Source organism: Mustela erminea, chromosome 1 (assembly GCF_009829155.1).
Source record: "Mustela erminea isolate mMusErm1 chromosome 1, mMusErm1.Pri, whole genome shotgun sequence".
Lineage (NCBI taxonomy): Eukaryota > Metazoa > Chordata > Mammalia > Carnivora > Mustelidae > Mustela > Mustela erminea.
Window position 1 is genome coordinate 68,820,516 of NC_045614.1, and position 144,179 is coordinate 68,964,694.

Below are 144,179 nucleotides of genomic sequence, written 5' to 3' on the forward strand. Positions count from 1 at the left end.
TATATGGAAAAGCACAAGACATAAAAGGGCTAAAATGATCTTTTAAAAAGAAGAATAAGGTGAAAGGAATCACTCTACTTGATATTAGAGCTTACTATAGTTTGTTATAGCTACAGTAATTAAGACAGTTTGGTATTGGTAAAGGGATGGACATATAAATCAATGGGACTAAATAGAAAACACAGGAAAAGGCATGCAAAATATGCCAACTGACTTTTCATAAATGTGCAAAAGCAACTCAATGGAGGAAAGATAGCTTTTTCAACAAATGATGCTACAACAACTTGGTATCCGTAGGCCAAAAAAAATTCACCTCTCATCTATACACATCACACCTTATAGAATAATTAACTCAAAATGGATACAAACTTAAATAAAAAATGTAAAACTATAAAATTCACTTTAAAAATTGGAGAAAAATCTTAAGCATTTAGGCCTAGGGAAAAATCCTTAGGCTTGATACCAAGAACAAGATCCATAAAATGAAAGACTGATTAGTCAAATCTTATTTAATTGGAAATTTTTGCTCCACAAAAGTTCAGGTGAAGAGATTGAAAACACAAGGTGGAGACTGGGACAAAATATTTTCAAGCCATATATCTGGAGAAGGACTTTTTCTGAAACATATAAAGAACTCTTAGAAGAATGAAGATAGCAAGTGGCATAATATTAGATCCCAGAACTTATCCTCTCATTCAAATACAAATTTAACAACCACACATGCACAAAAAAAGCTTATGAGAGCTCCAAAATTCAGGTCAGTGTTTACAGCACATCAGTGGAGCACAGAAATGAGAAAAGAGTCATTGGAAAAGTTAAGAAAATAGTTTGACTTTACTTGCACAACCTTTCCCCCAAGCCAACACAGTGCAGTGTCAAGAGCAATCCCTTTAGCCAATGAGTTCTCTTGTAGGGGAAAAAAAGAGAAAGCCCACTCATAGACTCCAGCACTGGGTCCGCTCACGGTCCCCACCAATTGGCCTGCCCACAATCTATGCTCGGCTCATTGATAAAGGGCTTTTCTTGACAAAGGAAGGTTATAAAGACTTAAGAGGTGATTGCTTCTTCAAATACTCAGAAACCAATGCAAGGTTATAAGAATCATAATGAATTGGGGAAACATGACACCACTAAAGCTCCAGCAACAAACTCTAAATAAATGAAGATCTAAGAATGTCTGAAAAAGAATTCAAAATAATCACCTTAAAGAGCTACAAGATAACACCAATAAACAACTAAATGAAATAAGGGAACAATATATGGACAAAATAAATACTCCAACAAAAACATAGAAACCATAAAATAAAGGAACCAAACAAATTCTGAAACTGAAGAATACAATGACTAAATTGAAATAACTTTTTTTTTAAAGATTTTATTTATTTATTTGACAGAGAGAGATCACAGTAGGAGAGAGGAAGGGAAGAGATCACAGAGAGAGAGGAAGGGAAGCAGGCCCCCTGCTGAGCAGAGAGCCCGATGTGGGACTCGATCCCAGGACCCTGAGATCATGACCTGAGCCGAAGGCAGCGGCTTAACCCACTGAGCCACCCAGGCGCCCCTGAAATAACTTTTAAAACATTTTGACAAAAGACTTCACCAAGCAGAAGGAAGAATCAGTGAATGTAAAGACAAGTCATTTGAGATTATCCAGTCCAAAGAAAAAATAAGGAAAAAGAGCATGAAAAGAGTGGAGAAAGCCTGTGATACTTGTGAAAACATAAGTAAACCAAAATACATTATGTGAACACCAGGAGAAGAGAAAAAAAGTGAGGACAGAATGTTTATTTAAAGTAATAATGACTAAAAACTTCCCAAACCTGTGGAGGGAAATAACCAGATTCATGAAGTCTGAATAACTTCAAAAATATTGACTCTAAAGGTGTCTACACCAAGACACATTATACTTAAATTGTTAGAAGTCAAATTTAAAGGTAGAATATTTAGAGCAACAAAAGAAAAGCGATTTGTCATGTACAAAGGAACCCCCATAATACTATTATGAATGAATTCCCCAGAACAAGTCTGTAAACTGGGGAAAAAGTGGGATAATAAATGCAAAGTCCTGAAGGTGTGTATGGGAGGGGGGCAGCCAACCAGGAATGTTATACCCAGCACAACTGTACTCTAAAAAGTGAAGGAGAAGGAGGATTTAAGATGATGAAGTTATAGGTAGGGGAACCCTATGCTTGTGTTGTCCCTTAAACACAGCTAGATAAATATCAAATCATTCTTAATACCCAAGAAATCAGTCTGAGGACTGGAGAATATACTGTACAACTAGAGGGGAAAAAAGAGGCCACATCAAAGATAGGAGGTGTGGATGCATGATTTGGAGGAGAAAAGAATCATGGGAGGGGAGAGATCCCTGATCACAGAAAAGAGAGAGAGATAGAGAGAACAGTGCACAGGGGATTGCACAAGAAAACTTCCCCAAAACCAATGGCTGGGAAAATGAAAGAGGTTGATTATTGTCAGTTTTTACAACCAGGGGAGTTTCAAGACTGAAGTTTTAGAGCCTGCACTGTGCCTGAGTGGAGGCTGGCATAAACAGTGATGCTCCTATGGAGGAGGGCAGAGGCCCAGAAGTGGACAGGATGCTCCGAATATCCCCTCAGTCAAACATGGAAGGACAGTTCCCCTTCTGGGAGCGCATTTGGAAGAGGTAACACTATCTCTTAGGGGACAAAAGAACTGGTATGTGCTATTATGCTGCCTTGTTCATTAGCATAGGAAAAGAGACACCTGCTGAGGGCAGCCAACCTGGATGCCAGCTTTTTTTTTTTTTTAACCAAAGAGGTTAAAGATCTGTATTCTGTAAACTGTAGAACACTTATGAAAGAAATTGAGGAACACAAAGAAATGGAAAAACACGCCATGCTCATGGATTGGAAGAACAAATATTGTTAACATGTCTGTGCTACCCAAAGCAATCTATACATTCAAAGAATTCTTTTCAAAATACCATTAACATTTTTCACAGAGCTGGAACAATGAACCCCAAAATTTGTATAGAATCAGATAAGACCCCAAAGAGCCAAAGGAATGCTTAATAAGAAAACCAAAGCTGGTGGCATCACAATTGCAGATTTCAAGCTGTATTACAAAGCTGTAATCATCAAGACAATATGGTACTGGTACAAGAAAAGACACATAGATGAACGGAACAGAACAGAGAACCCAGAGATAGACCCACAACTCTATGGTCAACTAATCTTTGATAAAGCAGGAAAGACTATCCACTGGAAAAAAGTCAGTCTCTCCAACAAATCTTGGTGGGAAAACTGGACAACCACATGCAGAAAAATGAAACCGGACCACTTTCTTATACCTTACACAAAAATAAACTCAAAATGGACGAAAGACCTAAATGTGAGAAAGAAAACTATTAAAATCCTAAAGGATAACACAGGCAGCAACCTCTTTGACCTCAGTTGCAGCAACTGCTTGCTAGACACATCTCCAAAGGAAAGAGAAACAAAAGCAAAAATTAACTATTGGGACTTCATCAAAATGCAAAGCTTTTGCACAGCACAGGAAACAGTCAACATAACTAAAAGGCAACCCAGAGAATGGGAGAAGAGATTTGGAAATGAATATCTTATAAGGGGTTAGTCTAAAATCTTATGAACTTATTAAAATCAACACCCCAAATACAAATACTCCAGCTAAAAAATGGGCTGAAGATGTGAATGGACAATTTTCCAAAGTTATTCAGATGCTACCAGACACATGAAAAGATTCTCAACACCACCCATCATCAGGGAAATACAAATTAAAACTATGATGAGACAGTGCATCACACCTTGCAGAATAACACAGTAAACAACAGATGTTGGTGAGGATATAGAGAGGGAAACCATTGTATACTGTTGGTGGGAATGCAAACTTGGGCAGCTACTCTGGAAAACACTATGTAGGTTCTTAAAGAAGTTTAAAATAGAACTATTTTATGATCTAACAATTGCAATACTAGGTATTACCCAAAGGATAAAACATACAGATTCACAGGGCACATGCACTCCGACATTTATAGCAGCATTATCAAAAATAGCCGAATTATGGAAAGAATACAAATGGTCATTGACTGATGAATGGATAAAGAAGATGTGACCATATATATATATATATATATATATATATATATATATATATATATATAATGGAATATTATTCAGCCACCAAAAAATGTAATCTTGCCATCTGCAAGGATGTGGATGGAACTAGAGTGTATTATGCTAATCAAGTCAGTCAGAGAAAGAAAAATACCACATGCTTTTACTCTTGTGAGATTTGAGAAAGAAAACAGATGAATATAGAGGAAGAAAAAAAAGAGGGAGGCAAACTGTAAGGGACTCTTAATGATTGTGTAGAAACAGGGTTGATGGAGGAAAGGTAAGCAGGGGATGGTTTAAATGGGTGGTGGATATTAAGGAGGGCACTTGCTGTGATGAGCACTAGGTATTATATGTAAGTGATGAATCACTAAATTCTACTTCTGAGACTGATATTCCACTATAAGTTAATTAGCTACAAATTAAATGAAAACTTGAAACAAATAAATAAATAATAAAAAATTAAAATGGAGGAGAGATAAAGTCTTTCTTTCCCAGATCAATAAAACTGATAGAATTCATCACTAGGTAAGCTGAAATAAAAGAATGCTAAAAACATGAAAGCATAAATTTCACAGGTAAAGATAAATATATACAAAAATATAAAGTAATATGATAATAATGGTGCATAAGTAACTTTTAATCTTCGTATGAAAGTTAAAAGACAAAAGCGTTAAGAATACCTAGAATCACAAAAATTTATAAATGGATATACAATGAAAAATAAGTAAATTCTGATATAAATAAAATAAAGAAGGGGTTAGTAAAAGTGTAGTTTTTAATACAGTTGAATATGCATTGTTATTAGCTTAAATAGACTGGTAAAATAAGAAATCTTATTCAATCTTCATGGCAATTAAAACAGAAAAACCTAGGGAAATTAAAAAAATAAAGAGAAAAGAATCAAAGTATGTTACTACAAAACACATATACACACAAAACAAAAACACACAAAAATCTAAAAAAATGACAAATCACAAAGACAGCAAGAAAAAAATAAAGGAACAACGACTATAAAACAGACCCCCCCCCCCCCGCCAAGTGAATAAAATGACAGTAGTCTTTACCTATAAATAATTATGTTAAGTGTAAATGGATTAAACTCACCAATCAAAAGATATAGAGTGACTGAATGGATAAAAAAAAAAACCCAACTATATGCTGTTTATAAGAGATTTGTCTTAAATTTGAGGACATACATAGGTTGAAAGTGAAGTGATAGAAAATGATATTCTGTGCAAATGATAGCCAAAAGAGAGCAAGAGTGTCTATACTTATATGAGATAGAAAAAGACTTAATGGGGGTACCTGGGTGGCTCAGTGGGTTCAGCCTCTGCCTTCACCTTGGGTCATGATCCCAGTGTCTTGGGATCGAGCCCCACATCGGGCTCTCTGCTCAGTGGGGAGTCTGCTTCTCCTCTCTCTCTGCCTGCCTCTCTGCTTACTTGTGATCTCTGTCACATAAATAAATAAAATCTTTAAAAAAAAAAAGGCTTTATGTAAAAAACTGTCATAAGAGACAAGGATGTTCCTTACATAATGATACAAGGATAAATTCTACAGGATTTTATAACAATTATAAGTATAAATGCAGCCAAAATCAGAGTACTTTAAATATATAAATCAAATATTGGCAGATCTGAAGGAATAATTAGACAACAATATAACAATGTTAGGAAATTTTAGTCTCCCACTTTCAATAATGGATAGGTCATCCAGAGAGAAAATTAATAAGAAAACAGCCAACTTGGACAAACTATAGACTAAATGAACCTAACATCCATATACAAAATATTCTTCCCAAGCACACACAGGACATTCTCCAGGGTAGGTCACCTGGGCCATAAAAATGTCTTAACAAATTTAAGAAAATTGTGATCACTCTAAGTACAGTTTCTAAACACAATGGAATAAAAGTAGAAATCAATAACAAAAACAGAAAAAAGGAAAAGTCATCTTTACATGGAAATTAAATAGCACATTATTGAGCAATCATTGGGTCAAAGAGGAACTCAAAAGGGAATTTTAAAAATATGTCAGAGAAGGAGTCAAGATGGCCGAAGAGGAAAGGACCTCATTTCATCTCGTCCCTTGAATTTAGCTAGATATGTATCAAATCATTCTCAACACCTATGAATTCAAACTGAGATGTAAGAAAAGAATTACTAGAATTCCACAAAGAAAATTGACCACTAGGGGCTTCAGAGAAATGAATCTGATGGGATATATCAGAAGGTAAATGGTGGGGTAAAGGAGCCTCCATAAGCTAGTTGGTTACCAGAAAGTGATACAGCCCCAGAATGCAAAATCAGAACTTTTAGAAGTCTACTCCAGTAAGGACGGTCCCTGCCTGAAAGGCACTCAGGTGGCAAAGTGGGGAAGAATCCTTGGTGTGACAGTGTGATCTCAGGATCCCTGGGGTCACAGAAGGAATGGGGGTGCCTGAGCCAGCAGGGTTCTCAAGTGTTGGAGCAGGAAACTGGCTATGATCAGCAAGCCTGGGAGTGCGCTCTGAGCTCAGTTTGCCATAAACTGCAAACTGTGGCAGAATGGGTGTGGTGGGGGGGACCTGCAAGGGGGAGAAATGAGACAACTGTCCACCTTCCCCCAAGAAGGGCAAGGTGGGTGCATGCAGGATCAGGTGGCCACTCTCCCTGCAGGGGCCTTGCTAGTGACTGACCCCTAGTGACCCTCCTCCCTCCCCTGGGAGGATTGGTGTAGGTGCACACCACAGGAGTCTGCAGAGTTTGGTGCATGCGAAAGTGAAGACTCATTTTCCCTGAGGATTTACTGAAGAGAAGGGACTGCAATCTTTTAGCTCCTGGCCATTTTATTTTCATCCTTTAAAGTGGAGCAGAACCCTTCAGGGAACAAAAGCCACATAGAACAACCAGAAGCGCTTACAATGAGCCCAGTCCCCTGGCAGGCGACATTGCAACTGGCCCAGGCAAACACACTTGAGAATTAGTGCAACAGACTCCTTCCCCAGAAGACCAGCTAGAATATCAGGTAAATACCAAATTTATGGATCACACAAAACTGCAAAACCCCAAGGCTAGGCTAGGGGGAAATAGTATATAGAATTTGAGGGTTTTTCTCATGATTCTGTCATTTTTCAGGTCATATTTTCCTTTTTTTTTCTTTTTTTCCTTTTCAAACTGTTTCTTATTTTATCAAATCTGTTTTTAAGTCTTTTTTTAACTTTTATTTTTACATTTATATTTTATAGATATATTCTTCATTTTTTGCTTCCTTTCACATGTTTTTTGTTTGTTTGTTTATATGTAAGTTATGCTTTCTTTACAATTTTGGGATTTCGTGTCTTCAAAAAGACCAAAATACACCCAGGATCAAGTGGATCACTCTGTTTTGTCCACCCAGAGGATTATATTCTCTCCCTTTTCCTTTTTTTTTTTTTTCTTTTTTCTTATTTGGTTTCTGACGTTTTTGGATTCATCTAGTGTGTATTTTGCTTGGGTTGTAGTGGATATTTTTTATTTTGTTCTCTCATTCATCCATTCTTCTCTGGACAAAATAACTAGAAGGAGGAATTCACAACAAAAGAAAGAACCTGAGGTAATACTCTGCCACAGATCTAACTGATATAGATGTAAGTAAAATGTCAGAGCTGAAATTCAGGATAATGATTATGAAGTTACTAGCTCAGGTTGAGAAAAGCATAACAGACATTAGAGAATCTCTTTGTAGAAGTAAAATCTAATAAGGTTGAAATTTAAAATGCTTTACTGAGATGCAGTCTAAAATGGATGCTCTAGGGGCACCTGGGTGGTTCAGAGGTTTAAGCCTCTGCCTTCAGCTCAGGTCATGATCTCAGAGTCCTGGGATCGAGCCCCACATCAGGTTCTCTGCCTGGCAGGGAGCCTGCTTCCCCTTCTCTCTCTGCCTGCCTCTCTGCCTACTTGTGATCTCTCTCCCTGTGTCAAATAAATACATATAATCTTTAAAAGATAAAAAAAATAAAATAAAATGGATGCTCTAAAAGCTAGGGTAAATGAAGCAGAAGAGAGTCAATGACATAGAAGACAAGATTCTGGAAAGGAAGGAAGCTGAGGAAAAGAAAGAAATACAACTAATAGACCATGAAAGAGGGCTTCAAGAAATCAGCAACACCATTAAATGACACAATATTAGAACTATTGGGGTCCCAGAGGAAGAAGAAAGAGAGAGAGGGACAGAAGATATATTTGAGCAAATCATAGTTGAGAACTTCCCTAATCTTGGGAAAGAAACAGGCATTCAAGTCCAAGAAATAGAGAGAACCCCCCTCAAAATCAATAAAAATAAACCAACACCCTAACATATGATAGTGAAGCTTACAAAACCCAGAGATAAAGAGAAAATCCTGAAAGCAGCTCAAGACAAGGACTCGTTAACCTATAGTGATAGGAACATTAGACTGGCAACAGACCCATCCACTAGAGACCTGGCAGGCCAGAAAGAAGTGGCATGATATATTCAGGGTAATAAATCAGAAAACATGTAGCTAAGAATATTTTATCCCACAAGGCTCTCATTCAGAATGGAAGTAGATATAAAGAGCTTCCAGGACAAACAGAAACTAAAAGAATTTGTGATCACTAATTCAGTCCTGCAAGAAATATTAAAAGGGATCCTAAAAGCAAAGAGAACCCAAAAGTAACATAGATCATAAAGAAACAGAGACAATCTACAGAAACAGGGACTTTACAGGTAATACAAAAATACCTCAGACAAATGAAAATGAGAACATAACAAACTCAAACTTATACAACAAAAGCAGCACAAAGATGGAAATTTATTGCAATGAATGCTTACATTAAAAAAGAAGAAAGATCTCAAACAACCCAACTTTATACCTCAATGAACTAGGAAAAGAACAAATTAAGCCCAAAGTTAGCAGAAGGAAGAAAATAACAAAGGTTAAAACAAAAATAAATGTAATAGAAAAAAATCAACAAAGCTAAGAATTGGTTTTTGAAAAGACAAACAACATTGATAAACCCTTAGCTAGACTAAGAAAAAAGACTCACAAAAGTAAAGTCAGAGGTGAGACAGGAGATGTTTCAGTGGAGCCACAAAAATAGAAAAGATCATAAAGGACCATTATGAGCAACTATATGGCAATGAAGTGGACAACATAGTAGAAATGAATTAATTCCTAGAAATATACATCCCATCGAGAAGGAATCATGAAGAAACAGAAAGCCTGAACAGACCAATAATAAATAAAGAGATTGAATCACTAATCAGAAATTTCCCAAAAAAGAAAATGTCAGGACCAAATAACTTCACAGGTCAACTCTACCAAACATTTAAGGAAGAATCACCAGTCCTTTTAAAATTCTTCCAAAAATAGAGAAGAGAACACTTCCAAATTCGTTTTATGAGGACAGTGTCACCTTGATATCAAGGTCAGGCAAAGACATCACAAGAAAAGAAAACTACAGGCCAGTGTCTCTGATAAAAATGATGCAAAAATCCTTAAGAAAATATTAGCAAACTAAATTAAATATCGTATTGAAAAGATCATATATGATCAAGTGGATTTGTCCCTGGAATGCAAGAGTGATGCAACATATAGGAATCAACCAATCTGATATACCACATGAGCAGCATGAAGAATAAAAATCACATGATTATCTGTGGAAAAGCATTTGACAAAATTCAACACCCTCTCATGATGAAAACTCTCAACAAATTAGATACAGAAGGACATACCTCAACATGATAAAGACCATATATGAAAAGCTCACAGTTAACACCATATCTAACGGTGAAAAACTGAAAGGTTTCCCTCTAAGATCTGTAACAAGGTAAAGATGCCCACTCTTAATACTTCCACTTGTCATAGTGCTGGAAGTCTTAGCCAGAGCTATTAGGTGAGAAAAAGAAATAAAAGGCATTCATATCAGAAAGGAAGAAGTAAAATTGTGTCTGTTTGTAGATGACATGATCTTATATGTAGAAAACCCTAAAGATCCCCCCTTCCCCTAAAATACTGTTAGAACTAATAAACGCATTTAGTAATGTTTCACAGTACAAAATCAATACACAAAAATGAGTTATACTTCTAGATACTAATAACCATTCAAAAAGAAAATTAAGAAAATTATCCCATTTATAATAGCAGGAAATACTTAGAAATAAACTTAGCAAAGTAGGTTAAAGATTTTTAAATAGAAAAGTATAAAATACTGATGTAAGAAATTGAAGTAGACACAAATAAATGTGTTCACATATTCAAAATTGGAAGAATTTATATTGTTAAAATGTCTATACTACCCAAAGAAACTACAGATTCAATGCAGCCTTTATCAAAATTCCAATAGCACTCTTTATAGAAAAGAAAAAAACAGTCCTAAAATCCATAAGAAACCACAAAGAATCCTGACTAGCCAAAGAAATTTGGGTAAGAAGAACAAAGCTGGGGAACCTGGGTGGCTCAGTTGGATAAGCGACTGCCTTCAGCTTGGGTCATGATCCCGGGGTCCTGGGATTGAGTCTCACATCAGGCTCCCTGCTCTGTGGGGAGTCTGCTTCTCCCTCTACCTGCTACTCCCCCTGCTTGTGTGCTCTCTCTCTCTCTCTGTCAAATAAATAAAATCTTAGAGGCACCTGGGTGACTCAGTGAGTTAAAGCCTCTGTCTTCAGCTCAGGTCATGATCCCAGGGTCCTGGGATCGAGCCCTGCATCTGCTCAGCGGGGAGCCTTCTTCCCCCTCTCTCTCTGCCTACTTGTGATCTCTGTCTGTCAAATAAATAAATAAAATCTTTAAAATAAACAAATAAATAAATAAAATCTTAAAAAACAAAGAAGAAGAATAAAGCCAGAGACATCATATTCTTGACTTCAAAATATATTACAAAGCTACAGTAATCAAAATAATATGGTATTGACATAAAAACGGATATATAGGCCAACAGAACAGAATAGAGAGACAAGAAATAGCCCCATATATATGGTCAACCAATCTTTGACAAAGGTGCCAAGAATACACAATAGGGGAAGAAAAGTTTCTCAAATAAATGGTGTTGGGAAAACTGGATATTCAAAAATCAAAGAATGAAGCTAGATTCTTTTCTTTCTTTTTTTTTTTTAAGATTTTATTTATTTATTTGCGAGAGAATGAGTGAGAGAGAGCATGAGAGAGGAGAAGGTCAGAAAGAGAAGCAGACTCCCCAAGGAGCTGGGACCCTGATGTGGCGCTCGATCCTGGAAGTCCGGGATCATGACCTGAGCCGAAGGCAGTCACTCAACCAACTGAACCACCCAGGCACCCATGGACCCTTTTCTTATACCATACACAAAATTTAACTCAAAAGGATTAAAAATTGGGGGTACTTTGGTGACTAAGTTGGTTAAGCTTCCAACTCTTGATTTTGGCTCAGGTCCTGGGGTTAAGCTCAGTGCTCATCTCAACACTCAGCAGAGTGTGTGTGTGTGTGTGTGTGTGTGTGTGTGTGTGTATGCTTGTCCCTTTCCCTCTGACCTGCCCCCTCTTGTGCTCATTCTGTCTCTCAAATAAATAAGGAAAATCTTTTTTTTTAAAAGAGATAAAAAATTTAAACATAAGGCCCAAACCCATCAAACTCCTAAAAGAAAACATAGGGGATAAGTTTCTTGACGGTGGTCTTGGCAATGATTTCTTAGATGCAGTAACAAAAGCAAAAACAGACAATAAGACTGTATCAAACTAAAGATCTGCACAATAAAGGAAATAATCAACAAAATGAAAGGACAACCTACAGAATGGGGGACATATTTGCAAAATATATTTCTGTAAAGGGTAAATATCCAAAATATAAAGAACTCCTACAACTCAATAGCAAAACAGCAGCAACAACAAACAGGCCTATTAAATATGGTCATAGGAATTGAACAGACATTCTCAAAAGAAGGCATATAAGGTGTTTAACCTCATTAATCATCAAGGAAATACAAATCAAGGTTGCAAAAAGATATCATCTCACACCTGTTAGGATAATTATTATTAAAAAGAAAAAAAATAGAAAACATTGGCCAGGATGTGGAGAAAATGGAATACTTGTGCACTGTTGGTGGGAATATAAACTGGAGCAGCCACTATGGAAAACAGTGTGGTGGGTCTTAAAAAAACCCTAAAAATAAGATTGCCACATTGAACCAACCATCTCACTTCTGGGTATATACCCAGGGGAACTGAAATCAGGATCTTGAAGAAAGAGTTGTTTGCACTCCCACATACATTGCAGCATTTTTCTCAATAGCCAGCACACTGAAGCAACCTAAATATCTACAGATGGAATGGATAAACATGTGAGATATAGTACACACACACACACACACACACACACACACACATATACGTGTATATACGTATATGTATATAAATACAATGGCTTTTATATACATACATTTATAGGTATGTAGGTTATATATGTATATAGAGACAGATGTATATATGTGGGGTGTGTGTGTGTGTGTGTGTGTGTGTGTGTGTACACACATAATCGAATATTATTCAGTCTTAAAGAAGGAAACCCTGGCATTTATGACAACATGGATGAACCTGAAAACCATTATGCTGAATGAAATAAGCCAGACACAGAATAAAAAATACACCTGCTATCACTCACTGAGTCAAACTCATAGAAGTGGAGACTGTAATGGTAGTTGTTAGGGTCTGATGGAAGAGGGAAATAGGGAGGGAGGTCAAAGGGTATAAAGTCTCACTTCTGCAAGATGAGTAACTCCTAGAGATGTACTGTATAGCATATCACATATAGTTAACAATACTGCATTTTATACTTAAAATTTTGCTGAGAGGATAGATTTGATGTTAAGTGTTTATATTGCACATGATAAAAGTAATAAAGAACACATCAAAAAATGGGCAGAACACATGAACAGACACTTCTCCAATGAAGACATACAAATGGCTAACAGACACATGAAAAAGTGTTAATCATCACTGGCCATCAGGGAGATTCAAATCAAAACCACATTGAGATACCACCTTACACCAGTTAGAATGGCCAAAATTGACAAGACAGTAAACAATAAGTGTTGCAGAGGATGTGGAGAAAGGGGAACCCTCTTACACTGTTGGTGGGAATGCAAGTTTGTGCAGCCAATTTGGAAAACAGTGTGGAGAGTCCTTAAGAAATGAAAAATAGAGCTACCCTATGACTCTGCAATTGCACTACTGGGTATTTACCCCAAAGATACAGATGTAGTGAAAAGAAGGGCCATCTGTACCCCAGTGGTCATAACAGCAATGGTCACTGTCGCCAAACTGTGGAAAGAGCCAAGATGTTCTTCAACAGATGAATGGATAAAAAAGATATGGTCCATATATACAATGGAATATTATGCCACCATCAGAAAGGATGAATACCCAACTTTTGTATGAGCATGGTTGGGACTGGAGGAGATTATGTTGAGGGAAATTAAGAGAAAGTCAATTATCATATGGTTTCACTTACTTGTGGAGCATAAGGAATAATATGGAGGACATTAGGAGAAGGAAAGGAAAAGTAAATTGGGGGAAATCAGAGGGGGAGTTGAAGCATGAGAGACTATGGACTCTGAGCAACAAACAGGGTTTTGGAAGGGAGTGGGGAGGATGGTGGCGGGTATTAAGGAAGGCACATTGTGCGTGGAGCACTGGGTGTGGTGCATAAACAAATCTTGCAACACTGAAAAAATAAAATTAAAAAAATAATAAAGAAGGTGGGAGGAGACTTTTGAAGGTGATGGAAATATTTATTGCAAAGGTGGTGATAAGTTTCACAAATATCTACTCATCTCCAAATTTATTAATTGTATACCTTAAATATGTACCATTTTTGTATGTCAATCAAATTTCAATAAAGTGGTTTAAAAAAAAAAGAACTCTCAAAGCTTTAAAGTAAAAGTCAAAACAACAACCTCTATTTAGAAAATGGGCAAAATACGTGAAGAAACATTTTACAAAAAGGGTATAAAGATGGTAAATCAGCATACGGAACGATATTCAGTATCATTAGCCATCAAGGAAATGTGCATTAAAACCACAAGGAGATGTTGCTGCACCTATCAAAATCACTAAAAATAAACAAAAAATAGTGAAAATACCAAATGCTGTGGAGAGGAGAAACTGGATGTAAAATTGTCCAGGCATTCTGGGAAAGAGAATGGCAGAAAACTGAAAGTGTGCTTCCTGTATCATCCAGCAATTGCCCTTTTAGGCATTTATTCCAGAGAAATGGAAAGTTACATTTACACAAAAACTTGTACACAAATGTTCATAGTAGCATCATTTGTAACAGCCAAAATCTGGAAACAACCCAGACAGGCATCCTTAAACCAGTGAATGGTGAAACTATTTACATTTGTAGTACCATCATAGCATGGCATACTATCCAGCCAACAAAAGGAATGAACTATTGATACCGGTAAGGACTTGGACAAATTTCAAAGGAATTTTGCTGAGTGAACAAAGCCAATCCAGGGGCTCCTGGTTGGCACAGTCACTTAAGTGACTGACTTCAGCTCAGGTTCCCGGGATTGAGCCCCAGGTAGGGCTCCTAGCACAGCAAGGAGTCTGCTTGTCCCCCTCCTCCTCTGCCCCGCCCCTGCTCGTGCTCTCTGTCTCTCTCTCAAATAAACTCTTAAAAAAAAATAAAAAATACAAAACCAGTCTAAAGAGACTACACCGCTTTGTAATTCCATTCATATAACATTCTTTAAATGACAAAATTATAGAAAAACAGGTTAATGGTTTTCAGCCCCCACCCCCACCAAGGATGTGAGGTTACACAAGGCAACAAGAGGAATTATGTGGTGATGAACAGTTCTGTATCTTGAAGATGGTGATGCATACCTACACATTTGATAAAATTCTGTAGAACTAAGTAAACACACACAGATGAGTACAAGAGAAACTGGGGAAATCTAAATAATATTGTTGGATCAATGTCAATACCTGGGCTGCGATATTGTGCTATAGTTTTGGGAACTGTTACCATTAATGGAAAACTGGGTAAAGGGTGGACAAGATCTCTCTGCATCGTTTCCAAACAGCTGCATGTGAACCTACGATCATCTCAACATACTTTAATATTATTTTAAAAGTGTGTCTTTGCTGCAGCATCCACTATTAGGGTTATTATTATTATTTTTAAAGTACAATCCTCTTAAAATGCATTGTCCAAGGCCAGAAAGCTATTTCACAAATTTTAAGAAACCTGGCTCCTAAGTTGACACTCCCTCACCTTGCTGTCAGCAGGTGATGTGCACTGCAGAGTGTTGGAATTAGGAGTTCCAGAGGCAGATTACTGGCCCTGGGCTCGCAGTGTTCAGGTGTGTGTGTGCATGTGCGTATGTGTGTGTGTAGGTGGGCACTGGTATGAACGTGAGAAATAAAGGAGACGGAAAGCTATGCCTCTGTCACTGTCAAGGAAGGTGGCCGGCTGATGAAGGTAATGCTGAAAGCCAGGGAAGGGTTTAAGAAGGGGGCTGGCGCCTCAGGAACGCTCTCCTGCTGCATCCTCCGGGAGGCGGTGGGCGGCGGCTGAACTGTCCGGGGGCAGTGACTGAACCCCACCGCCTGCAGGAAAAGGTGAACGCGGGACGGGGGCGGGGAAGGGGCGGGAGGTGCGGCCTCTGAGCTGCGGCCCGCAGGCTTGCTGAGCAGCCTGGCTCTCGGTGGCGGCGCCTGGTCTTGGATGCTGTTGCAAAGACGCCAAGGAGACTCCGAATGCCAGGAGAGCAGCGCTGAGGCCGGGGAGGGTGGGGCCGCCCGGAAATCTCGGTGGCGCCAGCTGGGTAGCGTCTGCAGGACGGGGGCGCGCACACGAGGGGCACGTGGGTGTGGATGAACCGGTGCCGCGGGGCCTCCATCCTGCAGCGCCACCGCGGCCGGGTGTCCGCGCCAGAGGAACGGCGGGTGGGGTGCCTGTACCACACAGTCGGCCCCCATGGTCCCCGCCCGGCACCCTGCGGGCAGGCCAGGGGCGGGGACAGCACCCAGGCTCCGCGCCTGGAGGCGCTCTCCGCTCTGGTCTGCTCCGCGGTGTCTGGGCCCCCTCTCGGCTCCGGTGCGGAAAGCCCGCCTGCTTTGTCCGGGAACGGCCGAGGGTGCGGGCGGAGGACCAAGGGGCTTCCAAACCCAGACATGGGGGAAAGACTGGGATGGACAGTGATCAATGGGAGTGCCGTGGGGCTTCGAGGGAACTGCCACCCATAGCCGAGCTCAGGAGAGTGGCGCCGGGGACTGGCGGGGCCGGCGGGTTCCACGTGGGTGGACCCCGAGCTGGGGGCATTGGAGCGGTCGCAGGTCGCCGTCGTCTGCGCTCCCTTATGCGGGCACACGGGCGCAGGCACATGGTCCGGGCTTCCTGCCCCTAGCGGGGTTGGCGCCGGGAGCGCGCGGTATTGGGAAGGCTGACCGGGTGGTACGCGACTGAGGTGTGGTTACTGGGGAGGAGGCGGGAGGCACTGGCAGGCTGTGGCCCCGCTGCCGCAGCAGCTCCGCAGTGGGCGCCCCGCGCAGAGGAAGCAGCGGGAGGCGGCGAAGTGCCCGCCGGTCGCACTGCGGTCCTTGCCCGCGTTAACGTGTCCTCAAGATGAAAGAGAAAGGAAAAAAGGTCCATTTAAAGGGGCAGGGGCGGGCAGAGACTTTGCTGGTTCCAACCCGCGCATAGGGCTTTAGCCGCGGGGACGTGGGAGTCGCAGGGCAGCGCCAGGTGTCATAATGCGGGAAAGTGATTGCGAACGCAGCGGCGCCTCCATTTGGGTTGAGCTCCCAAGAGCGCAGCCGGAGAGCGGGCAATCTTTTAAATTGGGCATTTCCCGTAGTGGTCCTAAACCTAGTATTAACCCCATTCCCAGCTCCTACCCCCAAACACCTCCAAATTTCTAGCAGGCTTTTAAAAGGTCAGGTCAGTTCTACCAAGTTCATGTCATTTAAAAAAAATTTTTTTTTTTTTAACTCCGTTCCCCTCTCCGACCCCAAGTCCCCACGAGGCAGCTTTTCACAGTCCTAAGATGTGGTTACTCCAAACCCATAGCAAGTTGCTCGTGTGCTCGGCTTTTCAAACCCCAGACGGTGCCACCGGAGGACGCTGAAGGCAAAGCCTCCGCGGCCGCCAGGGTTTAAAAAGCGGCGGCTGCCGGGCGCCCTCGAGACTGCCGCGAGCGGAATATAGACAAGCCACGCGTCCTCCTCCCAAGGCTGGCGGGTCGGCGCTGCACCGACACTTGGCGGGTGCCCCTGTATCCTTCTCGGGTAGCGCGCATTTTCTCAACAGAGCGTGACCCGGTAGACGATGCACTCGAAATCCTGAGGACCCTCCTGCCCGCGCGCAGTATCTTCCTGCCGACACTTCTGCATTTCATTGCAGCCAGCGCTGTCTGTGCACCTGGACCACCCCGGGCCTCCGTCCTCAGCCTCTCCACGCCTCACTTCCAGGCAGCCGAAGGAGGGCTTCTCCGAGTTACCTGTCTTAGGGCAGCAGCTACATGGAGGCCATCCACCTTGCTCTGCTTCTCAAGGGCAGAGCCCACGAAAGTCCGAGGCACCTGGGCCCCACATCTTCCCCAGCGTGGGGCGACGTGTGTGTGTGTGTGTGTGTGTGTGTGTGTGTGTGTGTAATGCCTCTAAAACACAGTAATTCCCAGAAGACAAAGCACTGGTCTGTCTGAAGATGGTCCAGAGTTCAAGCGGGGAAAAAAAAAATCTCGAGGCACTGAGTCAGTGCTTGCCGCCTGCCTAGGCGTCTGGAGCATCTGCATCGCGGAGAAGGGATTTTTTAACTCTGAACCTTCTCCAGATCCTCTTGGCAATTATCTCATCTGGCAGTGCCGCAACAAGTGGCCCCGCCGCCTACCCCGGATTACAGCCTCCTGGTCCCCAGCCCCTGCTGGAGTAGCTGTTTGGGGTGTTTGGGGGGGGGCTATTTTTAATTGTGAAAATTCTGAATCCCGTGTGCTGGCATTCTCTTGTCATAGTCAACCCCCCTATTTTTAATGCGGCGGCACCATCAAGATTAACACCTGGAAATGGAAAACTTACCCACTTTCTTATTAAAGAGGCGCTTTTTAATTTTTGTTTTTTAACCGAGCATTTTTCCTCCTGATGGATTTAACACTTTACTGAAAAGACTTCCTCAGCCTTTGCGGTCTGGAGAAGTTGGAGGCGGGGACTTAGGGGTACACGTCGTTTCTTTTCATGTGTGATGCTTTTCCGCCTCCCCCCACCCAGTTTACATTGGTCAAATTCTCGGCTTCCTCGAAGGTTCTCTGTACAACATTTGCACCAGAAGCTTTACCTCTAAACCCCCTTTTCGGGTAAACCTGCCTGATAATTGTCCCGCGCCCAGCGAAACCCAGGTACCAGTGGGTCAAGGTCCCCTGACTTCCATACTGAGAGTCACATTCTGGTTGAAAGGCCCTCAGGGGCGACAGACGTGTCGCCAGGCTGACAGAAATAGGGGACGGGGCTGGAGCATCCAGGGACCTAGGGCCTCCGTTTTCCTCCCCGAGGTCCCCTTGATTCAGCTGAGTTCCGCGGCGACCTCGCCCGCGTCCCCGCCCAAACCGAGTACGAAACTACCTTGGACAAAAGTTTGAAAAGAATCCAGTGTAGAAATAGACTTTTCATTTAAATCTGGTTATAATAAATAATCATATAAGTATACCCACATAACCACCCAAGTGGAGAGCAGATGCCCAGATTCGCGGTCCCCACGTGTTGCTAGAGCTGGCGCAGACGCGTCCGCGGGCACAGTGGTGAACGTGACACCGCATTTTCTCCGAATTCCTGCCTTCTAGGGTGGTGCAGGGCTATGGGGAGGTGGGGAAAGAGGCTGCGGAATCCATCCGTTCTTTCGGACCACAACTCCGGGGGCGGGGGGTCTCGTACGGCCCCCTTCTCCCACCTGAGAAAAGCAACTCTGGTTTTGGATGATTAATAGCCGGGCTTTCCAAGACCAGGAGGCGCGTCCCTGCCGGCACCGCTAGCTTAATAGTTTTAATTTAACCTTTATCATCAGCAACATGCTCCCGAAGGTTGGGAGCAGGATTTGCACCCCGGTGGCTGCCCTTTCCCTCCTCCACCCAACAGCGTGCTTCCAGGGGAGGGTCGGAAACTTGCAGCTCCTGCGGCTCCCCCACCTTCCGCGGAGGAAGCAGGCTCCCAGCGACCTAATCCCGGAGCTATCAGACAACCCCGGGCGTGGTCGGGGCTCTCCCAGGCCTTGGAGTTGGGCGGGGTCTGCAGTGCATCTTCTTGGGTTCTCTTTGGCACAATGTGCCGGTGTGCAGAGAAAAACCAAAACCAAAACCACGCTCCTAAAGAGCCCCTGGCATCTACGAAGTGGCGGTGGTCTACACGGAGTGACTGTGCCTGGAGATGTGGGGGGAGGGTACTAATGCCAAGGGCAAGGCAGGAGGACAGTGAAAGCCCGCAGTCCGCCAGGGAACACTTCCTATCCGGGTTCAGCGGCCGGGAGCACCCCGAGCTGTGGCTAAAGGGGCTGGTAGGCTCTCCCGCACCCTGCGAGCTTCCCCGCCTTCCTGTGTCCCCCCGGCTTTTCCAGGAGGAAGATGGGGTGCCCAGCGGGGGTGGGGCACGCCGGGCAGCGGGGCCGGGTTGTCACGTGCCCCCCACCCCCGCCACTGCGGCGGGAGTTCCAATCAGAGCGCGCCAGGGGGCTCCTCCTGGGCAGGAACCACCCGGCTCGGCGGCGGAGGGTGGGCCGCCGTCACCTGACCGCCCGCCCCCGCCCCCCGCGAGTAAGGGGCGGTGGTAGCGTCTGCTCGGTTACAAATGGCCCCTCCCGCCCCGCTCGCCCGCTCGCCCGCTCGCTCGGGCTCGGCGCAGACCCGCCCGGGCGCGCTCCTCCCGCCGGCTCCGGGCGTCCCGCCGCCCAGCCGGGAACTGGCCGGCGATCCCCGCCACCCTTAAGGGTGCTGCCGACACCCAGCGCGGAGGCTAGCCGGTGGAGGTCTCTACGGGAGGCTAGACCGCGGTGGCGCGCGGCTCTCCTACTCGCAGGTGAGTGTGCAGTACGGGCGTGGGATGCTGCGGGGACAGTGCGTGGGGACTTGCGGGTCCTCGGATGCAGACGCGGATCCGAGCGATGCACAGGTTAAGTTTGCGAGAGATTCTGAGGATTCTCTCCATCTCGGCCTCCTTTTGCTGCTGCAGCGGGTTGGGGTCTCCCGCTAAAGCCTGGATTTGGGGGAAGGGCTTTGGGAAATTCTTGTCTTGAGATACTTGACAAAGGTTGAAAAGACACATCAGGTGGAGCGTGTAGCTGCAGCTGATGGGGGTTAGACAGGTGCACTGGAGTGTGCCTGCCTGGGTGTGTATGCGTGTGTGTGTGTGTGTGTGTGTGTGTGTGGTTCCTGGCTAGGAGGATGAGCCCGAGATAGGACGAAGTCACTGCGGTGGGTCATTCCATCCCCGGAAGCCACTTAGATCCTAGAGAGGGAAATTGCGCTGCTCTGAGGTGGTCACTGGGTAGATGACAGGGCAGCAAACCATTGACTCCCCCCACCCCACATCGGATTTTGGATATACCCCTATAATAGCAGGAGTGCAAGTGCTTATAAAGAGTGTGTGAGATTTTAAGGCATCCAGAAAATATTCCTTTTACATTTTAACTTGTTGGCAGAAATTAGTATTAAAAGTGCTGAATCATGCAAAAAGATGTGAAAAATGTACTTTTTTGGGGGGGTAAAGTTTTTCAAAGCTACTAACATCTGCATTTCTGAATGAATGCTTTAAATTTAAGGTGTAGGCACTGAGTATTTAAAAATCACATTTTGAGACTGTGCCCTTGGCTTTATGAATATCAGCTGCTTTTCTTTCTTTAGTGTGAGTTGTATCCATTCATTATCTCTTAACCACCCCCCCCAAAAAAAGACTTTTTTTTTTTTTTTTTTTTTTTTTGGTGTGTCCATGATTGTGAAAGGAGTGGAGGAATCAGTCCTCCGAAATAGAAAACATCCTCCTTTGAATAGTGCAATGATGGCCAATTTGATTTGTCATATGCCACTGAAGGGAATGTCAAGCTGATAACATGCAGACTAGAGAAAAAAAAGAAACAGGAGTTGCCCATGGAGGGAGAAATAAGCCCTAATCCAATTGTGCTCATCAGTAAAAGAGCTGAAGGAGAGTGTTTCCACATTGGAGCCTGAGTCTTTGGTGGAGGTGGAAGGGTACAGTTTTTGATGCAAGTTCTGAGGTCAGACACCAAGTAGCATAAAGATGATTTAAAAAAAAAAAATTCAGTTTTAGTAAAATGGGTGTGTCCAAAGACAGCTCTTACTCTGGGCTGTACTGTCTGAACTGCTCAGTGGCCTGCTGACTCATAAGGGAACCAGAATGGCTTAGCAGGGTTGGATTTTACTTGTAGACTCTAAAAGAACTCTACCTGCAATCCTCCTTCCCCAAAACAATAATAAGAATAAAAGAAAGAATGCTCTAGCAGAGACATCCATAAACAGAGAAGCTCATCTCCTCTTCCATTCTCTTCTTCAGGGAGGTTTTTCCCTTTTCCTTGACTTGTCACCTTCATTTCAATACCTGTCATCCATGCTTGCGCACAGAACATTTGGTTTGACACAAAGATTTTATTCTAAATCTGAACATGAGAAATAGTGGCCCTCCTGAAGAGGATTATTTTGAAGGTATTTGTGGAGGATACTGAAAAATGGGAATATGAGAGATTAATTGAGTTTTCTTTGCAGCACAGACTCCCTTAACATTGCATGCAAGACTAGGGAGCCCCACCCTGTTTCTGAGCATCTGCATGAAAGGCCAGGAAAGGAATTCGAGAATTGCAGTGGTGCAGAGAGAGGCAGTTTTTAGGCTTGGGTATTCCGTTTACTTAAATGATTTCTAAAATTGTGGAGTGTGGGTAGCCTTTAATCCATAGGTAGGTCTTGAAAAGCACAGTGTTATTTCTGTTTCACTTGGCAGCTTCTTAAATATCCATTTAACTTTCAGAGGTTGATTTTGATAGAAAAGCGATATGAAGTCGGAGCTGCTTCCAAATTTTAAGATCCCAGGGCTAAAAGACTTGATTGGAAGGACAAATAACGAAGCATCTAGTAAAGCCAAAAAGAGTTATTTTTGCTCTGGTATTTTTACTACAATTTATTTATGAAAGTAAGTTTTTTAGAAAGAGGGGGCTCATTTTCAGGCAGTAAACCTGCTTGCAGAATAGACAAACACCTGGCATCTCAGAACAGAGATGCATAATTGGAGTGAGAAACAGGTGAATGAGCTTACCTTCTACTGCTTGGTCCCTCAGTCAGAACCCAATCATGTCACTTCAGATTAGAAGGCAAAGCATTTCTGCAACAAGGCAAGGAGATTTCAAATCCTATTTCAAATCTATGGGAAAGAAAACGTTTTGAGTTTCTCTGAAGAAAGAGGCGATCTTTGTAAATTCACAAATCATTATGATCATAGTCAGGCTTACCCGCATTGTCTACTGCAGACAGCGGGTCTGACCATGATGAAGAGAGATACCAAGACTTTTTTCTTTCCTTTTTTTTCTTTTTTTCTTTTTTTAATAAAACAAATCCAAAGGATGCCTACTTGATGTTGCCATTCATTTTTTAAGACAAATAAATTATTTAAAGAAGAAAAAATTATTCTTTTCCTCTGATGACTAGAGAGAATTAATGCGCTACTCTAAAAAACAGTGACCAGTTAGCTGTATCTTAACAGTTATTCCTGACTGAAGTGAGACTCCAGGTGAGTATTCTATATTCTGTTGAGAATCAATCTAGGTTCAAAGCTACTAAAACCACCTTCTGCTTCTTTTCCTTCTTTCTTATGCTATCTTTCCTCTCTTTAAAATCCACAAACCACAGGTACAAATCCTAGCACCTAGAAGGCTTTGAGATTTCCCTTGGAACAGACGATCAGATAAACTGCCTATGATTGTGGGTCATTCTGAAATCAAAACAGATCTCAGCTTCAGCCTCAAGAATCAAATTGGTAGGATGTCTCCAGAGCCTTGCTCAGACACCAGTAACCTGGCAGCCTGGTTTCACAGAGGGTCTTTTCCTAAGATTTGCAGTGGTTCTTTTGTGGAAGTTAGCTCTGCCCACTTGCATAGTTAATTGCATTGTGAGAAGGTTCCAGAACAGTACTTCCTTGAGTTCTGACAGTAAATACGTACACAGCGTTGTATGAGGACCATTCCAGAACACGCACCTTCTTTAAAGTGAATGTGCTGGCTGAATAAACACTTGGGCTATGTTAGCCTGCCGACAAGTCTCATTTTTAACCATAGGACATGGTGTTTCATCTGAGCTTTTTCAGGACCCTAGAGAGCCTTGCAGGATGGAGAGGAGCATCTGATGTCTGACTTCTCTTTGAGCTGGCCTCCAGGAATTTACCTTTGTCCATTTGAGGATGTCAGGTTACATGTACTTTGCAAGGAGATTGAAGAAAAGTCATGTTGCTAATCTACTTATTCTAGTGAGCTGTAAGATTAGTAATATCGGTGCATTTATGTATTTAAAAATTAATTATATATTTTGGGGTGTGTGAGTATTAGGTTGGGTTGAGTGTTGGTAAGAAGATGCCTTTAAAAAACCATTTGCGGGATGGAGGTGGGGGGTGCGGCGCCTAGGTGACTTAGTTGGTTAAGCATCTGACTTCCGCTCAGAATATAATCTTGGGGTCCCAGGATGGAGCCTGTGTCAGGCTCACTGCTCAGTGGGGTGTCTGCTTCTTCTGCTTCTTCCTCTCCCTCTGAGATCCCTTTCACTCTCTGTCTCTCTCAAATAAATAAAAATCTTTTTTAAAAAATAAAATTAAAATAAAAAACCATTTGGAAATTGTTGCTGCTTAAAAATCATGTGATATTACGTACTTGCACATATATCTCTGCAAAATCAAGAATACACTTTGGTGTGCATGCTTTGCCACCTGTGCCTGCAATCTACACTAAGTAGAATTGCTCTTTAGGATTATTTGGTTAATTATTTTGAGTAGACTTGGGGTAATGGAGAGGGGTTTTATTTCTTTTCTGGCGGATGTTGGGTTCTGATCCTTCTGTGCTTGGGTATCTTTGTGCTTACAGCCCTCAAGAAGAGGCAGAGAACAAACACGATATTTCATATTATAAGTAAAGTATGTTTTTTTGCAATGTGTTTTCTTTTAGGTTGCCGACTTAAAAGTACTCATGTTCTAGGTTTTAGAACTAAAAATAACATGAGGAATAGCTTTTGTCCCAATGTAGCTCAGGATGCATCTCTTTTGGTCAACACCTGTAAATCATCTTTACTACTTATGGAATTTGGAAACAATTCAGTCTGCTATTGATCTAAATATTTTCATCTTACAGGTCTTCCTTTGATAACAGTGGATGGTGACTCTGCTCTTCTGCCCAAGAGTGGTTCAAAATGTAAGTTCAACTAACCAAATAATGAAATATCGATAATTTTGGAGCTCCATGCAGAACAGTTTGTCTTATTTTTGTTCCTGCTACCTAAGACTGCAGCCTCATAAGTAAGCAACCACCTCCTTGGGTTGAGGGAGGGAGTGCCTAACTTAGACCAACGTTTGTTCACCACACAGCAAGGTAAACTTATACAATTGCCATCACAGTCATGGGGCGGCATTCTTCCTACCCTCCCTGCCTCATTGTTTTTCTGATAATAGAATATGAATTTTTGCTGTCTGAGTGATGCTTGAATGGACCCTTCCCCAGATGTTACATCTTCCTGGGTGGCCCTGCCTCTTCTAATCCTCTTCCAGCTCAAGTGGACAGATTACAATATGGAGACACATCTAGCCTCAGGACCAGAGTTCTTTTGTGCCAGGTGAAACCCTGTGGCTTTTATCAAGCTCCGTTTCCTACCATGTACCTTAACCCAAATGTGACCTTAGCTCAGCTGCTATGCTCATACTAGAGCGACCTGGTACACTTTGTTTATAAAACAGCAAGAGTCAAAATCTCTAGGAAGCCATTGCTGTTTCCCACAAAGATGTGGATGGTGCAGAATTTTGCAGATTTCCCAGGGTTAGTCCACCTTCTCCCCTTTGCAGTTAGCAAGTACTTACAAGTACTGCTCTTTACGAAGGAAGCTGTATGCTCTCGGAAAGGGACTCAGTGCTGGTTTAGATCTGAATTTAAGATATTTTTGCAAAATTCTTAGGCATTTCCTCAGTGATCAAGCTCTACAAAGTGGATTTTTATTAGGAAAATCGTCTGCCCTACCTTCTCTTCCCCTTGCTTTTCTGCCTCCAGTCTCTGTCCCCTTGCCCAGAACATGGATTTCCATGTAAGTCCTTTCACTAAATATCTCTCCATTTTGTTTCACTGCAGAGTTGATTGCTAGAGCTGCTAATAGACTTTCAGCACAAATAGTATATTGATCACTTGAAATCTTGTTTGAGCTTGACTGAATATACATAATGGGGTGTCAATCGGGGAAAAAAATCTCATAATAAATGGCAGGCGACTTATATTCATGAGAAAAAATGTCTTGGGCAGCACACAAAATATCATGTTTACTGTAGCATGACAGACTGATTGCGCCGCTCTCCATCACATTCATCGGGTAGATTTTTAATAGCAGAGGCAAGGTTAGAATACCAAGATCTTGGAAGATTTCTTTCTTTGTTTATATGGGGAAGCATTTTTTGCACACTCTAAGAGTATAAACATCTTCTAGATCCACAGCCATCTTCTAGATCCACAGCCAAAAGAAAGATCTTTTCTACCTGAGGAATTCAGACATTGCAAACAAATCTGTTTAAGTTGGTGTATATTTAAAATCAGCAACTGATTTATGCAGTCCATATTTTTTAAGTTTTTACCATGTGTGTATCAGTGCATATACTCACTGTATGCAAATATCTTTTTCAATGTGTATATGGGAGAGCACAGTATATTTAGAGAAAGCCTGCTTTACATAAATTATTTTTAAGAACAACCAAGCAGAAAAGTACCCATGCGTTAGAAAGCTAAATCTTTTTCTTTTAAAATTTCCCAGTGAATGATAAGTAAAGGAATCTCAGTTTTAATAAGTTTTATGTGCTATTTGTTAAAATCCATTTTCCTGATAGAGCGGTGATGATGGTATGTATTTCTGGGAAAGTGATATTTTTTGGTTACTTTCTGTAGTTGGCATAGAGCTGACTCCCTGATGGCCAGTTGCCTGCTTAGAATCTGGCCACAGAGGGAACATGCAGTATTGTAGCTATAATCCTGTTTTATCCCAGGACAGTGGGATACATTATACTCTTCCAGCCCACTGGGTGGGGTGCAACCTAGCTTCCTTCAGGAATTCTTTGTCTCCTATAAATGAATGAAGCCAGTGGGCTCTTTGCTAATCAAGTTTTAATTGTTGATTTTTTTTTAATGGCAAAAATCAAATCACACTCTAGACAAATGACTCTCCTAGTTCCTGGGCAGTATTCAAGAATTTTAAAAGTGTGCTGCAGCAGAGTTTTCACTTGTTAAATCTCAGGTCATATCTGATAACCAGAAGAACCTATGACTTACACAGAGAACGGGTGAAAACAGGACAGTGAAGCTATCAAGTATAAAGAACTTGACATCAGGCGGATCATTTCTACTCTTCTTCTGTAGGGTTCCAAGAACTTTTGCTTTATCTCATCTACTTCATTAAAGTGCTTTTGATTGATTTTTTTCAGATTTCCAATTAGCAGTAAGAGAATGCAAATGTTCCTGAGAAAATGGGATTGTATGAGCCCTAGACAGCTACAGAGGCTTAACAGTATATGATTAGAGGAAAGCTACGAATTTTAGTAATATCTTTTATAAGTAAAATCTTTTATATATATATTCCCTTATGTATGTATACAGCTTTGTAACAATTAGAAACTATTTGCCATACGTGGTTTTTTTTGTTGTTGTTGCACAAAGAGAGGCAGTCAAATTTGATAGTGTAAGGTTGGGGAATTATGCGTTGAGATTTTAGCAAAAGTGAGGTTATATGAGAACTTTAAACTTGGGAATTAACTATTTGCATAAATTTCATTACTTTTAACCTACAGAGAAATGTATGTCTGCAAATGTCAAAACTGGGACTTACTGGATGTCACCAAATTAAATCCTGGGGAAAAGAAAATTGGAAAGAAGACATTTCCTGGAGAAATTTGAATCTGAGAACTACATTTACAGGCTTTGCTGTTGTCTTAAGTTTTGGACAGTTTTTACTAATTTCTTTTAATTAAATGGAGGGAGAAAAATGACTAGGACCTAAGGTAGAAGTTAAATGAACTATATTCTGATTGAAAAATATTAAAGGTTATGTGTTGCTAATATAATATCCAGTTTAGTTAAAAATAAACCCATCTTTAATAGATTGCATTCTAACCAGGCCTTAATATCCTATGGTGAGAATATTTAAAGGCAGAACAAATGTAAGCACTTATAGATATCTTCAGTCGATTTAAAAATAACTTCAATACATTCACCTGGTCCTTGGTAAAGCTTTTGAATTGTTTTAAAAGAATCTTTATTCACGATAAATTTCAAAAACAGGGTCACAGTTGCAGCTGTTTTGCAGAAATGGACATTATCATTTCTGAGTTTTGATTTTTATATGTTAAATGGAGATCTGGAAGTAGCTAAAATGCCTGTATTTTTTCCCTATAACTGCTGTATTTTCAGAAACCAGACTCCGAGCTCTTTTCGCTTAGATGCAGCATAAGGTTACATTTGTTCAATAGAAGAGCAGCAGTGGGACTACTTTTTCTTCCAGCAATTATTTCAATAATAGCCAAGTTGATGGGAGGGATTGAGGGTAATGTGCTTTTTAAAAATTGGTGTTTTTTTCCCACTTTAATAAAAACACATTTAGGCAAAATAAGGAAAAATTACAATGTACTAATTCAATTATCAGTGAAGTAGTGGCATATACTATACTAAATAGATCTAGCTTCACATTTAATAAAAAGTTTACTTTCAGGCACAATTGCTCATGCCAAAAGAATATCAACAGGCAGTTTGCTTAGGGCATGTACTCTCCAAGCTTTATATAAGTTAGTTTCACTAAGAGAAACCCTGTGACACAGAGGAAACCTTTATTAAACCCCCATTAGCCTCTTAAGAATCCATATTCCCCATGTAAGAGGGGATTAGCTGGGGACCACAGTCAGCTGATGACTACTTAGACTTATTGCTTTATTTATAATATATGTACATTTTATAAATATATAACATACCCGTAAGCATACTGTTATACTTATTAATAGTTAAATGCTTATGCCCCACTTCCAGGGAGCCTAAACCATTCCAGTTGAATTCAAAACCCGAATACTAAGAAATAGGCATAACCAAATGTCCTATAACATTAAAAAAAAAAATAGGCGCGACTGTTTCCCCAGCTTAGTTTTTATTTGAGATACGTGCTGTGACAAAAGTTATTTTCTTTTTATAAGCAGACCCCACCATGGTTATGTAGAAATTTGGTGAAAAAGTAATATGTGGTAGAATTTTTGGTTTGTTTTGGCTTTGGGGTGTGTGTGTGTGTGTGTGTGGATGTGGATGTGCTGGGGATCGGGGCTTTAAGTTTCATTTTAAAAAAATTAAAAAATCAAGTGAAACCAGTTAGTCCTACTTTCAAGTTAAATTTCTTCATCTTGCTGTGGCCTTGGCCCCCTGATGACCGTGTGCTTCGGTGAACATGCAAACCCATTATCTGATGGGCTTGATTTTTTTTCCTTGGCCAAGCAGAGGGGTACCCCATCTATGAATTCTGTGCCTAAATCAAGAATTTGGAAACCCAGTGTCCTACCCAATGTTATTCTGCAACAAGGTGGCCATACCCTCTTCAGAATCCTCATTTTGTGGCTGTGTTTTTCACAGACCTCTGCAAACATCTCTGTCTTCCTGAGAGTCCTTCAAGATAATTTTTCTCCCTTAAACATTCAAATAAAAGCTCAGCATTCAAGACAAGACTTTAAGATACAAAACCTATTGTAAACCCACATTGTTGGCTTCTTCTATCCCTGAAAGTAATTTGGGGGAGCATGAATTTTCCTCCCAAAGTTTTAACTCAGGCCTTCCTGAACACCTTTTGGGGATGTGGTCTTAGCTAGGTTATTTGTGGAACTGAGAGTCCACTCACAGCAGGCAGACAGACAGACACTTTTAAACTGACAGATAAAAACTAAAACAGCACAAGGTGAACATGTATAGAGATGATAGCTTCTGCCATTTCTTTGGAGATGCTAGTAAATGTAGGAAAACTGGCCAAATTCCAGGTTTTCTTCCTCTTCTTCTTTTTTTTCCCCCCCTTGTGTGTTAGTCTAGGGATGCTGCTGGTGGTGGCCACGATGACTAAAATGATCTGACTTTTTCTAGATCTAAACATGGGACTGACCAGCTTCCTTAGAAAGCATATTTCTTGAGCAGCGTCTCTGATGATGGAAATGCTCAGTATCGGCTCCACCCAGTCAAGAACCACTAGCCACATGTGGCAGCCAAGCACTCGAAATGTGGCCAGTGTGAATGAAAAGCATAATTTCTGAAATATTACTTCCTTTATATACAAATGAAAGTTTAAAAAGCCACATGGAGAGCTAGTGACTACGTGCCTGGTGGCATTTCCTCAGAGAATTTGGGAAACGGGTGAGGCTTGCCCTTTGTGGACGACATGAGCTAAAGGCAGCACGTGCTGCAGAAACTAGAGGCCAGCCGGCACCGACGATGGTGCTCTCTACACAGGGGGCCCTGCACAGCCACCTTGCAAATCATAGTGGCTCCCTTTGCCCTCTTCTTTGTATATTTTTAAATAGAACCGAATGCTTTCAATCAGGACACAGTGCGTGATATTGTCACTGCTTTTTTTTTTTTTTTTAATTTTATTGTGGTAAAAACACTTAGAATGAGGTCTACCCTCTTAAACAGATTTTGAAGTATATAATACAGTGTTGTTATCTATAGGCATAATGTTGTACAGCAGATCTCTAGAATGTATTCATCTTGCATAACTGAAATTTTATACCCGTTGATTAACAACTCTCCGTTCCCCCTCCTCCAGCTCCTGGCAACCACCATTCTATTCTTTGCTTCCATGAGTTTGACTATTGTTGCTCTGAGACTCAGTTCCCAACTAGGCAGTTGGTCTCTGTTACCCCTGAACCTACCCAGGTTCTGGCTCATTTGTTTGGCTTTGAGTATCCATGTGAGGTGCTCTCAGAGACTTTGGAAGAAGAGCGTTGGGGACAAAAGTGTGGATTTGCCCTTCCAGAAGGTCCTTATTTGCCCTTCCAGAAGGTCCTCTTTGTGGTCACTCTACCCTGTTACATGTGGGTAGGGCTTCACCATCTAATTTCCATGTGGGCTCCTGCATCTGAAAGAATTTTCCTCAAGTGTGCTTAAAAAGGAAGCAAAGACCCCTTCAGTCAAGGCAGGACCTATTGAGAAGTTAAGACACAGGCATAGGCCTCTTGCTAAAACCAGCTGAAGTTTCCCCTGTAAATGTAGAGGGTCTTTTGACTGCACTGACCTTGACATTCTCAGAATCTGTTCCGGGATGTAAGAGTCACTGGGCCAGTGGACTTACTCCTAGTGGAGCTTGAGGTCTTTGGCTCCCACCATCCTAAGATGTTATAAATAGACATGTGGGGAAGATAGAAAGGTAAAGGATGCTTTGCAGTTGTGACCATCCCCTTTGTGTCTGCCCATGGTGACACCATTCCCCCAGTACCCAGAGGAAGCTTGTATGAGGAGGGACAGACAGCATGGTGGGCGCAGGTGAGTAGGGTGGCACCGTCCTCAGGAACCTCATAGCCTGGACCTCTCCATCTCCCCCTTGGCCCAAGATCCTTCACACTGGCCCTGCCTCACAATCACCTAGGAGATTCTTTACAAAAAACATAGAATTAGAACATTCCTTTCAGTTTTCTCAATTTTGTCTTCATGGTTAGGGGGTTTTCAAAACCTGTTGATGCCAGGCTGCGGCCCAGATTGTATCAGAATCTCTGGGGTGGGGGCTTGGACATGGATAATTTTTCAGGTCTCCCAGGGGCTTCTGCCACAGTCAGCATCTGGCACATCTGTAGGAGTTTCTTCTGGGATGCCGCTCCCCCTAGCCCCCAGCTTGTTGGGTACCTGCTGTGAGTCAGGCTCGTCTATGCTAGTGTCCTTGGCCTCATCCTCCTGGCAGTTTCCTTGCTTCTGCCCTACCCACTGAGTAGATGAGCCCTAGGCCTGTGTCCAGCAGTGACCACTGCAGACACAGTTTTCGAGCTCCCCCTGGGCATGTCCTCAGGCACAGGTGAAGGTGTGTGCCCTTCCCACACCACTCCCCAGGAATTTGGAATCATGTTCAGACCTCAGCAACCCCTCCTGCCATGGTCCAGTGTGGTCTCCATGCCCTGTCACTTCTGCTGCTGCCATGGTCCCCTGCAATGCCCAGTCTCTCTAGCCACTGATGCCCACCTCATTCAGGCCTGTGCCATCTCATGCCCAGCAGACTGTAAATGCTCCATGCTGGTCTCTGGCTTCTTGGATTGCTCCTCTCTCCAGTCGTCCTTCTAGGCTTGTGGAGGGGCTTCCTCAGAGGACAGGACCAGTCACCTCTCCATCATCTGCCCAACCCTGCCTTCACTGCCCCCTGCCCCCCCTGGGGCTGTAGGCGGGGCTCCCTCACCCTGCAGGCCCTGCATGATCTCTGCTCTTCTGTCTCCCACTCCGTGTTTGCTGATCTAATTTCCTCAAGGCATGCTTCACAGGGTGCCTGCATGCTTCTTCTCTTGATACCTGTTGGCAAACCCCTCATTCCTAAGGCCCCCCATCTAGTCCTTGGCTCTCTTTCCTCATTTGTCCTGGCTCATACTTTGAGCACCCACAGGGCCTGCTTCCACCCCCTACCTCCATCCTGCAAGTAGGAGCCACAGTCCGTTCCTCCCCACCCTTCAGCCCCCATGACTTTGCAAGGGCTTTAATCTGTATCACACACCCCTAGAGGTGCCTAGGACTTAATTTTTTAGTGCTTTTGACTGGATTCTCTTGGCAGTGACCCGGGCTCTTTTCCCCTGAGTGTGGATGTGCTGGGTGTTCATCTTGGGCCTCCCAGCCTTCAGCTTCTGCTCTTACTGCTTCTCCCCAACATGCATGCATACATCTGTGCACATGTATGCACACATGCATGTGAGTGCACATACATACACACATGCACACGTGTACTGTTTTCTCCCTGGTGAACTCTGTTCCTTCCTGCTGCTACCTTGTCCTTCCCGCCCTCCCCAGTCAAGCCGCTCACCCATACGTGCCTTCTCAGAGCAGCCTCCCAGCACTTGGGTGGTACTTTGGGAAATTCCTCCACCTCCTTCTTTGAAGGTATGAGAATTTTCAAGGCATAGCTGGCGAGTATTTGTAGTGTGTGCGTAGGGTGGGGGAAGGATGCCACTAACCCTTCTGCTGTTGCCCTCTTGCTGTGTCCCCCAGTCTCCAGTTTAGCTGACCTGCCAGGACAAGTTGTGAAGGGCAGTTCTGCAAGCACAGCTTCTCCATTTTGTGTGGGTCCTGGCTGTACCAAATAAGCCCCCTGCTGGGACTGCTGCTTTGTGGGTAGCCTCAAAGGGCTGAACCTTCCTCTCCAGGAGATCCCTCAGGATGTGGGGACAGCCAGGCCCTGTTGTTGAAGGATGCAGGCTCTGCTCCCCATTCACATAGGGTGGAGGACTGGGAGCACACAAGGTGAGGGAGAACCGAGAGAGGGAGCTAATCCAGGATGCAGAGGGCCTCACCCATGGGGGGGGGGCATTGGGAGGGGGGTTGGAGAAGCTTCCAGAACTCAGTCTTAGTGGAGGAGGAAGAAGGCGTGAGTCTGAGGGACCCTCTGTGGACATGTGCAGAGGTGGGGGTGCTGAGGGAGCAGGCTTACTGGAGGAACTGCAAGCGTTGAGGGCATTCTGATGTGGTGTAGGAGAGGAGGTAGGAGAGGCAGAGGCAAGGTCCTACCTTGCTTGCACAGTCTCCGGGTTCTGTTCTCAGGGCAGCAGGAGTGGCTCATTGCTGGGGCACTGCTGATCCCCAAGAGGGCCATCACTGTCTGCTTTTCTCATTCCACCCCTCTCTGGGAGTTCTCCCATCTCAGTGCTGCCACAGTGATGCTGGGCTGGTTGAGCGGGGCATGGTCCCCCTTGGCTGTGTCATCACCCCATGCCCAAGCCATGCTGCCCAGCACGTGGAGAGCTTTTGCTATAGTGCCCATAGTCAGGTGGAGGGCTGATGTGGGCACTTTCTACCCCTGCTGTAGATAGTGGCTGACATACCAATAGCCTCATGTAGGAAAGAACTAATCCCCAAAGAGAAATGGCTGCAAAGTCCAGAGTACTGTGGCCCTGAAGATGGCTGTAACATTCCAAACTTGTCCCTCAGCTAAGAGGCCCTCTGGCAACTTCTGGGGAAAAGCTTGGTCAGCCTCATTTGCCCTACTCAGGTGTCCCTGCCATGGCCCCATCCGGTGCCAGGAGCATGCCAGGCTGTGGACTGGGGCACACCGCCCCTGATGCCCCATCCCTCCACCACCCCCATGGGCTCTGGGGCCTGAAATGCAGATAGCTCTGGGAAATCTCCCTGTGAGCTCCGCCCACCAGCATGGCTGGCACCTTCTCCACTCTGCTGTCAACCTCTGGCTGACAATTAAGCCACTGAGAAAGGACAATTCACAACAAGCCTACACAGAAAAATCCTTTTATGCACAAGAATGGCCCAATCCTCCAGATTAGCATCATTTATATCTCTATTTATAGGAGTTACCATACTTGAGAATGGTCAAATGGCATTGCTTTAAGAAGGTGGCTGGGTCATTCATTTGAAAGCACACTGAGAGGGTTCATTGTCCCCAGTCAGGACTGTGGGCCCGGGCCAACAGCTGAGGTTTGATCAGAGTTTGCTGAGTGGGAGGCAGAACGCATGCCGCATGCCGACACAGAGGCAGGGTCATGCTGGCTAAGCCTTTGTCATGGAGTCTGTGGGCTGGGGGAGGTGGGGATGCTGCCTCAGGGATGCAGGCCTATGACAGGTGTGGCCCAGTAGAGAGCCCCCTGCAGAGTGACACAACAGCTCATGTGGGCAGCTCATGTTCTTTTGGTCTCCCACCCACTGAGAGAAGCTTGGGTTCATCCGTGATTTCAAGTTGCAGTATTGGGAACTAATCTCATGTGGGAAGGACGATGGTTATTTCTAACGTTTTCTGGTTGTTGGCACAAATGCTCCATTAAGTAGCAAGGACATCCCGCAGACACCTTCTGACCTTCTTTCACAGATAGGTTGGCCCAAAGGAGTTGTCTTGACAGAGGCTGAGAGCAGGTGTGGAGATAGTCTAATGTCAAGATCCAGAGGGCTTGCAAAAGGCTTCCCTGGTCCCATCACCATCTGTCCCATTCCTCCAGTCAGTCTGGCTCTTCTTAGTCTCCTAGCACCTGCTCTGCCCCAAGGGCCAGGGGTGGTCAGGATCACACACCACAGTAGGCTCAAGCTCTGAGGGCATTATTTGAATTGGGAATATCCAGGTATGTGTTCTCCCTCCCTCAGGGACAGAAATTAGCCACCTAGGCCCTGAGCAGCATGACCTAGGGCCCAGAGAAAATCATCTCCTCACCTCCATGACTTATAACTATCACTTTGTAGTGTCTCCTCAGCACTTGATGTGGGTATTTTCATAAGCACCTGTGTAGTAGGTACCATGATCACCGATTTGCAAATGAAGACAGTGGCTTGGAGAGGGCAAGCCAAGGTCACACAGCCAGAAGAGGTGGAGGCTAGCCATGTTGTTGTCCTTCCTCTCCAAGGCCCAGAAACTGAGTCGCCTCAGGCCAGGTTTCTAGACCAGCTCACCACCTACCCCAGGTGTTTGAATCATGAGCTGCGCAAGATGAAAAGGAAGGAACAAATCAGAAGCTCAGATGTGTTCCAGGCACCTCGTTTCCCAGCCTCTTCCCAGCTGGGCCTCAAGGCCTCTGTAATCCATCCATGTGGCTCCCCAGGGCCCACTTTCCCTCACCTCCATGCATATCAGTGAGTCATTTCCTCCAGTTTCTTCCCTTAGACTTTTATTCCTATTAGAAGAAAAGGTGTTCTTCACAGTGATTTATGTCTGCCTCTGCAGATCATTGGTTGAAGTATTCCAAAGAGTTTCAGAACTTTTTTTTGTTTGAATATTAGATTTCTGTCTCTGCAAAGTGTACAGCCATATGCTATCAATTCTGGACATCGGCTTCAGTGGAGCACCACTCTGAATCTTTTTTTTTTTTTTTAATCCCAGATACTAGTTAAATGTTCTGTCTCATGGCAACCTAAACCTTAGTTGGAGAGATGTTGAGAGAGGGAGGAGTGGGTTCATGCTCAGTGGTACCTGTCATCCCCAATTCCCGTGTATCAATGTTAGCAGGAGGAGAAACAAGGCAGGTGCAACTGGCTTCAGGGCAGAGGGAGAAGGCAGCAGGATGAGAAACCATCAACACAGGGCTGGGTGCCCAAGTTTATGAGAGTGACAGAACACAGGCACACCCTGGGTTTACATCCTGGGTGTACCACTTGCTTGCTGCTGTGTGCCTTTGAGCAAGTTCCTTAACCTCTCTGTGCATCAGCTTCTAAATATGTATAATAATGGTACTCCCTCAAAGGGTGGTTATCTAGACTGAGGACTGTGTGCATGTGAGCACCCGGGAAAAGTTTCTTGCACTCAGTCGTGCTCTTTGTGAGCAATGGGAAGAGACACTGTGCAGAATTATGGCTGTGGATATTGCCACCCAATGAAACCCAGTACTAACTCTGATTTTATATGGGCAGAATGGTTGGCAGCTCTAGGGAGGCACCCACTTAAAATCAGAAGAGGCCCTGTCAGCCACATTACAGAATTCAGGGAGATTGTGTGATTTACTGTTTGTTTAATTTATTTAGGCTGGGCTGAGTTCCACACAGGGTCTGAACTGTCTTCCATTTGCTTTCTCTCCATGTGCTGTTGCTTCTTGGTGATTGGGATTAGGCCTAGAATTGGCCCAAATCCTGCCCCAGACCCAGTTGTGTTGCCATCTGGGCACCTCCAGGAACCATCTACCCTGTCTCCAGAGTCCCCACCCAAGCAAAGGCCCCCACCTCCCTCTTTGAGCCCACACCCGGGCCTCTAGCAGAACCAGCTGCATCTGCTCTGTCTCCAGCCTCTGCTCCCTGTCCCTGGCCATACAGCATCCAGGGTGGTCCTTAGAAACACAAATACAATCACATTATTCTTCGCATTCCCCTCTCCCGGCCATGGGCTGTTGCTCCTTCTGTGTTTCGTAACACGGCCGTTTCACGTTGTATTTGGGGGTGGAGGGCCTGCTTTGTTCCCTTGGCCCCCATTAGCTGGAAAGGGCCCCAAGGGCAGGATTGTGTCTGTCTTTCTCCCCTCTGTACTCTTGCTCCCCTCTACCCCAGCACCGAGCCTGGCCTCACCGTCATTGCTTGGGGGCAGACAGAAAGCGAGAAGTCTGAGAGCATCTAAAGACTGGGAGCCCGCCTGCTGAGAAGCCAGGAGGACCCATTGGAGGTGGCTGGGCTGGTGCAGGTGCAGGGAAAAGGAAACCCCTGTACCCTACCCTCCTGCCATCTCTGCCTCTCAGAGCCGGGTGGGGCTTCCTGGGCTAGGTAGTGCTCATGGGGAGGAGGGGTGGTGAGAGGATGGGTTGTCTCACCTGGTGGCAACCAGGGACTAGCTCCTGATGGATGCAATACTGGGTGGGTGAGAGAGGACTGGGAAAGATTTATTGAGTACTTTGGGTGCCATCTTTCTCACACACCATCTCCATTCACCTCTACCAAAACTTTGTGGGGTTACTGATAAGGAAATGGAGGCTCAGAGAAGCTACATACCATCCTCTCCTCCTCACTCCTGGTCCATGAACCAAGCCTGAGCTAAACAAAGCTACTACAAGTCAGCAAGGGCTCAAACCCCACCTGCCATCATATGATCAAATCACTTGATCCCCAGGTCACAGCCAACATGAGATCTCACAGTGAGGAATGTTCAGATATGATGATTGTCTGTAAAGGGAGGCAGATGGTGTTTACCTAAAGAATCTGGGACCTGTCTGGATCTGTCCAGGAAAGGGTTGCTTAGTTCTGGCAGCATGTAAGTGGCATAGCTCCTCATCTGGAGCTCCGCAGGTCTGACAAGAAGGTCCGGTGTTGTCAGTCTCCCGATGGAGCACTGACGCATCAGGAAGACAAATAGCAGTGGAGGTGGGTGGAAAAGCAAGGTCAAGTCTCCCCCTCCCAGTATGGCCCTGCCTGTGTGTGTATCAGCAGCTGAGCGGGTAGTGATGAGAGCTTAACAGATACCAATGAATGGGTAAAGTAGGTTTTGGTAACCAAGCCATGACAGAAAGGTTGGGTGATGGTGGTAGAAGCACCAGGCAAAGGAGAAAGACTGAAGAACTCCAAGAATGACAGTTAGTGGTGGTTCTTGACCTTTTCCTTGGTAGAGGACACCTCCCATCTCAGTGCTTGCTCATGAGCACGCCCCCCTTCTAGGTGCTGGCATTGGCCAGACAGACTCAAGCTCCATGCTCTCCACACAGATGGGATCCTGGGGGTAGATGGCATTGCACAGGGTCCCCTTCATCTGCTCTTAGGTAAAAGAGTCTTGGACTGCAGCACCCCTCATGTTGATGATGCTGGCCCAAGCAAGGAATGGTGGTGGCTTTTCAGGTGAGGACAGGTAGGGATTAGATTTCAAAGATGCTGGGGAATCACAAGAGGCCCTACAAAGGACCCAAACTTGCCTTCCAAAAGGAACCACAAGACAATCCCATCCCCATATTAGCTGAACATTCAGAGGTCCAGATTCCTGAAGGAGAACACCCTGAAATCAGTAGACCCAATCCTGGACTGGGACATTAACTTGCCATGTCACCTCATTCCTTTCTCTCTGTCTCTTCCACAAAAGGGGAGCACTTGTTGCATCTGTAGGATGGCAGATATCAGGTTCAGATAAAGGCAAACTGCATTTGGGTCTACCATACTGTCCTTTCAAACCCTGATCCTTTAATGGCTTTAGCCACCCTGACCCTGCAACTTTACAAGGTGGTGTTGGTTTTTATAATTACTAGCTTGTGATTCCTCATGAGTAATTCACAAAGCCTTTGTGGTCCAATTGGACCACCTCCATGAAAAGAGGAGGATTGCACACAGCCAATAATAGTTATTGCCAAGGCCAGGAAAGGACACAAGGGAACCTAAATCAGGAGGAAAGCACGGGGCATTGGCAGTAAGAGGAGCTGTCCTCAGCGCTCCACACTTCTTCAGGGATGCCCCTGGTGATGTGTAGTCTCAAGCTTGCCCCCATGCAGTCAACTGCCCTGGCTTTTGATCCTGATATAACTTAGCCATAAAGCAAGTCAACTGGCTCTTCTCTGGGTTGGGCTGATCCTACCTTAGCCCATTTGTTTTAGGGTTAGTGCTCTAAGAACTTGATATCTGGCACTGTTAGGTAAAAAACGAAGAGGGGAACTCAGGCTCAGGGACCATTAACAGGCCCCAAGAAGGAAAATGGAACTTGTCTTGCAATCAGGTGAACAAAGCAGTGATCTGGGTCTGAGTAGAGCGTAATGCAGTTGAGACAAAAAGCTCAAAATGTTTAAACAGCTGTAAATCCTATGAACAATGGAAATGTCCTCAATATCCTAAGAGGTTTTTCTTTGTTTTTTAAGAATGCTATTCACGGGACACCTGGGTGGCTCAGTTGGTTGGACAACTGCCTTCAGCTCAGGTCATGATCTCGGAGTCCCGGGATCGAGTCCCGCATCGGGCTCCCAGCTCCACGGGGAGTCTGCTTCTCTCTCTGCCCTTCTCCTCACTCATGCTCTCTCTCCCTGTCTCTCTCTCAAATAAATAAATAAAATCTTAAAAAAAAAAAACCCGCTATTCACTACATTAAACATTTTTCTATAGAAGATAAAAAATTCCAAATTGAACATTGTGGTCTATAGTCTGTGATGGCTATGAGAATAGTGAGTTTATTTCCCCCTTAGAATTGGGGGGAAATTGCTTGACATTCCAGTTGAATTTTTTTTCAATACCAGAGAAGAAATTGTTTATAATCAATATGTGTTCTCCAAATGAAAAATAATCTAATGTAAATTACTCTTTTTTTCTTATAAAATAATTCGTTAACATGAGGCGTGGTGAGGTGTCTTTCTTTCCTCCTGTTTTAAATGGCCTCAAAGGACAGTTGGGCAGTGTGGTTTCATACTGGAAAGGGGTGACCCCATTGTCTCTGCTTGTTAAATTTATACCCTGTTCAAAACTCTATTAATACTTCTATTAACAGTTTGTTCTATGGAATACTTGAGGTGCTTCTGTGATGTTTAAGAAGAAGCTCAAGATAGATTTTTAACAAACCCAAACTAGTTATTTTCTAAATAATGAATTTATTGTTTCCTTCTCTTAAATGATATATGTTTGCAGCCATGCTGCAATACAGATGCAAATGTTTCATTACAGAAATTTGATGACTGTATTACAAATCCTAAGCAAAACGAAGTACAGTTGACCCTTGAACATGGGCTTGAAGGGTGCGGGTCCACTTAGGCACAGATTCTTTTCAATATATGGGAAATTTTTTTGGAGATGTACAACAATTTGAGAAAAACAGATGAACTGCAATGCTTAGAAGTACTGAAAATTAGGAAAATGTGTTATTGTAAGAATACAGTATATAATACACATAAAATACAGAATATGTGTTAATCGACTGTTTATGCTATTGGTAAGACTTCCAGTCAACAGGGAACTGTTAGTAGTTAAGTTTGGGGGGAGTAAAGAGTTATACAAGATTTTGGACTGCACGGGAGTCAGTGCTCTTAACTCCCACGTTCAAGGGTCAACTGTAGTTTGCTTCAGTGTTGAATACAGGAATAAAATTCCACTGCTTCTCAAGCTCAAGTTAGAATGTCAGTTGCCCCCCAAGAGTGATTTTTGAAAAGGGAAATCTCTTTTTAAAAATCAGCAAGCTAATCACCCACAGTAGATTTTGAATTCTAGTCCTGACCGGGAAGCAGGAAAAAGAATCCTCACATGTACTCCTAAGTGATGGCTGTATATGTAGAGAATACAAATGGATTTTAATGTTAGAATAAACACAGCATAAATTTGAAATGCCAATCAAAACACATACATTGTTTCCCCCAAGCTATCCTGTATCTGAACGCTGTCATTGCGCCTTCCGAAGGGTGTAGGTAAATGAGCAGTGGTGATGCGTGTGCCAGGCCCACATGTTCACGTTCACGACAGATCCTCGCTGGCAGCCATGTTCGTCTGTGAGTGGTGAAAAATAAAGGAATCTGAAGGTGATTCGTCCCATCGTGGACCTGATAAATTAAAAATTTGTGTGTGTGACGATAGTTTTATCGTCCTAGGAAAGCAAAGAAGAAAGTGGAAAGCATTAAAATTAAATGTTGCTTCAAACAAAGCTTTTATAAATAGACAAATATAAATGATATTGACTGATTTAAATCGATTTTTTTTTCCTTTTATTCTGGGGAGTCAAGAGAGAGCGACCCAGAGCTTTGGAGAAGTGTGTGAGCTGACAGAGTGCTAGTGGCTTTCTGTTTTTATAAGAGTCTGAGCAAATTAGAACATAAATGTTGCCTGAACATTATCTGTTTTCAGACCTGCAAGAGAAAACAGCACCCGTAAGTGGGAACAATGCAGCAATCTGCTTTGTCTGCATATAGGGACTTTGAATGGACGCTCCAGCTATAAAATACTAAACAATCTCAGCATGCCCCCTTTCCTCATTTCACAAAATTAATTTTAAGTACAGTGTCTTCAAGGGGCTCAATCTTTGTGTGTTTGGGTACCACCGATATGCTCTTCTTACCTAATTTTCTTAAATTGACCAGTACTTTCCTGGGAATGAATGAAGAAAATGGTGTAGTGCTGGGTATTTATTTTGTGACACTGCCCACAAGGGCGCACTGGCCTGTAGGCTGGATGCCAGCCACCAGCCCATCATTTCTCAGTGAAAAGAACCTTTCAGCTCGGTTACCTCCTGGAGAGAGCTGATTTTCCAGCAGTCAGGCTTGATCTGGGTAAATAATTAGAGAGCTGGAGAGCGAAGACATCACCCTAGTGCTGTCTGTGATTCTGCTAATATAGCCAGACCCTGTGATTCCATCACTGCAACAATCTTACAGGCTCCTTTCTCTAAAGCTGCACAGACAGAGGAGGGAGGGAGAGAGGGAGGGAGGGAGGGAGGGAAAGAGAAAAGGCAACAAAGCCAGTTGCTTGCATTTGTCTTGAAAGAATTAATGGCATTTTTCATTCTTTCGGTGGAACCAAGAAAACAGCTGCAGCTCTTTATCTGCCTATAAGAAGGTAATTCTCTGTGCACCTTTCTCTCCCCCAACTACCCTCACCTAATCAGGACCGGCATGTCCCATGCAACCACTTTGGTAAATCAATTTATTTTTAAAATGGTTTGCCCCTGGTTTACCAGAATTTGCAGGGTTGTGCAGGGAGATCCCATTTCCCGTAAAACAACCCTGAAGTGGTTAATAGCTTGTTGTTGAACTTTTGCAGCTGCTCATTAAAAACCAACTTAACAAAAGAAACAGGGGCTATGATAAAGCCCATGTATCTCTCAGCAAACATCCAGTACTCTGAAACTTTGTTATACTTTGCCCTGTCATTCTGTTTGGTGCCTGTGGTTGGAGGAGAACAAGAATTAGGAATTGGAAAGATGATTCGAAGGTTCTGGTCAAATTCCCAATTTCTCCGTCACTTGTGACATCAGTTACAACATCCGTAATTATTGTACTGTTAGTTCTTGTTTGTTGAGAATCATGGTAAGAAGGCCAATCTGATTTATTGAAAAATAATAATTGTACTAATGGAGTTTTAGGACTTTGGGGAAGATAAATAGTTATGAATGAATACTAAGAAATAGAAAAAGATGACTTAATTAAAATAGTTAAAACTCACAACTGGCATGTATAACATGATATGGTAACCACAGAGTTCACTTAAACAACTTCTGGACCAAGAACAGGAAAACACATTGAAGAAACAAAGGCTGTCAGTTTAGGTGCCCCCCACCCCGCCAAGTTGGAAGATCCTGAATATTAAGAAAGTTGGAAGTTAACTGTTACTCCACTCAGGGCCCACCTCCACAGATTGATTTATTGCAGATTTCAAAATTAGTGTGTTCTTAATAGAGTTGAACTACATAGTCTTCCAGCAAATACTAGCTGAATTGTAACATGGGTAGTTTCAGCCACCAACATGGCAGGCCTTGCTGGTGTGTGAGAAACCAAGATGGTCTGGCCCATCTAAGGGCTTAAGTAAGCAATCCTGAGGGTGCTATACAGCAGCACTTCGTTTTTTGTTTGTTTGTTTGTTTGTTTTTATCACTTCGTTTTTCTTCTGCCAAAGTGCATTCAGACCAAATCTCCGGACCTACTTTAATTTTTCTTTTCTTTTTTAAATTTTCCACTCATTTATAAAACAGTTTATCTTGGAATAGTTGATTGATATTAATCATGGTATCTCTTAATGGATTAAGTGTAATCCCTTCTTCCCTTCCCTCCCTCCCTTCCTCCCACCCCAGACCAAAGGGGCTTTTGAGGGGTTGTTGGGTGGCAAGGCAGAGGAAGGTCTTTGGGACTGGACCCCAATAGGGTGGGTGTGTCAGGTGTTTTCTGGTCTTGCACAAAGGGGATTGGGAATGTATTTTGGAGAATCGTGGGACATGACTGTCCCGCCGTCGTGGGACAATGTCAGGACTTCAGTATTTTAGGGTGTCATGAAAGAATACCCTGGAGAAAAACGTGTCGGACCCCTTTCTGCAATGCCACTTGCAGGTTACCGCTTTCAAAGCAAAGCCAGACTCCGGCCCTGCCCCGGTGAAGTCTTTGTCTGCCTGCGCTCAGGATCGCTCCCAGCTCCGGATTGATTTTTGGCCCCTGCTGCAGCAAGTTGGGGGCTGGCGGGGAGTGTGGAGGCGGCTGGGGGCGGAGTGTGAACTCACATCCACTGCACCAGGGAGCCCACTGCTGCTTCAGGATTTTTTTTTAACTTGGAATTTCCATATGACAAAAAAGAAAGAGACTTCTCCTCGATCTAACGGAGCCATTAGCATCTATTAATAACGCGGCCGGGGTAAGTAGCTGAGCGGTGCAGCGCGGGCGGGCTGCGTGGTACCCGGGCTCGGGGAGCAGCGCCCCTGCGCTCTGGACCATGCGCACCGGGGCAGGCGCGGACCCTGCCTGCCCGCTCCTCCCCTTCTTCAAGGTGAGGGGTCGTCCTCACTGTCACTAGAGCTCCTGCGAGCCGAGCTCGCCCCCTCCCCCGACTTCTTTGCGGGGCATTTTCTCTTGCCCGGTAAATTGCGTGCCATTTCTCACGGGGCATTGCCTGCCGCCTTCCTGGAACCATCCTTTCAGATTTTGTGATCTTGCCCGGGCACAGAAGCTCTCCTAGGAGGTGGTGCTTATGCATATTCATTTCGTCTAGTAACCGGCTGCCCATCTTGCCATTGCAGGCTGATTTATTGATTTATGTATAAAGTGTGTTTTATTTTAGTAATTAGGCAATCCTGAATTCATGGAGCCGTCTGCACTTCCCAGGCATGTTCATTGCTAGGGTTGAAAGACAAAGGTTGTCGTGGCACCGCCCCCCCTCCCCCTTACATTTTCTACCTAGTGACCACAGACTTTGGTTTATGGAAAGCTAGTTAGGAATGGCACCCCTCCATCAGTGAATTAAATAGTAGTGTTTCCAAATAAAGGACACTGTTATTTTGTAAAGCCCAGCATCTGACAAGTAGCTACTTGGGGGGGGGGGGTGTTGTAAAGGTTGGACAGGGTGGTGTGTTGTTTCAGTTCGGGGATGATTCTAGGATTGATGTTACTTCTGTGAAACAGTCACTGGCATGTTCCTATCAAGGCACGTGAAAATAAATGTTGCCTTTCATTACAAAGATGGTGCAGTGAAAAGGGAGACATCACTTCAACAGTATTTTCTATATTCTTATTTTATTCTCAAGTTTGGTTTTCATCTTTTCATGCTCCCACCCCTCTACTCATCCATCCATCCACATTCCCATTGTTAAAAAAAAATTATCTCCACAGGCACCCTTATATTTTTCAGGGACTCTATTATGCCTGTAAACTTGACCTGGATTGTGTTACTAATTTGGTACTAATCTGTCCTACAGGAAATCACAGCCGATGGGTTGATATGTTCATATGAACCCCTCAGCCAAATTAGCTAAATTGTTTTTAAAAGATATTTTTAGGCCAGTGAACACTTAGCAAAAATGTCTTTACAGATCTTGATAGACCTATTTTTAGATTCGGTACTTTAAAAGCCTGTTCAACCCAACCAGTTCTCAGTTCAATCAATGTAAAATGTGCTTTTAACAAAAGATGTTTATATTGTTAATGATTAAATCATTATAAATTTCCCTTATGGAAATAGCTGATCTAACAACAATAGAAATTTCACTACTTAAAGTATTACTCTGATTTTTAAATGCAAGAAAAAAGTATGCATTTCTTCTATAGTAGGGGGAAGGAGCCATGTAAGAATGAATAAAGTATGGTAACATTTATTTTGGGTTTATTTTTGTTTTGTTTGGGTTTATATTTTCTGCAAACTTGTATATTCTATCTGATATGCCTCTTTTACTTTTTAAAAAATGATCTAATTTTTCAGTCTACTGCCAATTTATATTATATGTAAAATAGATGAACATGCTACATGTATGTGCATATATGATTTAATCCCTGACAGCCACTAGGCTGGGAATAAAGAAGCATCTGCCTCTATGAGAACGAGCAAGAGAGAAAACCTTCGTAGATCAATAAGTCATAAGTAACTAGCACGAAAAGGGGCCTAGAAGCTTTTTTTTTTTTTTTGCTTCATTTCTTAAATAAGGCTTTTTTCTAGTGGCATCATATTCCTATTGGAGTGGTGAAGCAAAAAGAAGAAAACAGGACGCTTACCAGACAATATGTTGTTTTCATTTTATATATTCACTACAGAAATTTTTGAAATGCCTTTATTGTCTACTGAAAAGTAATCATAGAATTGATATTCTGAAGATGACATGAGAACAGATTTTTCAGAGTAATAACAGAGAGGAGTTGGGATGTGATTAGGCTTATGGGCCGGAATCTGGCATGTAGATGGGCGGTGTGTTTGGTGGGTCTTTGTGCCTGTTTCATGGGAGGCATGTTAGCGTTGTCTGTGAACCACGCACCATGTACCCCACACAGAATGAACGCAAGGACTTAACACCGCAATTATACATTTAGCGTGGTAAGCAGAACATCGATCTTTCTAAGGACTTGGGGATAGCAGAAACTTCCCACAGAGGATGTAAGGAAGGAGAGAATTAAAGAGAGCCGGGCTTGTTCCCCCTGAGCAAAGAGATATGATGCCTTGAAATGTAGATATTTGAGGAAGCAGACAGTAGAACTCCCTCCCCCATCCTCTTTAGTGGCACGGTCTCTGTGTGGCCTTTTGTTTATCGTAGGTGGGGTTGGCACTAAATCCCCAGGAGACGCTTATGGTGTATATAATCTTTTACTGATGGTCTGAATTCTGTTGTCCTCCTACAAACACACACAAACACTCAGTTATTAGATAGTAACCCATGCGAACATGTGTTTGTCAAGGCTTCTTTAAATCCATTTAAAAGACCATAAGGTAATTTTTAAAAACTCCACTCCAGACCATTACCCTGCAGATTATGACTTGTGCTTTTTTTTTTTTTTTTTTTTAACCTAGAAAGCAACCTTTTCTCTACCGAAAACCCTTGATCATTAGGAGAAAAACCGGGGGTGGGGGTGAATTGCTTGCTTGATTGTTTAGGCTTCTGTTCTTTTGTTTTGTTTTGTTTTGTTTTTGTTTTTGTTTTTTAAAGATTTATTTATTTATTTGACAGAGAGAGATTACAAGTAGGCAGAGAGGCAGGCAGAGAGAGAGAGGAGGGAGCAGGCTCCCTGCTGAGCAGAGAGCCCGATGTGGGTCTGGATCCCAGGACCCTGAGATCATGACCTAAGCCGAAGGCAGCGGCTTAACCCACTGAGCCACCCAGGCGCCCTAGGCTTCTGTTCTAAGAAAGAGTAGGAACTGGAAAACTAGAACATTCGTCAGTATCTGAAACATTTGAGACAAATATCCTATTTGATTGGTTCAAAGATTCACTAAAAAATATATTTTTTCATTTTGATAAACAATTGAAAGGGAATGGTTTAATATAAAAGCTTGTACCAAGGCAACGTGATACTGTATCATGGTCTGTTGTGGCTGAATCCAGAAGGAAGGGGAAAGTCATTTCCGCTTTGTAGAGGTTATTGATCATCCCTTGTTTATCAAGGCTGATGTTGGGAATGAAATTACTGGAGAGTAGTAGAGGTTATTTGTGTAGATATTTACTTATGCAAAAAATGTATTCTTTGAATTTTTAAGTGCAACTCAGAGAAGGATGGAATTCTTTGAGCGGCTGTGGGTGTAGGGCTGCAGCACATTGGGGACTGGGGGCGTTCCAGTTACCCCACTAGGATGTCTTGAATTTCCCTGAGAAATAAGGTGGAATGCAGAAACCCATTCATACCAGCCTCCCTCGAGAGCAATATTTGACTTCTGGGCACCTTTTAGGCAATACTGTCTCTAGGCTTACTTTAATACTGTCCTTTGGGGATCAGGATGATTTCTCCACCCAGAAAACAACATCTTCTGTGTACTTGAAAAAGACTTGATTTGGGGTAGTTTTGCAGAACTCAGTTCCCTTAGTGGCTTCATCTTTATGTAATTTACATATTTTAAGCTCTTTATTTCAGGTCAGTGGCCTATTTTTCTGCTTTAGATGATTGACCAGCATTAACAAACCCAACATATCCTAGAAAGAATAAATTAGGAATGACTGAGCAGCCCCAGAGGCCCTCAGTAACTAGTTTGTAATAGATTCAAAGAGAAAAGCTCTTGCCCTTTCTTCAAACTTTATCCCAAATACAGTGCTCCACTGGCTGATAATCAATAATGATTCGTGTGGGGTTTGATTTCCAATGAAATGTCATTGTCTTTGCCCCATAGGATTTCTCTGTAACAGTCTCCAGGTGGCCGAGGGGTTAAACAGGCGCTTCCCCTCTGTGCCTCAAGGATTAACAGCATGAAAGGCAAAGTGTACAATAGCATCAAGGTATTGTTTCATTGTTAGACAGCCTATGGTTTTTGAAATTAAGAATGGTCATAGTAGCCTCATGAAATATCTGAAAATGCATGGCAGATACTGGATACTGGATGTGGTTACACAGCCCAAAGATAAATTTTTATGCCATATTCTTACATTTTTAAAAGCATAACCTTCACACCATTGTGGAACTGAGTGTCATATGCGCCTCAGTAAAAATGTGGATGGGTAGAAAAATAGGAATGTGTGCTAATCTGGTCCGAGTGCTAATTTGGGCTTGGCAGTTCACCAGCCAGCCTTGCGCTTAACCACAGAATCCTTAAGACAGGGACCTGTCAAGGTGCAGATGGAGCCTTGTCACCGCATGGAGCGAGTGATGATGATGAAATGTGGCTACTTCTTGCATGGACCCCTCTCCTCTGGAGAATTTCCCTTCTACCCAGGAAGTGAGTGGCGGTAGAAACAGTGCAAGCAGAGGAGCAAAGGCGTCACAGGGGTCCTTTCACTGCACGTGTCTGTGATAAAGCAGATAAAGTGCTTATAGTCAGGGACATTGGTGGGGAGCTGGCTCTGTACTGGCAGAGCGTGAGTAACCCAGCACCCAGGAGGACGGTGGAAGGGCATCGCTCACTGGGAAGTCCTTTCCCTTGTGCTGTGTGGGGTCACGGATACACTGCGCGGCAACAACCCCCACTGCTAGGCTTCTACCACCCGCCACCTGAGAGGCTCCTCCTAGGCGGGCTGCTCTCTCTTGGAATATGCCATGGCATCTGCAGCCACCACAGTCTTGTTAAAGCATTGCTCTTGTTCCCAACAACCATCTAACAGGGCAGGAATCAGGCTGAACCACATGCCACTGCCAATGTTCGGCCATTTCTGACCTACAAAAACAGCAGTCCCTCATTCCCTATTTCTGATCTTGCTCTACTTCTCACAGCAACCAGATCACGTAATTCCCCTGACTGAAAGTGTTCCCCTGGCTTCTCAGTGCACTCAGAATAAAATCCAGGCTCTTCACCTTGGCCTCCCCAACGAGGTCCTTCAGGACCTGGCCCCTGCCTGCCCTTCTCCCTGTCTCCTTGCTTTCCTGCTGCTCACACTGGTCCTCCCGAGCACGCACGGGCCTCCAGGGTGCTCCTAGAACTTGCCTCAGGGTCTTTGCATTTGCCCCTCGCATTCTGTGTCTGGCCCCTTCTTGTAATTCAAACCTCAACTCAAATTTCACCTCCTCAGATGGGCCATTCCTGGTGCTTGTGTCTGAAGGAGGCCTTCCTGTGGACCCCATCAGCTTATTTGATTTTCTTCCAAGTACTTTATCCCTGTTTGAGATTAACATGTTTTCCTCTTAATTGTGCTCTCCTTCACAACAGTGGAAGAGGGGGTAAGCACCTTGCCTGCCCGGTTCTCTGCAGTGTCCTCACTTCCTGCCACACAGCAGGGTCTGGGCGCAGATTTGTTGAGTGACCAAATGGGCCACGGCGTGCACTGCTGGGAGTCCGCAGAGCTTGAAGCCACTGCAGAGGCTGATCACAAGCAGCTCGGGGCAGTTTCCTCTAGATGCAGCCAAGGGAGCCCCGCCCTGAGCAGTCTCTGCCTCTGCTCCCAACCCCTGCTGGCCATCAGCTTCTAGCACCTCCTCCTCTGGGGGAGCATCTATGCTAGTACCACCTCCAGCCAACCCAGCCGGCAGCCCCTACTGGCTTGATGACCTCCTCCAGCTCACCTTCCTGTCCCCACTCCCACTAAACCATCTGCCTGTCCTCAGCCAAATGAAGGTGCAGTATGTTTTGTGATCTTGTTCTTAAAAAACAAACAAACAAATAAAAAAAACCAAAACCAGCAATGTCTACAATAGCCAAACTATGGAAAGAACCTAGATGTCCATCAACAGATGAATGGATCAAGAAGATGTGGTATATATACACAATGGAATACTATGCAGCCATCAAAAGAAATGAAATCTTGCCATTTGCGACAACATGGATGGAACTAGAGCGTATCATGCTTAGCGAAATAAGTCAAGTGGAGAAAGACAACTATCATATGATCTCCCTGATATGAGGAAGTGGTGATGCAACATGGGGGCTTAAGTGGGTAGGAGAAGAATAAATGAAACAAGATGGGATTGGGAGGGAGACAAACCATAAGTGACTCTTAATCTTATAAAACAAACTGAGGGTTGCTGGGGGGAGGGGGTTTGGCAGAAGGGGGGTGGGGTTATGGACATTGGGGAGGGTATGTGCTTTGGTGAGTGCTGTGAAGTGTGTAAACCTGGCGATTCACAGACCTGTACCCATGGGGATAAAAATATATGTTTATAAAAAATAAAAAATTAAAAAAAAACCCAAAACCAAAACTCACCCAGTAAGTCGCTATGCTACCCAGTTGATTTGGTAATAGCTAATAGTTAATAAGGATTTACAGTTTTAAGGCTAAACGTTTAATCCTCACAGGAGCCCTAGGAGGTATTTTCCCCACTGAACAGTTGAGGAAATTGAGGTACAGTGACATTAATAACTGGCTCAAGGTCACAGGCCCTCAGCTACAGGGCTGAGTACAGCTGAATCACATCCAGGACTGGTTCTCTCAGCCTGCCCTTACGACCCCTGTCTCCTGGCTCTTGACTCTGGCCTTTGCCAATAGCCTCAGTATTGCTCCCACCCGCTGGAAGGGCAGGGGTAGGTCGGGGTCCGATTCTTCTGAGTCCTTCTGTCCCTGCATTATTTCTCTGTGAGTTCTTCTCTCAAGGGTGCTAGGAGGCTATGATCTCTGGCTGACCACAGGTGTTAACCCGTGCAGGGATGAATAGGAGCTCACCAAAAACTGGCTCTAGCATTTACACCTGCCTTTTGGGCTTGCTTCTATCCTTGGGATTCCACCTCTGTGGTTTGGTGCGCAGTGGTTGAACCTTCTGCAACCACCCCCTACCCCATCCAGCCTTCAGAGCTGGACAGGTGCCGCTGCCCTTCTCCAGCCCTGTTTCTTCTTCTCTTACCACAGTGCCCACCTCCCAGGTTATTCTAAGGATTAAACAAAGTAGCATCTTTAAGGTGCTGAGCATACCTAGATCCCAGTAAGCACTGTAAAAACTACTTTAGAGGGTATTGGGAGATAAGGACAGGAGGAGAGGCAAATCCAGGAGAGGGCCCAGCTTCTCTGTTGCACATCAGAACAGAGGAAAATGCTATTTTGCCTTCTTTCTGCCTCTATCAAGTCAGAGAAGAAAGGCACACAGGAAGGAGTAAGACCAGGATTAGACCAATTGCCCTGCCTAGGCCCACTATGTACACTTTCCTTTTGTTCTGGGCATCTCTAACCCCAGGCATGAGCCCACTGCACATCTGCAGAACAGGGGGCCTTGGGGGTGTGGGGAAGCATGGATGCCATCCATCGTGAGGCCCGTTGGTGTGGCTGGTGCATCATTCTGCATCCCTGAAGGCAGTCTCAGCACTTTCGGGGCATAGTCCTCCACCCGCAGGAAGGGCAGGGGTAGGCAGGGGTTGGATTCCTCATCTCCAAGCCACTGGATTCTTCCACCAGGACTCCCACCCGCCTCGGTCAGTGTCAGGCTCCCCTGCCCCTGTCTGTAAAGGTATGGAAATCCATGCACTCACCTGTCTCCCTCCAGGGCACATGGGTGCTGGATAGGATTGGAAGCGATGCAGTGTTTGTTGGTTTTTAGCAGAGGGTATTGTCCACACAGGGATACACTAGGAACCAGAGGGTACATGTTAGCTTTGAGAGCTGTTGAAGTTCTCTTACCCTAGGCACTCTGATCAGTGGGGAGCAAGCTGAAGGCAGTGGTTATGACAGATTGGCATGCCTTGGACTTCCTGTTCCTGTGCTCATGTGTGGGTCTGGCAGAGTCCTTCAGAGCATAGGACTCGTAACTTGATAGATGATGCTTTTCCTAGCCACACACAGGGTCCAGATGCATTTGAGTAGATGCATTTGAGTACTACTCAGATGCAATTGAGTAGAGAACATTTCAGATGTAGCTTTAAATTATATGTTGTTGATGGTACATATAAAACCAAGGAATAAAACATTGGGCAAGACAACCACACTGCAGAGAAAGTATCTTTTCTTGCCAGGCAGGCCCTTCCTATGGAAAAAGTAGGAATTTTGATTAGGTAAGAGATCTAATCGTCCAGTGTTTATTCTTACCTCTGATGGAAAGTGCCGGGGTCTTTATTGACTGTAAGTGACCAGAACAGCCATTTTCCTCCTTCTAGGTAGACCAGCATGCCCAGGAAAGACTGTTTTAAGGTACCGTTCCATTTTGCCATCGGGGTCTCTTTAAATCCAATAGCTCTGAACAGCCCATTGCTCAGTATCATAGAGGAATTTGTTGACTTTTTCTGAGATTTTTTTTCTTAAAATATATAATACTGTCTTTAAGTTCTTGCTCACAACTGTGTTGTTCTCTTATTAGCATGTCTAGCCACAAAGAAAGCAAGCTTTCTTTTAATTGACGTAGAGTTGATACATAATGTCAAAAGCAAGTTTTCTTCCTCCTCCTTCTGCTAAGGTATGTATATCATTTACAGTGCTGTAGGTATTTCTGCCAACAGCACAGGGCAAAGTGATCATCCAAGTAAAAATCTGCATGTCGGCCAAAGGCCTTTGTAGATCATATTAATTCTTTGTCTTTTCTAGACTTTCTAGGTCCAGTTTGTGATTCTGTCTTCTCTGAAGAAATGTCTCTTTGTTTTCAAGTCGCACGGGAGAACTCCGTTGAATTTTTTAATCTTTTGCTTTGTTTTCATAAACCATGTTTTCATATTTTTAAAAATGTGTGAGTGAGAAGGAAGAGCAGGAGCATGGAAAGGTGAAACTATTAACTGATCATCAGATTAGAAGGGTAGAATCACCAGAAACAACACAAAAGTGCAAGTATATAGAACTGTCACCACCATCCATACATAATTTATTCAAATGCCTTCTTCATTATTCCCTGCTCACTTTCAACAGAAAGAGGTGGGTTCTCCCTGTGCACTGTTGAGAGGCACTTCCCATGTGAAATGCTGATTTCTTTACCCCTCTTCCGTTTGATTCTTTGTCCACACATAGTACCATTCTAAAATCCATCCGTTGCTCTTGGGTATGATGTTAAAATTCATACTGATATCAGTATAATGCGAATGGAATACGTTACACATTGGCAATACAGTGGGAAGATATGAAGTAGGCTGGCTTAGGTTGCCCCTTACAGCCTCCATGAATACACCTGCTAGCTTGGTTCCCAGGATGCTGGTTTAAATCTGGCCCAGGTAAGTTACCAGATGAGAATAGTTCATGGCCAATCTAGGGACAGAGCACTGTGAGGCAAATGGAGAGACACACAGGGAGAATATCAGGTGGGGCTCCCAGCATTGTGATCACCCAGGGACCTCGTGGCTTCTAAATGGAGATGATTATTGATAACAGTCACTTGGGGGTAATTAAGTAATAAAGGAATCCTCGAAGCCACCCCCTCCCCAAACCTGCATTCTGATCCAGTAGGTCTGAAGCTTGGGGTTTGGGATTCTGCTTTTTTAACAGGCGTTCTAGTGCCTGTGACAAGCAGCCTAGTTTGGGTTCTTCTCCTAGCTTCAGTTTCCACATCCCTGAAAGAGGATAATATCTGTTTCACAGAGTTGTTGGCAGGAACTGAAAGAATGTGTGGGAAAGGGCCTTGGGAACCGTGAAATGAGACAGACGAGGACCTGCTGAATTAGTGGGTTTAACTCTCAGCCTCCTTCTAGAGGAGTTTCTGCTCTGCACTCCAGATTGAGGTTGGCCCGGGTACTGGAAAATATTCTGTTCCAGGTAGAATCCCATCTTGGGTCTTCATCTTCCCACATCAAAATACCCAGAAAAGCCTTCTATTCCCCCAAATCCTCCCTTCAACAGTTATATACTGAACACCCATTGTTCTAGGTGCTTGGGGCATATCTGAGGCTGGGTTTCCCACCTTTCTTGACCCAGATGGGTGAGGAAACACTGTGGTTTCTTCCACTGTGAGAGTAATGTTTGTGTGATTTCTCCCACTTTTCAGATAACCCTTAAGATGGTATTGGTCAGAAATGTCTACAGTTGGTCTTGCAAACACTTCCTAAGAGATAACTGGTGGCTCCGAGCCCATCTTATCCAGCAAGTAGCAAGGGTCACATTATATAGCTCTGGCTTGTGCTGGCTCTTGTATGGCCCCAAGAGATACTCCTGCCATGTGCTGCTCATAACTGAGCCCATAGGTAAAAATTTCCCTGTACTTTCCTTGTCCAGAGTGCCCAGAAAACTTTAAGACCACCACCAGTCCCCGGGGGGAAAAAATCCCAAATTATTTTCACTTCCTGGCGTTAATTAGGAAGGATAACAGTTCTATTTTGTTCAATTTGTGGACTAGAATAGGATAACAAGGATTATGAACTAAAGATATGTTTTAATGAAGTTGCTTCTCACTCATTGTGGAAGACAAGATTCTGGTTCCAGCTCACATGACATTATTATTATTATATATAATTATATAGTTGTAGATGCCCAGTCAAAAGAAGAAAATGTATGCCAGGCTCCATTTATGAATTGTCTCATAGTATTATATGTTGGAGGAAGTCATGGAAATAAGTGTTGACGGAGCTGAGACATAGAGGTTAAGCAGCTTGGGTCACCTGGGTGGCTCAGATGGTTAAGCATCTGCCTTCAACAAGGTCATGATCTCCAGGTCCTAAGATCAAGCCCCATGTTGGACTCCTGGTTCAGCGGGGAGTCTGCTTGTCCCTCTCCTTCTCCTTCTGGCTCTCACCCTGCTTGTGTGCTCTCTCTGTCTCTCTCTCAAATAAATAAATAAAATCTTAAAAAAAAAAAAAAAAGGTTAAGTAAATTGGCTGAGGTAGTAGCTCAGTTGGGATTTCAGCCCAAGTGTATGTGACCATTGTGCTGTTCTGCCTCCCCCAGGATGTATGGTCAAACTTCGTATAAAGCAGATTTGGCCTGAGAGCCCCTGAATGAGGGATATAGTTATTGAAATAACAAAAAGAGTTTGTTGAAATACAGTCAGTAGTTCTTAGTCCCTTGAAAGTATTAAGCCCTAAGGCATCCACGTGTAAAGATTTAACTGTTCTGTGGTGCATCTAGGAGGATACCAATTATGAACCATCCTTGGGGGAATTGGGAAAACAGTCCAGTCAAAGCTTTCCATTACCTTTAAAAGGGAGACCAAAGTCCCTTACACTGCCCTCAAGGCCTTGCACCATTGGGCCCCTGCCCATTTTCTTTCATTTCCTTTAAATGCACTGTGCTTGCCCCAAACTTGGAGCTGAAATCCCCCTTTCTCCATTCTCATTCATCAGATCTCAGCTTAAAAGACCACTCCTTGTTTCATTCTTCCAGCTTTATTGAGATGTTATTGACATGACATATGTAAGTTTATGATGTATAATGTGATGATTTCATACACATAAAATGGTAGAAAATGATAACTATAATAAGTTAACACCTCTATCACTTTACAAGATTACCATTTTTTGATATGATAATACTTAAGAACTACTGTCTTAACTTTCAAATACATAATACACTATTGTTAATTATAGTCACCATGCTGTACTTTAGGTCCCTGGAACTTACCCATCTTCTAACTGGCAATTTGTACCCTTTTACCAGCATTTCCCCATTTGCTCATCCCCTCTATCTTTAGCAACCAGAATCTGATTCTCTTATTTCCAAGAGAAATAAGCTATTTTTATATTATAAAAATATATATATAAAATTTTTTTATATTCCACATGTGAGGACATACACTGTATTATATTCAGCTTTTTAATATTTGACATGTAAGTGAGAACATACACAATTTTTTTTGGTTGACTTATTTCACTTAGCATTATCCCCTCAGAGTCTCTCCATGTTGTCACAAATGGCAAGATTTCCTTCTTTTTTATGGCTGGATAATATTCCACTGTGTGCATCACATCTTCATTATCCATTCATCCATCAGTGGACCTTTAGATTGCTCCCATATGTTGGCATTGTGTATTAACTGCAATGAACATGAAGGTACAGGTACCTCTTTGAGATAACGATTTCATTGGTGGGATTAGTGGGATTGCTGGATTATATATTTTTTTTTTTGAGGAACCTCCACACTATTTTCCATACTGGTTATACCAGCTTACATTCCCACCAACAAGTGTTCCCTTTTCTTTACATCCTTGCCAATACTTGCTATCTCATCTTTTTGATAATACAAAAAGGCACTTCTTCCTCAAGGGAGCCTTCTTTGAGTCATTATTTTAAAATGTCCAGTGAGAAAGTCAAAGTTCCATGAGAGTCAAGAGGTTGTCTCTTCACTCTTGGATCCCCCTCACCCTGACAGTGCTTGGCACACACTAATATGCGCTACATGCTCAATATGTGATGGATGGATAGATGGATGGATGGACAGATAGAAGGAAGGATAAGAAGGATGGATGGAAGTGTGGAAGGAAGGGTAAACACAGCTGGGAGCCCTAAAAGATTCATATGATTTTTGTGTGACTTATCCCAAATAATCCCAAAATAAAGGGCCAGGGAGTCTTGACCCTATATTTCATCTTGTGTTTCCCATTAAAGTTTTAGCCATTCTAGTGCCGAACTCATTACTTTCTTGTCAGGTCCTGTCCTCCTGGCTTCCCTATCTCTGTTAACAGCGCAGGTAGTCATCAGGCTATCCAAGTCATAACTCTTGGCATCTTTGTCCTTGACTTTTGCTTCTGCCTCACTGCCTAAGGCCCATGCATTCTGTTCCTGTCCCTTTTCCAGCATCTCCTGCACAGGCCATGCTCACAGCCCTGCCCGGGGTCAGCCTGTCATCCTGTTCCTCTTCTCCACTTGCCATAGCCTCAAATCTGATGGTCTTCACTCACCCTTCACCCTTCACTCTACAGCCTTCCAGTACAGTTCTTAGAGGTGGGGTGGAAGGTGGGAACCTGGTTTTCAAGAATTGTAGATAACCCAGGGAGGTTTAGTTTGAAGTAGAATTTTTGATATTGCCATTTTATATATGGAAATGGGGAAGGAGCACAGGAGGGGGCAAGACAAGTCTTGGCTGGTGGGCTTGTATAACATATGCCCAAAGATACCTCCCCAACTCCCCATGGTGTATGGAGGTAGAAGGGACATTTCAGAATCTTTCAGGGAGTAGGAAGTTTTCTTGGTTACTCAAAAGGGCATGAATTAAAAATGGCTGAACAGTGCCACATTAATGACTTTGTGTTGCCCCAACAATGGTTTGCCACTCCCAGGGGAGGGAGAATGTGTGTGGTACAGCCCTCCCTCATACCTGAAGCTCAGCCCACCTTGGCTGCACCCCAGGAGCCAGCTACTGCCATTGGGCATGCCGCTGGGAGGCCCAGTTTCTAGTTGTCAGCACAGCCAAAATACTGCCCCCCAGTGTTCTATCTACCACATGGTGGCCCAGCTGTGTAGCACGGTGCTCCTAGCTGAGGTCAGAGGTCCCCTTGCCTGTCTTTGTTGTCAAATTCCCCTCCACTCATAGACCTTCAGCCACTCCAGACTTCTTATCTCTCTTAAAGGGGATTTCATTGAAGATGGGGTTTGTCAGGGGTGGGAAGAAGGTCACTGAAGCAAGAACTCTGCTGGCCTTCCCAGTTCTCACCTTCTGGCCAAGATCCTCAGATCCTCCTCATTATTTGTGACTTCTTCCCTTGGATGTCACCAAGCCTTGCAACTCTTCATCGTAGGATGTCTTGTGTTGTGGGCCATTTCTGTCACACATCCCTGTCTTCCCCAACTCACCATAGCACATACCCTCCCCAATGTCTATCGCCCAGCCACCTTAGCCCTCCCCTGCTCCCAACAGCTTTGTGTCTTTAGCACCCAGCACAATGAATGGTACACTAAGTAATGACTGGGTGGACAGATGAACAGATGGATAGAAGGTGGATGGGTGGATGGATGCATAGACAGATGAAGAGATGGATCTGGATGGATGGAAGCATTCTTGGCTGTCATAAGGTGAACAAATGAAAGCGTTTGCATTTTTCTTGAAAGACAGGGGTAGGTGTAGTCCCATCCTAAAATACTCCTTATGAATATAAATGTAACTTCCATGGTCCAGATTGCTAATTATGGAAAGATCAAAAGTCTTTGGCTGAAATTCACATTCCGTTATCCACACAGTTACTCTCTGGGAAATCAGCTCACACAGCTGACCCTTTTTTACCTGGTGCCATTTCCTTGCTCTGCCCGTGGACTTGCAAGGTGCCCCTCTTACCTTTTGCCTAATTGCTGTCACTTTCCTACCCTCACCTTGAGATCCCTGCCCTTGTTCCCAGGGGTATGATGTCCACTCCCAAAGCCCATGGCCACTCCTGGCCAGGCCTCAGTCTGAGCTGATGCCTCACTGGAGGCAGAGCCCTCTGAGGAGAGCTGATGGTAAGCCTTGTCTCCTATGGTTAAGAGGTTTGGGGACTCTGGGGTGCTTTCCTGGCAGTGGCTGTGGTTCTAATCTCAACCCATTCTCTCCCCAAATCTCTCTGCCCTCAGTAATTAAATAGGGCGTCTCCCTGCCAGTGTCCAGCAGTATAGTCGCTGGGATAAGAGGAAATTCTCTTTCTAGACTTTTTAATGCTATCCCTTCAAGAACATTAGACATTTTGAGATAAAGACCAAAAATCAAAGATGATATTCTACTTCAGATCTTTTTTTAAAAAAAGAAGGATGTGAGTGTAAAATCCCACACAGTCAAAGTACTCATTGCTGCAGTGATATATTATTTTCCTTCTTTGGAGATAAACTCCAATTTCGCATTTAAATTCAGAAATCTATGGCCATCCTCACATCTTAGACAACTCACTGTTTTGCAAAGTGATGTTATGATAAGAGTGATAATGGTAATGAAACTACAAAGCACATGATCCCTGAACTAGTCTCTAGCTGTATGTCACAGAAAAATCATGGTTTAGAAACAAGGTCCTTCTCACTGAGAAACTTACCTCTCTAGGACTGAAATTCTAAAATAATTCTGAAGGCTTTTTTCTTTTTCCCTATTGGTCCTCATTTCCCAGCATGCTCTAGTGATCCCTTAGATTTTTAGTCCATGATTTCCATAGTCTCAAAACCCAGTTTCCAGATTTTCTATCTCGGGGTTGGGCAAAGGCTCTATTTTCTCTGGTGATGAGAGGCAGGATGTTTTTCTCTTCTACAACAATCCACATGCCCATTTGGAGGTGCAGTACGTTAGTGTGTGCGTTATTTCCATAATATCACCACTCATAAGTACTATATGGCGTGCATTTATTTCTTACTGCTTTTTTCTTTGGTTCTAGGAGTAATATATGTTCATTTGAGACAATTTAGAAAATACAGACAAATAAAGGAAAATAAATGCGATCCACAGTCATACCTCCAGGGATGACAATTTATTAGACCACCTTCTGATTCCTCTAGTCTTCGTCTGTGTAGATGTAAGCCATAAATTGGAACTGTGCTCTACACACGGTTTCATTTCCTTCCCCTCAACTTTTCATTTTTTTCTGAGCATGTTCTCAGGGCATTAAACATTCTCTGAAAACAATGTTAATAGATAAACAACAGTCTACCTTGTGGAAATACCTGAACTTACTACATTGTTCACCTACTGCTGAATGTTTACATTGTTTCTCTTTTTTGCTAGAATGAATAGTGTTGTTCTAGATGTCATTGTTAAACCTTCAGGGCTGTCTCTGGGCCTGTACTTCTTTAGCTTCTTAAACTGAGGTATATTGTACAGAAAATAAAACACACAGGTCTTCAACATGCATTTTTTAATATGAATACACCGGCGTGTTAGGCCCCCTTTAAAGTCTCCTTTTTCTATTTCTCTTGAAATTGTTTGCTTCAACAATTTGTTGTTTGTTTCAAGTATCCAGACACCAACACTTAGCAGGGACTTTTTCCCGTAGGATTTTATGTAATGCCCTGGGGCACCTGGCTGTTCTGACTTTCTGGTTGAGGAAATGCAGACTCGACGCACTAAGTAGATTGCCCTAGCCATACAGTGAGGAAGCGTGGAGGCAGAATCAGATCCCAGTCTTGCCTGCACTCACAGTTTTAGCTCTATGTGACATTCTCTCTGAGATAATTAAAAGTAAAAGATGCCAATAGCCCTTGATAGAACAGGAAGCCGCTAGGTTTTGTTTCGTTTGTTTTTCCCTTTTAAACTAAGGTTGGGGGTCAGTAATTGACTGCACTGACTTGCCTGATTAGAGCTTGCATTTAAAATCAGTAGAGAACTGTCATCGCTATTTTCTGGTTTGGGTAGTATTTTGCTCACGTGTGTTTCTCGGGACTAGAAAGTGGTATCAGCTGTCATCGACTAAGTCATAATTCACCCACTCACGCCCCTCCCACAGACTCAGGCTTTCCCCATTTGTGTTCCCAAGGAAAGGAGCAAATCTGAGGACAGCAGCTTATGAAAACCAGTTAACAAGTTGTCTCAGCTTGGTTGGCAAAGCATAGAAAGGAGGCCTCAGTTAAGGTGCACAATTTAGACTTGGGACATGAGAGAAACTTCCAGGCTGTTTGGTCCCACCTGCCCAGTTTACGAAGATGACACTGAGTCCAGAATCATCTGCCTGGGGGAGACAACATGCTAGGGGGAGGCTTAAGCCCGGAACCAAGGACATCTGTCTCCAGCACGGGTTGAGTCTCATCAGGTCAACAGACAGTGTGCAGAGTGAATGGCCTGGGGCCGAGGTGGGGGTGAGTTACTGTTTCCACTTGAAGATACAGCCAGATTAAAGGCTGTCAGGTTGGACACAGCCCAAGTGCATTCCCGTCACAGAGAAATCCAACACGATGGGGAAAATTCTTTCCCAGACTTCCTCAGTGTATGTGGTTAAAAGGAATTTCAGGGTAAGCCATTTGGGGTAAGATGGGGTGAGGACCCCCAAGCTCCCTCAAAGAACAAGTTAATAGATAATGAGCTGCCATCCAAAGTGTGGGAGCCCAGTTAATTCCAGGGCTCTGGTTTGCTATGTGCAAGTTTGGGGCCAAAACTTCATGGTGATGGGACCATCTACCATGATGGAGTAGCTGGGTTTCAGTCATGGTTGTAAGTCTGGGCGAGTTGCCTTTACCTTGCAGGCCTCATATGCAGAATGGGAAGGGTAATAGGACTTGCCTCTGAGTTCGATGAGCAAGCAAATGTGAGATGCTTAGAACAGCCCTTCATGAAGCGGGAAGCCCCACCAGTCCAAGGCTCCTTGAGGTTCCTGCTGGTGCTGATAATCAAGTTGAAGATGGTTCCCTGCTCCCTGGCACCCTGGAGGACACAGTAAGCTCAGTCACCACTATCCTCTGCCATGGTTCCCTTGAGGCCATGGGAAAACTTGCCTCGAAGAAACACTGCAGACTTGTCCACAGCCCTCACATGCCTTAAGAATACAAGTGGATGTTTCTCTCTCTAGACCAGGCCCCCAGCCCAGCCCAGAGCCCAGTGTTTCTCTGGGAGCATGTCATTTTCCTAATCTTACGGGGAAAGTAGACCTGGGGGTAAGAGGTTGGTCACTGAATTCCTTGTGCCTCTCATCTAATTCCTGTCATCTCTTTGGGGCTCATGGGAATGATTATGCCACCACCTCAGAGAGGTTGTAAGTGCTACGGAAGTGAGTGGCTGCAAAACATTTACACTGTTGCCCACCCAGGGGGTGATAACTATCACATATTATTTTCCTCTTCCTGTTTCAAACTTTAATTCTTCTGTATTCCGTTCATTCCTTTTTTCTCACTCCCTGACATCTTCCACAGTATTAGACTTCTATGCCAGGGTTCTTGACAGAAGACTTCAGCTGTGCTGCTCTGTGAATGTTGTACTGATTTATTTAGAGATAAGCTATTTCTTTTGTGTGTAGTTTTCTTTAAGGCTCTCCATTTTTTCTGGTATAGGACTTAAAGCCTTGGTTTAAATATTGGAGTCTCTCAGCAGACTATCCGCTCCTGGAGGGCAGGGGTGGTCAGATCTCTACTGCTTCGCTAAGATTGTGGCCCAGAGCAAGCACTAGCAATGTTTGCTGAGTCAGTAATTTCCTTACAGAGAAGCCCTAGAGAAAGTCACTGGTGGCCTCAGGTAATTCGCAGAGACGCTTGTCGGCAACATCCCATTCTTCATCAAAGCAGCCGCTCTGCCTTCCTTTGCCTGTCTTGCCTTACTTCTGAAGCCCGTCTTAGGACAAGTGGCTTTCCGTCAGGGCAGATGAAGAAAAAAAATAAAATAACGTTCTTTTATGTTCTTCTTCCATCCCCTCTGTTCCTTTGCTGTAAAAGCAAGGAGAGGAGAAGTTGCCAGGAGCAAAACACTCCATTGAGGACATCTGTTTTCTGTTTCCTGCCTGGGGCTTGGAGGTGGTGAGCAACCAGCTCATAAGTTTTTCCTTTTTGGTTGGTGACATCTCTGAGAAGTGGACAGAATGCCAACATTTCTTATTTGTTAAACTGCCTGAGTTCTCGAATAAAGGGTCTAGGGTGCTGTAGGGTCAGCATAGAGTGGGTCCACCTAAGCCCCTCACAGCTCAGACTGTCTCCTCTTCAGGTGTGAGCAGTTTGGCTGCGGACACTGTTAGCTCAGAGGGGCTGAGTTGGGCTTCGGAGTTCAGGGAGAGTAGGTGCTGACGTGCAAGCAACATTTTCAGACAAAATCAAGTAAAAGCATCTTTCCGGGGTCTCTTTTGCAAAAATGTACCATGAAAGTAATTTTTAAACATTTTCTTTTTATATAATATTTATCATAAAAACATTTATGATAAAAAATATTTATCATAAAAATCTCTGCAGAAGAGTATAAAGCAGTTTACATAAAAAGCAATTGTATGTATGTTGGGTTATTTTGGGGGGGACATATTTTTTCTTAATCAGCCCTTCTCTTTCCTCTCTCCACCATTCCCACCAAGGCAGGCAGTATTCAGAGTCTGTGTGTTTCCTTCCATACAGTTCCCCCATGGACATAAATTCACGTATGTATAACATAAGTAAAATGTGATTTGGTCCTTGTTTTACAAGTGAGATCATATTCTCTGTGGTTCTCTGCATTTTACTCTTGTCACTAAATAAATGGAGCCCATTGCTACAGTCAGCTGTTGGAGCTAGCCCTAATTCATCCGTGTCAGTGGCAGCAGAGCCCCACAGGACGGATGTCGCACTGTGTGAGCACGTGTTTCACTGAGGGCCTTCCCTGCACTTCTGAAGCAGGCTCTGGCAGGGTGGGCACGTGCATGCGTATTAGCAATGCCCACCAATCCATTTATCTCCTTGGGTTTGTGCCTACTAGAACCCTTTTTGCTGTAAGAGAAGACCAGACTCTCACAGGCTGAATCAGGTGCTTAATAAACACAATAAAAGTGATACACAAATCCCCAGTAATTTATGACTCAAATGAACCCAGCAACTTATTAGTAAAGAATACCTCAACACGAGGAAATGCAAGGATGACTTTACATCTGAAACTCTATTAGCAGAACTGATCACAGTCACAGATTAAAGGAGAGAAAGTGTTCAGTCATCGCAACAAATGCATGAGTAGCTTTTGGTGAAAATTTTATTTTCATTCCCAATTTTTAAAATGTGTCTGACCAGTGTGAATCAAGGGCCTGATAAAAGGGCATTTATCAAAAGCCTACAAGGAACAGCAAGCCTTAATGGCCAAGTGTCACCAGTGGAGATACAGTAGAGATGCCTTGATTCTACGCCTTTAACAGCTTCCTGGCAGTCCTGTGTGGTATGAGGATTGAAAAGAGTAGAAAGCTATCATTTCTTTGAAATCCATATAGTAATCTATGTAGAAAATTCAAAATAATCTATGTGATCAGAACTGTTCAGTGAATTCAGAGAGTTTGCTGGATAAAAGTTCATTCTTAAGTACTTGCAACTTCTAAGACAGAAGTGAAATAGAAAAGATTCTGTTAACTATAAGAAACTAAGAAATAATTCTTATAACAGTGGTGTGAGATGTATATGGAAATAATTTTAAAACCTATTGAAGGGCAAGAAAATACATGGAGAAATAAACTAGTCGTTTCCCCAAGTTAATATATTAGTTCAGTACAATTTCTATAGAAGCTTTAATAAAAATTTCCACAAAATTTAATAAGATGATCCTAAAATTCCTATAGAAGAGTAAAGGTCCAAGAAAACCCAGGATGAAGAAGAAAGGATGTAGCCTTCACTGTGAGAGAGGTTTTCCTAAAGACATAGTTATTAAAATAATGCAGTATTTGAAGAGATGTAATATTTGTGTTCTCTAGTCTGTCCCTTTGGTCTAAGTGTTCATCAGAGTTATACTTTACAGGTGGCATTATTAATCAGTGGAAAAAGGGAGCCAAGTCAATATACTGTGCTACCATGACTGATTTTTTCATACAGGGAATTATAAACTTAGATAGCTTTCTCACATCTCACACAAAAATAAATTCCAGATGGTTCTAAGACCTAAATGTGAAAGACAAAGTTTTTAAATGTTTAGAAGAAAAACAGGCAAATATCTTTATGACCTAGAGAAGGGAACAATTTCTTTTTTTTTTCCCCCTGTTTCCTCAATGGCAACTGAGAACCAACTCTAGTGAAATATAACAAAGTATAACCCTTAAAGGATGAACCCATGGGCCTTGAAACTGGATGAATCTTGGAGTCACCTCATTCCACATTCTTTTCTTTTTAATTGAGATATAATCGACATACAACATTATATTAGTTTCAGATGTACAGGGTGATGATTCAATATGTGTGTTTATTGTGAAATGATTGCCACAGTAAGTCTAATTAACATCAGTTGTCATACATAGTTACAAAATTTCTTTCTCCTGTGATGAGGACCTTTAAAATCTACTCTTTCACCAACTTTCATGTACGCAGTACTGTATTATTAACTATAGTCATCATGCTGTACATTATACCCACAATATTTATTTTACAATTGGAAATTTGTACCTTTTGGCCCCCTTCACCCATTTCTTTCCAACTCCACTCCTGCTTCTGGCAACAATCAGTCTGTTCTCTATATCTATGAATGCAATTTTTAAAAATATTTTATTTATTTGACAGAGAGACAGAGAGAGAACACAAGCAGAGGGAGAGGGAGAAACAGGGCCCCACTGAGCAGAGAGCCCAGTGCAGGGCTTAATCCCAGAACTCTGGGGTTGTCACCTGAGCCAAAGGCAGACTTTCAATGACTGAGCTACCCAGGTGCCCCTATGAATGCAATTTTTTTGTTTTGGGGGTTTTTCTAGATTCTACATACAAAAGAAATCATACAATATTTATCTCTTTCTTTCTGACTTATTTCACTTCGCATAATGCTCTTAATATCCATACATGTTGTATATGTATGTTATATAGACCATTTTTTTTAATCCACTCATCTGTCATGGACATTTAAGTTGTTTCCCCATCTTGGCTAATGTAAATAATGCTGCAGTGAACATGGGAGTGCGCATATATTTTCAGGTTAGTGTTTTCATTCTCTTAACGTGAACACCCAGAAGTGGAATCGCTAGATCATACAGTAGTAATATTTTTAATTTTTTGAGGAACTGCCATATTGTTTTCCATAGTGGTTACACCAACAGTGCACCAGGGTTCTTTTTTTCCCACAATATCATCAACACCTGTTATCGTCTTTTTGATAATAAGTCATTTTAATGGCTGTGAGATGATATCTAATTGTAGTTTTGATTTGCCTTTTGTTGATGATTAGTGCTGTTGAGTACCTTTTTATGTATCTGTTGGACATCGGTATGTCTTCTTTGGAAAAATATCTATTTAGGTCTTCCATCCCCCCCCTTTTTTAAAGATTTTGTATATTTATTTGTCAGAAAGAGAGACAGTAAGAAAAGAAACACAAGCAGGGATAATGGGAGAGGGAGAAACAGGCTTCTGCCAAGTGGGGATCCTGATACGGGCTTCATCCCAGGACCCTGAGATCATGACTTGGGCTCAAGGCAGATCTGGCTTCATGACTGAACCACCCAGGAGCCCCTCCTCTACCCATTTTTAATTGAATCTTGTTGTCTTTTTCTTTTTTTCTATTGAGTTGTATGAGTTATATATATATATATATATATATATATTAGGATATACATATATATAATATTAATCCCTTATCAGATATATAATTAACAGTTATTTTTTTCTTATTTTGGTTGTCTTTTCATTTTGTTGATGGTTTCCTTTGTTGTGCATAGCTTTTGAGTTGGATGTAGTCTCACTTGCTTATCTTTACTTTCCCTGCCTTTGCTTTTGGTGATTCAAAAAAATCATTCCCAGACCAATATCAAGGAGTTTACTGCCTCTCTTTTCTTCTAAGAGTTTTATGACTTCGGGTCCTACATTCAAATCTTTAATCCATTTTGAGCTAATTTTTGTGTATGGTGTAAGATGGTGGTCCAGTTTCAGTCTCTTGCATGGGGCTGTTTCATTTTTCTCAATACCATTAAGTGAAGATACTGTCCTTTCTCCATTGTATATTCTTGGCTGCTTTGTTGTAAATTAATTGACCTGATATACTTAGGTTTATTTCTGGATTCTCTGTTTCATAGGTCAGCATTTCTGTTGGTATGCTAATACTGCACCATTTTATTTACTATAGTTGTGTAATCCAGTTTTTAAATCAGGGAGCACAGTTTGTCCACTTTGCTGTTGTTTTTCAAGATTACTTCATGGTTCTTTTTTAGTTACATAAAATTTTGGGATTGTTTGTTCCATTTCTATGAAAAATGCCATTGGAATTTTTTTTTTCATCATGATAAATGTACTCTTTCATCTACATCATCTATTTTACCAGTCCCCTTACCTGCCTCCCCTCTGATAACCGCCAGTTTGTTCTCTATAGTTAAGAGTTTGTTCTTGAGATGCCTGGGTGGCTCAATCAGTTAAGCACCTATCTGTCTTTGGCTCAGGTCATGATCCTAGGGTCCTGGGATCGAGTTCCACATTGGCCTCCTTGCTCAGTGGGGAGTCTGCTTCTCCCTCTGTCTGCTCCCCACCCCACCCCCCCCAGCTTATGCTCTCTCACTTTCTCTGAAAAATAGATAAATAAATAAAATCTTTTTTAAATGTATCTAAAAAAAGAGTTCATTCTTGTTCTTGGTTTGTCTCTTTTTCTTTCCTTTGCTCATTTGTTTCTTTTTTAAAATTTTTTTAAATAATTTTTTAAAGTTATGTTAGTCACCATACAGTACATCATAAGTTTTTGATATAGTGTTCCATGATTCATTGTTTGCATATAACACCCAGTGCTCCATGCAATATGTGCCCTCAGTACCCATCACCAGGCTCACCCGTCCCCCAACCCTGGAGTCCATAGTCTCTCATGGTTCTTCTCCCCCTCTGATTTCCCCTCCCTCATTTTCACCTTCTTTCTCCTAGTGTCCTCTATGCTATTCCTTATGTTCCACAAATAAGTGAAACCACATGACAATTGTCTTTCTCTGTTTGACTTATTTCACTCAGCATCATCTCCTCCAGTTCCATTCATATTGATGCAAATATTGGGTATTCATCCTTTCTGATCACTGGGTAATATTCCATTGTGTATTTGGACCACATCTTCTCTATCCATTCGTCTGTTGAAAGGCATCTCAGCTCCTTCCACAGTTTGGCTATTGTGGCCGTTGCTGCTATGAACATTGGGGTGCATATGGCCCTTCTTTTCACTACAACTGTATCTTTGGGGTAAATACCCAGTTGTACAGTTGCTGGATCATAGGGTAACTCTATTTTTAACTTTTTGAGGAACCTCCACACTGTTTTCCAAAGGGGCTGCACCAACTTGCATTTCCACCAACAGTGTAAGAAGGTTTCCCTTTCTCTACAACCTCTCCAACATTTGTTGTTTCCTGTCTTATTAATGTTGGCCATTCTAACTGGTGTAAGATGGTATCTCAAGGTGGTTTTGATTTGAATTTCCCTGTTAGCTAATGATGATGAACATTTTTTCATGTGTCTGTTAGCCATTTGTATGTCTCCTTTGAGAAGTACTCATTTGTTTCTTAAATTCCACATATGAGCAAGATCATATGCTATTTGTCTTTGACTGACTTCTTTCTTTCTTTTTTTAAATTAACATATGATGTATTATTTGTTTCGGGGGTACAGGTCTGTAATTCATCACTCTTATACAATTCTCAGCACTCACCGTAACACATTCTGACTGACTTATTTCACTTAGTTTTATACTCTCTAGCTCCATCCATGTTGTTGCCAATGGCAAGATTTTATTCCTTTTTATGGCTGAATAATATTCCATTGCATATATATGTACCCATCTTCTTTATCCATTCATCAATTGATGGGCACTTGTGCTGCTTCCATATCTTGGCTATTGTAAACAATGCTGCTATAAACACAGGGGTACATATATCCCTTTGAATTTGAGTTTTTATATTTTGGTGATGAATACCCAGTAGTGAAATTGCTGGGTTGTGGGGTGATTCTATTTTTAATTTTTTGAGGACTCTCCATACTATTTTTCACAGTGGTTGCACCAGTTTATATTCCTACCAGTAGTACAAGAGGGTTCCTTTTCCTCCATATGCTGGCCAACCCTTATTGTTTCTTGTGTTTTTTATTTTATTTAGACTTCCCATAAATGTTAGGTAATAGTTCATTGTAGTTTTGATTTGCATTTCCCTGATGATGAGTGATGTAGAGCACTTTGTCATGTGAGTGTTTGCCATCTGCATGTCTTCTTTGGAGAAATGTCTTCATATCTTCTCATTTTTTAATTGGATTATTTGTTTTTTGGGTGTTGAATTATATAGGTTCATCGTATATTTTGGATACTCTTTATTGGATATGTCATTCATTCAGTAGGTTGCCTTTTAGTTTTGTTGATTGTTTCCTTTGCTGCACAGATGTATTTTGATGTAGTCCCAAAAGCTTATTTGATATGATGTTACATGTTGATTGTTTTGTGAATATTGAACAACCCTTGCATCCTGGGAATAAGTCCCACTTGATCCTGGTATATGATTATTTTTAAATGTATTCTTGGATTTGATTGCATCTATAGTCATGAGAGCTGTTGGCCTGTAGTGTTCTCTCTCTCTCTCTCTCTCTCTCTCTCTCCCTCCCTCTCCCTTTTGTGGTGTCTTTATCTGGTTTTGGTATCATGGTGATGAACGAATTTGGAAGTTTTCCTTCCTCTTCAATGTTTTGGAAAGAACAGGTATTAACTGTTCTTTAAATATTTGGTAGAATATGCCAGTGAAGCTGTCTGCTCCGGGACTTTTGTTTTTTTGGAACCTTTGGAATTTTGATAAGAATTGATTGAATCTTTAGATTGCTTTGGGTAGTACAGACATTTTCACAATATTAATTCTTCCAATCCATGAGCACAGATTATCTTTCCATTTATTTGTTTCCTTCTATTTCTTTCATTAATGTCTTATAGTTCTCAGTGCAGGCTTTACACCTCGTTGGTTAAACTTATTCCTAGGTATTTTATTCTTTTTGATGCCTTCGTAGATGAGATTGTTTTCTTAATTTGTTTCTCTGATAGTTCATTATTAATATATAGGAATGCAACAATTTTTTGTATGTTGAGTTTGTAACCTGCAACTTGAATGAATTTGTTTATTCTAAGAGTTTTGGGTGGAATTCTAGGGTTTTCTTTATATAATGTACCGTCATCTGCAAATAATGACAGCTTTACTACTTCTTTTCCAATTTGGATGCCTTTTATTTTTTCTTGCCTAATTGCTCTGGCTAGGACTTCCAATAAAAGTGGTGAGAGTGGGAATCCTTGTCTCATTTCTTATCTTAGGGGAAAAGCTTTCAGCTTTTTACCATCAAGTATGATGTTAGCTGTGGGCTTGTCATATGTGGGCTTTATTATGTTGAAGAAAAGGATTTCATAAATAAGACACAAAAGAAGCACAAACAATAAAAGGAAAAGACTGATAAATTTTGCAACATAAAAACTCAAGCTTATGAGGGTGACTATGTGACTTAGTACGTTGAGTAGATGCCTTTGGCTTGGGTGATGATCCCAGGGAGTCCTGGGATCGAGTTCCTCATGGGGCTCCCTGTTCAGTGGGGAGCCTGCTTCTCCCTCTGCCTGGCACTTCCCCACTTGTACTCTCTCTCTCTGTCAAATAAATGAATGATATCTTAAAAAAAAAATTCAAGTTTATGAAGGACAATAGAAACCATTTTTAGAATGTGGACAAATAAGATCCTCACTAGGAGATATCTAAAACACGTAGCAAAGAACTAATTCAAACTACCTAGAGAATTCCCAGTATTCAGTGAGAAAACCACTAACAAGCCATTAGAGAGATAGTCCAAGTATAGGGGAGAAGCCCTTTGCAGAAGGGGAAAACTGATAGTTCATAAACGTATGAAAAGATGCTCAATTAATAATGCAGGAAATGCACACTAAAACCTCAAAAGGCAACCATTGTATAACCAACAGATTAGCTAAACTGTTGAAGTCTGATGAAAATGAGCCAGATGGGAGAGGAAGCATTGAAGTAGAAGTTGTCATACTGGATGATGGGGTTATAAATGCAGACAGCACCTAGTAAATCTCAAGATCCAGCCTCTCTCCCCAGCAACTGCACTTTGGTGTTCTACTCTAGAGACCCTTTCCATGAGCTGTAGGAGATGCAGGACCTGTGACAGAATGAAAAACAAGTTAAACACCCATCTGTAGGAGATGAAAAAATACTTTTTGGCACACTTAATCAATGCAGTTCTGAGTGGCAACTAAAATGACAGGGATCAATGTGGATAAACCTCAAAAGTGTATTGGTCACTGGAGTTGTTAAATTGTATATACAGTGATGCCATTCATGATGGCATCATAATGTATATATAAAATGTATATATATAATGTATATATATATTGTGTTGGACTATACAAAATACATATCTGTATAGGTAAAATATGTAGGTAATAATGGTTGATATTGACCAGTTCATATAGTCCATTCTAATGCAAATATAATATAAATATTAAAAGGTTAAGGGAAAGATACTCGCCAGTTCTGGGGTAGTGATTGTTTTCAGAGAAGGTGAGAGAATTACTGAGTAGGAAAACCTACAAGGGGGCTTCAGATGTGTCTGTAAAGTTTGGTTTAACATGTAGAACTGGAGGATGTGGCATAATGTGAACATTTGTAAAGTCTGAATTTTGGGCACTTGGATGTTCTCTACCTTAATCTCTGTGTCTTTCTCTGTGTTTAAAATACTTCATAAATTACAGTGAAGTGTCAAATGTGGTTCAAGCCGGCCCCTGCTCTCCTGCGTGTTTGTGCTTTATTCTTAGACTAAAAACAAGATGTCTGCTGTCATCTGTGACCTGGCCACTGCATTCAACAACAGCCAAAGGAAGAACGAGTCTTTTGGGGTCTCTCCTCAGACTGAGGAACCATCTTTCTCAGATGTCCTTGGGAGACTTCTGCTTCAGTCTTGTTAGTCCAGAACAGGTTACATGTCTAGTTCTGAACCAAACCATGGAGCCAGGAGAACACCAGGAGTCAACTGGCTTAGGCCTATGTCCCTGAGCCAGTCACGGGCAAGGGAGATGAGATTACTCTTAGACTTGCTAGGTCCTTGAAAGGAGCTATGGGTGAAGACCAGGTGAGTTGTGTAGGGACAGAGGTGGATACCTGAGGAAACCTAGTTTTTTGTTACAAAGAGGAAGGGGGAAATGAATGCTAAGTAGGAAACCAACCCAACAGTGTCTACCACAGAAAAGATTGCCAGGAGTAAGATTTAGTATGAGGGAATGTGCCCTTTAAGTTGGAATCTATGTTGTCAGATTGCTTTCTAAAAAGACTGAATTAATTTACATTTCCACCAGTGATGTTGAGCCATTCCCCGCCTGACCCTCCAGCAGTGGGATTTCTCACCTTTCTGATTGGTAAAACTGAAGGAGTGATAAGTGATAGCTGATTGTGGGGGTGATTAGCGGTTCCCTGACATCTCTCCTCAGGTTGGGCAGCTTTCCTTTGTTTATTGGCCATTTGAATGTGCTCTTCTATGAACCGTCTATTCATATTGCTTGCCAAAATAAGAGTTCTTGTCATCAAGCTTTTAGACTGCATAAGATTTGAATATGTTTTAAAAACATTCTCTGGGCTCAGAGGAGAAAAGAAGTGATTATGCATTTCTGGAAGTGGCTTGGTGGGTTGGTAATAGGAATTGCTTGATAAGTAGGATACCCAAGACTCTTGTCCCCACTGCTCGACCCTATTTGCATGTTTGTGGTACCACATTAGGGACCTTGAGGCCCAGAGAAGGATGCAACTTAACCGCTTGCAAAGCTTGCACGGTTGTATGTGAGGCGCTTCCCTGTTGTGGCACTTTGTGCTGCCCTTAATGGAGAGAGTTGGGAAAACCTGGCCTGCCCTGGACTCTCCAGAAGCCCAAGAGTCCACCTCCTACCTCATGCTGACCCCTCACTGGATAAGATGATCTATGGGGCTAAAGTCCACCTTTCTGAGCAGATCAGGATCATCACTGCAGTCTGTAGCATTTGATTGGGTTTTGTCCCTTCCTGGATTCCTCAACTGGGTGACAAAGACTTTGCCTGTTTCAACCTTCCTTCCCTGCCCTGAGCTGCACGGTATAGGACACAGGTGTGAGCTTCTGGTTCTGGAGATCGATCAGAACTTTCTTTTCAAAACAGACCTATTAAAGCAAAGCCCCACATCAGTGCCAGTGTTTGCTGGTAAAACAGCAAGGCACCAGTTACATGTATCCCAGGTGGGAGAGGATGAAGAAGGCCAGGAGATGTCAACCAAGAAGGAATTAAGAGGTTGTTCTCAGTCCTGTGTCTTTCTGCTCATTAAGACCAAAATTGTTTATCCAATCAAAAATCATCTTTTACCAGTGAACACAGTCAAGGACAGTGTTAGTCATCTGAGCCATATGAAGAAAGCTCTTCTGCAGTTTTGGGTCTGCCTCAGAACCTTTGGTATTGGAGAGGGTAGTCCCAAGATGCATGCAGTGAAGAGGGTCTGGGGAGCACTGGGCTATGTGTCCTTCCTGCCTGCCTCTGGCAGTTCCAGGGTGCTCCTCTGGTGAGCAAAGAATAGGGTGCAGTGATCCTCTGGCCTTGCCAAGGTGGCTTCTCAGCCATGTAAACAGAGCACCCTGCAGCACTCCACAAATGCCGCCACCATCTCTCATTCAGTAGTGTCAGCGTGAGCTTTATTCTCATGGCTGAGGGAGTTGGGCAGCCCCTCAAAATGGCACTAGTTTTGTATAAAAGAAAAGTGGGTCATCAAATCATCAGGGCCTACATGTACCTATACCTCAGTGATGCAACTTCGGGATAGCAAGCAACTGTCCGTCCATTCATTCACTCATTCATTCTTTCTTTTTTTTTTTTTTTTTTTAAAGAGTTTATTTATTTATTTGACCAAGATAGAGATCACAAGTAGACAGAAAGGCAGGCAGACAGAGAGAGGGAGAAGCATCTCCTGCTGAGCAGAGAGCCTGATGTGGGGCTCAATCCCAGGACCCTGAGATCATGACCTGAGCCAAAGGCAGAAGTTTAACCCACTGAGCCACCCAGGTGCCCTCATTCATTCATTCTTGAGAACAGGTCTTGCTTCCCTGCTTCCTACTGGAAACCCTAGACTGTGCAGGCCCTCCACCTGGCAAAAATGGGATTTAGGTTAACAAATACTTTACAAGACTTTGTTTTGAGTTCACATAGTTCAGGGTTATATATATGTGTGTGTGTGTATTATACACACATATATACGTGTGTATGTGTGTATAAATACATATATACTTTTTAAACCTTTAATCTCCATCACTCCCCAGATTTGAATTTGAGAGCATTCTCCCATGGCACTCAGAGCTTGTTTAAAAGAAATAGAAAACCATGCAGATTCACAGCATTTCTTATCAACTATTTTAGGGACAGATCTGGATGCAGCATTGTACCAAGATGTCTTAACTTTTCTTAATGTCCTAATTGACATCAGATTTTTATAAAAAATTCAGAAACCTCTGATACTACTATTCTGACAGCTGTCTGTATTTATAGATTTCCAAGCAGAAGAAAGAATCACTAAAGCCTTTCTATTTAATCATCTTCTAGAAAGCCATCTGAAAAAAAAAAGGGGGGAGTGTGCTTCATTCTCGGGAAGTTTCTTGGACCTCAGCCAGCTGTGCGAAGGCTCCTAGTCTTAGCTGCTACGAGCCTCACTGTGGGATGGAACTTTCAGCCCCAGGAAAAATGAGTTCCTGCTGGTGACCTGCAGGTGCAGATGGTCGAGACCACTCTGCTCATCTGATTGGGGGTTTCCAGGGTGTGGCTGGCAGACCTCTGTTGCATGTGAGAGGGGTGAATGGTGACAGTGTCTGGGGTCCCTGTGCTAAGGGGCAGGAAATTAACATCAGCCATGAACACTTTTTTCTCTCAGTTGTCCAAACCTGAGGTCTCCAGAACTTGGGATTTCCAATGTGGGGGATACCACCAAAGAACCCACTTTCTGCAGGGAAAATGCAGATTAGACTAGAAGAGTTCTATTCTCTTGCACTGGAAAACGGACCCAATATGTTAGCATAGTAGTATATGCACCTACTTTATAAATAAATATGCATACAGTGGCTAGCATGACCACAGTTTTTCTTTTACTAATGGGGTCATGTGCTTAGAAAAGTTTGGAGGCTACTGTGTTAGCTGACTGCCATTAATCTAGAACAGAGAGGGTCAATTTTCAGTTGAATGGTTGAAAATGCTAACAGACTTCAAACTAAGCCTCAATTGTGTAGATCAAGTGTGGCAATTTTCCTCACAGCATCATATGGTAATGTTGGTGTGCATTTAATAGCCCTTGGGTTATTTCCTGCAGAAATATAAAAGTGTGAGCTGTCGTATTTTACATATATTGTTAGCTTCCGTATGTGCATAATAGAGTGAAGAGCTTTCTAGAGGGGGTACAAGATCGGCATCCTGTATGACAGAAAAACTGCAGAGGTAGATGGCAGAGGGGACCGCTACTACTATTTTGCTGTATATTTTAACATTTTTTTCTGTAAATATATGCATATATTTTTGGTTAACCAAATTATGATTATGTTGAACAGTGTTTTATAACTCCAGTTTTTTCATGTAGTATGTATTTTTTTTCTTGTCAAAAGGTGAGAACAGATCACAGGGATAGGGTAAAGATAGTGAGGATCATTTGTAACGATTTGGCTTCTTGGTTTAAAGATTCAGACCTTGGACAATCTGTCCTTGTTGCTAACACTTTGTAAATCCAAAAACTCAGTGAGGGCTTTGCAGTGAGAAGTCCAGGCTCCATGCACACCATGATTTAGGTAGACCAGGGAATGCCTTCTCGTCTCAGCACTGAAAATACCTTGGAGAACCGTATAGGGGTGAGAAACCCTTGGAAGATGCATAGACTTGACCTGAACTTGGAATTCCTCCCAGCAAGGTGGGACCTGAGGCTCCCCTGTCTGCACTCTAACCAGCTGCTCCTTCGCCCAGGTCCCAGTTCTCCATCACAAGATTTCTGACTGCTTCTGAGAACATTCTTGTCCCTTCCCCGACCCCAAACATGGGCATTAGGTAATAGTGACACATGAAATATACTTCCAGGGGTGTCCTCAGATTCCAACAGAACTCACAGCAATGCCATTTCAGGCAGGGGAGTAATGCACGAAGCTCCTTGGTAATTGCCATCACTCTAGACAAGACGAGATTCATGGGTCGTCACAGAGGGCAGTGACACAGGCAAAGCAGGCTGACAGCTGTGAGCAGTTCCCTGGCCGTTGCCAAAAGTCACCCCCCTCTTCCATTCCGGCAGCCCATCTGAATGCAGGGGATGTAATTGTATGGATACACCTGACAATGCTATTTTTAAAGCAGATCTTATTCTTACATTTTTAACACTTTATTAACTCTTAGTTTTGAGTTACTGCACAGGACAGTACCAGGCCTCAGAGATTTGCCTGTGGCCAGTCCCTTCCAGGTCACCAGGTCCAGCTTCTGACTATCTTGCACCAGCAAGAGCTCCCCCTCCATGGGAGATGGCACGGGAACTGCAGGAACTTCCTGCGATTTTTGTTACCTGGTCTTTAACATCCACGGTTCTTATACACCATTAAGCTAATGTTATGCTAATAGCCCTTGATTCCTGTCCCTCTGTTAGATATCAGATTCCCAGGACTATGGGGCAGGAGGGTTTTCTGCCATTTTCCCAGTGGTCTCTGGGTTCCTCCTTTATGAACCAACAGAGGCTAGTGATGGACGTTGAGTAGGTGATCCAAACCTCACAGAAGCTAGTTTTATTGCCTGCGTGACTTCCTTTATTCTCTTTGGAATGAAGTTTGACAGGAAGGTTCTGGTTTGCAGATAATTCCTGTCCTCTCTAGGGGCCTGCCCTCCATTGCTGATCAGTTCAGAGCAACCCTGAGAGGTCTTTGGTGAATGGTCATTTCAGCTCTTTGTAAATACTTCTGAATTGGGACATTTCTCTGTGAACAGCCCAGATAAACAAAGGGCCCAGTGTGTTGGGTCGAGTTGGTATTTTCAACCAAGCTGGTTGAGCCAGCCTTCTTCATACCAGTCCATTCTTGGAATTCTAAACATGACTGTGGTAGACATCTGAATGCTCTCTTGAAGTACAGAGCTTTTGTAATCCATTTCCTCAGTAACGTCCCTAGGCTTCTGGTCCAAAAACTGTAGATGAAGAAATGCTGTCTGTGTTCGGAAGAGGGAATTTCCTTGTTATGGTTGGGGGAGGGCAGTCAGCGTGAGGAGGTGTGAAGTGGCATGTGATTAATTAGTAATGTCTTCTATGGGCAGAGGCCCAGAGTGATAACCGCTGTCAGCCTGTCACACCAGAGCTAAGCAACAGCAGGGGCTCCTTCCCCGCCAACACTTGAAGCCAGCCACGGGGGCAGTTTTACTATACCTGCGTGAGGGGTCCTCTTTGTGGAGGACTTACATGGGATCACTAGGAGTCAGCCTCTGAACTCTGAGTTTGTCTGACCGGCGCATTTCTTCTGCGCTCCACGGAAGGGGACTCTTCCGCTGTGGGGTCTGTTCATTTGCGTCAAGGGCTTTCCAGCAGCGCAGAGACTCTGGTTCTGCAGAGTATCTTCCAGATACAGATGTGAGTTGATTGCTGTTCGGTTGGCAGGACTGTCTAGTTTGATCCGGGCTTCCCCCACAAATCTATCAGTTGTAACACCTTCTAATACAGATGAAACCTCATAGCACCAAACTCCAGGAGACTGTCTGGGTTTGGTGCCTACGCCAGAACATGACGGCCTCAAATATTGAGTGGGGCTTAGCAGTGTTAGAGATCTTCTGGTAATCGTTTTTAGAAGAAGATTTGATTTAGGGATAAAATTTCATTTATGATTTTGGCCCATTCGTGCCTTTGCATTAAAATTCTGAAAAAACTAAATAAGTAGGTATTTTTATTTTACTTCTTTGCTGTGGGTATTTTTATACATCATCATATAAAAGCCCTTTGGCTCGTGGCAGATTTTTCCCACTTTTAAGGGAATTTTATCTATAGACTCATTAGATACCATTTTGCAGTCTTCACATTTCAAGGGCGATTTAACTCTCAAGTGTTGGAATGCTTAATCCAATTTCAAAAAATCAATTGTCGTTCCGCTGAAATCAACATTAAAGCACCAAGAGTCATGTGCGACAATCAGAGAGGCCCGATGGAAAGGGTCCGCATGCCGCGTTCTGTGGTCCCTGCTAGGTGAGATCCAGGAGCGCAGGAAGGAAGCATTTGGTGGAAATGTCAGCACCCTCCGGGTGTCTTTGTGTTTCTGTGACATCCACACTGCCCCTTGCAGAAGGGTACTCAGTCACCTTACGATGCTGCAGAACAGACCATCCCCAGGAGACAGTAAAAGTGTGTCCTCTCAGTGACAGTGACTCTCAGCATCCACAGCTTCCCCCGACTCAGAGTGAGTTGTGCAAGGACAATGGGAGCAAAGCTCCCCACTGTTCAGTTGGTGCAGCGTGATGCCAGGGGCCTGGCTGACTGAGACACTGGTGAGTGCAGCCCTGACACCACTGTCTGTCCTCTGTTCCTCTCTGCCGGCCTTGCAGAGCTGAGCACAGTGCCTTGCACCTGGTGGGACCTCAATACATCCTTGTTGAATTGAAATGGGTCCTTCATGGCTGGTCCTTATATCCTTCCCCCTGGGGGTGGGTGCATCACAAAGGGCTTTCCATGAAGCCATTGAGGGCCCTGAATCAGTCCTTAGCACATCCTCAGACATCTCCAGCCTTGACCCTGCCCCTTGCCAGTCAGCACATCTGCACTGTCACTGGCACAAAGGACAGAGCCCCGGGATGGGGGGGGAGGGGCGGGGGCCTGGTTGAGTCTGATAGAACAAACCGTCCCCAACAAACCCCCCACCTCTGTCTCCCTGGGCTGCTGGTGCGACAAGGGCTGTGAGTTTGCTGAAAAGTGCTTAGCCCTGAGCTTTAGGTCACTTTCATATACATACTTTCATAAGCCTCTGTAGTGTATGGTGTCTGAAATCAGTTTTAGAGCTGCAGGGTATCTTATAGACTATCTTACTTCACAAAGAAGCAAACAGAAGCATATCCTAAATGAAATTAGGGTTTTGTTTTTTTTTTTAAAGGGCAAAGACTGTGATTTCTGAGTTTCAAAGGAACCATGGAAATGCAACAGGGTGTCCTCAATATCACACTCACTCTGAAACCGCTTCCTTACACTGGGGATGAAGAGGAGGAGGAAAAGACTTCTGGTCTGGGGGGATGCCAGACCTTGTGGAGGAAGACACGTGTATTGGGTTTCCCGCACAGGTCCCAGAAGAGTCCCTGTGGCATGGAGGCAGCAGGAGAGGCAGAAGCCAGAGAGAAGCTCACCCAGGGAAATGGCGCAGGCTCCCCTTCCCCTGGACTTAGCTCTGTTCCCCTGGTGGGAACCCTGGGGGCTCATTTGTCAGTGGGTTCCTAATCCCCCCAGGAGAGCAGAGGAAATGGTGACCACAGAACACCCACGGAGGGAGAAATTGGAGACCTCTGTTTATCCAAAAGAGTTTTGTCTGTGATGAAATACTCACAGGCCAAAAACATTTGTATTTGTGGTTCAGGGAGCCCGGAGCCCAGGGAGCGCTCCTTGTATCGGGTGGGTTCCAAACTGTTGCCCTTCCTCCCGCACCCCTGCCCTTTCAGCCACCATTCCCAAGTCCAGGGCAGCATCTTCTGGGCCAGAAAGTATATTCTCCATGGCCGGAGGTTTGGAGACCAATAGCGTAACTGCTCGGCCCAGCCCGCCAGCCTGGGGAGAAACCAAGACCCCATTTCCTCTATACCACCCCTTGGCCCACTTGACCAGCTTCCCCAGTGGTGAGTCTCTGTGCCACTAGGGTATGTGTAGATCTTTTGCAGACCCATCCTGGGCCTGCTATTGATTTCTCTGCCCTGACTCCTGCCTGCCAAGGGTTCCTGCCTGTCCCCAGCTCATCTCCCTTCAGATCCAGGACTACCAGCCTCCTTAACCCTGGGGCTGCTGCTACTGTGTAGACCAGGGGAGTAGGGTTCTGCCTCACCTTCCACTCAGACCCCCTTCCCCAAGCACCATGGAAGTCCACCGGTAATGTTTAAACCCAGGCCGACAGTATAGCAATTTGTAACGAACGACAGGTGCCCACCCTAGAAGGCTTTCACAGACACCTCACCCAGCTCTTACACTTCCAAGAGGTGGAGGATGTGTGTCTGCCTTCCTCCTCCCCACCCCCATCTGCAGAGAGGACCAGCCTCTGGAGACACTAGCCTCCCTGAGCCCAGGGCCCACTCTTCCCACCCTTCACTTTTTGCATCCATTCTGGCAATGAGAAGTTACACTCCCCTCCAAGGGACACCCAGATCCTGACACCTTGTCCTCTTTCCCTCCATGGGACAGTGTTGCTAACACACAGCCTATTGCTGTACAAAGGACCTTCTAGCACAAGAATGCTCCCACCAGGTTCATGGACTGTCACTTTCCAGTCTTTTGCTTGTCGGGATGACTTAGCTTTCAGGTGGCCAGTGAAGTCCTGCAGTCCAGGTCATTTTGTCGAGGAGAAGAGCAGATGTGCTGTAGGGGTCCAGGCCTCCTGGGGGGAACCTCAGCCAGCACAGGCCTTGGTTCACTTTCCTTCCCAGGGCCCTTAAGCTGTCCGCAGTTCAGGACAACTGCCTGAACAAGGGGACACATCTTTAGGAAATGAAACAGAAACTCAGTTCACTTACAGCACAGACCTTAAGTTATCACTAAAGCCAGCAGTGGTGATATGCTGTTATTTTAATCACATAGATACAAATACTCCCGATGTTGGTAACTTTTTTGTTGAACTTTTTCTTTTATGGCTTTGTTCTAGAGCTGAGCCTGGAGCTCTTCCTCATCACATCTGTACTAAAGGGCAGATTTCCTCTCCTGATTTACTGCTATGAGAGACATTCTCATCATGAGAGGCTTCTTATAAACGTGACTTGGAGGCAAGGTCAAGATTGAATCCAAGGCGCTGACCCCAGACCCTGCTGTGACCCACAGACTCCTTCCACAGCTAGGCAGATGTTTTCCTAAATAAAACTATTTTCCTGAGGATCCTTCCATTAACAACCAACTTCAGGACCCTGTGGAAGTTAAGAGGGGGCCTGGTGATGTGGAAAGAGAAGCCTGTGGTCTAACCAAGCTTTGGCCTGGGGGGCCGCAGGCCTATGGGCAAGGTTTACTACTCTTCTGAGCCCTCTTTCTTATCTATTCCTTATCTCTAAGTGTGGGACAGTAATACCTCCATGAGGATCACGACAATTAGAGAAAAGGGACAGAAGACCCTGGCAGCACGTGGTAGCTCTCTCGCCAATCTCAGACTTTAATATTAGGACTTGTTAAGAATATTTTAATTCAACTGATCAATACTTTTATTGAAAAAACACAGAAACACAGAAAGCTGATAGTCATGGTCGAGAGATTCTGGCGGCCCTGGGGGCACAGCTCCCAGAATTCCACCTCCACCTCCAGCTCCCAGGCTCCTCTATCAGTGTCAGGGAGAAGCCCCACATCCCCTCCCACTGCAGAGCCCCTCAGGCTCCACTGGGCTGGTTCTAGTCTTTGAGAGACCTACTGCTCTCCCTCATCTAGCTTTTCCCCTTTTGATTTCCAAGAACTAGTCATCAAAAACCTCTTTCTCTAGATGCCAAGGAAGCCTCTGACCTTCTGCTTTCCGGCTTTCTCCCACAAGAGGGGAATAAGGAACCCCTCTCGTGCTTTTACGATCTCTCAGCTGGCAAGACAAAGAGGCCATGTTCATGTCTTAGCCTGGTCTTCCCACCACGCAGGTCTCATCTGCCCCATGAGATCATAAGCCTCTCAAGTGTTGGGACAAGCTCTTCTTTTCTTTCCTTCATATTGACTGACTGCGGCTCCTAACAGGTCTCACAACATCATTGACTGAAAGCTCCCATGTCTGCATCCCCCTCGTGCCCAGGAACCTTCGGGGGTATCCCCAAACGAACCACTCCCCATTGCTTGGTGAGTCCTTCCCATCCCTTGGAGAAAGGTAGACATTTGGCAGCAGGCGGGGTAGCTTCAGCAATGGTGATGTCAAGGGTCCAGTGGGAACCACTTGGCTTCCCCAAACCTAGTACACGGAGCAGGTCCTCTGTGTTGAGGACCAAGCCTGGGGTATACCATCAGGAGAATTATCTAGGCCAATGGAGTCTCTCTCAGTTGAGGAGAATGACCCAGTATTTCTCATGGTAACATCTGGCTCCTTGCTGTCACAGTGCAGGCAGGTGTGTGATCCTCGTGGAGGAGGGTCCCAGGCACCAGGCAGGAGGAGAGAGCAACCATAAAGAAAGTCAGCTGGATTATCAAACACAGTTCTGCTCAAAGGGGAGGAGGCAGAACACACATGCGCACGTGCACACACACACATGCAAATCAGCACGAGAAGGAGGAAGGGGTTTAAAAATAAAAAGCTTGACATTGAAACTAGAGAAATAACCCTTAATCTATGTTTTCTATTTTTATTTTTAGTAAATGTTTCTTTTAAGACTCAGGACCTAACACTGAGAAGGCAAACAGATCCTTCTCTACAGAGCATGTAGGGTGGCTGCTGCCAACTGATTGGGCTTGGTCTGAGATGAAATCTGAGATCTAATCACCTCTCAGCAAGAGTCCTGGAATTGATTATTAATGTCTGCCAAGGGTACATGGAGGAGGGCTGGTTTAGGTGTTGCGAATTTGCCATCTCCTGACCAGGCCTTTCCAGATCCTCCTATCATTTGCCTCCAACCCCAGGGAAAGCACAGCTGATCCTGCTGAAGCTACAGTAAAGTAAAGGCCATTCATCCGATTGTTCGTTGTTCATTCAAGAAGTTATTGCGTATACAAAGGCACCAGGCAGAAATGTTGGAGAATACTAGAAGGACTCACTCTCTTGCTGCTTCTGGTACTTTACCGTCTAATTCCCGAGACAGACTCTGAGATATAATCGATGACAATGCAGGTCATCACTAATTGTTAATACCAGACAGAATAAAACAACAGGGCGTGAGATTCTCCATGTTGGAGATTACTTGTTCTGTGCCTGATGAGCACTCTGTAACTGTTGTTTGCTTTTGCATTTTGTTTTGTAAGCAGCTAGACTTCTCTCAAAAAGCCCAAAAGTAGCATTTTTTTTTTAAAGGAAGAATGTAGACAAAAGTCCCTGGTGGGTCACCAAATTAAAGTAAATCTACAGGCCTTGGACAAAGGTTTCCAGTAGACCCAGAGAATATGTGGACTGTTTTTTCTGAAACCACAGGATTGTTCTGAGACATCAGTATTCTGTGAACTGTAACTTTGGGGATAGAATCTCAGCACCCTTTGCTATTTATTTCCTTTCTTAAAACAAGCGGTATTTGTCTAATTGCAGTAACCTAAAACAGAACACCCTGCAGTTGTGGAGTTGATGAGATGGGCTAAAGTTTCCACTAAGAAGTTTGTGTTTAAAAACCAAGTCTCTTTATGAAATGAAACTGTGGTCTTTCCTCACTTTTCCTCCCCTTCCCTTGGTGGAAAAGAAGACAAGCAGAGTGAATCAACCCAGAGCTCAGCCACTGCCCGGAAGAGCATGTTCGGAATATTTCTTGTATTTTTCCCTTTTGAAGTGCAATTTGTAATGGGGAGGTAAAAGGGCTGGTCATTTTATTTTGTGTATTGACCTAATGCCATGGCCCTGGGGTTCCTTGGAGAAAGTTGTATGCACTCTGGGCGTACAGTGGCAGGGGTTCTTGGGACTCCTGGGTGGCACGGCAGGGGGGACCAAGACTTGAGGCCAAGGTTGCCATCCAGGACCCCTGCAGGATGCCTCCTGGAGCTGTGGTTTTAAAATGGAGGAGGGAGTTGGCCATCTGGATGTCTTCTTTGGAAAAATGTCTATTCAGGTCCTCTGCCCGTTTTTTAATTGGATTATTTTCTGTGTGTCAAGTTGTGTATACTCTTTATATATTTTGGATACTACCCTTTATTGGCTATTTCATTTGCAGATATCTTTTCCCGTTCAGTTAGTTGCCTTTTTGTTTCGTGATGATGCCCTTTGCTGTGCAGAAGCACTTTATTTTGGTGTACTACCAATAGTTCAATTTTGTTTTTGTTTCCTTTGCCTTAGGACATGTATCTAGAAAAGTGTTTCTATTGCCTGAAACTAATGTAACACTGTATGTTTATTATACTTGAATTTTAAAAAACCTGAAAAATAAATTTTGAAAAAAAATTTTAAATAAAATGGAGGAGTGGGGACCATCTGTGAGAAGTAGCAAGGGTGAAAGTTTTGTGGCTGAAGTGACAGAACAGACGGCGAACATGGCTGCTTCTGCAGCCCCTTCCTGCTGGGAATCTAGTGCTAGTAATAGCATCGCACATTAATCTAAAAATAAGGCCTGGAAAGCACTTGATACTTCCTGCAGACAGACCCTATTTCCTTCATCTTCCTGGTCTGTCCGGAAGCAGAGCAGCCCAGCAGCTCTTCCTTCCGAAGCTGACCAGGGGACCCGCCCTCCTGGACCCCTAAGCTGTCCTTCCACCTGTGGTGGCAAGATGCCAGCCTTTGGAGTTGGAAGGTGGACAGGGTCCTTGGCTTTCTTTGGTTTTTACAGCTGTTTCTTGTGCCTCCGTTTCCTTTTCGACCCCCAACGGGTTCTTGTTTCCAGCTCACTTTTGACCCGTATTTTTCTGCCCACAGCGCTGGGTGATGCTGTGTTCATCAGGACTGGTCATCCTTCTCCCTTACCCCTCCCCAACCGTCCCCTCGGTGCTGAGGTGTGTGGGGCACTGGGAAGAGGCCACTGCCTGCCTCTGGGGGCCCAGAAACAGGAAGACACTGTTCTGCTGCAAGCTGCTTCTCTTTCTTCTGTGTAGCTCCTGCTCTGTTTCCACCACCGCCCCTCCCCCACAGCCTGGGGTACCCTGGATACCAGCCACCCACCCTTGACTCTTGCTGGCAGATACATCTTTGTGCCTTGTTCATTTGAGCCCGTCTCATGAATTCTGCTTTCAGAATGTTTCTCTGCTCTGGTCATTCCCTTCTACCCCACTGCTCTCACCCTAGTGCCCTGACCACCCCCCAGTCAACCCCTGCCCCCCACCGGAGCCAGTCACCTCCCCACGGGAAGCACCTGATGACCGGCTTCTCCAAAGGGGGTCCTTGGGGAAGTGTGCCAGCCCCTCTGCACTGTGGCTACAGGCTCCCTTCCCAGCCCCATATGTCAGCCCAGGCCTGCCCTCGGGCCTTCATCCACAGCCCCACATGTCTGGATGCCCTCCACCGGAGCCCACCCCCTTCCTGTGGCCCCTGCCCCATCGCTGGCTCTTCTTCTATGTTTCATAGCATTTTCTGGGGCCCGTTCGCTTGCCTACTTCTGCACATCTTACACTTATTCTGCCTGCTGCTTCCCAGAGCTGCCAGCTTCCCTGGGGCAGCGCCCTTCTTTTCTTCCCTGGGTGTGTTTGTGGAGTGGAGCTGAATCCATTCACGGGGTTGGATCCCCATCTCTCTATGGGTAGGTGGATTACTTTATAGCATATTTTAAATGGGGCTTGAAGATTTGGGAAGGGACCTTACATTAGCAATTGTTGAGGGAAAGGTAGAGGAAAGAGTGCTGTTCACTAATGAAACTTTATGAAATTTCGCTAATATTCTCTCCCTTTGGCTTTGCCATTTCTGAAGAGAGTGCTGGTTGCCAGCCCTACCACCTCCCACCCGTGGCCCCGCGTCAGGCGCATCCCTGATGCCTGGCTCCAGGGTGGCCAGCCCTGGGAGCCGAGAAGTCAGAGGCAGGCCATTCATCCCCAAAGAAGTACTTGAAGGCAGGCAGGTATGTTGTTTTGTTTGTTTTTAAGCGAGACAAATGTGCTTTTCAAAAGACAGTGTGTGTGTGCTCACACCCCTGAGTCTGCTTGAACATCTAACACCTACCAGCTCCCTGACAGGAACATTTGTGGCAGATAAAAGGCATTAAGAAGTCCTGAGAGGGAAACTGGATGAGTCACGGAGAGAGTGAGCTTGCCAGCCTTTGAGAGCAGCGGGTTGCAGAGCTCCCCTCCCGGTTCCTCATTTGCTCACACCTCGTGCAAAGCAGGGGCTCGTGGGTGGGTGTTATCATCCCCTCCCCCAGGCCCACCACCTCCTGTGTGCCTCCCAGCAGAGTCAGGACACCCCCAGCCCACGGCATGCCCCGCTGGGCTTCTCTCACTCCTGGACGCTGGGCTCCTCTTGCTCCTGGACAGTCTGTCTGCCGGTGACGCTGCAGCAGCCTGCCAGGGGCTGCTTTGGCCCCAGACCCTGAGACCAGAGCCGAGTGCCTGTTTTTCACTGTGTGCATCAGAATAGCACAGGGAAGCAGCAGGAGGGGGTGGCCCTGCCTGGCAAGGCTGGAGATTTTCAAAAGTGTCTGCAGAATGGTCGAGAAGATTTGCAGCTAAGGATGATGGGAAGGTGGGCTCCCCGGGCCTACCCCTTAGGGTCCCTGGCACTGGGCAGCACCTCTTCCTGCCACTCCCCCTTTTGCAGTGTTGGATCTCTCCCTGCACCTGGAGGAGTGATGAGGAGATTCATGCACAGTCCTTTGTGGAACTGGGGGCTCCAGGGGGGGGGGGCGTCACTGTGGCAACAGCCAAGGTGTTTTGCAGGCCTGCTCTTTCAGTAATGCTTCAGAGCTGATTTAGGAAATGTAGGGTTTGGCAGTGAGATTGTAATGAGAAAGGGGGCTATCACTGTGCGAGGGAAGAATGCCTAGACATTGGGTGGGAGGGACATTTGGAGGGTAATGGAAACGAGTGACTTGACGGGGCCCCGGGGAGTAGAACAGCTGGAGAGTTCTTGGAACCCTCCCTGGAGGTGCCCAGGAGAGCAGCTGGCCAGACCTGCTGTCTGTGCATCCATGTCTCTTTAGAACCCATCACCAATTCTTTAGGGTCCTTTTTTGAAAGGGGTCTCTGAGCCACAGTCTTGCCTTTCCCCAGAGGCTGATGAGAGCCCATTGTCACAGGCGCATGAACACACCTGTGGCCCTCCAGTCGTCTGGGAAGATGGCACTGGTATGAGTAGGGCAGAAGCGTCACAGGCCGGCTCAGCATGACCCACTTCTGTTACTGAAGCCGTAGCTGTCGAGTGAAGGTGAGAGGACCCACCAGTGTCTTACTATGGAATGTTTTTGAGTTGCCAGACACCGCCATGCTCTGCGCGCTCTTTTGTATTCTGAGGTCTAGCTCATCTGGAGAACCAACTGATGCCTTTGGCTAGGTTTTAGGAAATTCAGTTGCAGGGAGAGAGCAGTGACCTCCTGTGGTTATGGGAACTCCTAGGCTCTAAGCTGGCCTGGCAGGAATCAGTCTGTGATTTGGGGAATCAGTCAAATATGGTTAAGCGGGTCCCTTTACCCCTCTGAGTCACAATGTGACTCTTGTCAAGAACTGTGCAAAGCAAAACGTGTTTTCATTTTCATTTATGCAGAAGCAGGAGCCGGCAATTTTTCAGGCACAGTTTTAATCAGACCTGGAAGAAAACTGTTAAGACTCGAACAACTAGTTGGAGGCTTGCCTCCGTCTTTTTGTTTCTGCATCGGGCTGTTCCCCTGTAATTACCGGACTCAGTAACAGAACATGGCACGTTTAGTCAGGGCCTACGGAGTCCATTGTGTGTTAGGCCATAATGGCCCCACTGGAAATTCAGAAATGGAGCTTGTTTTATTAGAAAACTTGAAAGAAGGTATCAAAATGGGAAGAAAAGAAAGAAAAGCAAAGAAACTAGCCACAAATCGGCCTCATCAAACAGCCAATCAGCATACCCAGCAGCATGAAAACAGCACATTCCCGTAGCCAGCTGGCAACGGAAGGGGAGAGCAAACGCGCCTCTACCTTGCTCATTTGACAGGAGCCTCGGGAGCCACATTCATCACTTTGGTCTTAAACAAGGGAAGTCATTTGTGGAAGGGGCTTTCTGTTTTGACCACTTTCTTCCATGTGGCGTTTTGTGCCACCGTGCTGCAGTTTACCCTGAAAGTTAATTGTCACCTTCCTTTCCATTGACCATGGGACTGTTTCACATCAGAGAAAAGCGACATTTAGGTTTAGGTTTTCTAATTTAGAGACACAAGGAGGTTGAGAGAGAGTGTGTGCGAACGAGGTTCACACTTTGCAGGAAGCGCTCAGGTGAAATGCTGCACCCCCAACACGTGCGTCAGGTGCACTGAATGGGAGGGCAGGGAGAACGGCGAGGTCCCCGCACGAATGCTTCGACGGCTCATGCGTCATCCTGGAAACACGTGTGGGTTAACTGCACAGCCGCCGAAGAGCTGTGCTCACTTCAATTTTCACCTCCCTGGCAGGAACAAAAGGCACCCATGACCCTTTGCTACAGTTTCATATGATGCTGGTTTAGGAAAGGGGGACAGCTTCCCCAAGAAGCACTAGTGGAAAAGTCAGCCCTTCAGTTGAAGGTTACTGTGAAATGACTTACTAGAAAGAAAAGAGAAGATACCAAAAACTGGGGGCCTGGAGGCTGGGAAGCTGAGACTCACCTGAACTCATCATTTCCGTACTGGACCTTATTGGAGGGTGACCAGTTCTGTGATGTGAAGGGGCTGGTTCCTACGGGATCCCACTCACCCGAGGCCAGAGTGTGCTAACTCGTGAGCCAGAGCAGACTTCTGGAACATATTTTGGTGATTCTTTGGGTAGCCTTCTCTCCCAGTAGGAAGAATCTGAGCTGACAAGGAAAGACACACTTAAAATGTAGTTATTTTGGACTGAAAATGACAGAGAGGCTAGGACAAAATGTATCTGTCACCTTGTCCTCCTCTAGGGCATATGTGATGTCTCAGTCTCCTCAAAGAAGGATAGAAGGAAAGGCGAGGGCAGGACTTTTCCCAGCTGTCCGCTGGGGGGCAGGCGGCACCCTTCCACCCTACCCATGATGGGGGCCAGTGTAGCAACCTGAGAAGCACACCAGACTTGGAAATCATTGGTCTTCTCCACATCAGGATCCAAGTTTTGTGCACTTGAAATAAAAATTAGAATAGTTAGAAATTAATCTTATTTTGGAGAATTTTAATTCTGTTTTTAAAAATTGCTTTCTTAACCCTCTTCTCTGGAAAGCACTGCAAATGGCTCTGTACTTTCAGACTCTCTCGTAGTTTCTAATTTATCTTCTAACCATTAAAATAGGAACAAAGTTAGACTCATCTGACTTTTGAAAGTTAAATTCACTGGTTTCACCTTTTTTCTTCTGTATCATCATCATCCTTGTTGGCAGCATCCATTGCTCGTTGATTGGGGCATAGGGAGCAAAACTGATGAAAATTAGTATTTCTTTCCATATCCAGTACCTACCCTCTCTATTTGCCAGTTCCTGCAACTTAAGCAGTCTGGGTAGCTCTTGTGTGTTGTTTCAGTGCTTTCAGACTACTGGTTCCTGCCCAGTAACTCCCAAGCTGGCTCTCAGGTTGCTTGTTTACCCAAGTGCATCCCCGAAAATTGATGGTGTGTTAAGAACTGCCCAGGGGCTCTGGTGTATCCCGGCCAGGTCATCACAGTTCACATCTCTGCTGGCCGTCGCCCAGGCAGGCAGCCTTGCGCTGCTCACGGAGTCCTGTCTGTTTGCATGAGATGAGCACAGAGGTCAGACACAGGGCAAGTGTGTAGAGGAAGCAGCAAGAGAATTCGAAGGAACAGAGGAGGGACCCCAGGGAAGGGTGAGCAGTGGGGACAGGGTCCCTGACACAGAGGACACGAATGGAATTGTAGAAACCAGGAAGCAACCAACCAGAAAAATGGTTGATAGGATACTGACCAGCAGGAATGCTTTTAAAAGCCCATTTCCCAAACGTGGACATAGAGGAGGGAGTAGGGCTACCAGACATGGTCTGCCTGCAGAGGCCTGGAAAGGCCTACAGACACACGTGAGGTAGTCACGGTCGTCTGAGAGAGGGGGCCGGTTCTGGGAGGCACAGGAGCTCAGAGGGAAGAGGAGAGCAGAGCGGGTCTGGGGTGACAGCTCAGAGAGGGCTTAGCCAGATCTCCCTTCCCAACTGACCTCACAGCCCTGTGGCCCAAGTTCTGAGGGCTCACGCTGCAGCTCGCTCTTCCCTTTGGTAGGGGTCTCGGCCTGCAGCATGACCCTCCGGCCAGATAAAACTTGGCCGGCTGTGCTTGTCGAAAACTAGAAGAAGGTGCATTGGGGAGGCTACAGAATCTCAGAACGTAGAAAATTCAGAGGTGGGTAAGAGCCCATTGTTTCTGAATGACAGAGTCTGGTTTAAAGAAACAGAATCAGCTGATTTTGGTGTATACTGGGCATATCATACCTTCCCTCCCCAGGAGGGAATCCAGAGGAGTCATGGAACTGGTTTTGTTCTAGCAGTTCTTGGGCTGCAACTATTTGGCCCCCCACCCCTGCCTTGGACTGGGGCTGCTCACCAGGTGGGAGCCTCCGCCTAGGCTCCAGTGGGCACCAGCCGCGGCCCCTGAGGTGAACTGTCGGTTTCTCTTGCCGTCACTTTCTTTAACTCTAAAATAGCTGTTGTCCGATCCATGTCACGGTGCGGTAAAATGAAAACACCATGCAACGTGGAAGGCCCTGCCGTGTGCAGGAACTCCAGGAACTGGTGCAGCCTTGAGATGTGGCTCAGAGGAGCCCAGCCAATGTGAGCTGTCATCGTCCGTTCTGCCACACCTCCACAGTGACCAGAGGGGGCAGGTGCCCCTGTGCTAGGCACAGTCTCATGCTTCCCATTAGTCAGCCCACCCCAGCTTCACAGTGCTGTCAGAAATCTTAAGACATATTTTCATGGCTACCACCGAAGAGGAAGAGTGAAGGGTGGGGTGGAAGAATGCACAGAAGGAAAGATGGTTGGATGAATGGATGGATGAATGGGAGGAAAATGCATCCATAGTACCAACTTCTGGCTGACCCTTTGCTCCTCTTCCCAAAGCAGTATAGAGAAACGGGAAGATGTTGTTGTTGTTTTAATTCAACAAAAACTTGAGTACCTACTACATCCCTGGTCCATACTCTCACCCTCACAGAGCTTGCTGCTAAAAGGGGACATGAGAACAGTCTATTCATTACTTCAATGAATTACATGAATTACTTGAATTACAGCAAGAGTGGTAAGGGCCCCACGCAGGGGCAGGTAAAGGAGACTGGAACTTGTGAGGAAGGTTCCAAGACTGCCCTTAAAGGATGCAGAAGAACTGATGTTACGGATACCCTTTCATTGAAATGCTGCCCTCTTGTGGGAAACTGCAAAATGGTTCCTCTGGTTTGGTTCGTTTCCTTGGAGGTGGAGGGCGGAATCTGTGGAAAATAAAGTACACAGAATATAGGTTGGGATCTTACTGTGAACAGCCCTAAATATCAGCCTAAGAAAAATGGACCTTTTTTCAAAATGTTGAATGTGGAGTAATTGTATCCATATTTTGGAATATTATGCCATGGTTAGCGTATGTACCAACATCGATCAAATTCCAAGACCTGTCATTTAATGGAAAATGTGAGGTGTGGAAAATATGCCCAGTGTAATGTCACCAATAGGAGAATACTACACAAAACTATTCTGGTAGGTTTGTGTTCTCTGCAGGTCAGAGAGAGCCCACCCCAGACTTTGAGGCAAAAAAGAAAGACAGAAGGAAAGAAAGAAAGAAAAATAAATTGGGGTTTGGGGGTGTGCAAAGTATTGAAGGCAGACAGTCAGCATTTTTGGTAATCTTTCAGTTTTGTTTTAACAAGGAAAATGTTATCTTGCCTTTAAAATATGATTTTAAAATTCAAAAGATAACAGAGTCATTGGCTTATTTCCTACCTCTTAAATATTCAATTAGAGCTTGCATATTCTGAGAATTGGGAAGCAATTCTCTGAAACCAAACAAAATCTGGGGGTTAAAAAAAAAAGCTCCCATGCCTTCCAGGCCTGAGAGCAGGGACTCTTCAGGCCACCTTCATCACAGGCTTCATGGGTCCTCGATCATTTCCAGTGGGAAAGGATGCACTTGACCCACACTGACCTAGCAAAAGCATTCCCTTTCCTGCCCATGACTGGATCCCACCCCGCAGTGGTGGCTGGCTCCGGGCAGCAGTGGTGAGTATGTTTTTCTCTTTCCTGGCACTGGGATCATTTTCTTGGAGAGTCTCTGTGGACGTTGGCAAATAGTTTTGGCCTTCTTCCAAGAGATTGGGTTTATACCAGTCTAAATGAGGCAGGCATTTAATCAGTCACCCAGGGAACATGCTCGAGGCCCTCTGGTGTCTTCTTTATAATTAATTTTTAACATTTGTTTTCAGTATAAAATTTGGGCTTTTATCCTCTTTGAAATAAAAATGTAGCATGTATATTAGACTGTATTGGCACTAAACTTCACACACCATTCTTTTATTCCCTTCCAACTATTAACTCCTATTAAGCAAGACAGATAATAATATCCCCCTGTACTCCCCCGACTCTCTGGCTTGCACAGTGTCTCATCCTCCGTAATTGCCTTCGGTGGCCAAGCTCTTTCCTATCATTAGTGAGCATCAGAGGCCACTTATCAGAGACCCGGCCACCTCCCAAGCTGCCCCTTCTGCCATGTGCCCCTCCCTGCCCCAACCACACTGGGAGGCCCTGCAGGCTGAAGCTATTGTTAACAAGACACACGGGGTATGTCTGGATTTTTAACCCTGGGATTTAAACTTGGACTGCTGTGGATTATTTGTTTGCTCGACCTGCTCTTGTCTCTCAGGAGCCCTCGACTGAGCCAAGGAGACCAGAAATATCCCAGTGATTCTTGAACCTTGGTTTGGACAAACATCCAGGATGTTGACTGAAAGTACAGATTCCAAGATCTCTCCCCAAATGTACTGAATTTTTTAAAAAGGGCTGAGCAATCATTTGGGAGTTACTCAGTTAAGTGATGGGCTTTCACTTTCTTTCAGAGAAATTTCAATACAAACATATTTTTAATGGTCAGTGTGCTGGGCCATTAGGCCCACCATATACCCATGTGTGGATTAGAAACAAGGACCCTTCATTTGGGGGCAGCTGCAAGCCACAGAGGAGACAACGATTGGACTTCAGCTCCATTTGCTTCCTTGGCTGGGAGTCTTTGTGCAGTTAACAACATATACATTCACATAGGACAACCCTCCTTCCTCTGTGCTCTGATAAAGAAAAATAGCTACCCATGAGTACCTATATATGTAAGCATAAGACCAGGAGTTTTTTCTCACATAGTTATTACCTAGAACCCTGACAGTAACTCTTCAGGTTTTATGTTGAGGAAGCTAAGGCTCAGAAAAGTTGATCTCCCTAAGATAACAACAGTCAGCAAGAAGCTGAACCAGATTAAGACCCAAGTCAGGCACTGATATGGCGAGCAGTTGCACTGATAGGAAATTATTTACAGTCAGTGCCTAGCTTCTCCAGCAAGGCCATGGGTAATTCCTTGTCCTCCTTCCCTCTGAGAATCCTATTAACTCAGGAGCCTGGGAAAAGTCCCCCAGGCCAGGAGTTAGCTGCCTCTCTTCGCTATGGGAGTGAGCAGAAGCCTCAGGCCTCCAAATGATGAATGAGGGAGTGTGTATGAAGCACCAGGAGACCTGAGCAAAAGGCATGTGATGTGGGAAGGCATTCAGGATCGCATGTTTATTATTAGCAGAAGTGTCACTTTCTGCAGCCAACCACCATGATTAAAAGTCTGGTTTCTCTTTTCATTATGTCTAGGAATGAGAGCAAAGGTCTGAAATTCAGAAGGGATCATGAAATTGGAGTCGGTGATGACTGGTTACCATAGCTGTCCTGTCCTCTCACTTAGCGGCTCAGCAGTTTGTCTTCTGGAGTGACCAGTGGCCTTGAGCAGAGCACTGGCTTGGCTTGGCACTGTGAGTGCACTCGGGCTCATGGCCCATCTCCTTGGCTCCTGTGCCGTTCAGCCCTGGCTGTGTCAGGAACCACCCTAGAACTCAGGGACTTCAGCAACATGTTACAGCCCCTTCGAAAGCCAAATTGAGTTACACAGCAATCCAAAGTCCAGGGGCAGAGAAGCACATTCTTCTCCCTTCCCTCTTTAGGCGGAGGAATTACAAATCCATGTGGCAAACAAAGGGAAAGGAGGTCAGAATCTGGGCCAGTAGTGCCCCCATCACAGCCCCTCATTCCTAGAGGCTCATTTAGTGGAACCTTCTTTCTGTGTGCTCCTTTCCTTTCAGGCAGTGGGAAAGCCTTGACCCCGACCCCCTAAATATGCCATCCTCATAGCCATGCTCTCACACAGCAAAGAAGCCACCTAGCCAGCCATTCACATCTTCAGAGGAAAACTGTCCCACCTCAGATGTTTTTCACTTAATTCTCAAAAGCTCTTCAAAGGGTTGTTTCTTCTAGAAATGCCTCCCTCCACACTGAGATCACAGCCTCAGTTTTGCTTACTTTCTCTCTGATAGATTCCAAAACATCCAGATCTCCCTCCTCACAATGATGGGAGCTCATCAGTGGCTCTTCCTCATCTTCAGTGGCTTTGGTTCTCTTCAAAGAGAGATGGCAGGTGGGGTCCCCAGCCGTGCTTACAACCCCTTTGTGAACTCTGGCAAATGGCCCTGGTTTCACCTGCCTGCAATGTACTCTTGTTCCCCTTGTCACCAGGCAGCACATCAAGCAACCTGTCTCAAGTGGCACCATCCTAGGCTGGAAGGCAGTTGGAGGGACATCTCATCTGTTGGTCTCTAAAACGGGCTAAGCATTAGAGTCAGCTGGGGGATTGACTCGCCCATTTCTGATTCCTGGCAGCCTGGATGACAAAGGGCAGAGCTGGTGGGAAATCTCCGTAGAGAACCACTGGCCAGGAATCACAGAGCTAGATTTTCGACTCCTTTCTGGCTCTGACCTTCCTTCCCTGAGTTACTCTCTCACTCTGGACCTCAGTGTCTTTACCTGAAAATGAGATGGTTGAATTAGGTTACCTGGAATCTTGCCATGCAAAGTGTGTGCCATGGGGACGTGTTCTAAACAGAATTGGAGACTCCACCCCAGACCTGCTGAATCAGAACCTGCCAGTAATTCACATATGCGTTGGATTTTGAGAGGGTACCTTCTAGGGTAAAGCCGAAGCAGGAACTTCACTTGCCCCAAAAAGCTAGAGACGCTAGTCACTCCCTCTGCTCTTCCTTTCCTAGAGAGGGGAGCTCTTTCTGGCTTGAACTTTCCCTCTTGGTGGTGAGCAATGCTAGCGGGAGGAATGGGATGATACAGGCAAAATAAAACTCTTCCTTCTCTTCTTGTGCAGGTTTTCTCAGGTTTTTTTCTGCTGTGCTGCTAAAATTTCTTAAGTGAACTCTAGCTCTCCCAGAGTGGTCTTGTTGGTGGATAGCAGTCTAACTGGTTTGCTGGGGACAGAGAGGCTGGTGTCTCTCATCACCATTTTTTGTAGACTTATTAAAGTAGTTTCTACAAGCCCTGAATTCAGTCCCTTCGAAACCATTCTCATTCCGCTGTACCTTCCCTGTTACTCTCCCCTCCAGTTTCTTTCGTGAAAGCCTGTCTCGAAGACATTCTGGTCCCTGGTCCTGCTGTAGTCAATGTGGCAGCTCATTCATAGTGCTACATTCTAGGCTCTCTTTCGCCAAGGACCAAGGGCCAGGAAAACCGACGAAATGTAAGAGCCATCAAGAGTCAAGAAGAGAACTGCAGTTAAAATTCTAAGCAAGCCTCATGTAAGTCTGGGTCACTAGACTTGTCAGGATCACAAAATAAATTTCATGTTACCAGAACAGAAAGCAAGCTAGAGGAACAACGGCAAGGAGAGTAGAAGCATGCAGGAAACCTGCTTTCCATTACTGCTTGTCAAAAATGTAGGCTGGTATATGCCCAGGAAACTATAAACTGTCTTGCTCCTTTCCTTTGCTATTTTGAAGGGGAATTTACAGTGGACTTGGAGCTGTGGTGATTGGCAATTTATTTGTGGATTGTTTTTCTGAAATGGGGGCTTCTCTTCTTGGTTCTCCACAGTTCACTACAATTAACTGTCAGTTCGGGGAGAAACTCCCTTTTCCCACAAGCCAAGCTCCCATACCCCATTCCACCCCACCATAGCTCCTGCAAAGGATATGACCATTTAAACAGCAGTCCCCTAAAAGTAACAAACAGGAAATATAATTTCCTGTGACCCCCCGGGTGCCTGCTGAATTTCCCCACCCGCTTCAGGGTAGCCTGTTGGCTATTATGTATTCTCCTACATTATTCTGTAAGGAAGCATGGGCAGTTTGTGCATAAAAACCAAAGGATCATCTTTTATTCATGCTTTAAGGCAAATTCCAGGAGCCAAGGACTCTGCAAAGCTTTGAGATGTTGGATTGGGGGCACTTCCCAATCTTCTTGAGACCGAAGGGACATAGTCATGGTAAAGAAGCCAAGGGTCAGCTCTGTCTATGAGCCTTTTTAATAGGCTGTTGGTTGAACAGGTACTGAGTGCTAAGTGCTAACAGGTGCTAAGTTCTCAGTAGCGAGGATTACGTGAGATAGTGAGTGTAGTCCCGTCAACAGTTGAGAATCAGGAAGTAATAAGTGGCTCAAGGCCTCAGGTCCAGCAGGAAGGGGCAACGGTCCCAATCTAGGCTTCCTGGCTCTACAGGTCACAACTCCAGCCTGTCTCCACATTTCTGACCAGGAAATGCCTCTTCTTCATCATGCCATTGCCTTGCTCACTTTTTTCAGAACTATGTATGATTCTTGGTGTTCAAGACTCAACTCTCAATCTCCTCTTCTGGGAAGCCTTCCCTGACTTCCCATCGCCGCACCCCACTCCTGGTAGGGTCTGTGTAACCAGCAAACTCTTCATGGTCTGTGTTTCTCATCAGACTCTGAGAGCCTTGAGCTGAAGTCAGTTGTATTCTTCCAAGTTCCCAGCACAGGGACAGACATTAGTGTCCCTGCCACTACCACCATAAGGGATGTGTGGACTCAGTGTGTTAAAACAATCCAAACTGAAAGCGTATGTGTCTGCATGCCCGCAGGCATGGATGTTTCTCTACATGTGTGCCATATTCTGTTGCCACTGTTGCACCTTGAAGTGTCTGTAACACAGCAGAGCAGACGGTGCTGGGGCAGTTTCGGTGACTCATGAAAGCAGGATGGCAAGACCTCATCAGGGGCTGCCCTTGGCAGCGGGGGAAACCTCTGTCACAAATCAGAGCCCTCACCACCTGATTAACATTTCGTAAGATGTCGTAGTTAGTTTCCCTCCATCAAAACCCTGACTTGAGCCATTATTCATGCAAAACTGCTCCGCACAAGGGTCAGCAGAGCTTGACATGTTCAGAAACGTGAGTAGACATTTGTTTTTCCTTGTGGATTCCCTGTGACAATGAGCCAACCCTGCTCTTTGGCTGAGAAAGGGAGACAGCTGACCTTGTAACTATGGGAAATGCAAAGATCACTCTCATTTGGGCTTCTGGGGACTTTGTGTGGCACAGTGGTTAAGATTGTGGGTGCACGGTCACCTGGGTGGCTCAGTCATTAAACATCTCCCTTCGGCTCAGGTCATGAGCCCCGGGGATCCTGGGATCAAGCCCTGTGGTGGTGGGGGAGGAGGGTCCCTGCTCAGTGGGAGTCTGCTTCTCCTTCTCCCCCTCCTCCCACTTGTGTGTGCACATACTCTCTCTCTCTCTCAAACAAATAAATGAAATCTTAAAAAAAAGAGTGTGGGTGCCAGGGCCTGCTATCTGTGTGCTACTTAATAGCCAGGTTATTGTGGGCAAATTGAGGCAGTCGGGTTCTGTTATTTCCTCACTCCATGACATGCAGATGGTAGTAATACCTTCCTCAAAGGGCTGGTGAAAGATGGAAAAGTTAATGGACATAAGGCCCTTGGAAGAGCTGCAGACAGTTGTCATTGTTGAGATGTGGCTAGTTGTCGCACTCCAGACTGGAGGCTCCCAGAGGGCAGGCTCCTCCCTATGGTTACAGACCCCAGCTCAAGTCAGAGAGAGAAAAGCAATCAGTCAATATTTTGAATTACAGGTATTACTCCTGGGCAGGTCAGAATACATTATGAACAGAGGAACAAGTAGAAGTTGGCCTTGTGGAATTTAGTGATCTCCATTTTATAATCAGTGGCTCACTCTTTCTTTCTTTCTTTTCTTTTCTTTTCTTTTTTTTTTTTTAATTAACACATAATGTATTATTTGCCCCAGGGGTACAGGTCTGTGAATCATCAATCTTGCACAATTCACAGCACTCCCCACAGCACATATCCTCCCCAGTGTCCATCACCCAGCCACCCTATCCCTCTCCCACCTTGCTCCCCACAGCAGCCCTCAGTTACCTGAGATTAAGAGTCTCTTTTGGTTTGTCTCCCTCCCCAGGATCATCCTGTTTTATTTTTCCCTCCCCTCCCCGCTGAAACCCCACCCTGCCTCTCAAATTCCACATATCAGTGAGATCATATGATAATTGTCTTTTTCTGATAGATTTCGCTCAGCATAATACCTCTAGTTCCATCCTCAGTAGCTCTTTCTTTAAGATTTTATTATTTGAGAGAGAAAGAGGAGAGAGAGCAAGAAACACAAGCGGAGCTGGGGAAAGGGAGAGAGGGAGAAGCAGACTCCCCAGGGAGCAAGGAGCCCAAGGCAGGGCTTGATCCCAGGACCCTGAGATCATGGCCTGGGCCAAAGGCCAAAGCTGAGTCCACTGAGCCTCCCAGGCACCCCTCAGTGGCTCTTTCTTAACAGTTGAGAACCCTGCAACCATAGCAGGTCCAGTGTGGCTGGAAAGCAGCCATCCTCTGGTCACCAGGCACTGAATCTGGGTGGAGGGTAACATGGCCTATGACCTCATTAACCACATGAAGTCTGCTTAGATGACACAGTGACAGCAGATGGTGTGGAGGACATCTGCTCCTGTAAACATCCCAAACTCTAGCTCTCACCTCTCTGATGTTCCCAGAGCCATGTGGCTGAGTCATGGAATCTTCTGCAATATGCAGGAAAGGGTCAACTTGGCAGAACAAGCCTCACAACAGAAAAGAGATGGGAAGGCAGATGGGAGGCTTCAGTGACTCCAAGAAACACTTGGTCCTCTGCTCCCATGGTGGGGAGGCAGGAGCCCACATGGCCTGGCCAAGTGGGTGTTTGGTCTGGATGCACACCTCCTCTAGGTTTGCCTCTACCCTGGCTGCCCAAACATAGTGAGAGATGATGCACCTTTGCATTTGCATTGAGGGACTGACAGAGCCCCCACAAAAGCAGGCGGGGGTGTGTCCACAGGAGTGAGATTTGCACAGGACCTGACTGTCCCTGAAGACTCTGTCCGAGGCCCTGGCCTTGGAATAGTAATTGTGTCCCCATGTATGGGGAGACACTACTTGGTACAATGAGTGGGGGAGGCCAGCTGCAATCCCGAAGGGTGTCTTGGCCTGTCTTAGCAGGAACCTACAGCTGCCATCACAAGCCTGGAGTAGTCAGAAAAGATCTTCCTCGTTCATTTTCCAAGAGTCTTCCCAGGCCAATTTAGGGCAGGATCCCCTAGCTGGGGTAGCTGCCCTCCATCCCACTGGACTGCAGGTGGGGGTCATTGCCACCAGAAGTGAATAACGGGATTCTCAATCAGCAAAGTACACATTATGTGTCTGTCTCCCCTCCATCCTTGCATCTGTGCATGAGTGGGCTTGGTGCAGACCTTAGTCTGGATTCACCTGAAAGCCGACACTGAGAGAGGATTCAGGTGCAAAGAGGGTATCTGGGAGGTGAACGCATGTACAGTGGTTAGGGGAGAGGGAAGGGAAGCCGGAGAGCCTGCAGTCATTCGAGAGTCAGTGACACAGCCATGGAGGGTTGAATAACCTGCGTGAGACATTCAGCCGCCTGTTCTCCTGGTCATTGGTGGAGGGCTGCTTCTGGGGCTGTTGATGTCCCAGCACTTCCAGCCTTCCCTCTGCAACTTCGGACAGAGAATCCAAGCTCGGGGGAAGAAACTGTGGGTGGTCCCAGCAGGTACCCAGGGAACATGGGCGGGACATCAGCAGCACCTACATAAGCTAAAGTTGTCTGGGGAAGGGTGGTTCGGTTTTGTCTTTTCAGGCAGACTAAGAGTAATTGTCCTTTTCCAAGAAGGAAGACCAAAAGGCAGAAGCAACCCAAATGTCCATGGACAGATAAGCAAAATGTGGTCTGTCCATGCAATAGAGTAATAGTCAGCCTTAAAAAGGGAAGGACATTCTTTTTTTCTTTTTAATTTTTTATTGATTTTATTTATTTATTTGACAGACAGAGATCACAAGCTGGCAGAGAGGCAGGCAGAGAGAGAGGGGGAAGCAGGCTCCCTACTGAGCAGAGAGCCCGATACAAGGCTCCATCCCAGGATCCTGGGACCATGACCTGAGCTGAAAGCAGAGGCTTTAACCCACTGAGCCACCCAGATGCCCCAGGAAAGGACATTCTGACACATGCTCTAATATGAATGAACTTTGAGGATATAGTGCTAAGTGAAATAAGCCAGTCACACAAAGACAAACACTGTATGATTCCTCTTCTGTTAAATTCCTAGAGTAGCCAAAATCATAGAAACAATTTGGTGGTTGCCATGGGTCCTAGAAGGGGGAGTTAGAGTTTAATGGGTATGGAGTTTTATACTTTGGGAAGATGAGAATGTTCTGGGGGTAGATAGTGGTGTTGGTTCATTCACACCACAGTTTGAATGAATTTAATGCCACAGAATGGCATTAAATTGATAAGCAAAATGATAAGCAAAGGTTATGTATATCTTACTACAATTAAAAATTAAGGAAAACCAAGGCCAACATCTGAGTAACTTCTCCAAAACTGTTTAGTGGTTAGGCCATGGAGAGCCTGAGACACTTCCACTGCCTCTGCAGGCACGGGGGACCCTCACTCAGCCTGTCACCTCCTCACCAACCAAGGATTCCACAGCAAGGACAGAGCACATTGCTCTGGGTATTATAGCCCAGATTAATTTGAGACGCAAATGACACTTTTGGGGATGTCAGGGAGTAACTCCTTGGGATGACTGGCATCTCGGAATCCCACACTCTTACAGTTTTTCTTGCAGAAAGTGAAACTGACATTGTGAGGACCTACTATGTGCAGGATCTACCAGACACAGAAGGCATCAGACCAAACTTAATCCCCCTTAGTTTACGTCTTATGGGCGAGAGGGAGAGTGAACAGGTATTAAGTGACATCTAGGCACTAAGTGAAAGGATGGGTTAATGAGGTTGCCAGGTGGAGGAGGGCTGAGCAGGAGTTGGGAGAGGGGTTAAGCCACCCCGCTAGGCAGCAGGGACAGCAGGCAGGATGGCCTTGGGGAACTGGAAGGTCAGGGTGGTAGAGAATGACATGATCAGCTTTGCTAATTTCTTTATTCTCTTGCTGCTGCAGGGAGAGTGGATTAGACAAGATGAGGGTGAAGAGTGGTGGCTTGTACCTGAGCAGGGGTGGTGAATAAGGAGTAGTGCCTTGTACCTGAGCAGGGGTAGGGGGTGAGGAGCAGTGTCTTGTACTTCAGCAGGGGTGGAGTTAGCAGGGGCGAGGTTCTCACATGAAGATGTAGAAATACTTCAGCATCTTTGGAGAAAAACATTTTTAAGAAAATCATCTTTATATTAAAATAGTATTTGCAATATATTTAATCAGTTGTAATGAGACCAAACCTACATAGAAGATAGAAATCAGAAATTAGAAATCTCATATTAGGCAGCTTGGAGCACAACAGTGATTAGAGTGACTGTCGCTGCACCTTCTCTGTTCACAGGGCACTCAGAGAACCCAAAATGGCCTCTGTCATCTTTTATTCATACATCCCTTGTCATAAAATGGAGGGTTATACTCTGTCTTTCCAGCACCTTCTGTTGGCATCACACTTTGCTAGACGCTAGGAGAGCTGTCGAGATACGCAGAGTAAATAGTCCCATCTGCAGAGTGCTTCGGGTCTGGTCAGGGCAGTTAGGTAGGTGCAGTGGAAGAGTTAAACGTGTGTCTTTTGTAGCAGATCAAGGCAGCCAGAAGTAGGACGTGATTAATTGTTTAATGATAAATGGGACAGAAAATAAGGGACTGTAGGAAATGAGAGAAAAGTAGAGCCCCTTAGGATTTCCTGAGCCAGATCTGAACTCTAGAAGGATGCCTGGGATTGGGACAGGTCCTCAGCATGACAACAGGGTGAGTAAGAGCAAGCAGTAGAAAGGTTGTGGCGGCCAAGCGGCTGTGTGCTTTGTACCGGGGCCGAGGTGAAGGATGGATTTCCGCAGATGAGAGAAGCCGCAGGCTGTCCTCGGACTGGAAAGATGGTGAGACAACTGATTGTATGCTGGGGCATGGGGCTTGTGCAGTCCTGGAGGGAGGTGCGGGCAGGGTGAAAGCCTGGGGGCCGGGGGAGAGAATGGTGATGCCCCTGGAAGAGGGTGGGCGAGCGGATTTGGAGAGTGAAAGGAGTTATTTCAGGCATTCTGAATGGGATGTGTTTGGGGAACTGTCTATCAGATGCAGTGGAAAGAGGCTGAAGGTGAAAGGAACCGCCCCTGGGTTTATCTTTCACAAGGCTGTGGGGATGTTCTGGAATGCGAGGTGAGTGGCATAGCAGAGCTGTGCGTCGGTGGTCAGGGGCCAGGAGGAGACAGATGGCACACCGGGTTGGGTCATTTGAGGAGAGTTTAACTAAGGGGTGGTGTACAGAAATGTGGGCAGGGGGTGGGGGAGCCATGGACTGACTGGTAGCAGTGGCAGCCAGCCTGCAGGGGACTGGAGGTGGGGCTGTAACCTGAGATAGAGGCCATGTGGAGAGGGAGCTGGCAGAAAGTGAGCCCAGGACAGCAGTATCCCAGCCTCACTTGTCTCCCCGCTACTACCCCCACAAAAGATGGGCACCATTGATGAAGTCCCTACCATGAGTCTCCCCCGCTCCCTCGCTGGGGAGTGGGCAGCAAAGAGAGGAGAGGGGATCTGGAGGGGTAAGGAAAAAACCATAGCATATCCACAGCCAAGCTGCAGGTGCGGGAGACAAGAATTGATGCAGACACGGCGGCAGATTGATGGAGCTGGTGGGCACTGGGCAGCTGGGAGCCCAGCTGGGCATACCCACATCAAGGGAGGATGTGGAAGATTACTGGGGGGAACCAAGGTGGGAAGGGGTGGGTTTGACTCCAATAACCAGGCATAGATATACATCTCTGGTCAGTCCTCCCTCCAGAAAAAGCGTAATAATAAAAAAGAAGAAATATCTTAGTAACCAATGAAAACTGAGTAAGGATGAGAATGAATACAGAGTAAACTCCCAGCCATTGATGAGCCTTTCTATCCTATGATTTGCTTCTACAAAATCAGCAGAAACCAGAATTTCCAAACCCCACGTCCCCTTAATTTTTGTCCCTGGAAAGTCTGGCCTGACTGGAGGTTGAGAATATCCTTGAACCAGCAGCAGCCCTTCCCCTTCCTTTTCAATCCACCAGAATCTGCATGGTCGCAAAGTTTACCAGAGAGCAGGGCACCTTGACCTCGTTCGGTGCGGGCTCTCATCCAGCAGGTCCAAGATGGGCCCGAGGGTCAGCATTTCTGCCCGCTCCCCAGCCAGGTGCTGATGACCTCTGGAGCCGCTGTGGATAGCGAGGCCCTGGGAGGCCCTTTCTAATGACTGCGGGTGTGGAGGGGGGGAAAGAAAGAGCAGCTTGAAGATCACAGGTGTAAGAACTAGATGATAAGCATCTATACAAACAGAAAAAGGAAGGAAGGAGGAGGAAGGGAGGAAAGAACGAACAGAAAAAGGAAATGCAGCTCAAAGCAGTGAGCTCACTTCTACCTCCGTACATCCCCTCTGCTAGGCTTCTGAATACATTCTCTGCTGGTACACACCGTGTGCTGTTTAAAAACAGCTTCTGCGTGCAAAACCTCTCATGCACATTGTAAATTAACTGTTAATATCAGTGCACCATAAATAGATTAGCCCTGCGGCTTCCTGATCTTCTTCCTGAAATGGTTCTCTAGTTCCTGTGCTAGATGTTTTCCCCTCCACTCCTCTCTCCCTGCACCCCTGCGCACACTAAAGTGGTTTCCTTCAACTTTTGGGGGGTGATCTGAGTCATGGCTGGAGGCAGATGGTTCATGAGCCCCTTTAAGTGCCCCCTTAACCCTGGTGTCTGGAAGGCTGGCCTCCCTGCCCCTCTGACTATACCAGTACATTTCAGGTCCCCAGTGTCCCTTTCACTCATTACCTGAAGAGGACTATTAGGGTTCTTCTGGATTTGAAAAGCACAATTTGAAGATGATGATGATTTCTCAGACCCCCACTTGAAGCCCTCCTTGGCTAAGAGTAAGCCCATACAAGGACAAGCAGTAAAAATTAAGGTCGATGAATCGAAATTAAGGTCAATTTCGATAGCTAATAGAAATTAGGGTTGATTCATTCAGCTTACTCCAGCCCCACCCCCGCCTCTTCTTGAACTTTCTTAAGAGCAGAGTGTAGCACTTTCCAGCATATGCGGTCTAGATATACCTGGGTCTGGTCATTTTCTTTTCTCTTTCTGGATTGTTCGCCTTCCACTCAAGCTCACCGAGCAATACAGTTTCACCTATGATCCCTGGCTCACTGTGGGGACTTGATTAACTCCATGTGGAATCACAGCCTGGCCTCAGAGAGGTCCCAGTGCATCTGCAGCAGCATTCCAGTGAGAGTGAGCATTGCGGAGCACTTACTGTATGCCAAGACCTGACGTGCAATAGCTCATTGCTGTGCTGGCGCCCCTGAGGTAGGGGTACAGTCTCGTTCCCACTCCAGAGAGACCAGGACATGCACAGACCAATTACTTTTGATGAGGGGCACTCTGGTGGGAATAGGGGGTTGGGCCTATCCAGCTGCAGCACCCAGTTCCTAACTGGGCCATGTAGGATGAGAGCCAGCTCGAGTGGTTTCCACCCTAACCTGATAAGCTCAGGAGCAGTTCAGAGGACCCAAATATCAAACAGTCTCTGAATGAGAACATCGTAGACTGACACCACCAGCGTGACAGTGCAACACTAAGTACTGTGGGCCTCCCCAGTGTGCTTCACAACATCCAGAGCCGGGGGTTCTGTCGGGACATGTTCCTTCAATGACAAGTGCCACCACGGCCTTTTCATGCCCACTAAGGGCATCTGGGGTAGGCTCTTCCCCAGTTCTCAGCAGCAAGGCTGTCTCAGATTCAGGAATTGTCTGCATCTGGTGCCCTCATTTATGTCTCATTGAGTTGGGAACCTAATACATAAGATTTCATTTATTTATTTGTCAGAGCGCGCACGAGCATGGAGAGCAGCAGGCAGAGGGAGAAGCAGGCTCCCCGCCGAGCAGGAAGCCTGATGCAGGACTCAATCCCAGGATCCTGGGACCACAACCTGAGCCAAAGGCAGACACTTAACAGAGTGAGCTACCCAGGCACCCCGGGAACCTAATACATAAAACTACCAGATCCCAATTTGGGGTTACTGAAAGCTGGGTCATTTAATCCATTTCAGCCAGAGCATGTTGTCTACCTACCAAGTGCAAGCCGTGGGGACGCCAGAGAGGGATAAGGGAGCCACAGCCCCTGGGTCTGGGGCCTGACACAGGCAGTGTCAGGCAGTGACACATGTGGCTTTATCACATGCCATGGAAGGCCCAGGAAGCGAGGAGAGAGCTGGCCAGCAGAGAGGTGGGGAGGCCTCACAGAGGATGAGGCCTTGAGATAAGATGGAAATGAGGCAGTGGGACTCAGAGCAAAGGCTTCAGGAGAAGGCATTGCAGGGGAGAAGCACAGAAACCACCTTAGGACTTTAAAGAGAATCTGTCAGGCCAGGGTGTTTGGGGCCTGGAGCTGTGTTGCCATATGGGCTTGCCAGACGTCTTAATTCTCTAATAACAGAGCCAACATTTCTTAAACCACCCAGCTCTTTGTTTGTCTGATTTAATCCCACCCCTCACCTGTGGAAGTAGGTTTTAGCATCTCCATTTTGCAGATAGAGAAACTAAAGCCCAGGCGACTTGCTCAGGTAAAGTGAGGCATAAAACCACAGTGAAATCCTCATGGTAGTCGAACCCTCATCCCAGGGAATCAAAACTGGTCTCAAGGGGTCCCTGGGTGGCTCAGTGGGTTAAGCCTCTGCCGTCGACTCAGGTCGTGATCTCGGGGTCCTGGGATCAAGTCCCGCATCAGCCTCTCTGCTCCGCAGGGAGCCTGCTTCCCCCACCCCCTCTGCCTGCCTCTCTGCCTACTTGTGATCTCTGTCAAATAAATCATAAAATCTTAAAACACACACACACACACACACAAAACTAGTCTCAAGACCAGAGTTTGGAAGCCCCTAGAGCTACCTGTCACTGTGCATGACTGAGGTTGTCTTCAGGCCGAATCAGTCTCTGAGCCAGCTCCCTGCATGGCGCTGGAGATGGAGGGGCCTCTGGGACCCACACAGGCCCCTGGCTGGGCGGCACAGATCTCCAAGGTAGAGGAGTCCCTTCTCTCCCTGCTTGCCGCCTCCGTGAATGTGCAGAGCCCCCTGAGGCAGAGCAAGACAAAGCACAGCAAATTAAAACAATTGAAGTCACATCACTTGTGCCTCTTTGAGGCAAGCCATAAATACATAAATACTTGAACCTGCTATTCTGACTCCAGCTAATATGTTTTAACCGCAGTCTGTGGGCTCTGGAAAGCAGCTGCGAGGAGCAGGGCAATAAATTGGATTGTAAAAGCACAGGATAGAAAAATGATTGCGGCATTTTTACAATTACCTGGTTTGCCTCGGTCTACGGAGGAAAGAGTGCTTTCTCTTTGTGCTGCTGTGGTAAAAATGTATCTAGCCCAAGTCCGTTTCATTATTGTATCATCATAATCCAGCGTGTACTGATTGCTCACCACTCACCAGGGCTCACACCTGCGCTGCCCACACTCTCTCTTGGCTCTTGTGCTTTGCAGAGGAGTCCCCTGGGGCACTGAGGCCAGGCCTGCTCCAAGCCCAGGGGCTGGTTCCCAGGGGGAGCCAGGACCACCACCCAAGATGTCCAAATCCAGAGCCCACTCCTCTCAGACTTGCAGGTATTACTTCTCTGCTACCTTACGGCAAGGGCCAGAGGCAAGGGTCAGTTTTCTCTTTTCAGACTGCATGTTCTTTTCACTCCTAAGGCACTGGAACAGTCTCTGGGCCTCCGAAAGTGTGACGGGAGTGGCCAGGTCCCCTCAGTGTCCAAGCATTTTGCTCTTTCTCGGCCTCCCCGCACATTCTCAAGAATCTCACAAAAGTGAACTTAGATCCATTGTACCAAGTACAAGCTGCTTTCTATTTTTTGCTCTCCTACTTAAATTTTCAAAGAATCTAAAATAGCAGTTGCCATTTTTTACCATGTTCTCTTCTGAAATATTTAATTCTTCCTCGGGCGGTTTAACATTGCATTGCCCAAGGATTAACTTCCATTTTTGAAGAGAGTCTATTAGCCGAGAGAGAGGCAGAAAATGCATATCAGTGAGTGCCAAGGCCGGGGGCTGGGAGCACACACAAAAAGGAGCAGGGAGGCCCACGGCTGTGCCTTTATGAAGCTGCTTGCCCATCACCAAAGCCCGGACCAACTCCCTTTGTTAAACACATCCTGATTTTTAAAAAGCAAAGTTTTCCCGTAAAGACCAATTTTAAGGGGATTAATGCGCAATGAATAATGTATCACAGAAAGAACTACAACAGAAATACTTAATTAGAAGAGGTAAAACCAACTGCGGTGAACAGCAACAGGTCACCACCTCGACTCAAGCAAGTTCTGGAGGGCTCCGTGCATCCCAGCCCGATCCTGCATGAGGATTGCTCCCAAATCACCAGCAGACTGGGAGGGCCAGGATCCCTGGCTGCCAGGGTTTCTCTCATTGTCTGTTTTTTGTAATGACTGCCAGAGAAGACAGGAGGGAGAGAGGCAGGAGAGAGGTTTCTGCCTTTGGATCGAAGGTCCTCCTCAACAGCTTCCTGTCTCCCTCTTAGATAACGAAGTCAGGGGGGGGTTGGCTCTCACGTGACTCCCGGGCTTGTGCCGGCGTCCCTCCCTGACCTTCATCGGCTCCCCCTGGGCCAGGCCTAGTTTTGAAGGCGAGCCACCCCCAGAAGCAGCCTTTTCCAGCAGCCCCGGAGGGTAGCTGGGATGGCTCTACTGCCGGCCTCCACTTGTCTTCCCTTTCCTTCTCCTCTCTTCAGCAGACTGTATCTCATTTAGTTTTCGGGGTGTGGAGTTTTTTGTGTCTTTGACCAAAAGTGTCTGAATTCACTCACCAAATTCACATGGCTTTTAAGAGAAAGGTGTCTAAGCCCTGATGTTGGAGATGCTCTCTCCAGGTCAACATGGGAAAATGTAATTCTTGGCCGATTAATGTTAAGTCTGATTTCCCCAAATCCAGATTGGGTAGTGATAAGTTGTTAACACTTATCAAGTATCATTTTCTTGCTTTTTTTCTTGATAAAGAAAATGAAAGGGGCCGTCAAAAAATTTTAAAAGAGCCCATAAGGATCCCATATTTAGACTAGTTGGGGCCCTTGAGACACAGAGGATGCTTCCTGTTTCCCCCTTTGCCTCAAGCCTGCTGAGTTAGAACCCAGAGGCACAAGAGGTGTGAGGAACCCCTGGGGCATGGCAGGGGTGCAGGGCGCCCCACAATGCTGCATGCCTCATCTCCCTCCACCTAGGAAGGCTGGCCCGCTGGTTCCCATGGCCTCACCTCTCCACAGTCACCCGCCTAGGGTAGAAGGGGTGTGAACGACCCCGAATCTATAGGCTCTTAAACTCACGGAGAGCTCTGACCTCATTGCCAGTTAGAATGATCTAGGGTAGAAGAGCTTTTAGAGATGCTCTTCTCAGACCAGCCCCACATCAATTACACTGAGTCTGTAGGGGAGAGATCTACACGTTGGTGCCTTTCCCTAAACCGTGCGCCATGGTGCATGGAAGCCATGGTGCAGTCATGTTTGAGAACCACAGATCTCAGAGCACTTCCCAAGGCAGCTTTGGAGAAGGTTTCATTCAGAATAATACCTGCCCTCATCCTTGTCTCCACTTACTTGTAGATGCATCAGGTTTTCCATACTTTTCCCATTGATTTTTTTTTTTCCTGACACATTTCATTTTGAAGCTCCATTTCCCCTCCCCAGCTGACACAATCTTTGATCGTCTTGTTTCTCAGCAAGAAAACAGCTTAAAGCTTTAAGCAGTATGTGACCTTACACCCTTCCAACTTGGTAAATCTGCTGGCTTTTAACAGTAACAAAGAACTCACAATGCCCCTATAGTTATTTTATTGTACTTCAGATTCTTTTTCTTTTTCTTTTTTTAAATGAAAGCAAGGTCGTGTTTTGGCTTTGCTTTGTAAAAGATTATAATTATTGTTCGTTTAATTAAACATGTCTTTGGGACCAGAAGATTCCTTTATTCTAGAATTTTCCCAGCAGAATTTCTTAGAAAGTTAGTTCAGCTCTTTCACAATCAGAATGTTGGGTCTCTAACATTATAGTAGGTCTTAATAAATATCTGCCAATGTTTTAAAGTTACGTTTAAGGAGAACGTGTAGAGTCGAGGTATTATATGAAGCAGGAAGAACAAAGTGAAACAGCCATCACTGCAAACAGGCATTCTTTTTATAAGATATAAACACAAATAATGTGTTTATTTCCCCACCAGGTTGCCTTCCAGAACACATAAAAGCACGGTGTAATGGGAGGCAGAAATCTCTGGTTCAATTTCTGACTTATCTACTGTCTAAACTTGAAATGTGAGGTATAATAGTTCATTTCTTGAGATTGTTTTTATACTGCTACCTCACAGGGCTGTGATGTGCCTTTAAGAAAGTCTAGGTAGAGGCATCCTGAAGAACCTAAAGCACTGTCTGATACAATGTAAAACTAAAATGTTATTATTTAGGGTTTCATAGCCTGCTGTACACATTTTATATGAGGGTATGATAGGGGGCACTGAAATAGGCACATTCGAGCAGTGATCTAGCAGAAGATCAGGACTTAGAAGAGAAATTCATAATAAGACGGATGAATTGGCAGTGCTTCTTCCCTGTGATGGCAAGAGGAATTTACATCACCACCTGCAGAGGCTAGTTAATTGGTTGAAACGCTATCAATTCAAATGATGTAGGGTTTTTTGTTGTTGCTCTTTTTGTTTGTTTGTTTTTGCTTTTTTATCCTTGATGAAATCCAATTTATCAGGTGGGGGGGTTGTTTGTTTTATTTACATTCAATTAGTCAATGTATTTAAATTCAATTAGTCAAACATATTCATAATTTGTTTTTGATATAATGTTCAATGATTCATTAGTGCTCATCACAACATGCCTTGCACCATGCTTCAGGACAGAAAGGCAATAGAAGTTGGGAAGAGAAGGGTTCTCAAATAGGTAGGTATTGCTTATATAATATAATTTTTATAAGTTTTTTTTTTAAAGAATTTAAGAACTTTGGAAGCCACCTGGACTTACTTCATATGTAATGTGCATTTTTAACCCTGCAGCTGATCAGCGGGTCTGTTCAGAGACACCCACTCTTTCTCACAGCAGTGTGTTTATGCTACAAGCCTCCTCCATTTGCTGTCTACCACCACAGCAGAATCAAGATGAGGGGGGAATTCCCTTATCTATGTGTATATTTGTTTTTTCCTTAAGGATAAGCATGCGTTATAGTTTTTAAAAAGTTTTTAAGGTGAAGGAGATCCTCTTTTGGAACGATGGAGGAGGAAATGAAAAAAAAACTTACCCCTTTTTTCTGTGTGTTTCTGCATTGTTCATAAGATCTCCCTTTTCTCACCTCCTCCCAAAGAGGTGACTTCCCATCTCTGTCCCATCTCTGGAAATAACCACCGGTGGTTCACCATGTGGTTCTTATGTTTCTAGACATCCACCATTTATAATCACGGTCCTTGGAGAACAGAAACAGGACCCTGTTACAGAAGTATTCATCCAGCTCCCCAATGTTAATCAAGCAACTACTAAGGATCAATCACTGTTTAGGGGCTAAGGATAAAACACCCAGATACCAGTAAGGTCCCTGATCTCAGGTAGTTTGTACTCTAACCTTTAGTAACTTAAAACAAACCAAAAAAAAACCCTTTTTATTTAGAAATAATATAAATTTGCTGAAAGTTGAGAAGGTAATACAGAGAGCTCCTGTGTATTGTTTCCTCAGTTTCACCCCACGGTTGCATCTTATATACCCATAGTACATTATTAAGGCCCGCGATACAAAATCACATAAACCATCACTGCAGTCAAGATCAAGATGTGGTGACGTAACCATCACCACAGTCAAGATCAAGAGCTGGGTGGCACCCCAAGGATCTCCTTCGTACCGCCCCTCTGTAGTCATACACATCCCAAACCCCCTTAACCGCCTTTAACCCTGACAACCACTAACCTGTTCTTCACCTCTGTAATTTTGTCCCTTTGAGAATGTTATATAATGGTATCATTCGTTATGTGAACTTGCTAATTGCTTTTTTGCTCAGTATAATGCCCTTGAGGTCCATCCACATTGTTGTATCAATAGCTTGTTCCTTTTCATTGTTGATAGTATTTCAGGTACAGGTGTGCCGCAGTTCATTTCACCATTTTGGAGGGACATTTGGTTGTTACCAGTTAAGGCTATCATAAGGAAGACTGTGATAACAATTGTGGTCAGGTTTTTGTGTGAACATAAATTTTAATTTTTCTGAGACAAATGTCCTATATGACTGCTGAGTCATATAGCAAATATGTGGGTTTTTTTTTTCAAAGATTTTATTTATTTATTTGACAGACAGAGATCACAAGTAGGCAGAGAGGCAGGCAGAGAGAGAGGAAGAAGCAGGCCCCCTGCGGAGCAAAGAGCCTGATGTGGGGCTCGATCCCAGGACCCTGGGTTCATGACCTGAGCCAAAGGCAGAGGCTTTAACCCACTGAGCCACCCAGGTGCCCCTATGTGTTTATTTTTTGAAGAAACTGCTAGACTGTTTTCCAGAATGGCCATTGGTGCATTCTCATAGGTAATACATCAAAGATTTTTCTACATCCTCTCCAGCATTTTGTGCTGTCACTATTCCTATTTTATCTGCACTCAAAGGTGTATAGTGATATCTCATCATGGTCTCGATGTGAATTTCCCTAATGAATAATGTGTTGAACATTTTTTCATGTGCTTAGTTGCTCTCCAAATATCCTCTTCAGTGAAATGTCTGTCTATTCTTTCTTTTTGCCCATTTTTTACTTTGGATTGCTTGGCATTTTAATATTCAGCTTAGATATTTCCTTGTATAGTCTAGATAATAATCCTTTCCAGGATGCATGGTTTCCAAATATTTTCTCCCAGCCGTATAACAGAAGGATTTTATTTTGTTAAGTCCAATTATCAACTTGTTTTTTATGGTGTCATGCCACATCTGAGGATTCTTTGTCTAGCCCCAGATCTCAAAGGTTTTCTCTTGGATTTTTTTCTGAGTTTTATGATTTTACATTTTGTAATTAAGTCCATCATCCATTTAGAGTTAATTTTTGTGTAAGGTATGAGGTTTAAGTCGAGGTCCATTTTGTTTTTGTCTGTTGATGTCCGGTTGATGTCTATTGATATTCCAGCACTACTTGATGAAAAGGCCATCCTTCCTCCACTGATTTACTGTTGCATCTTTAAAGGTCAAAAATCTGCTGGGCAGTAATATGGAATTAGTTGAGGTCTCTATCCCTTCTCTCCACCAGTACCATATAGTGTTGGGTTACCAAGTCTTGAAGCAGGCAGATTGATTTTTCTCATTTGATTCTTTTAAGAATTGTTTAAGCCATTTTAATACCTTTAGCTTTACAGAAGAATTTTAGATTAACTCTGTGTCTGCAAAATACAGAGTTTTAGGTTTTTTTTTTTAAAGATTTTATTTATTTATTTGACAGAGAGAGAGATCACAAATAGGTAGAGAGGCAGGCAAAGAGAGAAAGAGGAAGAAGCAGGCTCCCCACTTGAGCGGAGAGCCCGATGCGGGCCTCAATCCCAGGGCCCCAGGGTCATGACCTGAGCCAAAGGCAGAGGCTTTAACCCACCGAGCCACCCATGTGCCCAAAATACAGAGATTTTTGTTAAGAACTTCATTAAACTTGTATCAGTTGGGCAGAATTGACATCTTCATTCTGTTGAGTTTTCAAATCCATGAGCACAGTGTGTCTCTTATTTATTTAGATCTTCGATTTCTTTTATTAGCATTTTGAAGTTTTTGGCATCCAAGTTCTATGTAAGTTTTATTAGATTTACATGTAAAACTGGTTTTTTTTTTTGAGTAATATTAAATGGTACTGTATTTTAAATTTAGCACTCAATACTCTTTACTGGTAGCATACCAAAAAATACAGTTGATTTTTGAACATTTATTGTATTTATCTAGTATTCAGTGACCTTGCTGACCTTCCATATAAGTTCAAGTTGTTTGTTCATTTTTTTTCTATTTTTAGATTTGTTGGGATTTTCTATGCAATCTCATGTTATCTATACAGTTTTTCTCTTCCTTTTCGTCCTTTATACATTTCTTTTATCTTGCCTGATTGCACTGGCGAGAACTTCTAATATTATCCTCAGCGGGGGTGGTGAAAGCAGCCGTCCTTGCCTTTTCCCATTTTATGGGGAAGGCATTCAGTCTTTCACTTACCTATATGGTATACACTTACCTGTACATGCTTTTGTAGATGCTTTTTATCAAGTTAAAGACGTTCCCCTCAGTTCCTATTTTTCTGAGTGTTTATATCATGAATGGGTGTTAAATGTAGTCAGATACTTTTAACACATTGATATGGTCATATAATTTCTTTAGCCTGTTAATATGGTGAACTACATTGACTGACATTTTAATATTGACCAGCTTGACCCCTAGAATAAACCCCATTTGGCCATAGTGTATAATTCCCTTTATATATTGCTGAATTCTATTTGCTAATGTTTGTTAAAGAGTTTTGCATCTATTTTTATGAAGGATATTATTTTCTAGTGATCTTCTTTAGACTGCCCCTGTCGGGTTTTGTTATTAGGATAATGTTGGCTTCATAAGAGAATTTAGAAGCATTTCTTCCTCTTCTGTTCACTGGAAGAGGAAGTATACAATTGGGGTTAATTCCTCTTTGGTAGACTTCTCCTAAGAAATCATGTAGGCCAGGAAATTCCTTGTTTGGGAGATTTAAAATTACAAATTCAATTTCCTTAATATTTATGGGGCTAGCTAAATTGTCTATTTCATATCGGGTGAGTTTGTGGTAGTGGGTGTTTTTTTGAGGAATTGGTCCATTGTGTCTGAGTTGTCAAATTTATGTGTATAGAGTTGTTCATAGTAATGCTTATTATCCTTTTGATGTTTTCTGGTTTTATAATAATATCCTTTGTTTTAATTTATGATATTGTTAATTTGTGGAGTTTCATTTATTTATTTATTTATTATTTATTTTTGCTTTGTCTTTCCAAGAGATTTGTCCATTTTCCTGATCTTTTTTTTTTTTTTTAAAGATTTTATTTATTTATTTGACAGAGAAAGACAGCAAGAGATGGAACACAAGCAGGGGGCATGCGAGATGGAGGAGCAGGCTTCCCACAGTCTGACACAGGGCTCCATCCTAGGACTCTGGGATCATGACCTGAGCTGAAGGCAGATAACGCCTGAGCCACCCAGGCGCCCCTTTCCTGATCTTTTTAAAGAACAAGATTTTTGTTTGTTTCTTATTTCCTTTATTTTTCTATTTAAAATTTCACTGGGCTATGTTCTTTATTATATCCTTTCTTCTGCTTGCTTTGGGTTTATTTTGTTCCTCTTTTCTTCAGTTCTTGAAGTAGGAGCTTAGATTATTACTATTTAGAAATTTTCCTCTTTTCTAAAACAAGAATTTTAGTGCTATAAATTTCCCTCCTTGTGCTGCATTAGCTGTGTCTCACAGATTTTTGATATATTTTTTTTTATTTTAATTCAGCTCAGCATGTTTTATTTTTTTTTTTTCCTTGAGATGACTTCTTTCAACCATATATCACTTGGGACCCTTTTGTTTAGTTATAAGTGTTTAGAGTTATCTTTCTACTATTTATTTCTGGTTTCCTGTGTGTGTGTGTGTGTGTGTGTGTGTGTGTGTGTGTGTGTGATGTTTGACTCTAGGTATTATTTTTCCTTGAATGTGTGCTGCAGGCATTTGAAGAGTGTGTATTCTGCTATTATCAGATGGAGTGTACTGTAAATGTTGATTCAATCCTGTTGGGGGATGATGCTGTTGAGGTCCCTCTGTCCTTGCTGCTTCTCTGCCTGTTTTCCTGTCAACTTTTGAAACAGGGATGTTTAAGTCTCCAACTATAATTTTGGATTTCTCTGTTTCTTCTTTGGGTTCTGTCAATTTTTGGCCCATATTTGCATCACTATTGTTTGGTGCATCCACATTCAGGATATATTGTATTTTCTTGATAGATAGACCTTTTTACCATTATGTAATATTCATCACTTTGCTATGATATGGTAATTTTGGTATGGTAATACAGCATATAATTTTCTTTGCTATGAAGCTTACTTCATCTGATATCAATATAGCCACTCCTGCTAGCTTTTGATTGATTGCATGATAGGTCTTTTTCTATCCTGGTACTTTTAATCTATCTTTATTATTATATTTGAATTGAATTTCCTATAGACAGTATATAGTTGGGCCCATGTTTCTTTATTCACTTTGTCAGTTTCTTTTAACTGGTATATTTAATTTAAGTATCGATAGGTCTTAACTTGACAATTTTATTTTTCTTCTCTGTACTCTTTATTTCCCTGTTTTCTTTTTCCTGTTTTTCTCTGGATTTCTTAAATATTTTTCAGAATTCCATTTTGAGGGGCACCTGGGTGGCTCAGTGGGTTGAGCCTCTGCCTTCAGCTCAGGTAATGATCTCAGCGTCCTGGGGTCAAGCCCCACATCGGGCTCTCTACTCAGCAGAGAGCCTGCTTCCCCTCTCTTTCTCTGCCTGCCTGTTTGCCTACTTGTGATCTCTGTCAAATAAATAAATAAAATCTTTTTTTAAAAAAATTCCATTTTGATTTTTGATTCATCCGTAGTGTTTTTGAAATGGTTTGTCTAGATATTACATAAGTGTGTACATATGTGTGCACATGTGTATGTGTACATATATGTACATATATGTAATGTGTCATGGTCTGTGGTACCAACATTTCACTAGTTTGAGTGAAGTATAAAAACCTTACTTCTCTTTGCATTCTTTTACCCTCCCCTGTTTATACCACCACTATCTTAAATATTTCCTCTGTCTACACATACAACCACATAAGACAGTGTTAGAATTTTTTTCAACCATCAAACATAATTTAGAAAATTCAAGAACTCCAGAGGGTTTATATATTGTATTTACTTGGTGGTCTTTCTTCTCTCCACTTTGCATATCTATATCTCCATGATGTGAAGGTACAGAACAGATAAAAAAATATATCTAGGCAACTTACCGACCTATTTTAGTAGTGTTAGCCATTTTTAAGTTGAGTTTTGGATTTTGGATGACGACAGCCACGTACTTTGAAAAGAACTGTTTTCTGTTTCTTTCCAATGTTTATGCTTCACTTTATTTTCTAGTCACTGCCTTGCCCAAGGTGTAATCTGGAATAACAATGATGACGATGGGCAAGCATCCCTCTTTTGCTTCTAATTATTGAATGTTGATAGATGGTTTTGTAGGTTTCTGTCTATATCCTTTATCAATTTTGATTATATTTATCAATATCTTGATATTTATCAAATATATTTATATTTGATATAAATTTTGATAAGGTTTTATGTTTATCAAATATCAATATCTTGATATTTATCAAAATATCTTGATATTTATCAAAATTTATTCTATCAATATCTTCTCTGAACTTAGCTTATTAATAATTTTTATTAGGAATTGGTGTATGGGTCTATTAAATGCTTTCATTGATTTTATCAAGACAATCATGTTTTTTTCTCTTCTGATATATTAATGAGTTGAATTATAGCAATAAAATATTTCTAGCATTGAGTCTTCCCTGCATTCATTGGATAAACTTTCCTCCTAGATCATTGTATGTTACTTTTTAAAGAAATTACTAATTTTGGTTTTTAATTATATTTAGAATTTTTGCCTATGTATGGATTAATAAGATTGTGCTTCTAATCCCTGCTGTACATCAAACCAGTGACCTCTTTTAGATGGGCTATATGTTCTCCACACTTTGACCACTCCCTGTGGCCACTATATCAAATTAATACAATATTTCCTATTAAATATTAAATTTTTTACTATTAAATGTCTTGGCCTTAATAGGCATTTTGAGTTGTTGAACTCTCATCTACACTTTGCTATTTTAGTGTCACCTTATCCCTTTTTTAATATCTAGGTTATACTAGCTTTATAGAATAAATTGAGAATATTTACATACTTTCTATGTTCTATAGAAATCGAACATAGGAATTAATAAGTACTCTAAATTTTAAAGGTTGTTAAAAGTTAAAAAAGAAGTAGTAGGGGCACCTGGGTGGCTCAGTGGGTTAAACCTCTGCCTTCGGCTCAGGTCATGATCCCAGGGTTCTGGGATCGAGCCCCGCATCAGGCTGTCTGCTCAGCAGAGAACCTGCTTCCTCCCCTCTCTCTGCCTGCCTGTCTGCCTACTTGTGATCTCTGTCTGTCAAATAAATAAAAATAAAAATATTTAAATAAATTTAAAAAAGAAAGAAGTAGTAAACACATCTGGGCCTGGGACCTGGTTGCTAGGGGTTAGAGGTGCGGGATCTTTGACTACATTTCCAATTTTCTTTTCTAATAGTTACTGATCTTTTCAGTGTTTTTTTGGGGTGTTTTTTTTTTGTTTTTTGCCTCCTGTTGAGTCATTTTAATAGTCCATATGTTCCTAGAAAATTATTTCTACTTTCACTTTGTTTCAATTTTTTTCAAATTTATTGGAATTCTTATATATATTCTCTAATAATTTTGACATAAAATCTCTGTCTATGGTTATATTCTCTATTATTTCTAATTTTGGTCTGTTTACCTTTTTTATCAGATGGGTCTCTTTTTTTTGGTCTTTAAGCACTTTTGGTTTTAATAATCAAATTGACTTCTTTTCTATTTCATCAGTTCCTGTTTTTATCTTTATTGATTCCCTTTATTGTACTTTATTTAGCTATTTTTTTAACTTACTGAGATGATTGTTTAGTGCATTTTCAATCTTTTATTTCCAAATACATTTCAAACTTGGAGTCCCTCTTTGATGCACTCCATAGATTTTGAGCTGAGTGCTCTCATGATGATTCATTGCTGTACACTAATTTCAGCTTTGATTTTCTTTTATAAATTACTCTTGGGTTAGAGTTCCAAGACACCTGTAGTGTTTATCTTTTGAAGGTTTTACTGAGATATTCTGGCCAAATACTTGGTCAGATTTTTAAAATATTCCTTGGAAATTTAAACATGTTTTCTGTTAGTTGAGAACTGAGTTTAAATATGAAATTCATCTAGTTTGATGATTGTGTATTCAAATCATCTATACTCTTACCTATATTTTTGTCTACTCAACCTGTCAATTTTTGAGGAAGATGTGTGAAAGTTTCCCACTGTGATCATGAATTTAATAGTTTCTTTTTACATTTCTAACACTTGTTACATAGATCCATGCTGTACTGTTCAGTAAAAAAGGTTTGTGACTATTACTATCTTCTGGTTTATATCTTTAATACATATAAAATATTCCCTTGCTTTTGGCCTTGTATTATACTTCTGTTTGATATTAATACTGAATTTTTTGCTTTTTTGTTATTATTGAAGAATAGTTGACACAATGTTATATTAGTTGCTGATGTACAACATAATGATTCAACAGTGTCTAAGGGTTCCTTTTTCTCCACATCCTCACCAACACTTGTCATTTCTTGTCTTTTTGGTACTGGCCATTCTGACAGGTGTGAAGTGATATCTCATTGTGATTTTGGTTTGCATTTCTTTTTGGTAGCCCTTACTATGCTTCTCCAGTCGTTCTATTTTGTGCCATTAAATTTTTTTTAACTAACACACAGCTTAGTTCTACATATTTCTCATCTGAAATTGTATCTTTTAAAACAATTAAACTGCTCATATTTATTATAAATACCTGTATATTTAAGCTCATCCCTGTCATATATTTTCATTGTCTACTTCACATGTTTCTCATTGTTTCTCTCCCTATCTCCCTTTTCTTTCTTGTTAATAACGTTTTCTTTTTTCCCCTTGGTGCTTTGGAAGTTCCAAATTCTATTCCTTTTTAGTTGTTTAAGACAGAGGATTTAATTCTCATCATTGAAAGGGAAATATAATTTTAATCCAAATTTATAAACTTCCCTCTTCTCCACAGGACAAAACCTGTACCCCATTTTTACCTGTTTTTAAATTTCCAGGGACTGTCTCTTGCTGTCTGATCGCTCCGTTCTCACGGTAGCCTGTTCCTGGGTCATCAGTGTGTCATTCCTGGTGTCTGCCACAGTGCGCACATGTGTGCATCCCCACAGTATGTGTGTGTCTGTCTGTCTGTTTCTGTACCTTCCATTCTCTGCATTGGGATCTGGCTCAGGTTATTTTACTCTTTCTCTGTTGTACAAATGGTTTCCTCAAAGGCTCATGATTCTTGTCTGTTCACATTTTAAATGCAGAAATGTGTGGATGGGTGTTTCCTCAGCAATCATATGCCTCGGTTTCTACTGTAGATCCCTCCTCCAAAGGAAACGATGGCTGCAAAGCATGTATCCATTAGTGAATGGCATGATGGGATTTACCTTCAGGGTGCCTGCGAAGGAGGTAGCCAGGCCAGCGGGGGCCTCATAGGGAACCTTTACCCTGAGGTGGAACCATTTCCCATAGCTCATATCTGGGCAGAGTTGTTTCTCTTTTCCTCTCCTTCCCCCCAACTCTTGCCTGTTGAGGTACCTGTGGTGTCCTCTAGCTAACATTCTATACTCAGTATCTGAGAGAACAGCCCCTCATCCCATCCTAGACCAATTTCCAGCATTCCTTAGGAGTCATTTCCATAGCAAACCACATCCAGCCTTCTATATACTGGGGTAAGATTGGTCTGAATGTGTGGAGACTATCTTGTAACTAATTTCCCTCCTAAGTGCCCCAACAGTTTCCCCTCTCTCCAAATTTGGATTTTTCCCATCTAACCATTGGGAAGACCTCTTCCAAGCCTAATGCTATACTTGTTTGGGGTGTAGCTTTCACTATTTTCATTTTTCCTATCAACCTACCCCCCCATCTGAGGCACTGATGGTTCCCTTTCAGTGCTATTAAGGATTAATTTTCCTTCTTGGTGGTGGGAAGAAGACCTATGTGCCTGGTTTGCCATTGTGAACCACAAGTTTAAAGAAGGTTTAGGATGCCACAAACAGGTAGCAAATATTTTTAATATAAATAATTCCAAAAGAGACGTCCCCTTTTCTAGTACACAAAAGTCAAATAAACAAAACCTAAGAGTATAAATAGTGTTTTTCTGTAACAAGAATGAAGTAGTAAGCCCTACTGCCCATCAGAGGTTGGGTGTTGGGCTGTGTTTGTATTGGCAGCATTGGTCATGTACACTAGCTGCCTCTATTAAAATGTAACTATTAGCAAATGAAATTAAACACTTCAGTTGCCTAGTAACTAGTCCAATCTGAGTAGGAAGCAAAAATAGCATAGATAAATTTAGAACTTTTAGGCCACGTGCCAAGCAAAATATTCTTGCTTGTATCCTTTTGATCATTTGCCATTTGAATGGAAGGAAGAATATTTTAGTGTCAAATAGGCAACATTTGTGTTGACCTTACTTGCTAGAAGTGAATACCCCTTGGTGACAAAACATACAGGAGAGATAGACAGGCTTCCCAAGGACATCTAGGCACACCAGCCCCCAAAATTGCCAAGGAGGGGCAGGAGCAGGAAGAAGCTCTGATTAACTACCAGGAATTTATTTTTTCTGACTTCATTTAAAAAGCCAAAGGCCACATCAGTATATTAGAACAAAAGTATAAACCATCTGCTTTACCCATTTCCTTATAAAAATATCATTTTTCCTCCCAAAGCAGCTTTCGACCAAGACACAGCAAATTAAGAAACAGTGTAAGATTATGTTGTACATGAAGTATTTACTGGAGTCATGTAATAGTAGAGTTTAAAGACATACCATGGCAAATAAGTTGACACTAAATGTGATGTCAGTTACTTCAAATTTGACTTTTTCTGTCTCTTCAAAAAGAAAAAGTGACCAAAAAAACTACTAACAATTGCCTGTATTTACAGATGACATACCTCAGCATAGAAAGTTAAAAAAAAAAAAAAAAGAAAGAAAAGAAAAGTTATTCCTTCGAAAATAAAATAATGTAAAGCTTAAAACAAGAATTGTAAGAATAGTTCAGTGAAACCCTGTTGGATTCTGGACTCACACTCATTGCTTTGCCATTTCTGTCCCCTTTCTTCTCTCATACACACACACACACACACACACACACACACACACACATATACATATATGCTTGCACATTTTCCCCCAAACCATTTGAGAGTTAGTTTATCTTTAAATATTTTAGCTTCTATTTCCTGAAAATATAACCAAATACAGTTATTCAATTCAGGAGATTTAACATTGATATAATAGCATTGTATTGATACAAGTATAATAGAATTGCACTGATATGGGGTCACAATCCATATTCAAATTGTGTCCTTTGCCTCAGTTATATCCTTTCAAGCAGTGTCTTTTCCCTCCATCCAGGATCCCATCCAGTAGTGCTCATTGTGTCTGGCTGTTAGGTCTCCTTGATCTTCTGTAATCTGAAACAATTCCTCGCCTAGCTTGTCTTGCCTGGCACTAGCATTTTTAGGAGAATAGGGGAGATCCCTCATTTGGGGTATTTCTGATATTTTGTCATGATTAGAATGAAGACACATCTTTCCATCAATAACTACAATCTTCTTTTGGGTACTCTAAGTCCTTAATAGGATCGTTCAGTAGCTGATGGCTGGCAGACCCTGCAGCCCAGGCCACACAGGCAGTGTGCACTCTATCTAGCGTCACCACTCAGCACACAGTAGGCATTTTATGACACAGTACCCCGGGGCTCTTTCCAAAATAGGCGAGTGGCCATTTCAGCTTGAAACCTATTTTTTCTCTCCTCTTTATAGGTGTTTCAGACATGTAAAAGCTCCTGAAACAAAAGACCACATACATTAGCAAAAACACTGAGGCTATCTAAATGTTCTTCCACCGCTGATAGTTAGCAAGTTACATTTTTAAACTGAAAGGTTGGCTGAAATGAAGGTCTGAGAGTTATGAGTGAACATCACTGGCAATGCAGAGACATTTGTCAACAAGACTTAGGAGAGATGGTCACCTCCAGGCCAGCGAATCAGCACATAGGCTGCCCATCTTCAGGTCAGGGCTTGCCACACACAGGTGATGGGCTCAGTCCGGAGAAGCTTCTGTGGGAAGTGTGGCACATCTGTGTCAGGGTTAATGTTCACACGTGGCTGGATCTGCAGGAAGAAATTGTCCAAGAACTGCTTCTTTCTCTTGTCCTTGGCACCGAAGAGGTTTGTGTCTGTCTTCTTAGGGCTGCGGCGGCATCTGGGCCCACGGACACGTTATAGATTCTGAACAGGATCCCACATCTCCTCTCAGCCTCTCTCTCTGCACTCTTAGCTTAGTGCCCGGCTTCCTTCCTTTCTACCTCTCTTTTCTTCTCTTCCACCCCTTCCTGTCCTTATGCAATTATTTCTGGTCTTCAAAAACCCAGCCCTGGGACATCACCACAGAGCTGATGCATAGTATATCAGCATAGTGTAGAGTTGTCTCTACACTATGATGCCAGGTCTTGGGGCTTCTAAGCATGATATTTAGTGCATCCCTCTGTTTTATAACTCGTATCTTAGCCCTGCTTCTGAACTTAGGTTCTCACCTGCTCTTTTTCGGCTTTAATGAGAATCTCCTGAACAGCTTCCTTATGCTCTGTGCAAAGCCAGGGATTACTGCAGAGATCAAGGAGAGAGTGGGCAGCTCTGTGAATTGTTGCTTCCCATTCATTCATTTCCTTTCATCTCTCCATCCATCCATCCATCCATCCATCCATTCATTCATTCAGCAAGCATGACTTGAGTCTCTGTTATGTGCCAGGCACTGTTCTTGGAGCTAGAGACACAGACACAGCTCAGACCTGAGTCCCTACACACAGAGCTTATGTCCGGTGCAGGGTCAGGCATCATACTAGTAAGTAAAGCCAGGGAACGTGGAACAGGTGCTGTCATGAGAATCAAACAGGCTAATGGGAAAGAGAGTGGGGAATGGTTAGGTCACTCACCAGCTCCTTCTGAGGGATGTCCTCTCTGACTATGGGCTTTGAGCCCTGGTGCTTTTCTGCCCAGACTGCCTGCCTGCTCCATCTTCTCTCTTGGGCTGGATCCAAGGTGAGTGTGTGGGGGGATGCCAGCAGGGCCCCAGGAGGTCCTGACTGATGATGTATTGGAGATGCTAAGTCATTTGGAATTTCTAGGAGACAAAACAGGGTTGTGTACATCTTACAGGCAGAACTGGATCAAGGAACTGAGAAGGAGTTCATTTGAGAATCTGACCAATTATTTCCTGAATAATAATTTTCTTCAATTATTTCCTGAAGAAAAAGACTTAGTTTGTCCAAGGGGAAGCTAAGAGGGCATTATTATTTGTTTAACCTAATTTTTCTATGAAAAAGAACCAGGATAGGTATTTGTCTTGCAATCCAGCAGGGAGAAGCACTGTCCCTTGGTAATTATGAGCAGCCGTTAGCATGGCATCCGCTCTTTGTCAGAAGCCTGTGGTGACGGTCTCTCTGCAGAGAGACAGCTCATGGGATCTGCCAATGGTTAGATGGCTACAACACACCTCCTGAGGGAGATGTCGCCCATAGCACCATGTGGAAGGCCAGAGCTGCTCAGGTTGTGTTATTGTCGGTCCTTTCAGATGCTGGCACAGAGGCACAGAGTGTTTATCATAATTTTATAGACACAGCTAACAAAAACTTCCCTCACGAAGGGAAATCAAATGTTAAGGTTTCACAGGTGGTGGTAGCGGGGTGGGTCTGGGAAGCTGCAGAGGGTTGGGAAGGACAAGGGAAGTGTCCTTTCCTTTCCTTTAGGAAAGAAAAATATGGGGTAAGCCGTAAACATAGCTCCATTCCCAAGCCAGCAATTCTTGCACGTAATCTGTTTTGTCAGGCAAGTCTTCAGTACAGATTAGAATGAAATGCCAAGTAATTTCCACCTCTCAGCCACTCATGTCTGTGAACAACGAAGAGTGTTTTGATGCATGTCAGTTAATGGCACTTGTATGCTTACAGATTTAGTCGTAGCAGAAAGGACTAAGGAGTGGGGGATGGGGTTGGGGCTATCGTGTGTTTGTGTGTGTGTGTGTGTGTGTGTGTGTGTGTGTGTGTGTGTGTGTGTAGAGGACAGACATGGGCGAGTGTTCCATAATCCCTTTCTGACTACTTTGGTTCATGACAACCCAAATTGAAAGTGAACCAAAAACAAAATCAGGCGGAGATAAGGTGACCCTTTGTTTTTAATGAGCCTCAAAGCATCAAAGATGATTTCTAAGACCTGAGTCTGCTCAGAGGAAGGGGTCTGTGCATTTAGGATGCTTTGTCGGGCAGATTCTATTTCCTTGGAAAGAAAGAGGGCAGCTGCGTTGCTGGGGCCAAGCCTCTGGTTCGGAGGGCATCTTCCTCACAGATCTCAACAGTTGCACCTGAGTCTGTCTCCATCCTCCTCGGCTTCATCCTGACAGAAGCCAGACCTTGCAAAACCCACAGGTCAAGTCACATCATCTCCTTCCCCCACCCACATCACTGCCCTTGCAGCTGTGCATCCCGAATCCCCAGTGTGGGGTGAATTTGGAGGGCAGGAGAGAAACGAGCACCCACAGGAAGTCCGTCTCCCCGGGATTTTAATAAAACCTCCCCCTTCTCAGGACTGGCATGTGCGGCAGCTTCCTTCACTCATCCTGTTATTCAGTTGGGCCAGAAGGACGAGGTTTGCACTTGCCCCTGATCTTTAGGAACAGGAGATTTCGCTGGAAGTTGCAGGCCGATGTGATGGCTGGGTAGGTAACTGTTAACACTTCTGTCTGGTGGTCATGGTGAAGGAAGTCTCTGTGCTCCACGTCTAATAGGTTAAATAGTTTTTTCCTTCAAGGGAAAAAGCTAGCAAAGGCCCATTAACCTGACCCAGGTGCTTACATGTTCCCTGCTTGCTTTTTTAATCACTGGTTACCAAATCTGGTAGCGTCCGGCCCAGTTTACTCACAGCCAGCAAGGAACTCTTGCAGAAATGCTTGGGACATGCAGAAACCTTCTCTTCCTGTGACCTGCAGGAGTCCCAGGGGCCAGGAGAATTAAAACAGATGTGTCAGGCTCGACTGTTCTCACCATGAGTCGACAGTGTTTACACCCTGGGCTCATCTGGATCAGTCCCCACGGTGAAACTCTGAGGGGTCACAGTACTGTTTTACCCCGAGGACACTGAGCCCCCATGACTTTCCCCAGACTGCACAGAAAGAGGAATCAAGCCTCTGGGTCTGTCTGACCCCAGGTCCCAGTTCTCTGCCAAAGCAGAGAACTTTTTAAGAAAGTTTTCCACTATAACTCAGAATTGAGCTTACTTGCTAAAAACAATATGGTTGGGGAAAGAAGTAGCTCTCATTATGCCTATATACTGGTGCTGAATTGTTCTGGAAGTTGTAACATTGTTTCCTTTGGGTTAATGTCAAGCACAGTGTCTGCAACCTGACTCTGTTCGACAGAGGATTGTTTTGCCTGTAGGAAGTCTGTACTTTCTCAACTACATTTCAGAAGCAGCATCAGTAGTTGCATTCTTAGATAATCCAAAAGGCCCATTTTACTGCCAGTTCTGGGCTTTTTAAAACTCAGATTTAAGGCAGTGTGTCTAAAGCAGGAATAAATGGAATGGCATGATTTGGTCTCCCTTCTGCACCCAAGGAATTTGGGAAAGCAGTGGAGAGTAGGCAGACTGCCAACCTTTGAGAACAGGAAGGGCAATGTCTCCTGACAACACTGGAGGGCTGGAGGACTGTGGCCAGGGCCCAGGTTCTTCCCCATGACTGATCCAGAGCCCCTTCTTCCTCCTCCCCTCACTCCCCTCTGAGATCCAGGGGCATGCATTGTTTTCTCATTATTTGGGGAGTGAAAACAGACCTCTCTGTCATCAGGGGCACACATCAGTGCTGGGGGGGCAGGCACAGAGGTGAGACCTCGTCTCTGTTTCCTCACACATAAACCAGGGGCAATGATACTTCCCTCCCTGGGTGTCTTAGAGGGGTATGGAGGGCACCTGGACCACCTGGCACAGTCCAGCTTGGGAAAGGGGGCATTCCAGAAACTGCCATCTCGTCCAGACATCACTCTCCCTTCTCAGCAAACTTGAAATTGGTCTGTCTTTGATAACCACTTAAGATCCTTTGACATTTGAAGGGAGTAGAAATGTGGGAGTATATGGTGCTGGAGGTGAATATCGGGGCCCAGCCTGCAAAGACTGTTTGAGAGGCAATGCTGAAAAGCAGTGCTCTCGGGTCAGAGAACTCCAGGGCATCTCCTCAGGCTCTTTCCTCTGGGACCCTTCATGATCAGAAGGACTCTTTAATTTCAAAAGCAAAATCTCTGGCAAAACACCAAAATAGAACTGAGCACCTCAGTCAGCAAATTGCTTCCTAAGGAACTGTCTCCACGGGTGGAAACACTAATGGTAACTAAGGGAGCAGAGGGAGTTGGGGCCCCAGAGTTCTGCCTCCACCAAGGTCCCACCCCCCATGGGGTGGGCAGAGAGACTTCTGGTCCCCAGGGCACAGGAGTGGGGAGAGCCCAGGAGAGACATTCCTCCAAAAGGATTGCAAGATCTTGCTAAATTGTATTGGCGAAAGCCTGAGAAATGTCCAGAAATGAATTCTAAGGGTGTTAGACTAAGGAGGATGGAAGAGAGAGATTCTGAATTTATGTGTTAGAGCAAGCAGCTGGAAGTGGCTCTAAAAGGTTGCTTTGCTGATTGGCCATAAGTTGGATTCAATGGCTCTACATTCAGCAAGGTTCTAGAACTTCCCTGGCATAATGCAGAAGGAAGGACTGAAAGGCTTAGGAAGCCTAGGAGGTTGGAGTAGATTTATCATGGGTGCCCTGCATACCCACTTCCTCACCATCCCCAGAGTAGGCTCAGAGGACACTCTGCTAAGGCCCTAAGAAATATGTTAGTAAGGCGGCACCAACTGCCTTGAAGAGCTCTGTGGGGGCCAAGATCAGAGTATACAAGGTAGACAAGGTCATAGTAACCTAATGGGCATCAGAAAATTTTCTTGATATTGCCATCCAGCTCTCCTACCAACATTCATCATATCATGTTTCCCTTTTCCATTTTTTTCTGTGATTTCGCTATAGAAACACCTGAACATTGTGTAGCTGTGAATCGACTAGATGCCTCTACTTGGATCCTTTTTAATTTTTTTTCCTAAAGTTTGATATTGGAGAAAAACACTTCCAAGGACATGATGGGTTCTACCAACAAGTTATCTTTTCACATAATGAACTCTGAGCCCCGGGGCATTATTTAAAAAGAATGTTCCAAAGCATACACCGCTCCTCCGGGGATTCTCAAGGCAGAGCTCTATAGGACCTCTCTACTCTGGCATTTGGGTTATTTCTGTGATGCGCTGCTGGTGACAGTGATGGTGATGGTGATGATGGTGGCTGGGACTGTTTATGGAGCCTGCGGATTATCTCTTTTTTTCCCTCTGACAGCCAAGGAGGAGAAGTGTTGTGCTGGTCTTTATGTTACAGATGAGGAAACTGTCAGCTAATCATTGGCACTCTCTCTCACTGACCCCTACACTTTACCCCTCCACCCCAGGTACCACGCAGGCTCTCTATGGGAGTCCCCTCTGAACTCCAGCCACACTACCCTCTACTTGATGAGTACTAGGTGGTCAGACCCTCAGAAGCAGCCACAAAAGGTGGCCAGTGTTTTACAGTTAACTGTGCTGAGGCATTGGTGGGGGAGGGTGGATTTCATAAATAACAAAGCCTCATGTGGACATACTGTCTTGTTCAATTACAATACTCTGGTTCCGTGTTCTGTGGGATGCAGCTGAGGCTTCGGATAGATGAATGAGTGCCTCAGGGTCATTTAGGGGTGAGTGATGGTGACTCTCACCTTCTGATTCCAGGACTCCCCTAGAAGAACCAAGATCATAATCTCATTAGACCTGCATAAGCTGCCCATGGTCCTGTTAACAAGTAATTCACACTGGAAGAGGCAATAGAAGTGGTGTTTGGAAATGTCTGCCAGTGCTCTGGGTGTTAGTATCCTTCTGGCAGTAGCCTGCTCAACTGAACTTCCTGGCAATTCAGTCTGAGTCTGTGTTGTGGACAGGCTACCTTGTTCTTCATTACCATTTCTTTGCTGGTCTGAACCCATTGTGGGAGTAAAGAAAATAGAAAGCATTAACTATAAAGCTAGCCCCTAGCAAATTTTTATAAGGATTAATAGGCAGCTCCCCAGAACAGTTTGCTTTAAGACCCACTGCCTCAGTTTACCCCATCTACAAAATGGGGACAACACTGATCTTTTTTGGAACCTCTTGAGGACAAAGGGAATGAAAGTCAGGTATATCCTCAAATGAGAAGACAAGCTTTGCAGGGGGTCTTCTCTTTCCAGCCCTTTCTTCTCAGGTTCCTTTGAAAGCCCCCTGACCTCCCACACTTCTCCTGAGCCCCCAGGTCTGTAGCTGTTGCGTCTGAGAGTGAGAGGACAAAGGAATAACATCAGCAAATTTGTGGGCTTGGTGCTTTGTCTAAAGAGTATTGTATTGCCATCCTACCTGGGTTTTGTTTTATTTTCTTTCTAAGAATGAGGAATAGGGTGAGGGGAGGTTGGAAGGAACAGAGCACCTGGACCCTAAAACAGGAAACTCTTCCTCCTCTTGCCATTGTGCTTAAAAGACCCATGAAAGCCTATCTCTAGAAGCATTGCATGAAGCAAGAGCTAAGAGGCACTTAAAGGTTCTGTGATAATGTTAGCTGTGCCCATCAGTACGTCTTAAAAAATACACAAGTGCAGGAGAGACTTTCCCACTGATCATGCCCACCACGCCTCCCAAATCTTTTCAGCCCAGATTTAAAACAACAGGTTAGCAATGAGGTAGGCCTTCTTTGGTGTAAAGAAAGCAAGCCCCCATGAAATTCAGCTGAGTCCTAATGCTGCTTTTGCTGAGTCTGATGTTGAGTGGCTAAGAGGGTGACCAGTTTCTGGAAATTTTTGTAGAATGAAGGAGGCTGGACATCTTATGTTGTGTCCAGAAGAAGGATGGAGATGCTCAGCAGTACCTACAGGTGGGTAGGGTTTTGTTTTGTGCCTTGGGACAAGGTGTTTGTACCTTATGACAAGTTGGTTGCAACCTGGCCATGGGCAAGACACATGATGTTTGATTTTGAGTCTTAAGAGTATAATTATTCCCATGTTAGCAGGAAGGAAACTGAGGCACAGAGTGACCTGAAGCATGTGGACATATTATAAGGCTAATGAATGCAGCAAAGTCAGATGGGGCCACAGCTGTGAGGATGTGGCTTCCCAGCCATGCTGATGTCCACTTTCTACTGTGTCGACATCCATGGGGAAGGGGTCCTCAATCTTTCCATGTCCTGGATGGACCTCTTCTCATGATGCTGTCTTTAAATCCTTATATTAAGATACCTAGGGTTTTAAAGGAGCTTAATTTGAAGTCTCATGGATATTCTATTACATCCATAAAAAATTACATAAAGAATTTTTTTCAAATAGTGTTACTAAGGAAGTTGCATGGACACCCCCGATTTCTACCCTCTGCCTTGGTCCATCTCACCTTCCTGTTCCACTGTAAAACCCCTACCCCATGGCAGGTGAGCCCATTCATTTGCCACCAGGCCTCATAGGCATTTTTGAGGTGTAGTGCAAAGGGCCAGGGTCCCAGAGGAATTCACTAGCTCCAGCTGATCTTGGGCTCCTTTAGGAGTTAATAGAAGTGGGTCCTTGAGCTACTCCAGTAATGACATTCTGCAAAAGTCATATCAGTGATGTGCTCGGTCTAGAGTCTGGGGAGTGGACCTTCCAGGAGGCAACTGCTCCCAGCCCCCAGAAACTGTCAGAAAAATTCAGACTCGTAATGTGTCCTTCTGTTTTGCTAGTGATCTCTAAATAATGGCTGGGAGATCTCCTAACAGACTGTGAATGTGACATTGCAGCGAGCCATCAAAGGTGGGCGAGCCCAGGTGTGAGTGTGTGCACCAATATTTCCCCCAGCTCAGGGCTACGAGTGCAGAGGAGCGGTGACTCATCATTCTCAGAAGCCTATTCTTGTTATCTTTTCTGGAGTGTTTTCTGTTGTTGTAGAGGTAGCTCATTCTGTTCTACAGAACCTCCCCTCACTCCTGTGTTAAACCACATTTCACTGAAACATTTTCTTCCTCCAAGACTACATTAGTTGCTGCATTTTGTAAGAGATCATTTTGGGAGAAGTCCTGGAAAGAAGAGAATGCAAACCTGATGTGATAGAGGCCAGCTACTGTGGGAAGGAGCAGGACTTCCAAAAAAAAAAAAAAAAGAAAAGAAAAGAAAATCAGGTCTGTGAACCAGAACTGGCCAGCAAGGCCTTTGAAGTCTCAAGGTTTTCAAACAACAACTTCTCTTCTTCCCTGAGAAAAGCTGCTCGGTCAAGCTTCTCCAATATATATATTTTATCTGACGAGAGAAATTTTGTCCCCTGCAGTGGACATGACAGGAATCAAGACAGGAGGGGCACACAAAGCAAAAAACAGCCCACCTGACCTGGGCGGTGGGACTGGCCCTTAGCCACTGCTGTCTGGGCGGCAGATGCTCAGGCATAGTGGGAGGGCTTCTCCCCAGTCCTGGGCCCAGCAGCACGGGGCAGAGGAGAGGTCAGCAACCCTGTAGATGCCTCAGCTCCGGCCATTGGGTGATGGGGCTTTGTGTTCTAGAGAAAATGGAGACAGGACTAGCTTGTTCATTTATTAATAGGCATTTGTCACACACCAGGTTAGGAAATAATCCCCCTATTGTCATTATGTCTTAATCCTCCTCTTGTCAATATGTCTTCCGAGGCTTGCAGGGTAGGGAGGCGCTTTTCAGAGAGAAATGCGGTTGGGCTTCTTTTTATACAATGGGGCATGGCCCTAAAACAGAATGTGTTTGAACCGTATTTAAGGTATGGAGGAAACTTGCCTTTTCAGTGGAGTTCTAGATCTCTTGAAGAAGTCACTCCTTCCGGGTTTTTTTGTATCAATAAAGGCTTCTGTGTATTGGGTTTCTTTAAAGCCAGTTTTTTCCTCTATTTTGCTTGGATCCTAAAATATTAATAAGCAGCATCATTTGGGAAAGGCAAGCAGCTGATAACCCTTTGGAAGCTCTTAGTGCCTCAAGAAAGTCTTACCCATGTCTGATAAATTCATGTGGGACTTCACCCCCCTGGAGCATTCCCTCCCACATCCCTCTGAGACAAGCCTAGTCACTAAGATGACCCCAGTTTTTAAAAAATGCAGCAGCCTTCAAGCATGGTCAAACTCAATGAAGAATTACGAAAGCAGAGTCCTGAGAGCAAAGTCAGAAACAGGCCTCTTTCAGTTGTTTGTCAGTTAAATCTTCTAGAGTAGCACAACCTAAGCACTTTCTATCCCTCTGCCGAGACCTGAATGCTGAGTACTTTTCTAGAACTACTGAAGGACTGGAGGTAGCCAACTTTAATTTAGCTAAAAAGAAATGGGGAAAAAAAAAAAAAAAACCCACAACTAAGACACCAAAGTCAGCATAGAAAAGAAGAAATCCATGATGCTAGCTAGGTAGCATTCATGGCAAAAATGAATCTTCTGGCAGTGAACCAACCACTAAAAAGAGCTTCCTGCAGCACACGGCACAGAGCAGCCTTCTCAAAGGCAGTCCTGTGCTTATTATTCTGCTCCCAGCCTTTATTCCCCCTTCCCCCCACCCTATCCCAAGGCTGCACTCCAATACAGCAATTTAGTGCAAGGAGGAGCTTTGCCTCTGTGAGATTAATCACCAACAGGGGCCACACACGTCTGGCTGGGATGTGTGATTGATCCTGCTGGAGAAAATGCAATGGGAAGCTAATGTTGCCTGGTACTCAGTAAGCAAAGTTCAGAGACGTTTGCATTCTGCTAGGTAAGCATGACTCTCTCAAGACCCAAGCTACATGGACTGCCCACTCAGCAGGAATTCTTGCCAAGGCAACACACAGTTGTGCCTCAGTGGACTTGCCTTAGCCATGGAAGCCAGGGAGTCAGAGCTGCTCGTTTTACAAATAGCATGATTCCATCATGTGTTAATTATAAGAAGTATCACAAACCCATTCTATTCAAGAGACTGGCAAATGAAAACTGGATTAAGATCTGTACGGTAGACTTGAAGTGTACCGGATTTTTCTAATCACTGGAGGGTGCCAGATGCTAGAATTTCCTAGTTTTTGCAGAAAAAGAGTCCTCAGGTTTTATAGGGATTTTTGTCACATTCTCCCTTCCCTATCCCATACCCCTTCAACCTCAAGTATAGGATTTACAACCAACTAAAATGAAAAGGAAAATATTGCGTTTGGCATAGCTGTAATTTGGAACGGATAACATGCTAAAGAGAGTTGGTAATTCAAGAGGTCTACCTTGACTCAGATGCCAGCAGAACGAAACGTATCATGCCTACTACGTATCATGCCAGTGTATATTGTAGCCTGGGGGCTGGAGAGCCAGGAGCTCTGGGCTCAAAACATGGCTATGTGGCCACTTCCCAGCTACAGCTTTGGGTAAGTTAGTTGCCATTTCCAAGCCCCCATCTTATTTATTTTTTTAAAAATAATTTAGTACTTTTATTTCTCCACTTTCTTAAAGTGGGAAATTGGGAAAATAGTACATCTCACCTCAATCAGAATTCAACCAGATAATGAATGTAAACCATCAAGCCTGGCAATGAGTACATAGTTAAGTCCTCTACTAATGATTGGACTTGATTTATTAGAAGACCCATCAGGATCTAGGAGAAATGAAGTGGTGGTTGATACCTGGGATGCCAAGGGAGGCATATGGCTCTTCCCAGTAGCAAAATACTCTTCTTGCATCAAGAGCAAAATCCTGTCTTGAGACTTTCAGTACCAAACATGTCTAATCCTCTGCCCTCAAGGTTATCATAAAAGGGTCTTAAGTGCTCACCTCAGAATCACATGGCTCAGTCCAAACACAGGGGAAGTTTGAAAGCTGCACCATTGCTCAAAAACCACTCATTCCCATACATGGGATGGTCCGTACACATAACTGCACATTCCCCACTCACTACAACATACACATCCTTCCATCACTTTAAATTGCAGCGTAGTTATCTAACCAGTAACTTCTGGATGTTAAGACTATTTCTCCTTTTTTTTTTTTTTTGCTATCAGTATCTCTGCAGTTAACATTCTTTTTTTTTTTTTTTAAGATTTTATTTATTTATTTGACAGAGATCATAAGTAGGCTGAGCAGTCAGAGAGAGGGAAGCAGGCTTCCTGCTGAGCAGAGAGCCCGATGCAGGGCTCCATCCCAGGACCCTGGGATCATGACCTGAGCCAAAGGCAGAGGCCCAACCCACTGAGCCACCCAGGAGCCCCTGCAGTTAACATTCTTAAACAAACATCTTTGCATACTTCTTCTTAGAATCAAGTCCTACAAGGGGTATTGTCAAGTCAATTATACTTGTTTTAAGGAAATTTGTTTCATTTTGCTAAATTATTTTCAAGAAAGAGGGCAATTAACACTCTATAAACAATAAGTGAAAATGCCAGTCTCCTCATATGCATGCCAACAGGACTTAATAAATTTTAATCTTTCAGTAGCATTTTGAACATCCTAGAGCAGTTGAATTTGGATCATTAGATAAAGCAAAACACCTGAGGACATTTCTGTATTTTTCTATAATGGCCTTGAACTATTTAGGAGAATTCTTTTTTTGCTCTCTCTCCCCTCCTCCCTTCTTGCTTTCCTGCCTGTCTGCCTCCCTTTCCTTTTGAATCATAGCTGCACTGACATATTTTTCATAAAGTTGAGTAAGAAATTCACACAAGACTACTGAGAATAACTAGTGCTGTCTTAGAAAGTCAAACATTCGCGAGTCTCTGAACCAGGCATCCACGCTGGAAATGCCTGCACAAGAGCAGAAGACTACCCAAGAGCGCACACAGCAGCCTTAGTCGCCAAGCTAAGGAACTGACCTTACTGTACATCTTCAGGAAAATGGATGTGTAAACAGTGCCATATTCCCACAGTGGACTGTCGTGAGGCAGGGAAATGCATGGGAAATGGCTGAACCACCACTAAATGCAACCACGTGGATAAATCTTGGAAACAACTTTGAATGAAAATAGCAAGTTGCAGAACATTAAGTCCAGTATGATGCAATTTGTATAAAGCTCAGAAGCAAACAAACTTAAATAACATATTGCTTAGGGGGACATACATATGGGATAAAAGCATTTTTTCATCAAATAAACTAAAAACTAAAGAAAGGAGTGCCTGGGTGGCTCAGTCGGTTTAGCGGCTGCCTTAGGCTCAGGTGATGATCCCCGGGTCCTGGGATTAAGCCCTGCATCGGAATCTCTGCTCAGCGGGGAGTCTGCTTCTTCCTCTCCTCGCTCTGCCTTTGCCTGACACTCTGCCTGCTTGTGCTCTCTTTCTGTCAAATAAATAAAATAAAATTTAAACACACACACACACACACACACACACACGCTAAAGAACCCCACACATAAGTCTTAGCAGGGCTTGGACTAGAGGTTGAAGCTCTCACACTGATGCAGCAGGGACTCGGTGGGGCCGAGGGCGTTCGGGGGAAGAAATGATTCAGGCTGGTGTATGATTTAACAGCAGTGAGTAGGACTTCGTGCCCTGCACTCCTGTTGAGCAGCATGCCAGCTGCCTTACCCCTGCATTTGCACATATCCCTCACAATCACCCTGCAATGTAGAACCAAGCCCCCTGTTTCTAATGTCAGGACTGTGAGAGTCTTAAAGCCTGAGTACCTTGTCCAGGGTCAGGTGGAAGCAGAGCCAGGACTCAGTCCCCAGGAATCTCACCAGAGACTGCTGTTTACCCTGGAATGCCTCTTCACACCCACCGGAGCTCCCAGGGTTAACACAGAAACCAGTGGTAGGGACACTAGGAAGTTCTCCAGATTTCTGTAATTAGCAGGCGAGAGAGCGGAATTTACATCTGAAGACCCTAAAAGACATCCCCAGGTGAAATTCTACCACATATTTTGCATATGTGCTATAGTAAACTGTAAATGACAGTGAGTTTTGACAAATTCCACAATCTATGCTATGATTAATTTGTATCTACCCCAGTGCCTGCTGTGTGTGTGTGTGCTAGTTTCATGCAGAGTAATTAACAGGTATTGACTCACTGAGTCTTCACAGCAATTCTATTCATTGGGTACTGTGGTTATGCCCATTTTACAGATGAGGAAAGTGAGTCCAGATAGGTAAAGCAATTTGCCTTAGCTGTTGCAGAGGTAGAAAATGAGCCAGCTGGGATTTGAGCAGGACCCTCTGGGGCCTGGAGGCGCTTTCCCCTTGTCGGGTGCAAGCTGGACAAAGGTGCTTACAGGAAGGGGTATACCTCCTCTAATAATTCATGTTAATGATCCTAGTAAGCTGTAAAGAGGTTGGCATAAAAAATAATGGGTGATATGTATTTGCTCCATTCAGCCATCTTCAGGCCTTGGAGAGCCTAGGAAAAAGACATGCTTAGCAGATTTTTCTTTTTAACCCTTCCCATTATCCTGTTCAGCTGGCAGCTGGGTGAGGCCACTGGAAAGAGCCTGGAAGCCCGCTGAGAGCCTTGACATTCTTGTCTGAATGACATTGGCAATGGCAGCTGTCCAAACACTGTGGCTGACTTTCAAACCATTTAATTGAAACCATATTTAAAATTTTTTAAAAAGGAAGAAGAAGAGGAAGAGGAAGGGGTGGATGCCAGAATAGGAGAAAGATCTTGGCAGAAATTCTCATCTGCACTTTTTCCACCATTGGATTGACCAGACAGGGCCACAAAGCTGATACAACAGGATTAGCAAAATTGCATTGTTGGACATAGGCACAGCGTGACATGTGCTACAGCAAAGGCATTTGGCAGGATTAACCTGCCAAGGATAAAGATGTAGCAGACAAGGGGCTGAATTAATGGACTGGCATGACGGAAGCGGGGAAATCTATTTGCATGCAGTATTAACTGTGCTAATAAACTCTGGGCTGTGCGCAGCATGCCAGGCAGTCCCCGAACCAGGGGTTTTATTTTGAAGCCCACCTAGAAGGCATCAGCCAAGATGAGCTAAAGAAAGCTGAATTCACAGCTTGCGTTTGGGTTTATTTTTGCCATCATCATAGAGTAGACATGCTGTCTTAAATGCCTGTAATGGTATTTGTGACTACTGACTGTGCCAGATGATCCTAATTCCTCGGAGCTTTGGTGCCAAGGGTCCTCCATTTAGAGGGTTATTGTCTATGAAAAAGCAAGGGAGAGTTGTAAGTGCAGCATACTCTAGAAAGTACCCCCCTGGAGTGGGTTGTTTTGCCTGATTCGTGTGTTCTGATTCCCTGAACATCAGGATGGGAACAAGGTGAGCAAATGAATCCACCCCAGATGCAAAATTTGAGGAGGTGCTCACGGCCTGCATCTGAGAGCAGGTAACTCCTTGCTCCCCTCACGCTGGCCCTTGCTGACTGAAAGTGACTGCGGGAACAACATAAGATACACCTGCTCAAGTCATGGGTGCACTTAAGTGCACTTAACATGGACACCAATGCAAGCTGGGTTATGGAGGTGAGAGGGGGAGGGAGCCAGTAATGCTTGTGTTGTCCACCAGGTTACTGCTGTGAGCAAGTGGGGACCTCTGCTCCTTGGGGGGCAAGAGAGCAAGGTATTGCCCACCAACTCCACTGTGTCGCCGGTGGGGGCTGCTTGAGGATGCTAACTCCCTGACATCCAGCTGATGCACTCCTGCTCCGGATCCGAGGAAGCCCCCCAGGCCTACCACATCCTATATATGGGAATGCTGGTGCTGGACGCTAATAGCACCTGCCACGTGGGTGAGATTTAATTTGCCTCTGAAGATGCTGAAGCTGTATCAGATTCCCAAATAGAGCCCTGGATTTAAAGCAGTCATCCCCAAATCTGGTTTATGGAAGTCCCTGGGGTGGGGGCTGGATACCTGAGCTTCAGTCCCAAACTGGCAGAAACAGGATCAGGAGTGGGGGTGGAACCCTGCGCCAGCCAGAAGGAGCTGATCTCCAAGGCTGAACGGGTCTGTTGACCCTTGTTCAACGAGGGGAGGTGGTTGATGAGGAACCACCTGCATTTCTGTTGCTGTCATCTTTTTCCAGAAGTCACAGGCAGAAAAACAGTTTATTGATTTGAGACCTCTGATGTTAGAAAGCTAGATAAATGCCATGTGCTTGGAATTGCCAACGCAAGTGGTCATTATGTGACTAAAACCAAAACAAAACAGAATTAGCTGCTTGACCCAACCAAGTATGTAGTGAAGGACTAAGAGCAGCAGGCCAGAGTAGAAGATAATGAGATAAAAGGCTTTGGTTACAACTGGTGCAGAATTTTGGAACACCAGAAATCTTACATTCTCTTAACATGCCCCCGGGTCTTCAGGAAGGCAGAAGCAGGTAAGAAGGCCCTGCGGTGGGAGAGGACTGGGTGCCCTCCAGCAGGGCTATTCCACGGGGCTGAATGACACTCAGAGCCCCCAGCCCTGGGGGAAGTGGGGGTTGTCCAAGGCCACTCACCAGTTCACATGCCCTGTTAGACATCTCGGTCGGCCCAGGGAAATGGATACCTTCTGGAGCTCACAAAAGCTTTCATCCACAGGAAACGCCCGACTGTTTACATTTCAGAAGGCACCATATGGTCTAGCCCTGTGTTCCAAGATCTGAAAGAAAGGGAGTACGGCTGAGTCCTCAGGGAGAGGAGGTGATGCTGGACAGGTACGGGGATGGAGACGCCAGGACCTGTGGGATTTCACACGGAATTTGAATTTTATTCTGGGTGTGATGGGAATGGAAGAAGGGTTGGAAGTAGCAGAGTGACACACTGTGATTCCTATTTTAAAAGGATCTCTCAGGCTGCGGAGTGAAGAGTGACTCACAAAAGGACAAGTTGGTTGTATATTGTGTGTCCTGGTGAGAGGGTGGGGGTCTGCTGGGGGTGCAGGGTGGGCATGGAGATGAAGAAATGTAATTCAGTGGCAAAATATTGGGATTTCTGGACACCTGTGATTCACAGAGAACAGGAAAGACAAATTGTTACCCATTGGTGTCCACAGCTGCCCAGCTTTGCAGGACTTCCTCTCTGAGTGAGAGCTCGTCGAAGCTGAGAGCCCTTGTGTTCCAGGTGCTGTGCGGTACCCAGCTACCAGGTGACTCCACGGTGGCCTCTGCCCTTGGGATTGCTGTCTCCTAAGACTGAAGCCCAGATCAAAAATGGAAACAAAAGGTACAAAAGTCATAAATGCCAGCCCAAGAGCTTAGGCTGAACATGGGGCCAGAAGGACCTTCTTGAGGACTGAACCTTAAGCTCACGTGAAGGAAGAGAAGTGTGCTGGGTAGAAAGAGTCAGGGGCATTCACATGTGGTGTATACCATGGGCATTCCTGCTCTATAATGGGTGGGGGCAGGCAGGTAGGGCAGGTGGGGAAGTGAGGAGCCCAAGGACCTGAGACTCTATCCTGGGCACAAAATGAGCCCCGGAGAAGTTAAGTTACATTAGACTGACCCTCTGGAAGAATCCCTGTGAATCCCCGTGTATCAGCATGGGGTCAGCCTGGAGGCGGGGAGCTGAATTAGGAGTTCCAGCAGTCAGTCTCCTAACATAAAAATCATTCATTACAAAATAGCACGGTATATGCTCCTAAGATTCTTAGTGCCATTTCGATCTGTCTGAGGGATTCATCTAACTGCTTGGGAAAGAGTCATTGGAACATAAGAGTCTCAGTTTAAATCATACATTCACCCAACCAGTATTTATCAGGTATCCCTCATGTAGCCAATGCTGGGGACCCAGTGGCAAGCTTCGAACTGCATGGAAGAGACGTATGCTGTATAACAAGTGGCTTGAAGGAAGAGTACCAGATGCCTGAGGAGCATGTCTTGGAGGAGTCTAGTCTGGTCTGGGAGATGGGAGTCAGTGCAGGAAGTGACGTTGGAGTTGAAGTCTGAAGGAGGAGTTGGTATTAAACTGTGGAAAATGGGGAGACAGGGTTCCAGATGAAGGAAGAGGCTTGTGCAAAGGCCCTGTGGTGGGAAAGAATATGGCATAATTGAGAAATTAAAAGATCACAGAGAGGGAGGAAGAGTGCAGTGAAGGATAAGGGGAAAGGAAGAGGGCCAGGCTGCTCTTGCACGGGGCCAGCTTCTTGCAAGCACGTAAAGTTAAAACATGAAGGTCACTTGTGGCTTCTTTTTTGTAATATATTGTTTTAAGATTTCATTTATTTATTACTGAGAGAGAGAGTGACAGTGAGAGAGAACATGAGAGGGGAGAAGGTCAGAGGCAGAAGCAGGCTTCCCATGGACCTGGGAGCCCAGTGTGGGACTCGATCCTGGGACTCCAGGATCATGACCCTGAGCTGAAGGCAGTTGCTTGACCAACTGAGCGACCCAGGCATCCCATTTGTGACTTTTGACACAACCATTTCTTCATCTCTTTGACACCCTGAGCACTGGTGGGTTCTGAATAGAACCAAGAAGAGGTGGCTGCAGATAGCTGTGTTCATGGCCCCAGCTTCTCACTTACTTCCAAGTCACCTTTTGCCCCATGGATGCAGAACGGGATAGTGCCTCCTTAGATTCCTGGTGTTTTGACTTCATAGGAGTCTGTGCCAGTTTCAGCTGGCACCAATACTACCTTCCCACGCACACAGTCTTAGCCAAAAAAGCACATTAACTTTGCCAAAGGCTCTGGCCACTGAGCAGTAGCAATTAATAGTCCTCCTGCTTTATTTTACGAGGAACAAATCTCACTTTCTAGAATTTGCTCATTCTCAGAGTATCCTCAAGATAATCTATCCTCAAGATAATCTACTAGACAGTCCAGCACCACTGGAAAGAAAAATTTTAAAACCTTCCTCTACCCAAAACTCAAAAAGGCAGCCATATAACTCAGCACCCAGAATGATCGAATACACATGTATATCAAGCATTTGCTGTATGCAACGTTTTCTAACCTTATTACATTGTTTTGCAGATACTAAAACTGAGGCCAGAAAGTTCTGCCACTGGCCCTATGAACATGGGAAGGGACAGAGTCTGAAAGCACACCCTGGGGTCTGGCACAGGGAACCCACATGTGGTAGACACCTCAGCTTAGCAGTTCTGTGGACCACAGAGGCCCCAGCGTAGATATTATGGCCTAATATCCCAGCAGAGATTCTTTGGGCATAGACGTTAAGAATCTAAGGCCGTAGTGATTTACATGGCCCAGGTTGGTTGATCAGTTACTCAAACTTTCTGCCTTCCCCAGTTCTGGCAAGAAGTTTGGTGGAACTTCTGTGCCACATCCAGTGGTAGGAACTTGCCAACTTTGCATCCCTAAAATAAAGCAGGTTCCAAGATAGATGGAAGAAAGTGGAAAATATGTTTCTTGTTTGGGTAGCTAAGAACCATGCAGCAGGCAAGAACCATTTTTGGCCAAAGAAGCTGTTCATTTAAAAGTGTTTATCGACACCTGGAAATAGGGATTCAACTTCAAATGCTATTTGCCTGTCAGTTTATGTTACAGAATTTCATAATGGTGATAAAACCCAGGCAAATACCAAAATGAGAGTTCCAAAGTCATTTTTGTGCTCAGACATTCCATATCTGCCCACTGAGCCTGAGGGATGGAGGGCCAGGCAGGTCACCTGCTGGTGGGAAGGCAGAGCGCAGTGATGGCTAATGGTTTTCACATTGACCACCAGTTGCTTTTCAGTCAGCCTTGGCTTTTGTTTGTTTGCATGAAAGCTCCAGATCCTCAGTGATCACCCTTTGTGCTTAGAATGTGTTTCCACCCTGTGGAGGATGAGTCAAGAAATATTCTCTATCCTTGGAGGATTCCGTTCGGACTCTGGTTATTCTCAGTGGATGTGGGAAATATTCTGCGCAGCCTTCAGGGTCTGGGACAGACAGATCGAAAGGGAGGAGGTAGGGGGTCTTGGCAGAGTTACTACCCAGAACATGAAGTGAGAATTGTCTCTGGTTTCTGTGTTTGGCAGTGCAGTAGTGGGAGTCCCTGCATTCCTGCCATGTACATTTCATGGAGGAAAACTCTTTACAGCAAACTTTAACCTTACAAATGTTTGGTTATTATTCCACCTTACAGGGCAGAGATATGCAAGCCGGAGGGGTGGGGGTGTTTCCCTTTGAGGATCTGTGCAGGGCAGTGGATCCCCTTCCCAGAAATGCACCAGTGCTTGGGTCCAGGGGCTGGGACTCCTTGCAGCCACTGGTACCACCATGACTCTGGGGGATGGAAGGCTGGCAATGGACACGACAAACAAAAGTCTGTGGCAAAAGAACAGAAGGGGAAGGACATGTTGATTCTGCGAGCATTCAGTTCTAACCCACAGCTGCCTCTGTCCCCTCTCCGCATGCCAGCAACAGCACTGAGGAGGTGACCTGCAGGACCGCCAGCCACCCCAGAGACCTCCAGGCATGGTGTGGTGGGGCAGCTGGTGTTGTGAATCAGGCCGTTGCCAATGAGAGAACGGCTACTTCACAACACCAGGGTCACACCTCACCACGGGCACCGGCTGCCACACAGACTCCACATCGGCTTGTCTCAGGGACGCGTCCAAGCCCTCCAAAACCCCAGCCTGCAGCTGTGGCTCCTCCTGCGTGTGCTGTGGACTCCGCCGCACAGGTGCCTGGGGCTATGTGTTCCCCGGCACAGACAGCTCCACTCAGAAAGGAAAACCACTCCCAGCAGCACTGGCATCCTCAGAGGAAGTGGTGCTGTGGGTTTCCCACTGTGAAATGGGGGCTCAGCCCCTCCGAAGGATTAAGTGCCGCTGAACTGAACATTTCCTTCTAGGTGCTAGGAACACGTGGGGTGAACTTGGGTCTTGGTTTTGAGATGTGGTGGTGGGAGTTTTGAAAGGGACAGGCAGTGGGAAGTGAAGTCCTAGTCATGGAGGCTGGCCTCAGGGGACACTGCTGGAGAAACAAAGGCCTTTGGTAGCTGTGTGGGAGCACATCTGTTTCCTAGGTGGTCCCAGGTTCCCTGGAAAGTAAATGCCTTTCTTTGAGTAGGAGAGTGCTGCCCACAGCTCTGGGTCAGGAGTGTGTTCCCAGCTTGGCTGGATTTGTCTGACACTCTGGTCTTGGGAACGTGGCCTATCACCTGTGCTGACAGGTGAGCTTTCTTTACATGGGGCCTTACAGCCAGGGACCTGAAAGAGTGGGAACGAACAGAGGTCTCTGGAGCTCATGTCTTTTTATGCCCAACTTATATCTTACACATGACACCATATTTCAGAGCCAAGCGGGAAGTTTAGAGATGGAGTGGCTGTATTGGCCAGTGTCCTTTCTGAAGCACTAAGGGAAAGGAAGAGGTCTACCTCTGGCTCGCTGTCACAGCCAGAGGTAGACCAGAGCCCGTCTGGTTAATCCAGGCTCTGGGTCCCCTCAGTGCTTTACCACCGTCCTGTAGGAAGCAGAGGGATGGACAAAAACAAGCATGGTGGAAACACTGCACAGAACAAGGTTACCTGGAGCCTGAGTTAAGCAGAACAGCCCTGGGTCTCTGTCCTCTTGGAGTTCCGGGACGTGAGGCTACTGCTTCCATGATGTCTGCCCCTCACCCATCCCTAAATCTCTGTGGCATCTCTGAAATGTGTCCTAAGTTATGCTTAGGACAAGTATCTTAGGGTTAAGAGTTCCAGTTTTTTAGAAAGGTCTTCCTGCTTTCTCCTTAAAGCAGATAAACTGCGTGTCTCTGAGAATCCATCCACCTACCACTTCCCCTACCATCCGTGGAGTCCAAGCTGGGACACCTGGGTGGCCCAGTCGGCTAAGTGTCTGTCTGCCTTTGGCTCACTCAGGTCATGATCCCAGGGTGCTGGAATTGAGTCCCACATGGGGCTCCCTGCTCCACAGGGAGTCAGCTTTTCCCTCTTCCCCTACCCCCTCATTCTCTCAATCTCTCTCAAATAATTAAAATCTTAAAAAAAAAAAAAAAAAAAAATGGAGTCCGGGCTAGTGACACGCACGGCCTGGTCCACAGTGGCAGCTGCAACACATCGCAGAGGTGGAATCCTGGACCCACCGTACACCCCACTGCATCACAAGTTTAAGTGGGGGGGCAGGCAATGCATTAACAGGCCCTTCAACGGGTTCTTCAGAATCCCGGCTTCCCACTTCCTCCCCACTTCCTCTCCGGCTTCCATTTCAACCCCGTGCCTTTTGCATGTCACGCCCAGAAGGATCTTTTAAAGATGCACGTGAATCCCTCCACCCCTGCCTTGAAACTCCTTAAAGAGCTGGCCTCACTCTAACGGTAGTTAGACCCCACCAGCGACTCATACGCCCCAGGCCACTTCTCATACCACCCCTTCCTCCCTCTGCCACACCTGACACAAGACCCCTCCCTAGGTCCTCACACTGCCTCCGGCCCTAGGGAGTGGGATAGAAGGGGAAGGGCATGTCGACTCTGTGTGCATTCAGTTCTAACCCACAGCTAGAAGCACCTTCTGGCCCCGGGGCCATTGTGTGGCTCAGCCCCATCTGGAGTGCTCCAAGCCCTCCCCATCCTCCCCAGGACTGGTGTCTAACTGTCCTCCAGTTTTCAGACAGAGCCCAGCTTCCCGCGTGCTGACTCTCCAGCCGGGGAGGCCAGGAGAGGTAACGTTCAGTGCACTCAGTAAGCTGAATTCCGCTTTTTCAGAGCACTCCTTTCATTTGGCCATGGTGCATCCATTCCTGGGCCTCGCCAGCGGAGTGTGCATCTTCTCCCCACCGTTTGCTCCTTGAGGGCAGCGACATTCAGCTTCGCTCATTGCTGCTCCTCCAGCACATCAAGCAATAATCTATCGTTCAGTAACACGAATGAGCATGGCTTGAGCTGCAAGGGTCCTTCAAGGTCACGCTCTAGCTCTCTTGTCCATTGGAGCTCCGGGTCTTTTTTCCTTTCAGGGACACAATAACAGCAGCAGGCACTTATAGCAGAGACAACAGGATGGGCAGTGCTCTGAGCATTTCGTGTCCATTTAGCCACTTACTGCCTCAGTTTCCCCATAATGGGCAGGTCACTATCAGCCAGGTACGGAGACCACACCATCCATACTGCTCGTAATGAGTAGCACTGCTATTCAAACTCAGGTAGTCTGGCTCCACAGTCCACACCCTGAGCCACGGCTTCACACTGCCGAGGAACCGGAGTGCAGGGGACAAAGCTGAACGTGGGAGTCCCCAGGGCTTGCTCCCGGGACAGAGCAAAGCCTTCTCCATTCTCGGAGGCTGCCACTCTGTTTCCTTAGCCAGACAGACCAGGCCGTATTCTCCCTGTTAGTGCCTTTCTAAAAGGTTAGATTCTAACCTTGTTAAAAACACTTCATAGTGGAACCTGATTAAAAACCTAATAAAATAAAAAAGTGGGGTCAAGTCCAGAGAGAGAGAGAACTGTTTAAGAAGCAGAGGAAGGTCTACTTTATTTTGTTGTTAAGCCGGTGAAATCGTGAGGTTTTCACAGTTCCCTTCAGAGGTCAAAGGCTGCAGAGGCAAATGTGTGTACTTGGAGAACTGGGTGCTTCTGAGGCCAGCTGAGGCCCAACCCCAGGCCTGTTTACCCAGTGCTTAGCCCCAGGCGTTGCCCTATGCCTCCCCTACCTTGCTCTCTGCACAGTATGGCTTCTTCTCCAGAATGCACCCTGCCTCACTGAGGATGGCCTGCCCCCATTCAGCACGTCCCAGATACTCTACTTACGGAGACTTGAGGCCACCTGGGCAGAAAGAAACTAGAGTGTGCATCCCCCGCCACCCACCCGCTCCTGAAACCTTGGTTTAGCGACCTGTACCATCTAAAGCTGTATATTCAGAATCTTTATAACTCCCTGGAGGTTCTGTCAGGGGCCCCACTGCAGACAGCCAAACGCCTTGGTGCCACTGGTGAGAGGCACACTTCTGCCTCCACCATCTTGTGCTTTCAAGCTGGTCGCCACCTGTTGACCCTGGTCAGTGCTTCCGGGGAAAGCTGGGTTTAGAAAGGACATTTTCTGAGTCAATACTTCACTATCGAGAAGAACAGTGGCTCAAAGTGTGAGCACCACTGGCTTCTTCACCTGGTAACCAGA

The 144,179-nt window shown here is 44.5% G+C and overlaps 2 long non-coding RNA genes across 3 annotated transcripts; one reads left to right on the forward strand and one right to left on the reverse strand.

The window, feature by feature from the left end:
- The first annotated feature begins 19,935 nt into the window (after positions 1 to 19,935).
- Positions 19,936 to 109,232, forward strand: LOC116570786. 2 transcript variants are annotated; one of them, XR_004277577.1, is made up of 3 exons: positions 19,936 to 20,133; positions 24,452 to 24,511; positions 109,060 to 109,232. It is a non-coding gene; the product is annotated as an uncharacterized LOC116570786 (long non-coding RNA). The 2 variants fall into 2 exon arrangements; XR_004277573.1 differs by lacking the exon at positions 109,060 to 109,232 and adding an exon at positions 27,133 to 27,236.
- Positions 109,233 to 120,089: 10,857 nt separating this feature from the next.
- On the reverse strand, positions 120,090 to 122,301 carry LOC116570844. The gene is made up of 3 exons (XR_004277586.1): positions 122,087 to 122,301; positions 121,124 to 121,265; positions 120,090 to 120,937 (listed from the first exon to the last, which is right to left on the reverse strand). It is a non-coding gene; the product is annotated as an uncharacterized LOC116570844 (long non-coding RNA).
- Positions 122,302 to 144,179: the final 21,878 nt, after the last annotated feature.